This window comes from Oncorhynchus mykiss, chromosome 17, assembly GCF_013265735.2.
Source record: "Oncorhynchus mykiss isolate Arlee chromosome 17, USDA_OmykA_1.1, whole genome shotgun sequence".
In the NCBI taxonomy this organism is placed as follows: domain Eukaryota; kingdom Metazoa; phylum Chordata; class Actinopteri; order Salmoniformes; family Salmonidae; genus Oncorhynchus; species Oncorhynchus mykiss.
The window spans coordinates 42686232-42830410 of NC_048581.1; the positions used below are offsets into that span (position 1 = coordinate 42686232).

A 144179-nucleotide genomic window follows, 5' to 3' on the forward strand; every position below is an offset into this window, starting at 1 on the left:
CAGGCGCCTGGCTTGCCACAAGGAGTCGCTAGAGCACGATGAGCCATGTAAAGCCCCCCCTGCCAAACCCTCCCCTAACACGGACAACACTGGGCTAATTGTGCAATGCCCTTTTAGACTCCCGGTCACAACTGGTTATGACACAGCCTGGGAACAAACCCAGGTCTGTAGGGACGCCTCAAGCACTGTGATGCAGTGCCTTAGACCGCTGCACCACTCAGGAGGCCCGGCCTCCATAATTCTTAAATGGAAGAAGTTTGGAACTACCAAGATTTATCCTTAGAGCTGGCTGCCTGGCCAAACTGAGCAATCGTTTGAGAAGGGCCTTCGTCAGGGAGGCGACCAAGGACAGAGCTCCAGAGATTCTCTGTGGAGATGGTAGAAACTTCCAGAAGGACAACCATCTCTGCAACACTCCTCCAATCCCGCCTTTATGGTAGAGTGGCCAGATGGAAGCCACTCCTCAGTAAAAGCACATGACAGCCTGCTTGGAGTTTGCCAAAAGTCACCTAAAGGACTCAGACCATGAGAAACATTCTCTGGTCTGATGAAACCAAGGTTGAACTCTTCGGCCTGAATGCCAAGCATCATGGTGAAGCATGGTGGTGGCAGTATCATGCTGTGGGGATGTTTTTCAGCAGCATTGACTGGGAGACTAGTCAGGAGCCAGGGAAAGACGAACGCAGCAAAGTACAGAGAGATCCTTGATGAAAACCTGCTCCAGAACACTCAGGACCTCAGACTTGGGCTAAGGTTCACCTTCCAACAGGACAATGACCCTAAGCGCACAGCCAAGACAACACAGGAGTGGCTTCGAGACAAGTGTCTGAATATCCTTGAGTGGCCCAGCCAGAGCCCGGACTTGAACCCAATCGAACATCTCTGGAGAGACCTGAAAATAGCTGTGCAAATTATTTTCCTGCATTGCATTATTCATCAGGAAGTGCTCTGTAAATGTGCTCTGAAAATGAGCCATGATGTGGATACAGCCTCTAAAGTGATAAACTTCATAAGAGCAAAATCTTTAAACCACAGGCAGTTTGTCTCACTGTTGGAAGAGACAGACTCAAGTCATGCAGAACTCCCCTACCTCACAAACGTGAGATGGCTGAATTTGGGTAGGTGCTTAAAAGGGTGTGGGACCTGAAGTCGGAGATTACTGAGTTTTTGCAAATAAAAGGAAAATATGTGGATTTCCCTCAACTGCAAGATAAAGAATGGTTGGCCTGATTTGCCTTCACTGTGGACATCATGACCCTCAAGAATGAACTGAATTCCAAACTACAAGGGAATTGCCTTTTTGCACATCAGATGTACAGCTTGTCAAAGCCTTCAAGGGAAAATTATTCCTCCTGACCCGTCAAGTAGAAGCCAACAATCTCACCCACCTCCCGACACTACTAGTCTGTTCCCTATCAGATGACCAGCGGGAGAAGTATACATCATTGCTGCGTGCTTTGAACGGTGAGTTTTCTCGTCAATTTGATGATTTCAAAGTGTTGGAAAATGGCATGCTGTTGGTTTCCTCTCCTTTCACCTTCAATGTGGATAACGCTCCCACTGACCTGAAACTTGAGCTTATCGATCTTCAGTCTGATGCAGTGATTGGAGAACTATTCAAAACAATGTCACTGACAAGATTCTATGCATCTCTTGATGAACAAAACTTTCCAAAGATGTTTGTACTGTTTGGGTCAACCTATGTACAGTGGGGCAAAAAAGTATTTAGTCAGCCACCAATTGTGCAAGTTCTCCCACTTAAAAAGATGAGAGAGGCCAGAAAATCACATTGTAGGATTTTTTATGAATTTATTTGCAAATTATGGTGGAAAATAAGTATTTGGTCACCAACAAACAAGCATGATTTCTGGCTCTCACAGACCTGTAACTTCTTCTTTAAGAGGCTCCTCTGTCCTCCACTCGTTACCTGTATTAATGGCACCTGTTTGAACTTGTTATCAGTATAAAAGACACCTGTCCATAATCTCAAACAGTCACACTCCAAACTCCACTATGGCCAAGACCAAAGAGCTGTCAAAGGACACCAGAAACAAAATTGTAGACCTGCACCAGGCTGGGAAGACTGAATCTGCAATAGGTAAGCAGCTTGGTTTGAAGAAATCAACTGTGGGAGCAATTATTAGGAAATGGAAGACATACAAGTCCACTGATAATTTCCCTCGATCCCGTGGGGTCAAAATGATCACAAGAACGGTGAGCAAAAATCCCAGAACCACACGGGGGGACCTAGTGAATGACCTGCAGAGAGCTGGAACTAAAGTAACAAAGCCTACCAACAGTAACACACTACGCCGCCAGGGACTCAAATCCTGCAGTGCCAGACGTGTCCCCCTGCTTAAGCCAGTACATGTCCAGGCCCGTCTGAAGTTTGCTAGAAAGCATTTGGATGATCCAGAAGAAGATTGGGAGAATGTCATATGGTCAGATGAAACCAAAATATAACTTTTTGGTAAAAACTCAACTCGTCGTGTTTGGAGGACAAAGAATGCTGAGTTGCATCCAAAGAACACCATACCTACTGTGAAGCATGGGAGTGGAAACATCATGCTTTGGGGCTGTTTTTCTGCAAAGGGACCTGGACGAATGATCTGTGTAAAGGAAAGAATGAATGGGGCCATGGATCGTGAGATTTTGAGAGAAAACCTCCTTCCATCAGCAAGGGCATTGAAGATGAAACGTGGCTGGGTCTTTCAGCATGACAATGATCCCAAACACACCACCCGGGCAACGAAGGAGTGGCTTCGTAAGAAGCATTTCAAGGTCCTGGAGTGGCCTAGCCAGTCTCCAGATCTCAACCCCATTGAAAATCTTTGGAGGGAGTTGAAAGTCCGTGTTGCCCAGCAACAGCCGCAAAACATCATTGCTCTAGAGGAGATCTGCATGGAGGAATGGGCAAAAATACCAGCAACAGTGTGTGAAAACCTTGTGAAGACTTACAGAAAACGTTTGACCTCTGTCATTGCCAACAAAGGGTATATAACAAAGTATTGAGATAAACTTTTGTTATTGACCAAATACTTATTTTCCACCATAATTTGCAAATAAATTCATTAAAAATCCTACAATGTGATTTTCTGGATTTATTTTTCTCATTTTGTCTGTCATAGTTGAAGTGTACCTATGATGAAAATTACAGGCCTCTCTCATCTTTTTAAGTTGGAGAACTTGCACAATTGGTGGCTGACTAAGTACTTTTTTGCCCCACTGTATGTGAACAGAGATTTTCAGTGATGAACTATAACAATTCAAGGCACAGATCATCTCTTACCGACTCTCACCTCTCAGCAATCCTGTGCATAGCGACGTCAGAAACTATACCTGACTTCACTGCTCTAGTCAATGCCCATCAGAGACTTCACTCCTCGCACTGATTGAGTAGTTTAAATGTAATGTTGAGCTCTCTTTCTTTTCAGTACAGTACACCCACATCAGTGAAGGCTGGTGGGAGGAGCTATAGGAGGACTGGCTCATTGTAATGGACTGGAATTACTATGAGTAATTTGTGGGTTTCGAGGGGTATTTCAGATAAAACGGAAATATCGGCTTGATTTTCATTTACAGTCACTGTTTCTCTTGTCTTTGCATGTTGAGTCTGAACACAATACAGCATGCTTCTTTCCTGTATTACTGAATTTACGGGGGTGTATTGTAGCCTTGGTACCAGTCTGTTTAGCTATAATTTCACTCATTGCCACTCCTGTCATGCTAAATATTAGTGGAATGTAATAGCTGAACAGAGACTGGAAACCAGGCTGGGTTTATTTTGGTTATGCTTTAACAAGTGTTTCGACAAGTGTTAAACAAGGTTTAGATAAATTAGTACATGGAACTCTGCTCTACAGTATGTGTGACTGATAGAAGTGCTCTAGCCTGGTCCCAGATTTGTTTGTGCAATCATGTGAACTCCTTTGCCACTAATTGTCATGCTGTCAATGGCAAATTGTAGTCTGATAGTTTTCTTGAACTGCTAACTGCAATGGAGTGCCTGCCGGTTGAGGACATACTCTATCAATAAAAGGTGTAGGTCATAGATTCAAAACATTGCATTGTAGATGTTTTTATTTAAACTTCTCTTGGCACCATTTTCTCATAACACAAACAGTCATCCGCTAGGACTTGCCCTAATGCCAACCCCAGCTCTCAGTGGTCTGTGAAGGTAACAGAAGGGAGTGAAATATCACTGCATGCTTGTGTTGCTGGAGAGTGAGAATTTTCACTAAGCCTGTTTTGTGCAAACATCCAAATTCTTGTACTCGAATGCTTGCACAAACAGACTTGGCTTTGTTTTTATCAACTGTTCTTAAGTTAAATTAAAGTTATTTATGCAGAGTATAAACTGTTATGTGTTATCATTCTAGCCAGTCAAACAGTCTCCCTCTTTTTAAGTAATGTTGAGAGAAAGTGTTTCTGTTTTCCTATTTTTACTGCACTATTTGTCATTAGGTTCTATAATTTTTCCCAAAAGGCACCCTATTCCCTTTATGGTGTACTACTTTTGACCAGAGCCCAATTGGTCTTGGTCAGAAGGAGTGCACTATAAAGGGAATAGGGTTCCATTTGGGATGCATTTTGGGATGCACCTTGTGTATGTCTGTCTGCTGAGTCTTCTAAATAAAGTGAGCCTCAAGTCCCCATTCTCTAACCTGCACCTAAAACCCTACTGACAAGTCATATGTCATATTAATAAACATGTATGACATCAATTTCCTGTGCATGTTGGTGTTGAGGGATTTTTGCCCTCAGTTCAAATCTTGTTTCCCCTGGGAAGCCAAGTAGATAGCATGATATACTACCATATTATCTCAAGGACAAGGTAAGATGGACAAAGTCCTTTGAGCTTGACACATGTGTATTGTTTATTGAAAACAGAGGAATACTTCAGTCATTGGTATGTAATAGGATGCTGGAATACCTGTCATTCTTATGTAATATCGGAAATGCATATTGAGAGTTTGTTTTTTTCAGTGATATAGCTCTACATATCACTGACTAAATGGAACAGTATATCACTTTACACAAGTGCATTCAGCCACTCACAGGCTCTCACATAACACAATAAAATACTCTGAGAATGATGAATAAAGCATAGAGTACAGCATATTTACATACAGGCCTTTGGTACAATATTGGTTTAAATAACTAGCTGGTCAAAGTTTTCTCGTTGAAATTCTTCTGTTGGTGGATCTGCCTTGCGGTAAATTACAGCACCAGTCCAATGAACAAGAGACATCCTGGCTCGTTTGCTGACATTATGAAAGCGCATGAGGAAATCATCATTTCCAATCAAGTAAATCAACGGATTGATTGCGCTATTCAGGCAAGCCAGGCCGCGGCTGATTTGATGAGCAACATAGATGTCATCGAAGCTTGCTTTGCAGGTGCCTTCCATTTTCAAAATCCTTATCTTCAAATTGAGATTTCTCAAAACATGGTAAGGGATAAAGCAAATTGAGAATAACACAGTCAAGATGATGACTAGTTTTAGACACCTCTGTTTCAATAAAGTATTGACGTTGGCTTTGGTGGCAAGGACCACTACTATATGTCCATAGCAAGCAAGAATGACGAGCAATGGTATAACGAATCCGGTAACAGTCCAGCCAATGCTATACGGCAGGTAATCCTTGATAAGGTGGTCGGCTGTCGAGTCATAGCACGCATCTGAGGAATTTGGTGCTGTCTTGTCAAAGAACATATCGGGAAGTATCTGAATAAAAACCAAAATCCAGACAAGAAAACTTATTGCCACCGAGTGGCGAGTGTTGATTCTTCCCATCACGTTCATTGGGTGCACAATACCAAGGTATCGATAAATACTGATGCATGTCAGGAACCCGATACTGCCGTAGAGATTCAAATTGAAACAGAATCTGGTGATCTTGCAGAATGTTTGTCCAAATATCCATTTACTGTTTAACGCGTAATAGACAACCAAAAATGGTAATGTAAATAGGTATAGCAAGTCCGCTATTCCAAGGTTGAGAATAAATATGTTAATACTTCCAATTTTCTTCCAGCGTGTAAAAACAGTTTTTAACCCACAGAAGTTTGCAAATGTTCCGACGACAAACACCAGCACGAACACAGCTGGTAAAAATCTGTGCGTAAAAGACAGGTTAATTTCTGCACATGTGGTAATGTTGAGAACGTGCGCGTCGTGGTCCTCTGACATTTTCATCTTCGTTCTTTTCAATCAGAGTGAAGTCAAGACACAAGCTATTTTTCGTATTGCAGAAGAATATCAATCGATGACGCTCAGAAGTTAATGAGATCAAACTTGGGCATGGACACACTTCGGAAATCGTAGCCGTACACACAAACATGCTGCGCATGACGACCTAATGTGAAACTAAAAGTGTATACACCCATTTCCTTAGATATAAGGATTATTCCATTCGTTTACAGGAGGTAATGTGATACTGTATTCGAAAGGTAAATTAACAGAGTTATAGTATCCTGCAATTATTACTGCAAGTCAAGATATGAGTAACAACCCACTGGGCACACACTGGTTGAGTCAGCATTGTTTCAATGGTCAACCTATTGTGATGTGAAATATATATTTTTTAAGTAATCACCAGTAGATTACTGTTTTCATCTCATTTCAACCAACGTTGTAAACATTGCAATTAGGGAAAACTTAAACTTAAGTACAATGACTTAACCTGACTAACAAGTTGTTACATTAACATAATCATCAGAACTATCTATACATTGGAATTGAGTCAAAAATTCCATGTAGAAATGTCACAAATATTTTCCATCCTTTGTACTGAGTGTACAAAACATTAATAATGACATATACTGACCAGGTGAAAGCTATGAGCAGTTATTGATGTCACATGTTAAATCCACTTCAATCAGTTTAGATGAAGGGGAGGAGACACGTTAAAGAAGGATTTTTAAGCCTTGAGACAATTGAGACATAGATTGTGTATGTATGCCATTTGGAGGGTGAATGGGCAAGACAAGATTTAAGTGCCTTTGGAAGGGGTATGGTAGTAGATGCCAGGCACACCGGTTTGTGTCAAGAACTGCAACGCTGCTGTGTTTTTCTCACTCCACAGTCTCCTGTGTGTATCATGAATGGTCCACCACCCAAAGGACATCCAGCCAACTTGACACAATTGTGGGAAGCATTGGAGTCAACATGGGCCAGCATTCCTGTTGAGCGCTTTCGATACCTTGTAGAGTTTATGCTCCGACAAATTGAGGGCAAAAGGAGGGGGTGCAACTCAATATTAGGAAGTTTTGTGGAATTTCATATTTGAATAAACATATTTCATTTGACCTTGTTTCAATGTTGATAGTAAAATGTTATTTTTTAATCAATGTCATTGTTTCAATGTCATGCCATCAACCTAAATAAAGAGGTATATTGAATTAAAATATGGAACCACAGTCCAACAACTCTTGCCTGAATAGTGACTCATACTGATAATGATGTGAAATAATGCACTTCAGTAAGAACAAGCCTACCATACAGATGCCTACCTCTATGTAACCTGCTTAGCTTTGGAAACCCCCTGCAGCTAGTACAGCTGAGCTATCATGTAACCACATTCAGACATTGATGAGGATCCATACAAAAAAAAATTGTAGACTACCTGAATCACGTTGTATAGTTGACAGTAACTCCTCTAACTTTTCTTACACAAGTTGTATGTGAAAGTCAATTCGAAGTGAAGTTGTGTTTATGTAGGCCACATTTACATCTGATTTGCCCAAAGGACACCCTTATGTCAAAGTGTGGCTATGTATCATTCATCCATGGTTGATTGGAGCTTTGGACATTTAGATGTCGTTATCATTAGCCCTATAAATAGGATGCCAAATTCATGATAGTAATAATAAACTTTTACCTTTGGATATTTTATTTTATATGAAGGATGGTTGGTTGATTTCAAATGTAACCTACAAGTTAATAATTCACATTAGATTCACGTCTCCATCTCAACCAAAAAATAGGACTAATAGGACTAAATAGGACTAAATCCAATCAAACTTCATTTCAAGTGCGTTTAAAGTTTTATTTGATTTAGTGCTGTTCTTTAACAGATTTTTTTGGTTGCGATAGAGACGTGAATCCAACATATCAGTCATTCATTTGCAGACAAACTGGATATTGAATGAACGCAACCAAATCAACACCAGTTTGGATGGTATTTCCTGTAAATATTATGAATAACACATATAAAAGACAATATCCAAAGGTAAAAGTTTATTGCTAATATCACAAATTTGGTATCCCATTTATAGGGCTAATGTTACTACTTCTAAACTTCCAAAGATCCAATCAACCATGGGATGAATGAAAGTACACCTAGCTTCATGCTGAAATTATTGTGTCCTTTGGGCAAATCAGATGTCAATGTAGCCCGCATAAACCAAATCTCACTCCGAATTTACGTTCACTTTCACATACAGCTTGTGTAAGAAACGTTAGAGGAGTGACTTTCCACTATTCAATGTTATTTTGGTAATCTATGCAAATTAGTATGTTCAACATCTAAATGTGTTGACATGATAGCTCCGTGTTTCCAAAGCTATGCAGGGTACATAGGGGTATGCATCTAGATGTTAGACTTGTTCTCCCTGAAGTGCATTACCCCTCATATACCAGTAGTCACTGTTCAGGCAGGAATTGTTGAACTGAGACTTCACATTTTATTTAAATATTCCCTTTATTTAGGTTGATGGCATGATGTTGAAACAATTACAATGAATCAAACATGCCTTTTTACTATCAACATTGAAACGAGGTCAAATAAAATATGTCTAATCAAATATGAAATTAATTTCAATCACAGAGCATTCGGAAAGTATTCAAACCCGTTCCCTTTTTTCAAATGTTGTTACGTTACAGCCTTATCTTATTATAAAATGTATTAAATAAATGTTGTTCCTCAGAAATCTACACATAATACCCCATCCCCTCTCTCCACTGGGATTCTCTGCCTCTAACCCTGTTGCAAGGGCTGAGTCACTGGCTTACTGGTGCTCTGCCATGCCGTCCCTGGGAGGGGTGCGTCACTTGAGTGGGTTGATGTGTCGGAGGGCTAGGGCCAGTCTGTTATATCTGGAGTATTTCTCCTGTCTTATCCGGTGTCCTGTGTGAATTTAAGTATGCTCTATAACTCTCTCTCTTTCTCTCTTTCTCTCTTTCTTTCTTTCTCTCTCTCGGACCATGCCCTAGGACCATGCCTCAGGACTATCTGGCCTGATGACTCCTTGCTGTCCCCAGTCCACCTGGCCGTGCTGCTGCTCCAGTTTCAACTGTTCTGCCTATGGAATCCTGATCTGTTCACTGGACGTGCTACCTGTCCCAGGCCTGCTGTTTTCAACTCTCTAGAAACAGCAGGAGCGGTAGAGATACTCTCAATGATCGGCTATGAAAAGCCAACTGACATTTACTCCTGAGGTGCTGACCTGTTGCACCCTTGACATCCACTGTGATTATTATTATTTGACCCAACTGGTCACCTATGAACATTTGAACATATTGGCCATGTTCTATTAATCTCCACCAGGCACAGCCAGAAGAGGACTGGCCACCCCTCATAGTCTGGTTCCTCTCTAGGTTTCTTCCTAGGTTCTGGCCTTTCTAGGGAGTTTTTCCTAGCCACCGTGCTTCTACACCTGCATTGCTGGGTTTCTTTACATCACTTTGAGATAACAGCTGATGTACGCAGGGCTATATAAATACATTTGATTGATTGATTGATTGATAATGACAAAGCAAAAACAGGTTTTAGACATTTTTTGCTAATTTATTTAAAAAAAATCTAAAACAGAAATACCTTATTTAAATAAGTATTCAGACCCTTTGCTATGAGACTCAAAATGGAACTCAGCTGCATCCTGTTTCCATTGTTCATCCTTGAGATGTTTCTACAACTTAATTGGAATCCACACTGTGGTAAATTCAATTGATTGGACATGATTTGGAAAGGCACACACCTGTCTATATAAGGTCCCACAGTTGACAGTGCATGTCAGAGCAAAAACCAAGCCATGGGGTCAAAGGAATTGTCCATAGAGCTCTGAGACAGGATTGTGTCGAGCCACAGATTTGGGGATGGGTACCAAAAAATGTCTGCAGTATTGAAGGTCCCCAAGAACACAGTGGTGTGGCAGAATAATCAGAATTTGCTCGGTAACATAGATCATTAAGATGTCTTATCTGCATAATATGCTTATATGATTGAACTGTTGAACTCTTGTTATTAGAATGTATCCATTCGGACTCTCTCCCTCAGATGGGCCTCAGTCACCTGGGGCCCAGAAATGGGAGAAGTCAGGCTTCTCTATCACATGTCCCTGTTGCTATACATAATATCAGAAAGAGAAGGGGACAGAAGGATACATTGTCTTCATATGTGGATATGTATCTTTACCTATTACAAACCATGTGAAGAGATGGCGTGATTAATAGGGAATAAATTACTTGTCTACACAATGTCTGTGCCCAGTCACTCCCTCCTTCGGCTTTGGGGGAGATACGTTCTGAGACAGGATGTGTGGGGTAGTGTCTGGAACCATTGTACATCATCTCTGATGTTGCACCTATCCTGGGATTGTGTATGACTTAGATGCTCACTCTCCTCTGTGAGCTTGTCTAGGCGTGTGGTCAAGGACATGGGTTTTAAAACTGACAAAGGGTCAGTTTGTTATATCTGGAATACTTCTCCTGTCCTATTCGGTGTCCTGTGTGAATTTTAGTGTGCGTTCTCTAATTCTCTCCTTCTCTCTTTCTTTCTCTCTCTCGGAGGACCTGAGCTGTCATGTACTGTCATGTTGTGTCTTGTCTCTGTCCTTTCCCTTCACCCTGTCTCCCTCTGCTGGTCGTTGTTAGGTTACCTTTTCTCCCCCTCTTTCCCCCAGCTGTGCCTTGTCTCCTCCTAACCACCTCGTCACCCCTTTTCCCACCTGTTCCCTTTTTCCCTCTGATTAGGTCCCTATATCTCTCTCTGTTTCTGCTCCTGTCCTTGTCGGATTCTTGTTGGTTGTGTTTCATGCCTGAACCAGACTGTCGTCATGTTTGCTGTAACCTTGTCTTGTCCTGTCGGAATCTGCCGGTCCGTCTGAGCCTACTTATGTTTGGTAATTAAAGAAGCTCTGTTTAAGTTAATTCGCTTTTGGGTCCTCATTCACGCACCGTAACAGAAGAATCCGACCAAGAATGGACCCAGCGACTTCGGATCCTCTCCACTCAGCCGTCGGGATCCAGGGAGCGATGCTAGGCAGACACGATCAGGAATTGTCTGCTGCTCGACATGCCGTTGAGACCCTGGCCACCCAAGTCTCCAACCTCACAGAACAGGTTCACCATCTCCGCCTCGATCCACCGGCCACTTCCAGGGCTTTCGAATCTCCGGAGCCCAGAATCAATAACCCGCCGTGTTACTCTGGGGAGCCCACTGAATGCCGCTCGTTCCTCACCCAGTGTGATATTGTGTTTTCTCTCCAGCCCTACACTTTCTCCAGGAGCACTGCTCGTGTCGCCTACGTCATATCTCTCCTTATTGGACGGGCTCGTGAGTGGGGCACGGCAATCTGGGAGGCAAGGGCTGAGTGTACTAACCAGTATCAGGACTTTAAGGAGGAGATGATACGGGTTTTTGATCGATCTGTTTTTGGGGAGGAGGCTTCCAGGGCCCTGTCTTCCCTATGTCAAGGTAATCGATCCATAACAGACTACTCTATTGAGTTACGCACTCTTGCTGCCTCCAGTGGCTGGAACGAGCCGGCTTTGCTCGCTCGTTTTCTGGAGGGTCTCCGCGCAGAGGTAAAGGATGAGATTCTCTCCCGGGAGGTTCCTTCCAGCGTGGATTCCTTGATTGAACTCGCTATTCGCATTGAGCGACGGGTTGATCTTCGTCACCGAGCTCGTGGAAAGGAGCTCGCGTTCTCCGTTGCCCCCCTCTCCGCATCACTACCATCTTCCTCTGCCGGCTCGGGTGCTGAGCCCATGCAGCTGGGAGGTATCCGCATCTCGACTAAGGAGAGGGAACGGAGAATCACCAACCGCCTCTGTCTCTATTGCGGTTCCGCTGGTCATTTTGTCACTTCATGTCCAGTAAAAGGCCAGAGCTCATCAGTAAGCGGAGGGCTACTGGTGAGCACTACTACTCCTGTCTCTCCTTCAAGATCCTGCACTACCTTGTCGGTCCATCTACGCTGGACCGGTTCGTCAGCTTCCTGCAGTGCCTTAATAGACTCTGGGGCGGAGGGCTGTTTTATGGACAAGACCTGGGCTCGGGAACATGACATTCCTCTCAGACAGTTAAAGGAGCCCACGGCCTTGTTCGCCCTGGATGGTAGTCCTCTCCCCAGGATTCAGCGTGAGACGCTACCTTTAACCCTCACTGTTTCTGGTAATCATAGTGAAACCATTTCTTTTTTAATTTTTCGTTCACCTTTTACACCTGTTGTTTTGGGCCATCCCTGGCTAGTTTGTCATAATCCTTCCATTAATTGGTCTAGTAATTCTATCCTCTCCTGGAACGTCTCTTGTCATGTGAAATGTTTAATGTCTGCTATCCCTCCTGTTTCCTCTGTCTCTTCTTCACAGGAGGAGCCTGGTGATTTGACAGGGGTGCCGGAGGAATATCACGATCTGCGCACGGTGTTCAGTCGGTCCAGGGCCACCTCTCTTCCTCCACACCGGTCGTATGATTGTAGTATTGATCTCCTTCCGGGAACCACCCCCCCCCCGGGGTAGACTATACTCTCTGTCGGCTCCCGAACGTAAGGCTCTCGAAGATTATTTGTCTGTAGCTCTTGACGCCGGTACCATAGTCCCCTCCTCCTCTCCCGCCGGAGCGGGGTTTTTTTTTGTCAAGAAGAAGGACGGGTCTCTGCGCCCCTGCATAGATTATCGAGGGCTGAATGACATAACAGTGAAGAATCGTTATCCGCTTCCTCTTATGTCTTCAGCCTTCGAGATCCTGCAGGGAGCCAGGTTTTTCACTAAGTTGGACCTTCGTAACGCTTACCATCTCGTGCGCATCAGGGAGGGGGACGAGTGGAAGACGGCGTTTAACACTCCGTTAGGGCACTTTGAATACCGGGTTCTTCCTTTCGGCCTCGCTAACGCTCCAGCTGTCTTTCAGGCATTAGTCAATGATGTCCTGAGAGACATGCTGAACATCTTTGTTTTCGTTTACCTTGACGATATCCTGATTTTTTCACCGTCACTCCAGATTCATGTTCAGCACGTTCGACGTGTCCTCCAGCGCCTTTTAGAGAATTGTCTTTTTGTGAAGGCTGAGAAGTGCACTTTTCATGCCTCCTCCGTCACATTTCTCGGTTCTGTTATTTCCGCTGAAGGCATTAAGATGGATCCCGCTAAGGTCCAAGCTGTCATTGATTGGCCCGTCCCTAAGTCACGCGTCGAGCTGCAGCGCTTTCTCGGCTTCGCGAACTTCTATCGTCGTTTCATCCGTAATTTCGGTCAGGTGGCAGCTCCTCTCACAGCCCTTACTTCTGTCAAGACGTGCTTTAAGTGGTCCGTTTCCGCCCAGGGAGCTTTTGATCTCCTCAAGAATCGTTTTACATCCGCTCCTATCCTTGTTACACCTGACGTCTCTAGACAGTTCGTTGTCGAGGTTGACGCGTCAGAGGTGGGCGTGGGAGCCATTCTTTCTCAGCGCTCCCTCTCTGACGACAAGGTCCACCCATGCGCGTATTTTTCTCATCGCCTGTCGCCGTCGGAACGTAACTATGATGTGGGTAACCGCGAACTGCTCGCCATCCGGTTAGCCCTAGGCGAATGGCGACAGTGGTTGGAGGGGGCGACCGTTCCTTTTGTCGTTTGGACTGACCATAGGAACCTTGAGTACATCCGTTCTGCCAAACGACTTAATGCGCGTCAGGCGCGTTGGGCGCTGTTTTTCGCTCGTTTCGAGTTCGTGATTTCTTATCGTCCGGGCTCTAAGAACACCAAGCCTGATGCTTTGTCTCGTCTCTTCAGTTCTTCAGTAGCCTCCACTGACCCCAAGGGGATTCTCCCTGAGGGGCGTGTTGTCGGGTTGACTGTCTGGGGAATTGAGAGGCAGGTAAAGCAAGCGCTCACTCACACTCCGTCGCCGCGCGCTTGTCCTAGGAACCTTCTTTTCGTTCCCGTTCCTACTCGTCTGGCCGTTCTTCAGTGGGCTCACTCTGCCAAGTTAGCCGGCCACCCTGGCGTTCGGGGTACGCTTGCTTCCATTCGCCAGCGTTTCTGGTGGCCCACCCGGGAGCATGACACGCGTCGTTTCGTGGCTGCTTGTTCGGTCTGCGCGCAGACTAAGTCCGGTAACTCTCCTCCTGCCGGCCGTCTCAGGCCGCTTCCTATTCCCTCTCGACCGTGGTCTCACATCGCCTTAGATTTTGTCACCGGACTGCCTTCGTCAGCGGGGAAGACTGTTATTCTTACGGTTGTCGATAGGTTCTCTAAGGCGGCTCATTTCATTCCCCTTGCTAAGCTTCCTTCTGCTAAAGAGACGGCACAAATCATCATCGAGAATGTTTTCAGAATTCATGGCCTTCCGTCAGACGTCGTTTCGGACAGAGGTCCGCAATTCACGTCTCAATTTTGGAGGGAGTTTTGCCGTTTGATTGGGGCTTCCGTCAGTCTCTCTTCCGGCTTTCACCCCCAGTCTAACGGTCAAGCAGAACGGGCCAATCAGACTATTGGTCGCATCTTACGCAGTCTTTCTTTTCGCAACCCTGCGTCTTGGTCAGAACAGCTCCCCTGGGCAGAATACGCCCACAACTCGCTTCCTTCGTCTGCGACCGGGCTATCTCCTTTTCAGAGTAGCCTCGGGTACCAGCCTCCGCTGTTCTCATCTCAGTTCGCCGAGTCCAGCGTCCCCTCCGCTCAGGCTTTTGTCCAACGTTGCGAGCGCACCTGGAAGAGGGTCAGGTCTGCACTTTGCCGTTATAGGACGCAGACTGTGAGGGCTGCTAATAAGCGTAGAACTAAGAGTCCTAGATATTGTCGCGGTCAGAGAGTTTGGCTCTCCACTCAGAACCTTCCCCTTAAGACGGCTTCTCGCAAGTTGACCCCGCGGTTCATTGGTCCGTTCCGTATTTCTCGGGTCATTAATCCTGTCGCAGTTCGACTTCTTCTTCCGCGATACCTTCGTCGCGTCCACCCGGTCTTCCATGTCTCCTGCATCAAGCCCGTCCTTCGCGCCCCCGCTCGTCTTCCCCCCCCCCCCCCCCATCCTTGTCGAGGGCGCACCCATCTACAGGGTCCGTAGAATTTTGGACATGCGTCCTCGGGGCCGTGGTCACCAGTACCTCGTAGATTGGGAGGGGTACGGTCCTGAGGAGAGGAGTTGGGTTCCCTCTCGGGACGTGCTGGACCATGCGCTGATCGAGGATTTCCTCCGTTGCCGCCAGGTTTCCTCCTCGAGTGCGCCAGGAGGCGCTCGGTGAGTGGGGGGGTACTGTCATGTACTGTCATGTTGTGTCTTGTCTCTGTCCTTTCCCTTCACCCTGTCTCCCTCTGCTGGTCGTTGTTAGGTTACCTTTTCTCCCCCTCTTTCCCCCAGCTGTGCCTTGTCTCCTCCTAACCACCTCGTCACCCCTTTTCCCACCTGTTCCCTTTTTCCCTCTGATTAGGTCCCTATATCTCTCTCTGTTTCTGCTCCTGTCCTTGTCGGATTCTTGTTGGTTGTGTTTCATGCCTGAACCAGACTGTCGTCATGTTTGCTGTAACCTTGTCTTGTCCTGTCGGAATCTGCCGGTCCGTCTGAGCCTACTTATGTTTGGTAATTAAAGAAGCTCTGTTTAAGTTAATTCGCTTTTGGGTCCTCATTCACGCACCGTAACATGAGCCCTAGGACCATGCCCCAGGACTACCTGACATGATGACTCCTTGCTGTCCCCAGTCCACCTGACCGTGCTGCTGCTCCAGTTTAAACTGTTCTGCCTTATTATTATTCGACCATGCTGGTCATTTATGAACATTTTAACATCTTGGCCATGTTCTGTTATAATCTCCACCCGGCACAGCCAGAAGAGGACTGGCCACCCCACATAGCCTGGTTCCTCTCTAGGTTTCTTCCTAGGTTTTGTCCTTTCTAGGGAGTTTTTCCTAGCCACCGTGCTTCTACACCTGCATTGCTTGCAGTTTGGGGTTTTAGGCTGGGTTTCTGTACAGCACTTTGAGATATCAGCTGATGTACGAAGGGCTATATAAATACATTTGATTTGATTTGATTTTACTTGAGATAGGGGTATCTGGAGTTGACAATTGATTTATGCCATAGAATGAGTTGGTGTTTATGTACTATGAAGTACCAGGGATGTGATCTGATCCTTGGGCCAAACTCTGTACAATAAGAACAGTCTTCATAGCAAATGCTATTTGACTTTCTCAGTTATCAAGTCTCACCTTGTGACCCATTCCACACATCTGTTGTTTGCTATGTAGACTAAGGGGGTGTATCTTTGCTATAAAAAGGTCCTTTGTATCCTTTGTGTCGGGGCTCTCAACGAATCATCTGAGGGTGGTTCGTCGACCAGCCATCGCTATTGCAGAGCTCTCACTAATAAAGATTCAGTTTAAGTATAACTCTGACTTGTGTGATAAGTTTGTCTCTCCTCATTTGATAACACAGAAATTAACCATTACAGTGGCCTCCATCATTCTTAAATGGAAGGAGTTTGGAACCACCAAGAATCTTCCTAGAACTCGCCGCCTGGCCAAATTGAGCAATCGGGGCAGAAGTGACTTAGTCAGGGAGGTGACCAAGTGTCACGTTCTGACCTTTATTTCCTTTGTTTTGTCGTTATTTAGTATGGTCAGGGCGTGAGCTGGGGTGGGCAGTCTATGTTTGTTTTTCTATGATTTTGGGATTTCTATGTTTTGGCCTAGCATGGTTCTCAATCAGAGGCAGGTGTCATTAGTTGTCTCTGATTGAGAATCATACTTAGGTAGCCTGGGTTTCACTGTTTGTTTGTGGGTGTTTGTTTCTGTGTCTGTGTTTGTTCACCACACTGTTTTCGGTTTCGGTTATTCACGTTACGTTTACTGTTTTTGTATTTTAGTGTTCATTTTGTCTTTAAAATAAACATCATGAACACTTACCACGCCGCATCTTGGTCCTCCGATCCTTCTCGCTTCTCCTCCTCAGACAAAAACCGTCACACCAAGAACGTGATAGTCACTCTTACAGAGCTCCAGAGTTTGTCTGTGGAGATGGGAGAACATTCCAGAAGGACAACCATCTCTGCAGCACTCCACCAAGCGTGGTGGTGGCAGCATCATGCTGTGGGGATGTTTTTAAGCGGCAGGGACTGGGAGACAGGATCGAGAGGAAGATGAATGGAACAAAGTACAGAGGGATCCTTGATGAAAACCTTCTCCAGAGCGCTCAGGACTTCAGACTGGCGCGAAGGTTCAGACAGCCAAGACAATGCAGGAGTGGCTTCAGGACAAGAGTCTGAATGTCCTTGAGTGGCCCAGCCAGAGCCCGGACTTGAACCCCGATCAAACATCGCTGGAGAGACCTGAAAATAGCTGTGCTGTGATGCTCCCCATCCAACCTGATAGAGATTGAGAGTATCCGTAGAGAAGAATGGGAGAAACTCCCCAAATACAGGTGTGCCAAGCTTGTAGCGTCATACCCAAGAAGACTTGGGCTGTAATCGCTGCCAAAGGTGCTTTAACAAAGTACTGAGTACTTACAGTACCAATCAAAAGTTTGGAAACACTTACTCATATTTTATACAATGTAAAATAATAGCGAAGACATCAAAACTATGAAATAACACATTTGGAATCATGTAGTAACCAAAAAAGTGTTAAAAAATATATAGATTTTAGATTCTTCAAAGTAGCCACACTTTGCCTTGATGACAGCTTTGCATACTATATTCAGACCCTTGGGCTCTGAGTACTTTCCGAATGCATGAGCATAGGATGAAAAATATTTTTTATGTGGAATTTTCGACACAATTTGTTTACATAGTTCTGATGATTATGTTGAAATTAGACTGGAGTCAGGTTAAGTCGTTGTATTTAAGTTTAAGTTTTACTCTAATTTTTAATGTTTACAATGCTGGTTGAAATAAAATGAAAATAGTTCTTGGTTGATTACTTTTTACTAATCCAAATGTATTTTCTATGTAGAGTCCAGGTCACAATAGGTTGACAAATGACATTGAAACAATGTTGATTCAACCAGTGTGTTCCCAGTGTGAATAGGCTTTTAAGGCATGAATGTGAGAATTTAAATATTTCATTGATGATGTTTTAATTATTAACCATACCAATCTACAAGACAGTAATTCAGGTGTCTTTATCCTCATTGTAACATAGCGTAATAACAATATTACTGAAAAAAGTATTTGACTGATAACATAATACTTAACAGTTTATAGAAATTATGACTGACAGCTAAGCTTGCGCATGAAGGTCACTTGGAGTTGACACCAACCTATTTTTACTTACAGTAACTTCCTACTGTACATTCAGTTCCATATTTACTTTGAGGTAACCGAAACGGCCGCTATAGGCCTCCACCTCCATCCACCACCATGCATCACTCAATCAACACGTCACTCATCCTCTCTCTCTCTCTCCCTCTTTTTATCTCTCTCGTTCTCTCTCTCTCTCTCTCTCTCACACACAGACACCTTTTCTAAGAATCTTGATGATGGAGGTATTCATTTAAATTAAATGGCCCTAATCAATATTCAAAATCAAATAGAGGATGAAATTCAATCAAACCTGCACTGCGGAAATTGTTAACACTGTTATTACACATATTCTAAGCAATGCAAAGCAGTTGACTATATTTACTGGGTTAAACTAATGGTGCTTTTTCAACAGCGCATGAACCATGTGTTTTTTCCCACAGTGCAAGTTTGATTGAATCCTACCCTACTCTTCAATTCCTATTCGTATGTCATTGTCCAGTATCTTTACTGACAGGGCCTGCCCATCTCTGGCTTTGGGGCTATTTCACTCTCCACGGTCCTATACTCTAAAGCCAGGGAATGGCTCTCCTGTAGGCTGTGTATGGGGACTGGGGACAATTGTAGTGGTGGCAGGAGCAGGACTCAATCATCATCACCTGCTGGTGGATCATCCTGCCCTGGGGGCAGCGGAAGGCCATGTTGACAGTCCTGGTGTGGTAGGGGCTGCAGCAGCGGCCTTCCAGACACTGCAGGCCACAGAACCGGAACCTGTAGGCCCACGTGCTCAAACAGCCCTGGTGCTCCAGATGAATGGGCACGGGAGACCTGAAGCTACTATCGCAGGCACCAGTTCCCTGCAATACACATAACAGTGGACTTCAATTTAAAACATTGAATGATTTTAAATGATCTCTTACTTCAACTTTTAGTTTATCAACATGGACTTTGAAATATTATTATATTAGGACATTAGGACAACTCTCCATACAATTCTTCATGATGCAGTTCTTCTGATGGCACACATTTATGGTCAATTTATGGTCAATGCTGTATCTAAGTAAAGGTACAATATAAATTATATCAAGTAATTCATCCCATTTGCCAACAATGAAAGCAAAACATTTCTAATGGCCAAACTGTCCACCCACCACAAGTGGCAATCCATTCTACCTCAACTAACCTCGAAAACAAAATGGCCAGAGAGCAGTAAGAGTATTTGCAAAGTGTTTGAGAGTGTTTGAGGTAAAGAAAGGCGGAGACCGCTGCTCCCACTCACCACATGCGACCTGCTGCGAGGCACGGCAGTGGCCTGGCATGGCCTGACTTGGCACAGTCTGGTTTGGGTCTGCAGGCGGCAGGCCCAGTTCTTGTTTGAGCTGCGGGTGGAGACACCTGGGCCACAGCTGCTGGAGCAGGGGCTCCAGTCTGTGCTCTGCTCAATGCAGTTGGAGTTCAGGCCCTGGCCCTGAGACTGAGCCCCACCACCATCACCACGAAACCCGTGACGCACCCTCTCCCTCTCTGGTGGTTTCTCCACTGGGTAGTGTTGAAAGACAAGGGCAATGTGATGCTGTTAGTCCATTTGCATACTCATTGGGTTTGTTATGTGAGGATATTGATATGGCTATGCTATTACACACAAAGGAAATGTTATGTGCATTTCTTGTCCATTAAATATGAATATTGTGGTTTTAAATGCTTAAATATAGGTGACTTCTGGATTCAATACATACTGCCTATTTGTATGATGTAACTACTCCTTGCACACACATGTCTTCAGTTGAAGCATCGACAGGTTGGCTACAAAAAAGGGTAACACTTTACTTGAAGAGGGTATCCGTACATAAGGCATTCATAAAACATTAATGAAACTATTCATAACATGTGTTAAGAACGTTGTTATTAAGAACGTTTTTTTTTTATGGTACTGTAACATTCATAAAACATTAATGAAACCATTCATAACATGTGTTAAGAACGTTGTTATTAAGAATAGTTGAACAAATACTGCTCTTGATAGTATCAAAGCTCTGACGAAGGCTGTGAGGCCGATACATAAAGCTTATTAAAGATCAGTGATACATCCTAATTCCTCTGTGTTGTGCCTTGAAGATGTTTTATCCTGGCAAACAAGCAGTAAATCGCACTGCAGCACCTAAGTTACTTCAAGACTTTAACGTCACACCAAATTGTTGCTACATATTTTCCACATTTTGACCAAGGGATCCAAGGGATTCTCTATTTTGTTACTGTGATGTGCAACTCAAAATTATCCATTTGTAGTTAAAGGAATTCTTTGGGACTTTGGCAATTATGCCATTTATCCACTTCCCCAGAGTCAGATTAATTTGTAGATACCATTTTTATGTGTCCAGTATGAAGGAAGTTAAAAGTAGTTTCAAGAGCCAATGCTAACTACCAGTAGCGCAATGACTGGCATGCTAGCAGATACCAATAGACTTCCAGTCATAGACTTCCAGCGCTAATGCTAGTTTGCATTGGATCGTGAAACTACCAAACTGGACACATCAACTTAAAAATAAGACTTCATCTCTCTGGGGAAGTAGATAAAAGGCATCATTGCCAGAATCCCAAAGTATCCCTTTAAGTATTTAAAAGAAAAGTAAAAGAAAATGAAAGAAAAATACATCTTTATTTTGGGACCACTTTACTTTAAATGTCTCCTGCAGATTAACTGTAGATGCAGAAAAAACATTACACTTTGACAACCTGTAAAGTTTTTTAAAATATTGTTCTTGTAAACAAAATGGACAGACAATGGAAAGTTCAGCTTGATTGCCAACTTTAGCTTTCCTTTCAAAATGTTTGCACAAGGTAGTTACAGTATGCAGTTGGGAGGCGTTGTGGAATTTGTCCATGCGAGGCGAGCAGGGTTGAAGAAGAGTTGCTTGCAAGGGTGTGAGGCATTCCCGTGTGAGGCATTCAAAATGTTATGCCTCGACTTAACCCTTAAGGTTGTTGTGTCCTAATTTTAAATGTAATTTAATTTAATTGTTGTGTCCTAATTTAACCAAATCATGATTTCTAGGACACCACAATGTCAAGGGAATGTCGCAATTGTCACGAGTGAATGAGCCCAGCATCTTGGAAATTGATTGCACATATTGGCAACTCAATCTCACATTGCAAGACATTTTGCGTCTTTAGGACAAATTTCATATATACAGTGCCTTCGGAAAGTATTCAGACCCCTTGACTTTTTACACATTTTGATACGTTGCAGTCTTGTTCTGAAATTTATCAAATCCTTTTTTCCCCTCATCAACACACAATATCCCATAATGACAAAGCAAAAACAGGTTTTTAGAAATTTTTGCAAATATCTTTTTTTTTTTATTAAAAACTGAAATATCACATTTACATAAGTATTCAAACCCTTTACTCGGTACTTTGTCAAAGTACCTTTGGCAGCGATTACAGCCTTGAGCCTTCTTGGGTATGGAGTTACAAGCCTGGCACTCCTGTATTTGGAGAGTTTTCTCATTCTTCTCTGTAGATCCTCTCAAGCTCCGTCAGGTTGGATGGGGATCATTGCTGCACAGCTATTTTCAGGTCTCTCCAGAGATATTAGATCGGTTCAAGTCAGGGCTCTGCCTGGGCCATTCAAGGACATTCAGAGACTTGTCCTGAAACCACTCCTGCATTGTCTTGGCTGTGTGCTAAGTCCCGTTGTCCTGTTGGAAGGGGAACCTTCACCCCAGTCTGAGGTCCTGAGCGCTCTGAAACAGGTTTTCATCAAGGATCTCTCTGTATATTGCTCCATTCATCTTTCACTCAATCCTGACTAGTCTCCCAGTCCCTCCTGCTGAAAAACATCCCCACAGTATGATGCTGCCACCACCATGCTTCACCGTAGGGATGGTGCCAGGTGTCCACCTGGGGTGAAGCTTGGCATTCAGGCCAAAGAGTTCCATCTTAGTTTCATCAGATCAGAGAATCTTGTTTTTCATGGTCTGATAGTCCTTTAGGTGCCTTTTGGCAAAATCCAACCAGGCTGTCATGCTTTTTACTGAGGATTGGCTTCCATCTGGCCCCTCTACCATAAAGGCCTGATTGGTGGAGTGCTGCAGAGATGGTTGTCCTTCTGGAAGGTTCTCCCATCTCCACAGAGGAACTCTGGAGCTCTGTCAGAGTGACCATTGGGTTCTTGGTCACCTCCCTGACCAAAACGTGCTTCAACAATGTACTGAGTAAAGGGTCTGAATACTTATGTAAATGTGATATTTCCGGGGGATGTTTTTTGTATGTTTTTGCTTTGTCATTATGGGGAATTGTGATTAAACTGATGAGGGGAAAAAAAAGTCAAGGGGTCTGAATACTTTCCAAATGATATTATTTTTAGTTTTTTTTACTATTTCTCCATTTTATCTTTTTTTTTATTCACTTTGAGATTATTCTTGTAAAATGAAAAGCGCTTTAAAAATTAAATAAATTGTTACTATTAATCATTCCTAATCAGTATTTTTTTCATATTTTTGCCTATAGAGTACTGTACCTGCAGCCATAGTGTCTGGGTAAATGTTGTTGTCCAGGCTTTCACAGACCCACTCCCTGCAGCACCTCCCAGGCTGGCGCACTAGCTGAGGGTTGGGGCAGTTGGCTGCGGCAGGAACCTGTAGGTCATCGCTGCACAGTGGAACACAGGTCACCCCGCCACCCAGGCAGTGGCACAGCTGTGCACACGACTGCTGGAATGTCTGGCCCTCCTCGAAGCGCATGCCGTTCAGTTCACATCCCAGCATGTTCTGGCCTGGTCACAGAGAGAGGAATAGATGGGGAGACAGATGGGGAAGTGAGAGAGTGAACTTTTTAAAATAAAGTCAAAAAAAGAAACGTCCTCTCACTGTCAACTGCGTTTACTTTCAGCAAACTTGGACCATGTGTAAATAGTTGTATGAGCATAACAAGATTCAACAACTGAGACATAGACATGTGACTAACAGAAATGGAATAATGTGTCCCTGAACAAAGGCGGGGGTCAAAATCAAAAGTAACAGTCAGTATCTGGTGTGGCCACCAGCTGCATTAAGTACTGCAGTCCATCTCCTTCTCATGGAATGCACCAGTTCTTGCTGCTCTTCCACCAAGGCACCTGCAAGTTTCCAGATATTTCTGAGGGGAATGGCCCTAGCCCTCACCCTCCGATCCAACAGGTCCCAGACGTGCTCAATGGGATTGAGATCCGGGCTCTTCGCTGGCCATAGCAGAACACTGACATTCCTGTCTTGCAGGAAATCACGCACAGAACAAGCAGTATGGCTGGTGGCATTTTCATGCTGGAGGGTCATGTCAGGATGAGCCTGCAGGAAGGGTACCACATGAGGGAGGAGGATGTCTTCCCTGTAACGCACAGCATTGAGATTGCCTGCATTGACAACAAACTCAGTCCAATGATGCTGTGACACACTGCCCCAGAACATGACGGACCCTCCACCTCCAAAGCGATCCTGCTCCGGAGTACAGGCCTCGGTGTAATGCTCAGTCCTTCTACGATAAACATGAATCCGACCATCACCCCTGGTGAGACAAAACCGCGACTCGTCAGTGAAGAGCACTTTTTGCCAGTCCTGTCTGGTCCAGCCACGGTGGGTTTATGCCCAAAGGCGACGCTGTTGCCGGTAAAGTCTGATGAGGACCAGCCTTACAACAGGCCTACAAGCCCTCAGTCCAGCCTCTCTCAGCCTATTGCAGACAGTCTGAGCACTGATGGAGGGATTGTGCGTTCCTGGTGTATCTCGGGCAGTTGTTGTTGCCATCCTGTACCTGTCCCGCAGGTGTAATGTTCGGATGTACCGATCCTATGTAGGTGTTGTTACACGTGGTCTGCCACTGCGAGGACGATCAGCTGTCCGTCTTGTCTCTCTGTAGCGCTGTCTTAGGCATCTCACAGTACGGACATTACATTACATCTGCAGGCACGTTCACGCAGATGAGCAGGGAACTCTTTCTTTTGATGTTTGGCTGCCTTTGACATCAATGTCGCAATACTTGTTGTATCCAACTGGATGTTGTGGGATTATTACCCATGGCTGCCATTCCCAATCATAAATAACTTAAGTTCTTGGCTATTTTCCTATTATTTATGGCCATGAAATAGAACATTCAACATTCATCTTAGTCAAAGATTTGCTGTGCATGAAAACTGGGATACACTCTTACATCTCACTCAATTTTAGTTCTTATTATCATTACCATGATCACATAATGGAAATGTTTTGAGGCTTTGTACAGTATTTGTACCCTGCAAAGTAGTCGCCTGGTCCCAGATCTGTTTGCGCTGTCTTGCCAACTGTCTTGTAGTTGGATCTTACAGTTGGCAAGATACCACAAACAGATATATCTTACAGTTGGCAAGATACCACAAACAGATATATCTCACAGTTGGCAAACAGCACAAACAGACTTGGGACCAGTTTAACAGGGTAGCGCTGTACTCACTGACACACTCTCCAGGACCACCGGGGTAGCTGGCACTGTAGTCACACTGCAGGCCCTGCTGGCTGTCACACACAAACCTCTCCGTGCAGTCTTCGCCCTCTTGTCTGGCGCACACCTGGCAGCAGCGGCACCCATCCAGCACCGTGGACACCCCCAGAGGGCAGCGTGGTGCGGGCCAGGGGCAGTTGTGACACGGGCCCCCGCATAGCTGGCAGCACACCTAACACATGTGGGTTGACAGTAGGATGATTAACTGCAGTAGCGTTTGTGGATCAAATGTGTGCGACTGCAGTTTTCACCGGTAGCCTTTTGTTGACTGTAGGGGTTAAGGCTTTTTTGTCTGTGACTGTACTATAAATGTTACTGTACTTTTGTGTGTATTTGTTTGTGTAACCTGTAGGGTTCAAATCCTTACAGCTTCCCAAAATCCCAATTGGAGGTATTCCGGAATCAGCAGGGAATAAGCTGCAAGGGAATCGTCTAACCTGGAATTTTTTAACCATGAACATCATACAGGATATATTGCACACATATAACGCACAAAAAACGTATGCCGGTCATTCATAGCATCACTTAAATGTATGTCGAATCTTAATTTGATCACTTTTTTTCACTGCAGGAAATGCAGATAAGCTTTGTGATTTAAATACACTCACTGAAACCCAGCACTATTAACAGTATTGCACTTTTTTCATGTAGCCTAATTTTGTTCAGCTAATAGCCTAACCACCAATCAAGCAACACTATGGACTAAACATTCACATCCTGTTGATGCAGGATTATTTTGCTGCGACAATTCTGGTAAAATACTGCCCTCTTGCATTGCAAACGCATTGCACTCTGAGCCCTCCTGCATAAACTTCTGCCTTACCTTATTGTTGGCTAATCGACGTACAAGATACTAGACCCGGTCTCAGGGATGGCTAACTCTGGAAATCCCTTCAATCTCCACTGAGTTATGTAAATCTGCTTTTAGTTTTTTTCCAGCGCTCTCTAAAATTGGTTGAATTGGTGCCTCTAGGGCAATTCTAAAGGCTGATTGAGGACCTTTTTACAGAAAAATGTGTTTGTTTTCTATGATTGTGTTTTGCTTTTAGTGTATTGATGTGAATATTGATGTATATATTGGTGTATAATTGATGTGTATCAGTGGTGTTCGGTGCCGTTTAAGATGAGGGAGAACACTTATTTTTTATGAGCATGGCCTTAATTCTATTACAGCATATTGGATGACTGTCATTCATATTCCATTCACCCAGCTCAATGTAACATCGACAGGTTTAGGCTACACATGTAGATGATACTTTACCCATCATGAGGTTGCTACAACTTAGCCTACGAATGAAAGTTTACAGCGCAGGTGCACATGTCTACAGAAATGTTTTTGTAATCAAGGTGACAGACAGTGACACATTCAATAGCACCTTGTACACTCTTGCCTGCATCTAATTTACCTAGGGTGTAATCATTAGTCCAACAGTTGCAAACAAGAGTTTCGATTGGACAAATTCAAGTCTGTTTATCCCCGTTTCTTTCTATTTCCTTTGTTTAAGAAACGTTTTTCAACTGAATTGGTGGAATAAATACACTCCTGATCACCCACAAATACAGTTCACTTTCATAGCAGCACACATATAAACAGCACGATCACTTTGTTCATTGTATAATTCCTTCTCACATTTACGCGCTGTCTCTCACCTTTTCCATTCGCTTGTGGACTTCAGTGCACAACACAACAGCTGTCTGTGACCAGGCGAAAAAACCTTTCCAAGCCAAACATTCATACCATAACCGCTAACCACTCCACCATATTAGCTAACGTCATAGTCAACATAGCTACTAGAACTAAGGCATTAGTAAACCCGCTTCAATCATGCAGTACAGTGTATAGTCAGCAAGCAGTTTAGCAGTTACACCTTCGGGCCCTGGTGGCAATAAATTAATAAAACCAAAAGCTTACCTCGACTTGGAAGAGTTTCAACGTTGAATAGCCATAGCCAGCTAGCTAACACAGCATCCCTTTCTGTTGGAGCCGGATGTTTGAGTAGGCTAAACTAGCTAGCTGCATTCACTAGCTAAGTAAGTGAAAGTGAAAAAAAATACAACAAAATATAGCTAGCTTTCTCTCTCTCTCTCTTGCTTCTGACGTTCTCTCTCTTTGAGTCAACTACTCACCACAATTTATGCACTGCAGTGCTAACTAGCTGTAGCTTATGCTTTCAGTGCTAAATTCATTATCTGATCCTTTGTTTGGGTGGACAACATGTCAGTTCATGCTGCAAGAGCTCTGATAGTTTGGAGGATGTCCTCCGGAAGTTGTCATAATTACTGTGCAAGTCTAAGGTATGGGGTGAGCACCATGTGCCTCCTCGGTTTTGTATTGAAGTCAATGTACCCAGAGGAGGACAGAAACTAGCTGTACCCCGGCAACACCATGGTGCTACCCCAGAGAGTGCTGTTGAGGCTACTGTAGAGTTTCATTGAAAAACTGTGTGTTTTAATAAATTATTTGGTGACATGAATATATTTAGTATAGTTTTATCTAAAAAGGATAACTTTTTCATTGTTTCACGATTTTTATTTTACTGAAATTAACTGAGGAGAATGGTCCTCCCCTTCTTCCTCTGAGGAGCCTCCACTGATAGTGTATATGGATGTTTTTTATTTCTATTGATAACGTTTAGCATCAGTTTGTGAACCACCATATACTATTCACTTACCAAAAACAAGTGCATACACTATGCTGCAAACAAGTTCATCATCCCATGACATCGCTCAAACATTAAATTCCATTTCTTCCCCAAAATATCACAAGCTTACTTTGACAAATAAAAGATGTTTGACAACTTGAATTCTTAAGGAAATTCTCGAGCTTGTCAACCCTCACCTGAGTGATGATACACAACAGCAGGGAACCAAGGAGCGTAGCATCTCTTCGGTCCATCTTCAGGGGTTAGCCAGTTCTCTCTTGCTCTCTCTCTTGTCGCTCTATCTCCTCAAGAAAGCCGCGGTGCCATTAATGCTGTGTGTTAGCAAACTGCCTGCCTCTGTCCATTCATTTATAAAGTCTGCCTTCTGATGTCACAGACGGTGGACTGCAATGTAAATAGTTACTGGACAGGAATCAAAAATAGTTGTAATTCCACATTCCTGCTACCCATTTCCTTAGTCTCACGCTCTCTCTCTCTTTCTCTCAAAGCCAAGCACTTTTTCCAAAGACTTTCATGGCTTTTGGGGGCAGTTTAGACTGAAGTCCATATACTGTGCTTGTGATTGGTCGTGGCTGAGTTAAATTGTCTGTATTTCTTACCGGGATGATGTTCCTGCTTTGACCTGGTGTTTTGTTGGCACTGTGTAATAGACAGATGTTCACCAAGGTAACTTCTACTGTATGCCCAACCTTTGTTTAGAGTGACTTTTAGTCTCTTGTGACAGACTTTAACATTTAAATATTAGACTGCGAGATTCTGTTCTGGGTGCCGAGTTTAAGCGACTCTCAACCACTACAAGTACAGCTGAAGTTTACAAGCATTTCGCTACACTCGCAATAACATCTGCTAACCATGTGTAATGTGACCAATAAAATGTGATTTGATTGGAGCTATTTTCACTGTGATGAAACTTGTGGTTGTTCTACAGGCGAATAAAAGTCACTTTAAATTGGTGTGTCATTGCATTTGAATTAAGGCAACAGCTTAGCCCTCAGAAGCCTGTAGATATGTGCCAATAATTAGCACACGCTTGCCTACGTCTATGTATTGCATGTGAAAAATCAGCTATTGTTGTCTCGATGCACCACAGTGTAAAGGCAGGGCAGGCCATAATGAAACGTATTTTCAATAAGGAATCAAATGGATTTGACAGATTTGTCTTGGCATACAGTATATTGACAACACAGCATTCCCACACAAGCAATAACAAGCTAGTCCATACATAACTATTTTACTTTAGATGGGCACACTCATATCAATTCAATGTAATCATACAAGACACCTGAAAGATAATGATCATGAATTGCGTTTACATGATACAGTATTTTTTTCCCTCCTCACTAGGTTGCAAAGTACTTTACATTGTAGGGGTACAATGCCCCACCAATGTAGCTAAAAATGTTATATGACCACTACTGTTCTACACTTACAACTTGTAACAGACTTCGCCACATCTGTCTACCAAAGACAGACCAAAGACTAGACTACTGTTTGCTTCCCTGCTTCCAAAAACAAGCCTTTTCCTCAAGGTTGGATGTAGTTTTGACCACCGATACAGTATGAAGGAAGTATAAATGACGCTGTCTGCTGAAACATTCTCAAGCATCTGCCGTTACAATAACATAACCCCACAAAGCAGCTTCTACCCCATGACTTCACAGTTTCTCTATGGGGGAGGTCATATGACGCATTTCTCTCTCTCTGTGTGTGTTTTTCACAGAGTGCGCAAAAACCTACAACTGTGGAAACCGTTCATCTAGATTTGAACACCTGCAGGTATGTTGAATCCACACATATCCTTTGGCCCTTCTCTAGGTTTTGTGGTAAAAAAGTGATTTTTTCTCAGAACTCACTGCAAGATTTGTGTGATTGACAGGATTAAAGGGCAAGTTCACCCAAATCACTAAATTACATTTTTGTTTGTTTCCTTATGCTGGCAAGCAGTCTACAGACAAGGAGAGACCGCTAGATGGGGGGCTAGATTAAATCCGTATCACCAAAGTATTGCGGAAGAGCCATGTTAAAATGTAAAGATAATTTCCGACTGAGCCGACATATGCAGCGTTTACCGTTTTTAATTTTTTTATTTCACCTTTATTTAATCAGGTAGGCCAGTTGAGAACAAGTTGTCATTTACAACTGTGACCTGGCCAAGATAAAGCAAAGCAGTGCGACACAAACAACACAGAGTTACACATGGGAAAAACAAACGTACAGTCAAAAACACAATAGAAATTTCTATATACAGTGTGTGCAAATGTAGTAAGATTAGGGAGGTAAGGCAATAAATAGGCCATAGTGGTGAAAAAAATACAATTTAGCATTTAAACACTGGAGTGATAGATGTGCAGAAGATAAATGTGCAATTAGAGATACTGGGGTGCAAAGGAGCAACAAAAAAAACAATAACAATATGGGGATGATGTAGTTGGGTAGGCTATTTAAAGATGGGCTGTGTACAGGTACAATGTTCTGTAAGCTGCTCTGACAGCTGATGCTTAAAGTTAGTGAGGGAGAGAAAAGACTCCAGCTTCAGGGATTTTTGCAATTCATTCCAGTCGTTGGCAGCAGAGAACTGGAAGGAAAGGTGGCCAAAGGGGGAGTTGGCTTTGGGGATGACCAGTGAAATATACCTGCTGGAGCGCGTGCTATGGGTGGGTGCTGCTATGGTGACCAGTGAGATGAGATAAGGCAGGGCTTTACCTAGCAAAGACTTATAGATGACCTGGAGCCAGTGGGTTTGGCGACGAATGTGAAGCGAGGGCCAGCCACCGAGAGCATACAGGTTGCAGTAGTGGGTAATATTTGGGGCTTTGGTGACAAAAAACGATAGCACTGTGATAAACTACTTCCAATTTGATGAGTAGAGTGTTGGAGGCTATTTTGTAAATGACATCGCCGAAGTCAATGATCGGTAGGATAGTCAGTTTTACAAGGGTATGTTTGGCGGCATGAGTGAAGGATGCTTTGTTGTGAAATAGGAAGCCGTTTATAGAATACATTTTGGATTGGAGATGCTTAATGTGAGTCTGGAAGGAGAGTTTACAGTCTAACCAGACACCTTGGTATTTGTAGTTGTCCACATATTCGAAGTCAGAACCGTCCAGAGTAGTGATGTTAGTGCGGTCAGCGATCGGTTGAAGAGCATATATTTAGTTTAACTTGCATTTAAGAGCAGTTGGAGGCCACGGAAGGAGAGTGGCATTGAAGCTCGTCTGGAGGTTTGTTAACACAGTGTCCAAAGAAGGGCCAGAAGTATATAGAGAAAAGAGTCGGTCCGAGAATTGAACCCGAGAATTGAAGACCTGATAACAGGTCTTCCAATTTGGTTTCTGTGAGGGAAAAAAGCATGACGGCGCGCTGAAACGAATCATCATCGAATTCTAGTTTTACTTTTAACTAATTTCCTGGGATTTGCTCCTTTCATGTTTATTTTGATCCTGACGAACTCTCCAGTTCCTGCTGATGACAAGCATACCCATAACTTTCACACCCTGGTTACTGGCCTCTGCCTGCCGTTGACCTGTCGTTTTGCCAGCCCTCTGTTCAAGTAATAGTGCTTTGTTACTTCGACACTGTCTGCATCTGGATTTCTCTTGAAATACTTATTTTCCACCATAATTTGCAAATAAATTCATTAAAAATCCTACAATGTGATTTTTCTCATTTTGTCTGTCATAGTTGAAGTGTACCTATGATGAAAATTACAGGCCTCTCTCATCTTTTTAAGTGGGAGAACTTGCACAATTGGTGGCTGACTAAATACTTTTTGCCCCACTGTAAATATATTTCTCTGCCATGTTTGGAATCAACAGAAATACGAAATTACATCATAAATATTCCCTTACCTTTGATGATCTTTCATAAGAATGCAGTGCAAGGAATCCTAGTTCCGCAAAAAATTGTTGTTTTGTTCGATAATGTCCATTACTAGTGTCCAATTAGCTACTTTTGCTAGCACGTTTAGCTCACATGTCCAAAAACTTCAACAAGTTATATTCCAGGTCGAATAAACTGGTCAAACTAAGTAGAGAATCCATCTTCAGGATGTTATTATCATATATATCCAATAACATTCCAACCGGAGCATTCGTTTTTGTCTACAGAGTAATGTAACGCAAGGCCATATAATAAGTACTGTGCGTAACCAGGAACTGGCATTCTGCCAGACCAGTGACTCAAATAGCTGCCATCCGGTCCCACATCACACTAGAGGCTTCATTCAACGTTCTACTGACTGTTGACATCTAGTGGAAGGCGTAGGAAGTGCGAACAGATCCATAGCTTATTTGGATGTGAATAGGCAATGAGTTAAAAATCAACTAGCCCCAGAATTTCCCATTTCTGTTTGGAAGTTTGCCTGCGCTATGAGTTCTGTTATACTCACAGACATAATTCAAACAGTTTTAGAAACTTCAGAGTGTTTTCTATCCAATACTCTTTAATAATATGCATATATTAGCATCTGGGACAGAGTAGGAGGCAGCTCACTATGGGCACGCAATTCATCCAAAGTGAAAATGCTGCCACCTATCCCTAAAAGGTTTAAATAAACAAATTAGGCACATTTGGGCAGTCTTGATACAACATTTTGAACAGAAATGCAATGGTTCATTGGATCAGTCTAAAACTTTGCACATGCACTTCTGTCATCTAGTGGCCAAAATCCAAACTACACCTGGGCTGGAATAGTACATTATGGCAATTGTCTTGCATTTTAAAGATGATGGTACAAAAAAACCAAAAGAAGGGTTGTTTTTGTCTCTGTATTATCTTTTACCAGATATATTGTGTGATATTCTACTACATTCCTTTCACATTTCCATAAACCTCAAAGTGTTTCCTTTCAAATGGTATCAAGAATATGCATATCCTTGCTTCAGGGCCTGAGCTACAGGCAGTTAGATTTGGGTATGTCATTTCAGGCGAGAATGAGATGCATACAAGGCTCTCCCCCGCCCTCCATTTGGCAAATCTGACCATAATTCTATCATTCTGATTCCTGCTTACAAGTAAAAACTAAAGCAGGAAGTACCCATGACTCGCTCATTACGGAAGTGGTCAGATGATGCAGATGCTACACTACAGGACTGTTTTGCTAGCAGAGACTGGAATAAGTTCAGGGATTAATCCAATGGCATTGAGGAGTACAACACCTCAGTCATCAGCTTCATCAGTAAGTGCATTGACGACGTTGTCCCCACAGTGACTGTATGTACATATCCCAACCAGAAGCCATGGGTTAAAGGCAACATCCGCATCACGCTAAAGGCTAGAGCTGCTGCTTTCAAGGAACGGTAGACTAATCCAGATGCTTATAAGAAATCCCGCTATGCCCGCAGATGAACCATCAAAAAAGCAGTGACGCGAGCATACTAGATGTGCTAAATGCCTTTTATTCTCGCTTCGAGGCAAGCAACACTGAAGCATGTACGAGAGCACCAGCTGTTCTGGATGACTGTGATAACGCTCTTGGTGGCCGATGTGAACAAAACCTTTTAAACAGGTCAACATTCACAAAGCCGCTGGGCCAGACGGATTACCAGGACGTCTACTCAAAGCATGCGCGGACCAACTGGCAAGTGTCTTTACTGACATTTTCAACCTCTCTCTGAACGAGTCTGTAATACACCTATGTGAGAATGCTGTTCATTGACTACAGCTCAGCGTTCAACACCATAGTGCCCACGAAAATCATCACTAAGCTAAGGACTCTGGGACTAAACACCTCCCTCTGCAACTGGATCCTGGCTACCCCGCAGGTGGTAAGAGTAGGCAACAACACATTTGCCATGCTGATCATTAACACTGGGGCCCCTCGGGGGTGTGTTCTTAGTCCCCTCCTTAGTCCCCTCCCCTCCTCCCTGTTCACCCACGATTGCGTGGCCAAACACGTCTCCAACACCATCATTAAGTTTGCTGATGACACAACAGTGGTAGGCCTGATCACCGACAACGATGAGATGGCCTATAGGGAGGAGGTCAGATAACTGTCAGTGTGGTGCCAGGACAGCAACCTCTTCCTCAGTGTGAGCAAGACAAAGGAGCTGATCGTGGACTACAGGAAAAGGTGGGCTGAACAGGTCCCCATTAACAGGGCTGTAGTGGAGCGGGTCGAGAGTTTCAGGTTCCTTGGTGTCCACATCACACCAACAAACTATCATGGTCCAAACATACCAAGACAGTCGTGAAGAGGGCACGACAAAACCTTTCCCCCTCATGAGACTGAAAAGATTTGGCATGGGTCCCTAGATCCTCTAAAGGTTCTACAGCTGCACCGTCGAGAGCATCCTGACCAGTTGCATCACTGCCTGGTATGGCAACTGCTCGTCATCTGACAATAAGGCGCTACAGAGGGTAGTGAAAGTGCGTCACTGGGGCCAAGCTTCCTGCCATCTAGGACCTATACAATCGACAGTGTCAGAGGAAAGCCCATAAAATTGTAAGAGACTCCAGTCACCCAAGTTTTAGACTGTTTTCTCTGCTACCACATAGCAAGCGATACCAGAGGGCCAAATCTAGGACCAAAAGGCTCCTAAACAGCTTCTACCCCCAATCCATAAGACTGCTGAAGAATTAATCAAATTGCCACCGGACAATTTACATTGACCCCCCCACCTCCCTTTTTGTGCACTGCTGCTACTCGCTGTTTATCATCTATGCATAGTCACGTCGCCCTCACCTACATGTACAAATTACCTCAACTAACCTAACACTGACTTGGTACCGGTGCCCCATGTACAGTGGGGCAAAAAAGTATTTAGTCAGCCACCAATTGTGCAAGTTCTCCCACTTAAAAAGATGAGAGAGGCCTGTAATTTTCATCATAGGTGCACTTCAACTATGACAGACAAAATGAGAAAAGAAATCCAGAAAATCACATTGTAGGATTTTTTATGAATTTATTTGCAATTGAAGTCGGATTTGATTTGATTTGAGCAACCTACACATGTCAGGGAACCACAGCAAGACAATCCAATTCCTGCTTATTAATTCTCCTCAGGTTCCCGTGGTATTGGGATTCTCTTTGCGACAAAATATCTGTATTAGCTGGTCTGCTGGTGCCATCATGGGCTGGAGCCCATTCTGCCACGCTCATTGCCCGAAGACAGTGCAGCCTACCTCGGGACGTCTTCCTCGGGACTCGGACGTTGTTCTGGACCTCTCTGCTAGTTCCGTGGACCTCCGTGAGATGTTCAGTAACACTGGGTCCGCCCACCGACCCTATGACTGTGGGATCGACCTTCTCCCAGGCACCACTCTGCCGCGGCCACTACTGGACTCTCTGCTGGGCCCGGAGCCCAAGGCTATGGAGACCTACATTGAGGACTCCCTAGCTGCAGAGTTCATCCACCCTTCCACCTCCCTCCCCGCGCAGGGTTTTCCTTTGTGGAGAAGGATAAAACCCTGTGCCTGTGCATCAACTACCGGGGGCTCAACTGACATCACAATGAAGAACTGCTACCCGCTACCACTCATCTCCTCGGCCTTCGAGCCGCTCCAGGGGGGCACCGTGTTCTCCAAGCTGGACCTACGGAGCGCCTACCACCTGGTGTGGATACGGGAAGGGGACAGGTGGAAGACTGCCTTCAACATGGCTAGCAGTCTCTACGGTATCTGGACATGCCATTTGGCCGTACCAACGCCCCTGCTGTGTTCCAGGCTCTGGTGAATGATGTTCTCCGCAACATGTTGAACCGATTCGTCTTCGTCTACCTCGATGACATCCTCATTTGCTCCCGCTCCGCACAAGAACACATGCTCCATGTCCGACATGTTCTCTTACACCTCCTGGAGAACCAACTTTTTGTGAAAACAGAGAAGTGTGAATTCCATCGCTCCACCATCCCCTTCTTGGGTTACATCATCGTTGCAGTGAGTGTACAGATGGATCCCGGGAAGGTGAGAGCGGTGGTGGATTGGCCCAGCCTACGTCCAGAGTGCAACAGCAATGTTTTCTGGGATACGGCAACTTTTATCGCCAGTTTATCAGGGGTTACAGTACCTTGGCTCCCCCCCTGTCTGCACTCACCCCTCCTAAGGTTCCATTCACGTGGTCACCAGCTGATGACGGGCGTTCCGGGATCTCAGACACCATTACACCACAGGTCCATCTTGGTTCATCCTGACCCGTCCCGCCAGTTCGTGGTGGTGGCCGAAGCTTTGGATGTCCTGTCCCAGCGTTCTGCCCTAGACCTCAAGTTACATCCCGGCACCTTCTTCGGCCATCGCCTCAACGCCACAGAGAGAACCTACGATGTGGGGAATCACGTGCTTCTTGCAGTGAAGATGGTATTGGAGGAGTGGAGGCACTGGCTGGAGGGGGCGGAACATCCGTTCATTGTGTTGACAGACCACAAAAACCTGGAATATCTCTGCACCGCCAAGAGTCTCAATTCCAAGTAAGCTAGGTGGGCCCTGCTTTTCACCCGGTTCAACTTTTCTCTCTCATACCGCCCGGGATCCAAGAATATCAAGCCGGATGCGCTGTCACACCACTATAGACCCGTGGCTACATCCCCGGAATCCGAGACCATCCTTCCCACCTCGTGCCTGGTGACGGCACTCAGCTGATGAATAGGGAAGCAGGTTCGTGAGGCGCAGCGTTCAGTGCCGAACCCTAGGGAGGGCACAGATAACCAGATGTTTGTTACTGACGCTGTCCGCTCCTTGGCCCTGGAGTGGGCCCACTCCTCCAAGCTTGCCTTTCACCCGAGTTCCCGTCGAACCCTGGCCTTTGTGCGACTACGCTTTTGGTGGCCTGCCATAGTTCCTGATGTCTCCGCATTCGTCGCCGCATGCACGATCTGTGTGCAGAACAAGACTCCCCGGCAAGCTCCAGCTGGTCCCCTTCAACCTCTGCCTGTTCCTCACCGTCTCTGGTCTCACATATCCCTGGGGTCTCCCCCCCGCCATCCTGACAGTAGTGGACCAGTTTTGGACTCCCAGTGGACATGGTATCCGACCAGGGTCCTCAGTTCTCGACCTGGTTCTGGAAGGCTTTCTGCACACTCATTGGGTTGTCGGCCAACCTGTACTCCGTGTTACACCCCAGTCCAACGGCCAGTTGGAGCGAGCCAACCAAGACCTGAAGACAACTCTTTGCTGCCTGGTCTCCGCCAACCCCACCACCTGGAGCCAGCAACTAGTGTGGGTTGAATATGCAGGCAAAACACCCTTCCTTGCTCTTCCATGGGTCTCTCACCCTTTGAGTGTTCCCTGAGTTATCAGCCCCTGCTCTTCCCGGAGCAAGAGGAAGAGGTCAGATGTTTGTCTGCCGCTGTCGTCATACCTGGAAGAGAGCCCGGTCGGCTCTTCTCAAGACCACCTCCAGGTATCGACGACAAGCAGACCGCCACCGGACCCCGGCTCCCTGGTATTGTCTTGGGCAGAGGGTATGGCTGTCCACCCAAGATCTGCCCCTCCGGGTGGAGTCCAGCAAACTTTCCCCCCGGTTCATCAGCCCTTTTCCCGTCTCCTGGATCATTAGCCCCTCTGCTATTTGTCTTCTTTTCATGTGTCTAGGATCAAACCCATGTCTCATAGCCATTTGTCTCCTGAACCCGAGACTGCCTGCCGTTCTATACCTTATGCACTCTGATCTAGATTACTGACCTCTGCCTGTCGTTTTGCCTGCCCCCTGTTCTAGTAATACTTTGTTACTTCGACACTGTCTGCATCTGGGTCTCCTGAAATGTGATACATAACATGATGCTTCCACCACAATACTTGCCGACATATGGTACTGCATAAATCCCCTTGTGACCGGGGGAATGGAAGCTTGTTGTGTGCAACAGGGAGTAGCAATAGAATGCAAGCTTCACAAAAAATAAAAATGGTCTATCCTGTCTATTTATGGGTTACAAGGTTGATGTATTATGCTCGACACACTCCGTTTTCCACCACAAAACACCAGAAACAGCTCACCTACTTTTACTAAATTATTTGACCATTTTTCTTTGGAAAAAATATTAGAAAATAAATTGTTTCACCATTAAAACGAGAGTTCAGTTAACGTAACAGTATTGACTTTAAGATGCGGGACAGGGGTAAATTAATCTCTAATCACATGAAATAAATAATAATCTTCAGAAATGACTTTGTCAACAAATTAACTAGGGCTTTACAATAATAGTGAATCTTGGAGAAGTGTAGGGATTAAATGGGTTATGTCACGGTCGTCCTCCTCTTCATCTGAAGAGGAGAGGCGAAAAGGATCAGAGGACCAATATGCGGCGTGGTAAGTGTCCATGGTAAATCTTTAATAAAGAAAGTACTGAACACTGAAAACTATACAAAACCAGTAAACAAAATAACAACCGTGAAGCTAATGCGAGCTGCGCTGAAACAAGCCATCAACATAGACAATCACCCACAAACAAACAGTGCAACCCAGGCTACCTAAGTATGATTCTCAATCAGTGACAACTAATGACACCTGCCTCTGATTGAGAACCATACTAGGCCGAAACATAGAAATGCCCCAAAACATAGAAAAACAAACATAGCCTGCCCACCCAACTCACGCCCTGACCATACTAAATAAATACAAAACAAAGGAAATAAAGGTCAGAACGTGACAGGTTAAATCTTCCTAGAAGTGACACAGGGTTGGAGGGACATATCAAAATTCTGAATTTCGGCACTAGCAAGCTTTTATTCACAATAACAATCTGATTTATTGAATTATCCATGTGGTCTTTATTAAAGGGCACTTCACTTAATATAACAGGTGTTTAAAATGTAATATTGGTGGACAATTTCTCCATTAAATACCAAAGGCACAAAAAAGGCACTCATTTCGTGGAAAGGCCCATATGTTGCCTTAAGAGTTATGCAAGGTCAATAGAATCATAAAATAAATATTCACAGCTACAATCGCTGCCGAAGGTGCTTCCACCAAGTATTAACTCTGGGGTGTGAAGACATACGCAATCAATACATCCTCGTTTTATTAATTTTGAATATTTTAGAGAATTTTTATTTCACTTTGAAAATGTGGTGTTGGTTGTGTCGATCAGTAGGAACATTTTTAATGTAATCCCTTTTTAGATTGAATTCTAAAACAGAAAATGTGAAGACTGCAAGGGGTGTCACGCCCTGATCTGTTTAACCGGTCTTTGTGATTGTCTCCACCCACCTTCAGGTGTCACCCGTTTTCCCCATTAGTTCCTGGGTATTTATTCCAATGTTCCCTGTTTGTCTGTTGCCTGTTCGTCTTGTCTTGTCAAGTCAACCAGCATGGTGTTCTTATCTCTCTTTTGCTAGTCCTCCTGGTTTTGAACCTTGCCTGCCTTGACTCTGAACTCGCCTGCCTGACCATACTGCCTGCCCTGACCTCGAGCCTGCCTGCCACTCTGTACCTCCTGGACTCTGACCTTGTTTATGATCTTTTGCCTGTTCACGACTGTTCTCTTGCCTGCCCCTTGGATTATAATAAATATCAGAGACTCAAACCATCTGCCTACTGTGTCTGCATCTGGGTCTCACCCTGTGCCCTTATAAGGGGTGTGTACACTTTTACTAGTGACTGTATATAACCTGGTGTTCAGTGGAGAGTAGTATACTATAGTAAGTAAAACTTACTATAATACAGACAAGCACACCATATGAGTTTATAAATGTCTACAGTATATATCTGTGCAAAAACAGATCTATTTCACTGTAACTGTTTTGCTTTTTAGTGCAAAATATATATATTTTTTTATTAATAATGACAGAACATTGATACAATACAACATATTTTTTATTTGAAAAATATTAAATAAATAAAGTCATGTTTTGTAACAATTATTGTGGCCTTTGTGTTTCACCGATTGCACGATCTCACTAGCAGCAAGTAGATATGGTTGTCTTTGTTCAATAGAGCCATTGGACTTGTCTCAATTATGTTCCTTTCTGCCATGGCATTGTAGAATACCTAGGTAGACTCATTTTCCCTTTGCTTTGTAAAGACTACAGCCCTACTTCCTTGTCCAATTGTGTTCCCCCCCTCGAAGGCAGGTTTTCCAAAATGGGGGGCGGTAGCAGTACTAGTTTCTACAGGTTCACAGGAGCTGTGTTACAATGCACTGTTTATCTGAGATAGCTAGCTAAATAATTACAATGGCTACTTCTGAAGATTCATCTTTCCAAGAACAGCTGGACAACAAAACAGTTTTGATGTTCTTTTACACACTGACATAGGAATATACACCCTTATTAATTTGAGCCAGAATACACTGAAGAGGAGTTGAGATGGCGAGAACAAGAAATGCGAGACCAGCAAGTAACAAAAGGGAGCTACGGTCAGACTCCGACAGGTGGTGTCTATGCAGGGTGCTGTCCAGCCATGCCAACAAAAGAGGAATGTCTGCGATGCAACAAACCTTGGCTTCCTGACAGGCCATCCCCAGATAGTGAGGGTAGGCAACAACACATCTGCCATGCTGACCCTCAACATGGGGGCCCATCAGGAGTGCATGCTTAGTCCCCTCCTGTACTCACTATACACCCACGCCTGCGTGGCCATGCACGATTCCAACACCATCATTAAATTTGACGACAATACGACGGGGGTAGGCCTGATCACCGATGACAATGAGATAGCCTATAGGGAGGAGGTCAGAGACCTGGTAGTGTGGTGCCAGGACAAAAACCTCTCCCTCAACGTCAGCAAGACAAAGGAGTTTATCGTGGACTACATCGACAGGGTTGTACTGGAGTGGTTTGAGAACTTCAAGTTCCTCAGTGTCCACATCCAGCCTATCGTGGTCCAAACAAAACCAACCTAGTTGTGAAGAGGGCACAACAACGCCTCTTCCCTCTCAGGAGGATGAAAAGATTCAGCATGGGCCCTAAGATTCTTAAAAGTTCTACAGCTGCACCATTGAGAGCATCTTGACTGGCTGCATCACTGCTTGGTATGGCAACTGCTTGGCATCCGACGATAAGGCGCTACAGAGGGTAGTGCATACAGCCCAGAGGGTAGTGCATATATCCAGGACCTCTATACCAGGTGGTGTCAGAAGAAGGCCCAAAAAATTGTAAAAGACTCCAGCTACCCAAGTCATAGACTGTTCTCTCTGCTACCACACAGGAATTGGTACTGGAGCGCCAAGTCTGGGACCAAAAAGGCTCCTAAACAGCTTCTACCCCCAAGCCATAAGACTTCTTAACAGTTAATCAAATGGCTACCCAGATTATTTGCACTGACCCCTTTTTTTGTACTGACTCTCTTGCACTGGCTCTATGCACACTCACTGGACTCTACCCACACACTCACAAATACTACACTGACACTCCAATACGCACACACAATACATACGCTCACACAAAACACACACACATGCATTTTGACGCCAGAAACACACATAGACACACTTTCACACTCTTTCACATACACTGCTTATCTATCCTGATTGCCTAGTCTCTTTTACTCCTACCTGCATGTACATATTACCTCAGTTACCTCAACTACCTCGGACCCCTGCACATTGACTCGGTACTGGTACTGCTTGTATATCGCTTCGTTATTGTTGTTTTATTGTGTTACTATTTCCTTTTTTATTTAGCAAATTTGTCTTACGTTTGAACTCTGCATTGTTGGGAAAAGATTTCACTGTAAAGTCTAAACCCGTTGTATTCGGCGCATGTGACAAATACAATTTGATTTGATTTGAATATAGCTAGGCTCTCTTTTCACACAAGGCAGTGTTGTTCACTAGGCCTAGAGTATAATTTCGTGATCGATTTGGCCATAATGGGGCTTGCTAGTAGCATACCACTACACACCAAGCTAGCCAAGTTGAGCTAGCTAGCATTGTTTGCTAGAGGGTGGTAGTGCTGCCGGAGCGCTAGGGAGCGACGCTCCCTCACCTTTTACAATTTGAGAATAAACGGAGCTGGTAAAACTATTTCGTTTTTCTGATAAATTCAAAATAATTGTCACGTTCTGACCTATTTCCTTTGTTTTGTATTTATTTAGTATGGTCAGGGCGTGAGTTGGGTGGGCAGTCTATGTTTGTTTTTCTATGTTTTGGGGCATTTCTATGTTTCGGCCTAGTATGGTTCTCAATCAGAGACAGGTGTCATTATTTGTCTCTGATTGAGAATCATACTTAGGTAGCCTGGGTTGCACTGTTTGTTTGTGGGTGATTGTCTATGTTGATGGCTTGTGTCAGCACAGGTCTCATTTTTGTAGCTTCACGGTCGAATTTGGTTTATTGTTTTTGTTACTCTTTTGTATAGTGTTCAGTCTTTCTTTATTAAAGATTTACCATGGACACTTACCACGCCGCATATTGGTCCTCTGATCCTTTTCGCCTCGACCGTGACAGAATCACCCACCAACCAAGGACCAAGCAGCGTGGTAAAAAACAGCGAAGACAGCAGCGGCAGCAGCAGCAACAACAGCGGCCAGCATCACCGGACTACACCACTTGGGAGGAGATAGACAGATGGGCGATCGACCCAGGGAGAGTGCCGGAGCCCGCCTGGGATTCGATGGAGCAGTGCGAGGAGGGTTACAGGAGAATGAGGCTGGCGAAGGCAGTGCGACAGGTACGATGTTTGGGGGGAGGGCACACGAGGGGTGGAGCTAAGCCAGGTAGCAGACCTGCGCTCACTCCTCGTGCTTATTATAAGCAGCGCGTTACTGGTCAGGCACCGTGTTATGCGGTTAAGCGCACGGTGTCGCCAGTACGTGTCCATAGCCCGGTGCGCTATAGGACAGCCCCCCGAGAGTGTCATGCGAGCGCGGGCATCGAGCCAGGGCGTATGGTGCCTGCTCAGCGGGTCTGGTCGCCGGTACGCAGGTTTGGTCCAGGGTATCCTGCGCCGGCTCTGCGTGCTGTGTCTCCGGGGCGCTGGGAGGGTGCAGTGCGTCCTCTGCCTGCGCTCCGCTCGTGCCGGGCGAATGTGGGAATGGAGCCTAAGGGAGAGGTGCGTGTAGTAAGCACTAGATCTCCCGTGCTTACCCACAGCCCGGTTCAACCTGTGCCTGCACTCTGTAGGGTCCGGGCTAGAGTGGTTGTCCAGCCTGGGGAAGTGGTGCCAAGTTTGCGCACCAGAGCTCCAGTGCTCCCCCACAGCCCGGTCCTTCAGGTGCCTCCTCCTAACCCCAAGCCTCCTGAAGGTCTCCCCAGCCTGGTGGTTCCTGTGGCAGCCCCAAGCACCAGGCTGTCTCTCTGTCTCCTCCCTGCAGGTGGTCCCGCCTGTCCGGCGCCGCTGCCGGAGCCTCCCGCCTGTCCGGAGCCGCCCGCCTGTCCGGCGCCGCTGCCGGAGCCTCCCGCCTGTCCGGCGCCGCTGCCGGAGCCCCTCGCCTGTCCGGCGCCGCTGCCGGAGCCCCTCGCCTGTCCGGTGCCGCTGCCAGAGCCCCTCTGCCCAGAGCAGCTGCCCCTCTGCCCCGAGCAGCTGCCCCTCTGTCCCGAGCAGCTGCCGCCCCTCTGTCCCGAGCAGCTGCCGCCCCTCTGTCCCGAGCAGCTGCCGCCCCTCTGTCATTTGAGAGGAGTGGCCATGGTTAGGAAGCCACGGAGGCGGACAATGAGGCGGACTAAGACAATGGCGAAGTGGGGTCCGCGTCCCGCGCCAGAGCCGCCACCGCGGACAGACGCCCACCCAGACCCTCCCCTATAGGTCAAGGTTTTGCGGCCGGAGTCCGCACATTTGGGGGGGGAGGTACTGTCACGTTCTGACCTATTTCCTTTGTTTTGTATTTATTTAGTATGGTCAGGGCGTGAGTTGGGTGGGCAGGCTATGTTTGTTTTTCTATGTTTTGGGGCATTTCTATGTTTCGGCCTAGTATGGTTCTCAATCAGAGGCAGGTGTCATTAGTTGTCTCTGATTGAGAATCATATTTAGGTAGCCTGGGTTGCACTGTTTGTTTGTGGGTGATTGTCTATGTTAGTGGCTTGTGTCAACACAGGTCTCATTTTGTAGCTTCACGGTCGAATTTGGTTTATTGTTTTTGTTACTCTTTTGTATAGTGTTCAGTCTTTCTTAATTAAATATTTACCATGGACACTTACCACGCCGCATATTGGTCCTCTGATCCTTTTCACCTCTTCAGATGAAGAGGAGGACGACCGTGACAATAATTCTATTTAATTTCCACAAAAATTCCACAAAAAACGATAGAATGACAAACCATGTTCTCTATGTGTGTGCACTGAAGGCCAATTTGAGGCTTGACCACTTTTTGCCAATCAAAAAAATCCAACTTCACTGTGTGTCTGCCTTGATGTTCCTAAAACTCCACGGACCCCCTCTTGCGCAGTGGAACCTAGAACGATATGTGACCACTTGGCTTAGGGCCACACCGTTCTGTCGAATACACCCAAACCAGAGTGGTCACTGCAAAGCCCAAGGAGCCTGACCCTCTCTGCTATAGGCCTGCTTGGGACATTTAGCCCATATTGTGTATTGGTTGAGACGCAGGGCCTGTTCTTGACGTCAGGGGCGGGAAATTGGAATCATGAATTGGACCAAGTTGAAGGTAATAATGCATTTAGGTTATAGTTTATTGAGATGCGTGAATACACCACACCAAAAGCTTGATTTTATGACTGTTTTTTTTAAAAATCCTGCAATTCTATGTAGTAATGATTTATGTTTACGACTTTGTCAATTGATTTGATAGCACGTTTAATCGATGCAAATGCATTCTATGAATTAGTAGCTTACCTCTTTTTATTTGATTCTGTAATAGGGTATATTGTAACCTGTGTTCAAGCCAATCAAATTAACGTGTATTTATGATACATGGTAGTGTAAGCTTCAAAATGCAATGATATGCCTACTCGCAACTTAAGCTCTTCTCCCAAACAGTGCAATGATATTAAGCTATATGTATTTGTATTTGCATTAATCAAATCAAATCAAATGTATTTATATAGCCCTTCGTACATAAGCTGATATCTCAGTGCTGTACAGAAACCCAGCCTAAAACCCCAAACAGCAAGCAATGCAGGTGTTGAAGCACGTTGGCTAGGAAAAACTCCCAAGAAAGGCCAAAACCTAGGAAGAAACCTAGAGAGGAACCAGGCTATGAGGGTGGCCAGTCCTCTTCTGGCTTTGCCAGGTGGAGATTATAACAGAACATGGCCAAGATGTTCAAATGTTCATAAATGACCAGCATGGTCAAATAATAGGTCTGGGACAGGTAGCACGTCCGGGGGAACAGGTCAGGATTCCATAGCAGCAGGCAGAACAGTTGAAACTGGAGCAGCAGCTCCAGCAGTCTCTCACATGGGTAGGCAGAACATTCCATAAAAATGGAGCTCTATAGGAGAAAGCCCTGCCTCCAGCTGTTTGCTTAAAAATTCTAGGGACAATTAGGAGGCCTGCATCTTGTGACCGTAGCGTACGTGTAGTTATGTACGGCAGGACCAAATCAGAGAGATAGGTAGGAGCAAGCCCATGTAATGCTTTGTAGGTTAGCAGTAAAACCTTGAAATCAGCCCTTGCCTTGACAGGAAGCCATTGTAGGGAGGCTAGCACTAGAGTAATATGATCACATTTTTTTGGTTTTAGTCAGGATTCTAGCAGCCGTATTTAGCACTAACTGAAGTTTATTTAGAGCTTTATCCGGGTAGCCGTAAAGTAGAGCATTGCAGTAGTCTAACCTAGAAGTAACAAAAGCATGGATTAATTAATTTATCATTTTTGGATGAAATGTTCTGATTTTTGCAATTTTACGTAGATGGAGAAAAGCTGTCCTTGAAACAGTCTTGATATGTTCGTCAAAAGAGCGATCAGGGTCCAGAGTAACGCCGAGGTCCTTCACAGTTTTATTTGAGACGACTGTACAACCATTAAGATTAATTGTCAGATTCAACAGAAGATCTCTTTGTTTCTTAGGACCTAGAACAAGCATCTCTGTTTTGTCCGAGTTTAAAAGTAGAACGTTTGCAGTCATCCACTTCCTTATGTCTGAAACACAGGCTTCTAGCGAGGGCAATTTTGGGGCTTCACCATGTTTCATTGAAATGTACAGCTGTGTGTCATCCGCATAGCAGTGAAAGTTAACATTATGTTTTCGAATGACATCCCAAGAGGTAAAATATATAGTGAAAACAATAGTGGTCCTTAAACGGAACCTTGAGGAAGACCGAAATGTACAGTTGATTTGTCAGAGGACAAACCATTCACAGAGACAAACTGATATCTTTCTGACAGATAAGATCTAAACGAGGCCAGAACTTGTCCGTGTAGACCAATTTGGGTTTCCAATCTCTCCAAAATAATTTGGTGATCGATGGTATCAAAAGCAGCACTAAGGTCTAGGAGCACAAGGACAGATGCAGAGCCTCGGTCTGATGCCATTAAAAAGGTAATTTACCAACTTCACAAGTGCAGTCTCAGTGCTATGATGGGGTCTAAAACCAGACTGAAGCATTTTGTATACATTGTTTGTCTTCAGGAAGGCAGTGAGATGCTGCGCAACAGCCTTCTCTAAAATGTTTGAGAGGAATGGCAGATTCGATATAGGCCGATAGTTTTTTATATTTTCTGGGTCAAGGTTTGGCATTTTCAAGACAGGCTTTATTACTGCCACTTTTAGTGAGTTTGGTACACATCCGGTGGATAGAGAGCTATTTATTATGTTCAACATAGGAGGGCCAAGCACAGGAAGCAGCTCTTTCAGTAGTTTAGTTGGAATAGGGTCCAGTATGCAGTGTGAAGGTTTAGAGGCCATGATTATTTTCATCATTGTGTCAAGAGATATAGTACTAAAACACTTGAGTGTGTCTCTCTTGATCCTAGGTCCTGGCAGAGTTGTGCAGACTCAGGACAACTGAGCTTTGAAGGAATACGCAGATTTAAAGAGGTGTCCGTAATTTGCTTTCTAATAATCATGATCTTTTCCTCAAAGAAGTTCATGAATTTATTACTGCTGAAGTGAAAGCCATCTTCACTTGGGGAATGCTGCTTTTTAGTTAGCTTTGCAACAGTATCAAAAATACATTTTGGATTGTTCTTATTTTCCTCCATTAAGTTGGGAAAAATAGGATGATCGAGCAGCAGTAAAGGCTCTTCGATACTGCACGGTACTGTCTTTCCAAGTTAATCGGAAGACTTCCAGTTTGGTGTGGAGCCATTTCCGTTCCAATTTTCTGGAAGCTTGCTTCAGAGCTCGGGTATTTTCTGTATTCCAGGGAGCTAGTTTCTTATGAGAAATGTTTTCAGTTTTTAGGGGTGCAACTGCATCTAGGGTATAGCGCAAGGTTAAATTGAGTTCCTCAGTTAGGTGGTTAACTGATTTTTGTCCTCTGACATCCTTGGGTAAGCTGAGGGAGTCTGGAAGGGCATCAATGAATCTTTGTGTTGTCTGTGAATTTATAGCACGACTTTTGATGCTCCTTGGTTGGGGTCTGAGCAGATTATTTGTTGTAATTGCAAACGTAATAAAATGGTGGTCCGATAGTCCAGGATTATGAGGAAAAACATTTAGATCCACAACAATTATTCCATGGGACAAAACTAGGTCCAGAGTATGACTGTGACAGTGACATGTTGGACAAAACCCACTGAGTCGATGATGGCTCCGAAAGCCTTTTGGAGTGGGTCTGTGGACTTTTCCATGTGAATATTAAAGTCACCAAAAATGTGAATATTATCTGCTTTGACTACAAGGTTCCGATAGGAATTCAGGGAACTCAATGAGGAACGCTGTATATGGCCCAGGTGTCACGTTCTGACCTTTATTTCCTTTGTTTTGTCTTTATTTAGTATGGTCAGGGCATGAGTTGGGGTGGGCAGTCTATGTGTGTTTTTCTATGTTGGGGTTTTGAGTTCAGCCTGGTATGGTTCTCAATCAGAGGCAGGTGTCATTAGTTGTCTCTGATTGAGAATCATACTTAGGTAGCCTGGGTTTCACATTTGAGTTGTGGGTGTTTGTTTCCGTGTTAGTGTTTGTTGCCACATGGTACTGTTTCGGTTTTCGTTCATGTTCACGTTTATTGTTTTGTATTTCATAGTGTTCAGTTAATGTCTTAAAATAAACGTTATGGACACTTACCACGCTGCGCATTGGTCCTCCGATCCTTCTCGCTACTCCTCCTCAGAAGAGGAGGAAGAATGCCGTTACAGAAACACCCACAAACCAAGGACCAAGCAGCGTGGTAACAGGCAGCAGCAGCAGGAGAGGCAGCGATAACTGGAGAGATGGACTTGGGAGGAGATTCTGGACGGCAAAGGACCCTGGACTCAGCCAGGGGAATATCGCCGTCCCAAAGCAGAGCTGGAGGCAGCAAAAGCAGAGAGGCACCGGTATGAGGAGGCAGCACGGCAGCACGGCTGGAAGCCCGAGAGGCAGCCCCAAAAATGTCTTGGCGTGTGGCGAGTTCAGGTAGGAGACCTGCGCCAACTTCCTGTGCTTACCGGAGAGCGAGAGGGACCGGGCAGGCACTGTGTTATGCGGTGGAGCGCACGGTGTCCCCGGTGCGTGTGCATAGCCTGGTGCGGTACATTCCAGCTCCTCGTATCGGCCGGGCTAGAGTGGGTATCGAGCCAGGTGCCATGAAGCTGGCTCTACGCATCTGGTCCAGTGCGCCTGCACGGTCCGGTCTATCCGGTGCCACCTCCATGCACCAGCCCTCTGGTGGCAGCCCCCCGCACCAGGCTGTCTCTCCGTCTTCTCCCTACAGGTGCTCCCGCCTGTCCAGCGCTACCAGAGCCATCCTCCTGCCCAGCGCTGTCAGAGTCTCCCGTCTGTCCTGAGCCGCCAGAGTCTCCCGTCTGTCCTGAGCCGCCAGAGTCTCCCGTCTGTCCTGAGCCGCCAGAGTCTCCCGTCTGTCCTGAGCCGCCAGAGTCTCCCGTCTGTCCTGAGCCGCCAGAGTCTCCCGTCTGTCCTGAGCCGCCAGAGTCACGCGTCTGTCCTGAGCCATCAGCCAGCCAGGAGCTGCCAGAGCCGCCAGTCAGCCAGGAGCTGCCAGAGCCGTCAGCCAGCCAGGAGCTGCCAGAGCCGTCAGTCAGCCAGGAGCTGCCAGAGCCGTCAGCCAGCCAGGAGCTGCCAGAGCCGTCAGCCAGCCAGGAGCTTCCACAGCCGTCAGCCAGCCAGGAGCTGCCAGAGCCGCCAGTCAGCCAGGAGCTGCCAGAGCCGTCAGCCAGCCAGGAGCTGCCAGAGCCGTCAGTCAGCCAGGAGCTGCCAGAGCCGTCAGCCAGCCAGGAGCTGCCAGAGCCGTCAGCCAGCCAGGAGCTTCCACAGCCGTCAGCCAGCCAGGAGCTGCCAGAGCCGTCAGCCAGACAGGAGCTGCCAGAGCCGTCCTTCACTCCGGAGCTACCAGAGTCTCCCGCCTGTCCGGCGCTGCCGGATTCTCCCGCCTGTCCGGAGGGGAGGGGGGTACTGTCACGTTCTGACCTTTATTTCCTTTGTTTTGTCTTTATTTAGTATGGTCAGGGCGTGAGCTGGGGTGGGCAGTCTATGTGTGTTTTTCTATGTTGGGGTTTTGAGTTCAGCCTAGTATGGTTTTCAATCAGAGGCAGGTGTCATTAGTTGGTCCTCCGATCCTTCTTGCTACTCCTCCTCGGAAGAGGAGGAAGAATGCCGTTACACCAGGAGGCCTGTAAACAGTAGCTATAAAAAGTGATTGAGTAGGCTGCATAGATTTCATGACTAGAAGCTCAAAAGACGAAAATGTCATTTTTTCTTTGTAAATTGAAATTTTCTATCGTAAATGTTAGCAACACCTCAGCCTTTGCGGGATGCACGGGGGATATGGTCACTAGTGTAACCAGGAGGTGAGGCCTCATTTAACACAGTACATTTATCAGGCTGAAGCCATGTTTCAGTCAGGCCAATCACATCAAGATTATGATCAGTGATTAGTTCATTGACTATAATTGCCTTTGAAGTAAGGGATCTAACATTAAGTAGCCCTATTTTGAGATGTGAGGTATCACAAACTCTTTTAACAATGACAGGAATAGAGGAGGTCTTTATCCTAGTGAGATTGCTAAGGCGAACACCGCCATGTTTAGTTTTGCCCAACCCAGGTCGAGGCACAGACACGGTCTCAAAGGGGATAGCTGAGCTGACTACACCAACTGTGCTAGTGGCAGACTCCACTAAGCTGGCAGGCTGGCTAACAGCCGGCTGCCTAGCCTGCACCCTATTTCATTGTGGAGCTAGAGGAGTTAGTGCCCTGTCTATGTTGGTAGATAAGATGAGAGCACCCCTCCAGCTAGGATGGAGTCCGTCACTCCTCAGCAGGCCAGGCTTGGTCCTGTTTGTGGGTGAGTCCCAGAAAGAGGGCCAATTATCTACAAATTCTATCTTTTGGGAGGGGCAGAAAACAGTTTTCAACCAGCGATTGAGTTGTGAGACTGCTGTAAAGCTCATCACTCCCCCTAACTGGGAGGGGGCCAGAGACAATTACTCGATGCTGACACATCTTTCTAGCTGATCTACACGCTGAAGCTATGTTGCACTTGGTGACCTCTGACTGTTTCATCCTAACATCGTTGGTGCCGACGTGGATAACAATATCTCTATACACTCGCCAGTTTTAGCTTTAGCCAGCACCATCTTCAGATTAGCCTTAACGTCGGTAGTCCTGCCCCCTGGTAAACAGTGTATGATCGCTGGATGATTCGTTTTAAGTCTAATACTGCAGGTAATGGAGTCGCCAATGACTAGGGTTTTCAATTTGTCAGAGCTAATGGTGGGAAGCTTCGGCGTCTCAGACCCCGTAACGGGAGGAGTAGAGACAAGAGAAGGCTTGGCCTTGGACTCCGACTCGCTGCTTAATGGGAAAAACCGGTTGAAAGTTTCTGTCGACTGAATGAGCGACACCGGTTGAGCATTCCTACAGCATTACCCTCCAGAAACCATGAGAAAGTTGTCCGGCTGCGGGGACCGTGCGAGGGGATTTATACTAACGTTACTATCTGTACTTACTGGTGGCACAGACGCTGTTTCATCCTTTCATACACTGAAATTACCCTTGCCTAACGATTGTGTCTGAAGCTGGGCTTGCAACACAGCTATCTTCTCCGTAAGGCGATTGTTCTCCTGTATATTATGAGTACAGTGACTGCAAGTAGAAGGCATCATGTTAATGTTCCTACTTAGCTTCTGCTGTTGGAGGTTCTGACGAACCACGTCCAGATAAAGCGTCTGGAGTGAAAAAGTTGAGGGAAAAAACTGAAATATAAACGGGAATTAAAAAGTAAAAACCATAAAGTTGTCAGGTAGCAAAGTAAGGTTGGCATCAAAACGCACAAAACGCACAGAAACACGTAAACAAGTCTGCAAGTTGTGACCGGAAATGGCGTCAGCAATGCAACAAGCAAAAATGCTTAGGGTATAGCCTGCAAATTGGTATACCACGTAGTTTTATACTATTGTTTGTTTCTGAACTGGCCAAATGGCAGAGCTATCATTCAGCTGTCCTTCAGCACCACAGGTTGGTTCATCTTCTTTAACATCATTGCGTGATCCTGGCGCTGTCATTTCAGTACCACGAAGGGCTCCCATCGTTTAAAATAGCACTCATCAAGATCTGTTGCCTATGCCTAATAGTCCTCCTCATCACTTATTATTGTTATTGCCAGAGGAAGAGTATCACTTCTCACAATGGTGGTTGTTTGGCAAAGTTAGATCGAAGCGAGTCAATGCTTGTAAGATCACATAATGATTAATTAATATTTTACATAAGATAACCAAATATAATAGTATAGGATAGTAGGGCCTATAACGTTACTGTTACACCAAAAAACACCTCCTAATTTCTAACAAGATTTTAGGATGGTTAGCAGTTAGCCGAAACTGAATAGTCTCAATTTTCTTCTCATGCGCCAAAACTCAGCAGAGCGTATGGTCTTTCATTAAAACAAAATACAAGAAGACTAAGAGTTTGTTAACACCATCTGCTCTAATTCGCTCACAAAGCAGTAATTCAAGATCTAAATGCATATTCCCATGAAACTGATTGAGATCAATCAAATGATAGTAAAACGTGTAAAACCAGTAAAACGTGAAGAATTATCGTTCAGGATTGACAACTATATATACAGAAGTATGTGGACACCCTTTCAAATTAGCTTCCCCGGTCAACTGTTATTGTGAAGTGGAAACGTCTAGGAGCAACAGCAGCTCAGCCGCCACAAGCTCACTGAACAGGACCGCCTAGTGCTGAAAGCGTGTATCCTCGGTTGCAACATTCACTACAGAGTTCCAAACTGCCTCTGGAAGCAACATCAGCACAATAACTGTTTGTCGGGAGCTTCATGGAATGGGTTTCCATGGCCGAGCAGCCGCACACAAGCGTGAGATCACCATGCGCAATGTCAAGCGTCGGCTGTAGTGGTGTAAAGCTCACCGCCATTGGACTCTGGAGCTCTAGAAACGTGTTCTCTGGAGTGATGAATCACGCTTCACCATCTGGCAGCCCGATGGATACCAGAAGAACGCTACCTGCCCCAATGCTTAGTGCCAACTTTAAAGGTTGGTGGAGGAGGAATAATGGCCTGGAGCTGTTTTTCATGGTTCGTGCTATGCCCCTTAGTTTCAGTGAAGAGAAATCTTAACGCTACAGCATACAGTTACATTCTAGATGATTCTGTGCTTCCAACTTTGTGGCAACAGTTTGGGGAAGGCCCTTTCCTGATTCAGCATGACAATGCCCCCGTCCATACAGAAATAGTTGGTCGAGATCGGTGTGGAAGAAGTTGACTGGCCTGAAAATTGGAGGCTGTTATAGCAGCAAAGGGGGGGCCAACTCCATATTAATGCCCATGATTTTGGAAAGAGATGTTCGACGAGCAGGTGTCCACATTTTTGTTATGTTGTGATCACCAGTTTTATCTTGTGATCTCAACAAAACAACTTTTGTTATGTAGTGATCATGAGATAAATCAGTCATGATCTCAACATAATGAGGAAACCATTTTTTAAATTAATATGTCCTCTATGGACTTTTAATGATCTAAGGTACATTTTTGTAAATGTATCAATCATTGCCTTTGAATTATATATACAGTAACAGTCAAAAGTTTGGACACACCTGCTCATTCAAGGGTTTTTCTTTATTTTTTTACTATTTTCTACACTGTGGAATAATTGTAGAAATAATAGAAACTACTATCAAAACTATGAAATAACAACCAAAAAAGTGTTAAACAAATCAAAATATATTTGAGATTCTTCAAAGTAGCCTTGATGACAGCTTTACATGCTCTTGGCATTCTCTCAACCAGGTTCATGAGGTAGTCACCTGGAATGCATTTCAATTAACAGGTGTGCTTTGTTAAAAGTTTATTTGTAAGGGCCTCCCGGGTGGCGCAGTGGTTAAGGGCGCTGTACTGCAGCGCCAGCTGTGCCATCAGAGTTCACGCCCAGGCTCTGTCGTAACCGGCCGCGACCGGGAGGTCCGTGGGGCGACGCACAATTGGCCTAGCGTCGCCCGGGTTAGGTCGCGCACCAGCGACTCCTGTGGCGGGCTGGGAGCAGTGTGCGCTAACCAAGGACAGTGTTTCCTCCGGCGCATTGGTGCGGCTTAATGCGTTTGAGCCAATCAGTTGTGTCTCCCCGTCGAACCTGACAGAGAGGATCTTCAGAGAAGAATAGGAGAAACTCCCCAAATACAGGTGTTCCCAGCTTGCGTCATACCCAAGAAGTCTCGTGGCTGTAATCGCTGCGAAATGTGCTACAACAAAGTAAAGGGTAAAGGGTCTGAATAGTTATTATGTAAATTGGGATATTTCTATTTTTATTTATACATTTGCAAAAATTTCTAAAAACTTCTTTTTGCTTTGTCATTATGGGGAATTTGATGTGGATTGATGAGGGGGGAAAACGATTTAATCAATTTTAGAATAAGGCTGTAACGTAACAAAATGTGTAAAAAGTCAAGGGTTCTGAATAGTTTCCGAATGCACTGTAGCTATTAGTAACACTTTTTATGAACTTAACGTCATAACAGTGTCATAATATTGGCATAAAATTACTTAAGTGGGTAAGTAATATTGTTTGGTCAACTTAAGTAATTACTCCTGTTATAACGATTACAAAATGACACAGCCTTGTCACATAAGATGTCATGACAGGTTTTGACATTTATTATGTCATGTTTATGACCATGTTATGACGTACAGTTCAAATGAACTGTTACCAATGTATGGTTCGGGTTCATGAAGGCTAACATGTCATCCTAAAGTTGACAACATATGTTTTTTTTTATGTTGTTGTTGTTTTCTCATGGGATGTTGAATGGAAGCTTTATTAGGTCTACAATATATTTAATCAAGATCGTGTAAATTACATCTGACAATTAGCCTCCACAGAGGAAATCATTCATATTTACATTTTATTAATGACAGATTTGTGTTTGTGTAGGTTACTAAATAAAATGTCAACTGTAGCTTAAACTGTATGTTGAGGTTGGAATTCAAACGTTTGGTTTTACACCAATATCAGACAGCATTACGGGATGATTCCGATTGCAACAAGGTTCCCTCTAAAGTAAAATTACATTCGAATTCACAGCCACAGCAACATCGACGTTGCATCGACTGTACTGATGTTAACGTAATGACATCATCCTGTGTTACGCATAGTAAAAAATAATTAACCGCAAAGAAAGCACGCACCTTGCTATGCGGTATCCTTTAGAGGTCCATACTCTGACGTCCCCCCGCTGAAGTTGACATCTATAACGGTTAAAGTAAAGGTTAAGGTTTGGGTTAGGTAAGGGTTGTTGTTCAGGTTAGGGTTAGGATGAGGATAATGGTTAAGGTTAGGATTTAGGGTGTGGACGTCCCAAGTATCCCTGTTTGCAGTAACCAAGAAAGCATAGACGATTGCGCGAGTTGAAGAAGTAGGGCTCGCCTGTACGACACGACAACAAAATCGTTTAATTCAAATATTTACAATTTTCTAAAGTTGGTACTCTAATTGTATCTACATTTACAATTCAACCTGGAGGGACAGAAAAGTAACGGGTGCCGTTACTGGAAGAAAAGCGCTATAGATTTTGCCGAAACTGGAATATTATGGGAGCTGTTTTGGCGGCCTTTTCCGTCGCAAGCTGGGTACGTTTCTTCTCATATGATATCACGAACATATTTGTGCACAAGAACCGGGTTGACATATGTGACAAACATAAAGAATGGCTTAGTATCTCAATCTTCGACTGAACTCATACAAGGTTGTCAGGATGATGTGACGTAAGCAACAGGTCAGAATCATGAGGAGGCGCAATCGCCTGCCACTCATCTTGAAACGAATTACCTAAACTAGCGGACTCGAATGGTGGTAGCCTATGTGATTGACTAGGACTTGGTTATGTATCTGCTTGTGTGAAAAACAAGGTTTTGATTTGCCTCTGCTTTTGCTCTGGCTTGCTCTGGTCTCCACAAATGTCAGGTCTCAATATGTGTTCACAGTTATAGACTAGAATATACATTTTCATAGGGAAAAGGGAAACAAACTATTTTCCTCTCCCAAGTAGCCCACAATACACACATAGTATGAGGCTACTGTAAGTCCTAAAGGGTTAATCATGCTACTAGTAGTCATCTGCTCTACTCATGATTAATTGGATTAACAGTGCTTGCTGCCTTGTCCTAGTCCAAAAACAAAGACCATGGCATGCTTAAACTGTTGCCATAATATGTATGTGGAGCAATATAATATAAGTCTACATGTAATAACCGACATATGTATGTCTACATGTAATAACGTACATATAATAGTCTACATGGAATAACGAACATATAATAGTCTACATGGAATAACATACATATAATAGTCTATATGGAATAACGTACATATAATAGTCTATATGTAATAATGTACATATAATAGTCTACATGGAATAACGTACATATAATAGTCTATATGGAATAACGTACATATAATAGTCTATATGGAATAACGTACATATAATAGTCTATATGTAATAATGTACATAATAGTCTACATGGAATAACTTACATATAATAGTCTACATGGAATAACTTACATATAATAGTCTACATGGAATAACGTACATATAATAGTCTACATGGAATAACTTACATATAATAGTCTACATGTTATAACCGACATATAATAGTCTACATGGAATAACGAACATATAATAGTCTACATGGAATAACGTACATATAATAGTCTACATGTAATAACCGACATATAATAGTCTACATGTAATAACGTACATATAATAGTCTACATGGAATAACGTACAAATAATAGTCTACATGTAATAACGAACATATAATAGTCTACATGGAATAATGTACATATAATAGTCTACATGGAATAACGTACATATAATAGTCTATATGGAATAACGTACATATAATAGTCTATATGGAATAACGTACATATAATAGTCTACATGGAATAACGTACATATAATAGTCTATATGGAATAACGAACATATAATAGTCTATATGGAATAACGTACATATAATAGTCTATATGGAATAACGTACATATAATAGTCTACATGGAATAACGTACATATAATAGTCTATATGGAATAACGTACATATAATAGTCTACATGTAATAACGAACATATAATAGTCTACATGGAATAACTTACATATAAGTCTACATGGAATAACGTACATATAATAGTCTACATGGAATAACGTACATATAATAGTCTACATGGAATAACTTACATATAATAGTCTACATGGAATAACGTACATATAATAGTCTACATGGAATAACTTACATATAAGTCTACATGGAATAACGTACATATAATAGTCTACATGGAATAACTTACATATAATAGTCTACATGGAATAACTTACATATAATAGTCTACATGGAATAACGTACATATAATAGTCTACATGGAATAACGTACATATAATAGTCTACATGTAATAACCGACATATAATAGTCTACATGGAATAACGTACATATAATAGTCTACATGGAATAACGTACATATAATAGTCTATATGGAATAACGTACATATAATAGTCTATATGTAATAATGTACATAATAGTCTACATGTAATAACGTACATATAATAGTCTACATGGAATAACGAACATATAATAGTCTACATGTAATAACAAACATATAATAGTCTACATGGAATACATGTATCTCTGTCAATCTCATACAGTGTTATTGTCATATTATAGCCTAGACTAGAGACTAGAGCAAAATATGTTATGATGTAACAACAAGAGGACAAAGGGGCATTTGTCCTGCATTGGGCGCAGCTCAGAGATAAGTTATACAGTCGTACTTTATCTCAGACCCAACTAATAAGTGTCGGCCAAGCAACCAAATACACATCCACCACACAACGTTGCCATGAATAGTTTCAAAAACATTAGTAGGCCAGGACGTTCAGTAGCTACTCTAGTACATGCCGCTAGACATATGAATTTAGGCTTTGCTGGGGAGTAGTATTGGGATTGAAACAAACGCATACAACAACAAGCCTAATCTAATGCCTCCCGACCTCCATTTTAACTGTCTAGCTATTAGACAGTCAACTTGTGATTCCTGGTTCTTCTCCACATTGACCCAGCTAAAGCAGGTCAAGTTTATGTTAACCACAGGATGGCCTCATCAAATCAAATGTATTTATATAGCCCTTCTTATATCAGCTAATATCTCAAAGTGCTGTACAGAAACCCAGCCTAAAACCCAAACAGCAAGCAATACAGGTGTAGAAGCACGGTGGCTAGGAAAAACTCCCTAGAAAGGCCAAAACCTAGGAAGAAACCTAGAGAGGAACCAGGCTATGAGGGGTGGCCAGTCCTCTTCTGGCTGTGCCGGGTGGAGATTATAACAGAACATGGCCAAGATGTTCAAATGTTCATAAATGACCAGCATGGTCAAATAATAATAATCACAGTAGTTGTCGAGGGTGCAGCAAGTCAGCACCTCAGGAGTAAATGTCAGTTGGCTTTTCATAGCCGATCATTGAGAGTATCTCTACTGCTCCTGCTGTCTCTAGAGAGTTGAAAACAGCAGGTCTGGGACAGGTAGCACATCCGGTGAACAGGTCAGGGTTCTCATCAGTCATGTGTAAAAGATTTGTCTTGCCGGCTTGCCCATATTCTGGCTACCCATGGCTAAGCTGCCCTTGTGTCTGTCTGCCTGGGGTATTACGTTGTTTACAAGCTAGTAGGCTACTTAAGGCTGACAGAGTCAGGTGTCTTAAAGGTACAATGCCGTGATGCCTTTGTAATGGTTACTGTAACACTGTTGTATCACTGTTGTGGTGGATTAGACATGTTTGTTGTTTCTCTGTCTTGGTTGAATGAGTAAGTAACAGCAATATCTCGAATTCTCCTAAGTACACTTGATTTTACCCCCACGGTCAAAAAGACAGTTGCTGACTTGTTTTTATTGTGTTTGGATTAGGTTCAGGCTGCAGTATGTAGTGTTTCAAGTGCCAAGACGGAGGTTAATCAGTCCATTCAGTGTCTGCACTGACTCTGGCTTGTCCCTAGCTGACCTACAATGTTAGGGGAACGTTTCGCAATGATTTTCCCCTCTATCTACAACCGCACAGGAACGTTTGACAATGGTTTTCCCTCCTCTATTTCCCTCTAGGTGCCGTGTCTGTGTAGCAGTGCGACATGCTTGTTGTGCAGATGTTGTCCCCAGAGCAAGAACTCCACGGTAACGCGAGTCATATACGCCTTCATCCTGTTGCTAGGGACCATTATAGCCTGTATCATGCTGTCACCAGGAGTGGACGAGCAGTTAAAAAAGGTAGGAGACGGGCCAATCAATTAAATTCATACACACACTTCCTGAGTGAGACATAAAGTGTGTGTGTGTGTGTGTGTGTGTGTGTGTGTGTGTGTGTGTGTGTGTGTGTGTGTGTGTGTGTGTGTGTGTGTGTGTGTGTGTGTGTGTGTGTGTGTGTGTGTGGAGGTGTTATGGAGACGATGAATCATGCTGTGTCAGTAGATGTTTGTGTATATGGTGAATGATCATTTGTTACTTTAATAATGCTTGAATACATGGGGAGGCTATTGGTGAAAAGAGTCAAGTCACACATACCTAAAACGGTGGGGGCCTACACACAGAGTTGCAACTTCAAAGGCAACCTTACTGTATGTTAAGGTTGCATTAACATTGCAACTCTGTCTAAATTGAAACATTGACATATATTCATTCCAAATGGGAATGTTGAATGACTATGGTTGGCTACTTATAAATTGTGACAGTTTTGTGGTACAGTACTGATAGTAGCCAACTTGTTGATTTACAGTACCAAAGCAGAAATGTAATGTTATTGAATTGCAGACTCGCACAGCCAGACTATGGAAATGGACAGTAGATAAGACTTACCTGAATGGTTTGTGCCTATGTCCGTCTGTGCCTGTAGATTCCTGGGTTCTGTGAAGACGGAGCAGGCATCAATGGAAACATCAACTGTACGATCTTAGTGGGCTATAAAGCCGTGTACCGGGTGTGCTTCGGAATGAGCATGTGTTTCCTGGCGTTCGCTCTGATCATGATCAACGTGAAGAACAGTCGAGACCCGCGCTCCGCCATCCACAACGGGTAACCACCCCATAACGCAACGCACCCATCAGAAAAATAAGGGCCCACATGCTACTTATTACTACATACATGTAATTAAACTTAAATGCCAACTTTGACTTTAAAGTCAGTATTTCGTTGAATACCTTTTATTAGTAACCTTTTACACTTGTGGGAATTGGTCTATATGGATAGGGCTGAATTGACATGTTTCTTACAGAAGAAATATGGAAAGCCTATGCATTACCATGGTAGCAGTGGAAAGGGAACAGTTTGAGATTATGGTAAAATTATTAGACCAAAGGTGAGGACACAACAGTTCACTTGACACAAGACTGAATCCAAACATTACACTGTTGATTTTATGTTAAGTTGACATTTACTGTAATTTTCACCAGTAACATGTTAAGAATATTCCTGGAAAATGTGTGGTAGGTGCAACATAAGACAAAAAACATGACACGGGTTAGAGTGAGAGGACTAACCGGTGTCTCCAACTCCACACACCTCTCCAAAGTGTGCACAGTTCCTAAGTCATTTCATGGCGCTTTTATGACTCAAAGAAGAATCTTCAACTATGCGTTTTTGTTGTTGTTTTGCTTTCTCCTCCTCCTGCCGTTGAGGAACCAGAGCAAGCGCACTTGTAGTTGTTTTGTTTGTAACACAACCGTGCGTCTCCGCTCTCACACAATTACTGATGTTGTTTACACAATCCAAAAAAACGGTCCATTATGAATCGCAATCTGGTTCAGATGGGCATCATTTGAAAGCCTGGTCTATTGCCAACGTGAGTAGCTAAGTTATAAAATATGCGAAATTACACCTTTAGGCTTTCACAGTGTAGTTAATGGAAACAGATCTTCAATTTGGTGCCCATAGAAAGGAGTAATGAGTGCATTCAGGTGTGTGTGCCAAGACACCAAAAAAAAATCACAATAGACAAACATAGGCTCATTCTGTTCAGAACAACCAATGGTATAACACCATGTCATCTTGTAACTGTACATCGAGCATAGTGATCATAAACGTTGACACTACAGTATATGACATGAGTTTCATGATACAGTGGGGCAAAAAAATATTTAGTCAGCCACCAATTGTGCAAGTTCTCCCACTTAAAATGATGAGAGAGGCCTGTAATTTTCATCATATGTACACTTCAACTATGACAGACAAAATGAGAGAGAAAAAATCCAGAAAATCACATTGTAGGATTTTGAATGAATTTATTTGCAAATTATGGTGGAAAATAAGTATTTGGTCAATAACAAAAGTTTATCTCAATACTGGTGTTCTTTGGATGTCAATAATGGTGTTCTTTGGATGCAACTCAGCATTCTTTGTCCTCCAAACACGACGAGTTGAGTTTTTACCAAAAAGTTATATTTTGATTTGATCTGACCATATGACATTCTCCCAATCTTCTTCTGGATCATCCACATGCTCTCTAGCAAACTTCAGACGGGCCTGGACATGTACTGACTTAAGCAGGGGGACACGTCTGGCACTGCAGGATTTGAGTCCCTGGCGGCGTAGTGTGTTACTGATGGTAGGCTTTGTTACTTTGGTCCCAGCTCTCTGCAGGTCATTCACTAGGTCCCCCTGTGTGGTTCTGGGAATTTTGCTCACCGTTCTTGTGATCATTTTGACCCCACGGGGTGAGATCTTGCGTGGAGCCGCAGATCGAGGAAGATTATCAGTGGTCTTGTATGTCTTCCATTTCCTAATAATTGCTCACACAGTTGATGTCTTCCCAGCCTGGTGCAGGTCTACAATTTTGTTTCTGGTGTCCTTTGACAGCTCTTTGGTCTTGGCCATAGTGGAGTTTGGAGTGTGACTGTTTGAGGTTGTGGACAGGTGTCTTTTATACTGATAACAAGTTCAAACAGGTGCCATTAATACAGGTAACGAGTGGAGGACAGAGGAGCCTCTTAAAGAAGAAGTTACAGGTCTGTGAAAGCCAGAAATGTTGCTTGTTTGTAGGTGACCAAATACTTTTTCTGGATTTTTTTCCCTCATTTTGTCTGTCATAGTTGAAGTGTACCTATGATGAAAATTACAGGCCTCTCTCATCTTTTTAAGTGGGAGAACTTGCACAATTGGTGGCTGACTAAATACTTTTTTGCCCCACTGTATGTAAATGTGAAGTGCACATTTGGACTCACGGCTGTTTGGCTTGCTTTTATGACATCAAAGTGGTATTTATTATAATCCTGAACGTCTCATCTTTCAAAATACAATTTCCTCCTTAATTTACAGAATTTCCCAGCATTTACAGACAATAAAGTATGTGCAAGTTTGCCAAACTAGCAGGAGGGATGGGGGCAACTTCTTGTCGCGTGAGATGCTCAAGTTCAGAACGTCTGTCAGTCAAAATCCACACAACGCTGTGAAGCGCAGAGCCAGGGCTCTTAAGTCATGTATAGCATGTTACTGTACAGCCACTGTGTTCCAATTAAGGTGTTTATGGGGCGGCAGGGTAGCCTAGTGGTTAGAGCATTGGCTTAGTAACTGAGAGGTTGCAAGATCAAATCCCTGAGCTGACAAGGTAAAAATCTGTCGTTCTGCCCCTGAACAAGGCAGTAAACCCACTGTTCCTAGACCGTCATTGAAAATAAGAATTTGTTCTTAACTGACTTGCCTAGTTAAATAAAGGTTAAAACTTCTTAGGGGTCAAATCCTTTTAGCGGGAATGATTTGACAACATCCGGTGAAATGGCAGAGCGCCAAATTCAAATTAAATTACTATAAATATTTAACTTTCATGAAATCACAAGTGTAATACATAAAAACAAAGATTAACTTATTGTTAATCCAGCCACCATGTCAGATTTCAAAAAAGCTTTACGGCGAAAGCAAACCCTGAGATTATCTGGACAGCGCCCCATAATACAAATGCATGACAAACATTTTTCAACCAGGGAGGTGCGACACGAAAGTCAGAAATAACGATATAAGTCATGCCTTACCTTGAAAGATCTTCTTCTGTTGGCACTCCAAAATGTCCCAGAAAAAATGTCCCAGAAATATCACAAATGGTCCTTTTGTTCGATAAATTGCTTCTTTATATCCCCAAAATGTCAATTTATTTGCGTGTTTGATTCAGAAAAACACTGGTTCCAACTCGCCCAACATGACTACAAATGATCTAATAAATTACCTGTAAACTTGGTCCAAACATTTCAAACAACTTTCCTAATCCAACTTTAGGTATCCTAAAACGTAAATAATCGATAAAATTTAAGACGGAATACACTGTGTTCAATAGCGGATAAAATCAACGTGGAGCGCATGGCACCAAACTAAAGTACACTTGGCTTGACACTCAGTCTGAACAGCCGTACTTCTTCATTTCTCAAAGGAAAAACATCAACCAATTTCTAAAGACTGTTGACATCTCGTGAAAGCCAAAAGAACTGCAACCAGGTGCCTCATAAATAGTTTCCCATAGAAAACTAATAGAAAACACAGTCAACAACAAGATTTGTCCTCTGGGTTTCGCCTGCCAAATAAATTATGTTATACTAACAGACATTATTTTAACAGTTTTAGAAACTTTAGAGTGTTTTCTATCCAAATCTACCAATTATATGCGTATCCTAGCTTCTGGGCCTGAGTAGCAGGCAGTTTACTTTGGGCACGCTTTTCATCCGGACGTCAAAATACCGCCCCCTATCCCAAAGAAGTTTAAAAAAGTGCCCAAATCTGCAATTTTCAACCCGTATACAGGTACGATTGTAATGTGCTACCTCAAAAAAGCATGTACACTGCTTGTAACTTAACAATTCTCACAATGAGGGACTGGTAAGACACTGACAACTTTCAGTCATATGATTATCGCACTGCCGCAACCAAGGGCAATATTAGTGAAATAATCTCATACACAACGGGTCACTCAGCTAACGTGCTTCAGGCCACCGTGCCGAGGAACCCGAGAAGAATAACTGAACTAGAATTTTCCGTAGCAGCTAGACATCATAAGCCTATTCACATATATTTACTACTTGATAAATGACCTCTCTCTCCCCCCCAGGTTTTGGTTCTTTAAGGTGGCTGCCATGGTTGCCGTGACAGTCGGTGCCTTTTACATTCCTGAAGGGCCTTTTACTCGCAGTAAGATTGACACAATTTAAATCCTTTCGGTCATATATTATTTTGTGATAGTTGATATTTGTATATTATTATGATTTTTTAATGCAGCCTTTGACCATGCATACCATGCACAATCAGCATACATGAGTGATATACAATTAGTCTTTGATATTAAAATGTAGTGTAATATTAACACTATTAATTATTGATATACACAATGATAATCATGTAATAGTAATATTTTTAGAAACTGCTTGTTGATACGTGTAATATAATGATGAGGGCCTCCCGATTGGTATCACTACAGACCCGGGTTCTTTCCCAGGCTTTGTCACAACCGGCCGTGACCGGGAGTCCCATAGGGCGGCGAACAATTGGCCCAGCATTGTCCGGGTTAGGGGAGGGTTTGGCCGTGGGGGCTTTACTTGACTCATTGCGCTCAAGTGACTCCTTCTGGTGGGCCAGGCGCCTGCAGGCTGACTTCGATCATCAGTTGAGCGGTGTTTCCTCCGAAACATTGGTGCGGCTGGATTCCGGTGGGTGTTAAGGAGCGTGGATTGGTGGGTCATGTTTCGGAGGACGCATGACTCGACCTTCGCCTCTCCCGAGCCCGTTGGGGAGCTGCAGCAATGAGACAAGATCGCATTTGGATTGCAATTGGATATCACAAAATTGGGGAGAAAAGGTATTAAGAAAGTATAATTAATTTCTTTCTTTTTTTAAGTGTCATGTGATGATGGTCTCTATCTGTGCGTGCGTGCGTGCGTGCGTGTAGCGTGGTTTGTGGTGGGTACCTGTGGGGCGTTCTGCTTCATCCTGATCCAGCTGGTTCTGCTGGTGGACTTTGCCCACTCCTGGAATGAATCCTGGGTGGACAACATGGAGAGAGGGAACTCCAGGGGCTGGTACGCAGGTGAGTCTTCCTGGCAAATCAAATCCACTTTTAAATCCACTTACGATCGCAGCACACTTAGTAAACAGTAAAGCAATAAAATGAAAGAGGGGGTGAAAAGAACATAAACACACACACACACACTCAAACAGTCAGAATGATTAGCCAAATGAATGATGTTTTGGTGATTAGGAATGCTGATGGGAGGTTTAATTTGATGTTTTAGCAAGTATTCACCTTTTTTTAAAGCAAGTGATATTAATTCACCACAATAGCACATAACAGTAATTATTTGATGATTCCAAAAGAGTAATTACTGTATTAAGTAAATTCCAGCTAAATAAATGGTAACCGTAACATACAGTAAGTGCAGTGTCAATAGTGCTCACACTGTGTATAATGCTCTTAGACAGAATATGTTCTGCTTCATAATAACAACGCAACTTGAATCTGATTCGGTCTATCCTCTCGTCTCTAGCCTTGCTCGCTGTAACTGGACTCAACTACGTCATGGCCTTTATCGTTATCATCCTGATGTACATGTTCTACACTCGGTCAGAGGGCTGTCTACTCAACAAGTTCTTCATCAGCTTCAACTTGCTCCTCTGTGCTGTAGCCTCTGTTGTGTCTGTCATGCCCAGAGTACAGGTGAGCCCTCATTCAACAGATAGGACTATTAGAGTGTAAAATAGGGACCTTGTAGCAGTCGCAAGGACAAAAAAAAACAGCACGAGGTAGAGGTGGAAATTAATGTTGTATTTATTTAGACAGCGCTGGTGATGACGGTGATCAATTCACAAGTAGATATATTTACAAATATCTGACTTCAAAACGTCAGTATTGAAAAAGAAAAAAGCCTCCTATCAGACATAACCTGTCCTAAGCATAAAGAAACAGGTGGGGTCTACTACACTCAGTTGCATCCTACCCAAACAAATTGTCAAACAGAACTGACCAGAACATACCCAAGCGGGCACTTACAGTGCCTTCAGAAAGTATTCACGCCCCTTGACTTTTCCCACATTTTGTTGTGTTACAGCCTGAATTTAAAATGTATTAAAATGTAGATTATTTTGTCATTGGCCTATACACAATACATCATAATGTAATTTGTACAAAAATGAAAAGCTGAAATAACTTGAGTCAAGTATTCAACCCATTGTTGTGGCAAGCCTAAATAAGTTCAAGAGTAAAAATGTGCTTAACAAGTCACATAATAAGTTGCATGGACTCACTCTTTGTGCAATAATAGTGTTATATACCCTGATGAAGACAGCTTGTCTGTCGAAATGTTGGTTATTCAATTATTGCTGAGCTCCTAGAGTGTGCAGCTCTCCTTTAATTTTTCAATAATAGTGTTTACCATGATTTTTGAATGACTACCTCATCCCTGTAACCCACACAAATAATGATATTTAAGGTCCCTCAGTCAAGCAGTGAATTTCAAATACAGATTCAACCACAAATACCAGGGAGGTTTTCCAATGCCTCGCAAAGAAGGGTACCAATTGGAAGAAAATAAGCAAATATTGAGTGGGATATCCCTTTAAGCATGGGGAAGATATTAATTACACTTTGGATGGTGTATCAATGCACCCAGTCACTACAAAGGCACATATCAGGCATGAAGGTAAGACCCAGATGCAGACCACTTCGAATAACCAATAGTTTAATATTCCAACAGGGGGAGGCAATAGACAGGTCAAGGCAGGCAGGGGTCAGTGAACCAGAGGTGGGGCAATGGTACCGGACGGCAGGCAGGCAGGCTCAGGGTAAGGCAGAGGTCGGTAATCGAGAGGGGGGCAAAGGTGCAGGTCGGCAGGCAGGCAGGCTCAGGGTCAGGGGCAAGCAGAGTGGTCAGGCAGGCGGGCTCGGAGTCAGGACATGCAAGGGTCAAAAACCAGGAGGGCGAGAAAAGAGAGACTGGAAAAAACAGGAGTTGAGACACAAAACACTGGTTGACTTGAACAAACAAGACGAACTGGCAACAGACAAACAGAGAACGGTAGAAAAAGGGCTGTGAGACATGGGTTTGACTCTGGACACATGAAAGGTGTGATGTATACAAAGGGTACGAGCTGCACCCTGGACGTAGGCTGAAACCAACCCACCACCGCTTTCACCTTCTCGGGATCCATCGTTGACACTCCCAGCAGAGATGATGTAGCCCAGAAAGGGAATGGTGGAGCGATGGAGCTCGCACTTTTCCGCCTTAACAAACAACTGGTTCTCCAGAAGACGCTGGAGAAGGCGAGGATGTCATCAATGTAGACGAAGGCGAACTGGTTCAGCATGTCGCGGAGAACATCATTCATCAGAGCCTGGAGCACAGCAGGGGCGTTGGTGAGGCCAAAGGGCATGACCAGATATTTGTAGTGGCCGCTGGATGTGTTGAAGGCGGTCTTCCACTCATCCCACTCTCGTATCCACACCATGTGGTAGCCGTTACGTAGATCCAGCTTGGAGAACTCAGTGGCTCCCTGGAGCAGCTCAAAGGCAGAGGAAAAGAGTGGTAGCGGATAACGGTTCTTTACAGTGATGTCACTGAGCCCCGGTAGTCAATGCACGGACGCAGGGTTCTTCTTCGTGGAGATGAAGGACAAGACAGCGGGAGAGGAAGAGGGATGGATAATTACAGTAGCTAGAGAGTGCCCAATGTAGTCCTCCATAGCCTTGGAGGCGAGTACAGATGCCCCTGGGGCGGCGTGGTGCTATGGAGAAGGTCAATCCCGAAGTCATAGGGGCGGCGCGGCGGAAGGGAAATGGCCCGGGACTTGCTGAACACCTCCCGGAGATCCTGGTACTCCGAGGGAATGGCGGAGAGATCCGGAACCACCTCAGAGGGCCCAGGAAGACGTCCCGGGGCTGGTTGCGCCGACTTCAGACAATTCAACAAAAACAAAAAAATACATTTTCTCATTTACAACTTCGACCTAGCCAATATAAAGAAAAGCAGTGCAACACAAACAACAACACAGTTACACATAAACAAAATTACAGTCAATAAAACAATAGAAAAAATCTTTATACAGTGTGTGCAAATGAGGAAAAATTAGGGAGGTAAGGAAATGAATAAGCCATAGTGGCGAAGTAATTACAATTTAGCAATTAATCACTGGAGTGATAGATGTGCAGAAGATTAATGTGCAAGTAGAGATACTGGGGTGCAAAGGAGAAAAACAAATAAATAACAATATGGGGATGAGGTAGTTGGATGGGCTATTTACAGATGAGCTATGTACAGTTGCAATATCTGTGAGCTGCTCTGACAGCTGATGCTTCAGTGATTTTTGCAATTCGTTCCAGTCATTGGCAGCAGAGAACTTGAAGGAAAGGCAACCAAAGGAGGAATTGGCTTTGGGTGTGACCAGTGAAATATACCTGCTGGAGCGTGTGCTATGGGTGGATGCTGTTATGGTGACCAGTGAGCTTAGATAGGGTATGGGCTTTACCTAGCAAAGACTTATAGATGACCTGGAGCCAGCCAATATGAAGCGAGGGCCAGCCAATGAGAGCATACAGGTCGTTGTCACGGCTCTCGTCGTAATGAGGGTCGGACAAAAACGCAGCGTGGTAAGTGTTCATGATTCTTTATTACCAAAACACTTGAACAAAATAACAAAGTGAAAAAACCTTAACAGTTCTGTAAGGTGCATACACTATACAGAAAACAACTACCCACAAAACACAGGAGGGAAAAAGGCTGCCTAAGTATGATTCCCAATCAGAGAACACGATAGACAGCTGTCTCTGATTGGGAATCCTACTTAGGCAGCCTTTTTTCCTTTTGTATTTGTGGGTAGTTGTCTTCGTTTGATGCAGGTATAGCCTCACGGAGCTTCATGTTCGTTTTTGTTGTTTATTGTTTTGTTGGCGACATTTAAAGAAATAAAGAGAAAATGTACGCTCACCACGCTGTACCTTGGTCCGGTCATTTTCAAGACAGCGATCGTGACAGTCGCAGTGGTAGGTAGTATATGGGGCATTGGTGACAAAACGGATGTCACTGTGATAGACTGCATCCAATTTGCCTAGTAGAGTGTTGAAGGCTATTTTGTAAATGACATCATAGTCAGGATAGTCAGTTTTATGAGGGTATGTTTGGCAGCATGAGTGAAAGATGCTTTGTTTTGCGAAATAGGAAGCCGGTTCTAGATTTAATTTTGGATTGGAGATGCTTAATGTGAGTCTGGAAGGAGAGTTTATAGTCTAACCAGACACTTAGGTATTTTTAGTTGTCCACATATTCTAATTCAGTAGTGATGCTGGACAGGCGGGCAGGTGCGGGCAGCGATAGGTTGAAGAGCATGTATTTAGTTTCACTTGCAATTAACAGCAGATGGAGGCCACGGAAGGAGAGTTGTATGGCATTGAAGCTCGTCTGGAGGTTAGTTAACACAGTGTCCAAAGAAGGCCAGAAGTATACAGAATGGTGTTGTCTGCGTAGAAGTGGATCAGAGAATCACCAGCAGCAAAAGCGACATCATTGATGTATACAGAGAAAAGAGTCGGCCCGAGATTTTAACCCTGTGGCACCCCCATAGAGAATGCCAGAGGTCCGTACAACAGGCCCTCCAATATGATTTGGGGGGACTTGATGAGCAGGAACTGAATGGTCTCACTGTGATTCCCTGAAACACGTAGGTTGATGGGAGTGGTGTTATGTGTGACCCGACTAAAATAGAGCGCCTGTCCAACACTCTAACATCCACGGGAATGGAGAGGGGCTGAGTGGGGATGTTCAGCTCGGAAGCCAGAGTGGCGTCCAAAAAGCTCTCATCGTCCCCGGAGTCAATGAGGACCCGGTGAGATTTGGACTGGTTTCCCCACAGCAGAATGACATGAAAAGGGGTACGAGTAAGGGAAGCAGAAAAGTTCCCCACATGGCCCACCAGAGTACTCGCTCCTACCTGTGAGCCTGGTCTTTTACCTGGCACGAAGACACAAAATGACCAAAAGTCCCGTAATACAGACAGCTCCTTGTGCTGATCCGGTGTTGCCGTTCCGCTGGTGACAGCCCAGCCCTGTCTAGTTGCATGGGCTCGGGAAACAGTGCCTCAGCCCTCCTCGGTGACTCTCGAAGAAGGTCGGGAAATCTTGGGTGCTCTCGGCCACGGGACCGTCGGGGACTTCCGGGATGACTCGGAGGTGTGGTGGAATCTCTGGACGTGTGAGTGAAATCAAATTTCCTCTCCATCCGTCGTTCCCGCAATTGGCCATCAATGCGGATGATCAAAGCGATGAGGGAGTCAAAATCTGTGGGTAACAACCGAGCCGCAAGCTCGTCCTTAACCTCCTCCAAGACGACGTGGAGGAACATGTCGAACAATACTTCCGGGTTCCACGCACTCTCCGCTGCCAACGTATGGAAATCCACCGCATAGTCGGTCACAGTGCGGGCGTCCTGCTGGAGGTGGATTAGCTTCCGGGCAGCTTCTTTCCTGGAGAACGGGGCATCAACGACCTTCCTCAGCTCTTCTACGAACCCCTCCAGGCTCGAGCATATGACCGGCTGCTGTTCCCATACGGCGGTAGCCCAGTTGAGAGCCCTTACAGACAACCGCGTTATGAGGTAGGCTATTTTGGAGCGATCCGAGGGGAAGGAGGAGGGCTGAATCTCGAAAATGAGGGCACACTGAGCTAGAAACGCCCGACAAGTGCTCGGCTCTCCATTAAAGCATTCTGGAGGAGGTAATTGGAGCTCCCGGGAAGGTGGAGTGGACGGTGGGGCGGTGCTGCTAACCGGCAAGTTGCTGAGTGGCGGTGGGGTTACCACTGTGGCAGGCTGCCCCCCAGACGACCCACGGAATTGCTCTAACAGCATGTCCAACGCCTGGGCATGGCGCTCAGCCAACGTTTGGACCCCCTCCATCAGCCCACGAAGCAATATCTCGTACCTACCAATGGAGGCTCTTTGGGAGGAGATGGCATTGCGCAGCTGGTCCGGGTGTGCTGGGTCAGTCATGGCCAGTTCGTACTATCAGGGTTGAAGGTAAGAACGAGATTCAGACCACGTTGAATCAACAATAGATTAATATTCCAACAGGAGTAGGCAATAAACAGGTCAAGGCAGGCAGGGGTCAGTAAACCAGACACAAATACAATACAACACATTGTTGAGTGCTGCTCTCTATATTTTCAAGCATAGTGGTGGCTGCATTATGTTATGGGTATGCTTGCAATCGTTAAGGACTGGGGAATTTTTCAGGATAAAATAGAAACGTAGTGGAGTTAATAAGCACAGGCAAAATCCTAGAGGAAAAGCTGGTTCAGTCGGCTCTCCACATTTCCACAAAGAATTCACCTTTCTGCAGTAAAATAACCTAAAACACGAGGCCAAATCTACACAGGAGCTTACCAAGAAGACAATGAATGTTCCTGAGGAATGTTCCTGAGTGGCCAAGTTACAGTTTTGACTTAAATTTGTTTGAAAATCTTTGAAATGGACTTAAATGGTTGCCTAGCAATGATCAACAACCAATTTGACAGAGTTTGAAGAATGTTGAAAAGAATAATGGGCAAATATTGTACAATCCAGGTGTGCATAGCTCTTAGAGACTTACCCAAAAAGAGTCAAATCTGGAATCGCTCCCAATGGTGATTCTAACATGTATTGACTCAGGGCTGTAAAATACTTATGTAAATGAGATATTTCTGTTCTATTTCAATACATTTGCCCAAAATTCTAAAAACATGTTTTCACTGTGTCATTATGGGATATTGTGTGTAGATGGGTGTGAAAAATAATAAATGTAATCCATTTAGAATTCAGTCTGTAACACAACAAAGTGTGGAAGAAGTCAAGGGTTATGAATACTTTCTAAAGGCACTGTAAATACCATAAGCCACACCTATCCTGGCACGCAGGCCAGGTACATCTATGCGCGCTTAAGCGCATGTGCTCACACAAGATTAGACAAAACAGGGAAACCAGACGTGTTCCAAACAAAGATAATTAAGAAATTGCCAGAAAACTGGTAAATAGAATGAAATAAACCTAAGCTTCTCCATCAAAAGTGTTGCACAGTTATTGAGCGCTCCAAACAACGTGTCCACTACGAGAATGAGAATGGTAAATGAATAATATTATATTCAATGAATTAGCAGAAGTCACCATAACCAAACATTCTAGATTACTGGGGAAATGCGGGGATTAACAGTAACTTCAATACTGAGTATACATTTAACGGGGAATTGATAAACAAAGGGCACACCATTGACACAAAGAATGCTCACTGATTTGGTGGGTGCTTATATTTGTCCTATTTCACACATGTACAAGGGTGTATTAATACACGTGTGAATTGGATATCCCAACTCTCCCTATTATCATCGGCAACCCTGGAGCAATTAGGCCTAAGTGCCTTGCTCAAGGGCACATCAACAGATTTTTCACTTTGCCAGCTTAGGGATTTGAACCTGCAACCTTTAAGGTTACTGGCCCAATGCTCAAACCACTATGCTACCCTGCCACCCATTTGCAAGAGTCAGTGTGCATCTAGTGGAGAGACGTGCCTAAACTAAGTTTCAACTCATATTCAGTTGATTCTGAGTTGTGACCAACTTTGTGATGCAAGGCGCAGCCGCAGCCTAATTTAAATGATCAAAAATGTCACAGTGGGCCTAGTACAGCTTAAAGTACATCCTAAAATGTCATGTGGTCAAGAACAAATCCAGGCCCTAATTATAACACACGTCTGCCAGTAGCGGCTGATGATTTAAAAACTTGTGGCGGTTAACAGATAAAAAGTATTTTTTTAAATATTTATTACAAGGAGGATTTTTGATTATGTTTTTATTGTTGTTTTAAAACGGAGGTCCATCCTCCCTTTGCTACGTGGAGAAACCCCCACTGAGGCCTAGTCAGACAGCATTTCCATGTTTGGTATCCCTTTGTAAATCACAGTTACTTTTTTTTTTTTTTTTAGGAATCCCAGCCCCGATCTGGTCTACTCCAGTCCTCCATCATGACCATGTACACCATGTATCTGACCTGGTCTGCCATGACCAACGAGCCTGGTCAGAGCCACTGTTATACAAGCTGCTGACCTAACAGCACTGCCTCCCTGACTTGTTCATCTATGTTCATTATTCATTAATACCAAATAAATTAACAGTTCATTGTTCATATATCTAACCATTTAAATGCAATCATATTCATAATTATTGGGAACAATCAAATAGCTTCTCAGTCAGACTGACATCCTTTGAAACATTTGCCCATGAATTGCAAACACATCGCCATTCTCCACGTTAAATGCAAATGTGTTTTGTTCAGCTCGAGTTAAACTCAAAAGTCACCACCCCCTCTTAAAAAAGTAATTATTAATATTAAAATATAAACGAAAGAAATAATAAGAAAAAATATCTATATTTTTAAATCCCCCTCTTAGACCGGACATGCAACCCCAGCCTGCTGAGCATCTTCCAGCAGACACTGGTGCCCACGCTGGCCCCTCTGGAGATTAAGAACCAGACGGCCGTGGTGATCATCGGCACCGAGGAACCCATCCTGTCCTCTCCCTATCTGCAGTGGTGGGACGCCCAGAGCATCGTGGGATTGGCCATCTTCGTTCTATGCATCCTCTACTCCAGGTATGATTGGTCCGCAAGGCAGACCTTGATACAGCTATAGCACATAGTGGTTTGGGAAATATAAGTAATGTCAATTTGTTGTTGCTACACAGTATCAGTGGATTTGGTGACTGGTGACCCCCCCCCCCCCCCGTTCATGGAATTAGAATATCAGTTTTCAGTTTGAGCATTCTGAAAAGGGCTTTATCAATCCAATCCATGATTGTGACTTTTTAATCTAATCTAATCTTGGTTATACTTCATTGTAACTTTATTGAATTATACATGCTTATAAATATTTAGAAATGCTTATAAATGCTTTCGAAGTTATTGTAAATGTTAGATTTTCTCATGAATTGTAATTCTTATGATGATTGTAAATGCTCACGTCCTTGTAGCATCCGCTCATCCAACACCAGCCAGGTGAACAAGTTGACCATGGCCTCCAACGACACGGTGACCCTGGAGGAGAGTAACGCGGGCACACCGGACGAGGAGGTGGGAGGGACGGGTACGGAGAGGAATGGACCCGGGCGTGTGGAGGACAACGAGAGGGACATGGTCCAGTACAGCTATTCCTTCTTCCACTTCATGCTCTTCCTGGCTTCGCTCTACATCATGATGACTCTCACCAACTGGTATAGGTCAGTAAGGCCAAACTACACCGATTACCAACGTCGTGAAAGTGCTACGTCTGAAAACGTTACTAGCTGTCAAGTCCTTGCTTCCAACGCCCTTGTTTCCTTCATCCTTGTTTCCTTAATTCCCCCTTGAGGATTTGTTCTTGACAGACCTTGGAGAGGATCCAAGGTCCCTCCCTCACACATCCTTCTCTAATGAGCTTTAAAAGTAATTGAGGAAATAAGGACGGAGGAAGCAAGTATTTGACAGCTAGTAACATTTTCAGACACAGCCATGGTGTCAAGTTTGGTTATGCAGATTTGGATTGGAGTGAAGTTGACTTCCAAATAAAATTCAATAAAATGTTATTGGTCACATACACGTGTTTAGCAGATGTTATTGCAGGTGTAGCGAAATGCTTGTGCTTCTAGTTCCGACAGTGCAACAATATCTAACAAGCAATATCGAACAATTTCACAACATATACCAAATACACACAAATCTAAGTAAAGGAATGGAATTAAGAATATATAAATATATGGATGAGCAATGTCAGAGTGGCATAGACTAAGATACAGTAGAATAGTATAGAATACAGTATATACACTACCTTTCAAAAGTTTGGGGTCACTTACAAATGTCCTTGTTTTTGAAAGAAAAGCACATTTTCTGTTCATTAAAAAAACATCAAATTAATCAGAAATACAGTGTAGACATTGTTAATGTTGTAAATGACTATTGTAGCTGGAAATTGTTAATTTCTTATGGGATATCTGCATTGGCGTTCAGAGGCCCATTATCAGCAACCATCACTCCTGTGTTCCAATAGCTAATCCGAGTTTATCATTTTAAAAGGCTAATTGAGCATAAAAAAAAAAAACTTTAGCAATTATGTTAGCACAGCTGAAAACGGTTGTCCTGCTTAAAGAAGCAATAAAACTGGCCTTAAACTAGTTGAGTATCTGGAGCATCAGCATTTGTGGGTTCGATTACAGGCTCAAAATGGCCAGAAACAATTACCTTTCTTCTGAAACTCGTCAGTCTATTCTTGTTCTGAGAAATGAGGGCTATTCCATGCGAGAAATTGCCAAGAAACTGATCTCGTACAACGCTGTGTACTACCACCTTCACAGAACAGAGCAAACTGTCTCTAACCTGAATAGAAAGAGGGGTGGGAGGCCCCGGTGCACATCTGAGCAAGAGGACAAGTACATTAGAGTGTCTAGTTTGAGAAATAATACCCGCAAAACACCCGTCTCAACGTCAACAGTGAAGAGGTGACTCCGGGATGCTGGCCTTCTAAGCAGAGTTCCTCTGTCAAGTGTTCTTTTGCCCATCTTTATCTTTTCTTTTCTTTTATTGGCCAGTCTGAGATATGGGTTTTTCTTTGCAACTCTGCCTAGAAGGCCAGCATCCTGGAGTCGCCTCTTCACATCTTTTATAGTTCAACATTTATATTTAAACTCTCTCACGCAACACAAGGCAGCTCTAGCTCTCTAACATGAAAGTGACCGCAAAGCAACACAGCAATGCTGCAACGCAATACAATTCAACCATAGGTATTTCTCTTAAAGATCCACACCATTACATTTGTTCAGATATTAATATAGAAATCTTACTTTTTTTCCTATACAGTCCTGATGCAGAATACAATGCCATGACCAGCAAGTGGCCGGCGGTTTGGGTGAAGATCAGCTCCAGTTGGGTGTGTCTCACCCTCTATGTCTGGACCCTGGTCGCCCCCATGATACTCATCAACCGGGACTTTAGCTGAAAAGGTTTCCGCTAACGCAGTATTCTTCTTTCACTTTCCTTATCTTGATTCCTGATTTTGCTTCGTTTTTTTACGTTTTACATAAACATTGACCTTATTGCCTACTGTACATTTCACGTGATTTTCAGTCAAAATGGACTGTGTTGTTTTGTGTATTAGATGTTGATGGTTTTTCATAAAAATATCTCTTTAGTTAGCGTTTTAGATCTATTACAGTAGATAGATTCACACATGAACCTGGTGTTAAATCTCCAGCCTTGTGGTACATTTGACATTTTATGCAATTTGGGACCAAACGCAGGGATAGTTGACCTTCATGTCAAAGGAACATCTTTCATTTTAAAAAATGTCCTTTATCTCATGGCAAGAAAAGTATGTTAACCCTTTGGAATTACCTGGATTTCAGCATAAATTGGTCATCAAATTTGATCTGATCTTCATCTAAGTCACAACAATAGACAAACATAGTGTGCTTAAACTAATAACACACAAATTATTCTATTTTTTGTCTATATTGAATACATAATTTAAACATTCACAGTATAGGTTGGGAAAAGTATGTGAACCCCTAGGCTAATGACTTCTCCTAAAGTTAATTGGACTCAGGAGTCAGCTAACCTGGAGTCCAATCAATGAGACGATATTGAAGATGTTGGTTAGAGCTGCCTTGCCCTATAAAAAACCCTCACAAAATGTGAGTTTGCTATTCACAAGAAGCATTGCCTGATGTGAACCATGCCCCTAACAAGAGAGACTTCAGAAGACATAAGATTAAGAATTGTTAACTTGCATTAAGCTGGAAAGGGTTACAAAAGTATCTTTAAAAGCCTTGATGTTCATCAATCCACAGTAAGACAAATTGTCTATAAATGGAAAAAATGTAGCACTGTTGCTACTCTCCCTAGGAGTGGCTGTCCTGCAAAGTTGACTGCAAGAGCACAGCGCAGAATGCTCAATGAGGTTAAGAAGAATCCTAGAGTGTCAGCTAAAGACTTACAGAAATCTCTAACATGCTAACATCTCTGTTGACGAGTCTACGACACGTAAAACACTAAACAAGAATGTTGTTCATGGGAGGACACCACGGAAGAAGCCACTGCTGTCCAAAAAAACATTGCTGCACATCTGAAGTTTGCAAAAGTGCACCTGGATGTTCCACAGCGCTACTGGCAAAATATTCTGTGGACAGATGATACTACAGTTGAGTTGTTTGGGCCTGGATAACTTGCTATCATCAACGGCCAAATGAATTCCCAAGTTTATCAATACATTTTGCAGGAGAATGTTAGGCTATCTGTCCTCCAATTGAAGCTCAACAGAAGTTGGGTGATGAAACAGGACAATGACTCAAAACACAGAAGTAAATCAACAACAGAATGGCTTCAACAGAGGAAAATATGCCTTCTGGAGTGGCCCAGTCAGAGTCCTGACCTCAACCCGATTGAGATGCTGTGGCATGACCTCAAGAAAGCAATTCACACCAGACATCCCAAGAATATTGCTGAACCGAAACAGTTTTGTAAAGAGGTGGTCCAAAATTCCTCCTGACCGTTGTGCAGGTCTGATCCGCAACTACAGAAAACATTTGGTTGAGGTTATTGCTGCCAAAGGAGGGTCAACCAGTTATTAAATCCAAGTGTTCACATACTTTTTCCATCCTGCACTGTGAATGTTTATGCGGTGTGTTCAATAAAGACATGATAATGTAGAATTGTTTGCGTGTTATTAGTTTAAGCAGACTGTGTTTGTCTGTTGTGACCTGGATGAAGATCAGATCAAATTTTATGACCAATTTATGCAGAAATCCAGGTATTTCCAAAGGGTTCACATACTTTTTCTTGCCACTGTATGTCTATGGATGTTATATTCCTGCATGATGGGAAATGTTGGGTTAACAATAGACTCAAACTACGAATCTGACCAGTCCTGACCCTCTCCAAGTACCATAAGTGGTGTAAGGAGAATGAAAAAAATATTGTTCAACCAATGTTATATTTAGCCCACAAATATTTAGCATTTATAATCACATCTATTGACTATGTCACAATTATTGCTTGATATCTGAGTTCAATTCTTATTTTCAAAAGCATTGATTCCCTTTTCTGTTATATTTATCTTTGTGTTTGAAGAAGCTGCTTAGTATAACCTTTGGTGACATGATTTTCGGTAACTGTTTTGTTTGCACTTACACCCTCAAAGTTTTCAGTCTTGCAGATGCTTATTTAATTGTAGCCAACACTGTTCAGTCGTAATTGAATTTGCATAGGTTTATCCTTACATTATTTGATATTGTAGTAAGCTGCTATGCCTTCCAATGCCTTACATATCTGTAAATGTTTGTGTATTTTGAATTGAAATCATCACAAAATAAGAGAGCTTAGCAATCAGTGTTTGAAAAATGCGTTTTTGGAAAGCGATCCACAATCTACTTAAATGATTTATGCTTCTGCCAAATATTTCTGTTATCTTATCATGTTCGTGTCTTGGAGATTGAATGTAATTGACTGAATCAATAATGCTTACTGAAGGAACTTAAGCATATTTTGAAATGCATGTGCAGTATCTACAACAAAAACCCAGCGTAATTTGTTTTTAAATATAGGCCTCTACAAGCCATCTAGGTATGTTTTTGCAATTTATGCTTTGCATTTAGGCCTAAGGTTCAGTTCCAAATGGACATACATTATGTCATATTCACATACCACAAAATGTTACCGGATATTTAGTAAATATGACATAATTAGAATGATATCCTCAACTCAGTTATGACCGCAAATACAAATATTTTTTTTTTGTTGATGCACTTGATCGGAGCACGATGGTTTATAGATTAACACTGCCATTGTGATATTGATGAAAATGTATCATAAGTATTTCATTTCATTCTGAGACCAAAACCTTCTGTAAGCTATAGTTGTGATGAGAGTCTGCTTATGGAACCTGCTTCAGTTCCCATTGAACCACAACTGTTTGGAAAGTCTTGTACAATAAATAAAAATAAAGTTTATTACAAATGTTTGGTGCAACTGTGAGTTATATTTGAGGCAGCATGCAGCCTAGTGATTAGAGCGTTGGGCCAGTAACCGAAAGGGGGTTGGATCGAATCCCCGAGCTGACAAGGTAAAAAAATCTGTTGTTCTTCCCTGAGCAAGGCAGTTAACCCACTGTTCCCCAGTTGGCCGTCATTGCAAATAAGAATTTGTTCTTAACTGACTTGCCTAGTTAAATCAAGGTTAAATTAAAAATATATACTACATATACTATATAATATATACTACATACTATGAATGTGTCACGCCCTGATCTGTTTCACCTGTCCTTGTGATTGTCTCCACCCCCTCCAGGTGTCGCTGATTTTCCCCCGTGTATTTATTCCTGTGTTTCCGGTCTCTCTCTGCCAGTTCATCTTGTATGTTTTTCCAAGTCAACCAGCGTTTTTCTGTTCTCCTGCTTTTTTCTATTCTACTTTTTCTAGTCCTCCCGGTTTTGACCCTTGCCTGTTTCTGGACTCTGTACCCGCCTGCCTTGACCACGAGCCTGTCTGCTACTCTGTACCTCCTGGACTATGATCTGGTTTTGACCTTTTTCCTGTCCACAACCATTATCTTGCCTACTTTTGGATTAATAAACATTGTAAGACTCCAACCATCTGCCTCCTGTGTCTGCATCTGGGTCTCGCCTTGTGCCATAATAGACTGTCTAGCAACAAGAGAATTACGAGTAACTAACGCTGACTGTAATTCTCTATCAACAAAGCAGGACATCTTTTCAATGATCAGGGCCCGTATTCATTAAGTGCTAATCTAGGATCAGTTTAGCCTTTTAGATCATCTGATCATAGATCAGCACTCAGACTCACATCAACATTTCCCATCTTTTGAGGATGAATAGAGCGAATGAAATAAACAAAAACAAGGTTAAAGACATCAAACTACTGAATGTACAAAAATAACTACATAATGCTACAAACTTGAGCGGTAATATCCTTCTATACATCTTTTGACTATACCTTAGCACTCTGGTTGTACAACTGATGTACAACCCATCCTCACAATGGCCGTGATACATCTGGTGTTTTTGCAGACATCACACAACTATTGTATCACAACCATTGTGTCAAATGCTTTGTACAACCTGAGTGTGTCAGTTGTACAACTTGAGTATACACTAGGCCTATGGGCTGTGACCACACTCTCTGAGGGTATCTCGGGGACAAAAAAAACATTTCCTATTCACACATTGGTATAATACACACTTGTACATGTGTGAAATAGGACAAATATAAGCACCCACAAAAATATTATTATTATGTGCCTATGATATCTGACAGTGTGAACACTCTCTCCACGGCACCTGAACTCTGAGACGTAGTCCTCCGTGGTGGGACTCAGTTTGAGGAAGCTCCACATAGAGTACAGGCCGTTGACGTTCAGGCTGGGCGGTGAGTTGAAGACCTGGCCAGCAGGGACCCTCGGTCCGTCCTTAGACCAGCTGACCGACACTTGTTCAGGACACAGAGGTTGAGCGTGCACTCCTCATCCTGCAGAGGGCGTAGTGGCTCACACTTGATAAATATCACATTAAAGGGGTGCCTGTTGAAAAAGACACATGGGTCCTATTGATTAGGCACAAAATGGAAGAGAATTTACAGAAACAGGGATGGAGTAGCTGGACTTTTTGTTTTGTAAGCCCTAGTGAACATAACATGATGAGGCACATTAGGTTTGCACTAAAAAGTTATAAGAAGACACTTGAATATATATCTTGAATATCAGCTCCATCAGATATATTCTGTCTCTGTTGATGCATTCTCCTGACCAACATTATGAAAATCAAACATGTAGAATTCAATTCAATTTCCAGGATGAAGACTTCCCCACTAACTTGTATTTAATCTACACTCAATCTTTATGACAATTACCACGATATATCCAAGCTCTGATTGTCAGAATACATTTGTGAGATAATTGTAAACAGATAACTAAAACAGGAGTCTCAAACTGGCGGCCTGTGTGCCAGAATGTGGGCCCAGGGCCGAACGGGTTTGTGACCCAGAGCTAAAATGGCCACCATGTCTCTGATGAGTTGTCTTGTGTGTTGATATGATCAACAACGTCTTTTGTATACTGGCCCAGAGAAACTGGAGTGATACACGCGGCACGTGTAGACCGCCCTCTTGTCCTCCTGAGCCATGGTCATCTCGATTTTACTCCACACGCTATACACCTGCTCCCAATTGTTTCTCGACCACTCGAGATGGACTTTGTCCGGGTAGAACTTCTCAACCCGACAGCATAGCACCAGCAAACCTCTCCACCTTTGGGATCTGAGGAATGCTGGACATTAGTGAAGAGTGAAAAGAGTGTGTTAATTCTAAGTCTAAGTATTCAGACCCTTTGACTTTTTATTCCTTTTATTTTTCTTCCTAAATCTACACACAATACCCCATAATTGACAAAGCGAAAACAGGTTTTTAGACATTATGGCAAATGAAGAACAAAAATAACTTATTTACATAAGTATTCAGACACTTTGCTATGAGACTCAAAATTGAGCTCAGGTCCATCCTGTTTCCAATTATCATCCTTGAGATGTTTCTACAACTTGATTGGAGTCCACCTGCGGTAAATTCAATTGATTGGACATGATTTGGAAATGCACACACCTGTCTATATAAGGCCCCACAGTTAAAAGGCACATACATTGCAGCCCACTTGGAGTTTGCCAAAAGGACGCTCAGACCATGAGAAACAAGATTCTCTGATCTGATGAAACCAAGATTGACCTCTTCGGCCTGAATACCAAGCGTCACAACTGGAGGAAACCTGGCACCATCCCTACGGTGAAGCATGTTGGTGGCAGCATCATCATACTGTGGGGATGTTTTTCAGCTGCAGTGACTGGGAGACTAGTCAGTGATCGAGGGAAAGATGAACGGAGCAAAGTACAGAGAGAGATCCTTGCTGAGGACCTCAGACTGGGGCAAAGGTTCACCTTCCAACAGGACAATGACCCTAAGCACACAGCCAAGATAACACAGGAGTGGCTTCGGGACAAGTCTCAGCCAGAGCCCAGACTTGAACCCATTCAAACATCTCTGGAGAGACCTGAAAAAGCTGTGCATCGACGCTGCAACCTGACAGAGCTTGAGAGGATCTGTAGAGAAGAATGGGAGAAACTCCCCAAATACATGCCAAGCTTGTAGCATCATACCCAAGAAGACTCGAGTCTGTAATCGCTGCCAAAGGTGATTCAACAAAGTACTCAGTAAAGGGTCTGAATACTTATGTAAATGTGTTATTTATTTTAAATTTGTAATACATTTGCTAACATTTCTAAAAACCTGCTTAGAGAATAAGGCTGTAATGTAATGAAATGTGGAAAAAGTCAATGGGTCTGAATGCTTTCCGAATGCACTGTCAATGGCTTCTCCACTCCCTGCGGCTGTAGCCTGGACATTGATTCAACTGCTCAAACTGTAGGTGCCGTCTGGATTGAACACAGCCATTCCGGTACACACGTATTGTGTGAGTGTCCTGCGGGCAAGATATCACCATAAAAAAACATGCATAGCATAAACAGCTACTCTAGGATGTATTCGCATACATTTAGTAATACAACAATAATAAAAACTGAACTTGTTTCATAGCCAAGACAAGTACTGTTGTTTGCATGTAGGGCTGACTTTGACATTTGTCCCAATAACGTTACTTCTAAGAAAACCCTAGTGATATTGCCATGACAATCAAAATACTGAGCGTTTTTCCTCATACCTTTACAATCCAAAAGGATGAGCATAATTGTTATGGCATTGTTAATATCCCAGCAGCTATTCATTGGGATTCACGTTTGGTTGGGATGTTTACCGTGACAGGACTGGAGAGCAATTCTGAAAGTAAACATTTACATGCCTATGTCAGTCATGTGATTTCCCAGCTCCAATTGAAACAGGAAAGCTCATAAAATAATTTCCCAGCTCCAATTGAAACAGGAAAGCTCATAAAAGATCCCAAGTAAGGCCTTCCTTACATAACAAGGGATATGATTGTGGGCCATCAGAAAGGCAAAATAGAATTTGGATTGAGAAATCATTGCCTGCCTGCACACCGTGTGGGGCAGAACGAAGAACCTCATTCTAGATTCTCATTACATTGAATTAACCAGTGAAAGAAGTGGTCCTCTGTAGCTCAGTTGGTAGAGCATAGTGCTTCCAACACCAGAATAGTGGGTTTGATTCCGGGAACCACCCATCCTTAGAATGCATGACTGTGAGTCACTTTGGATGAAAGCGTCTGCTAAATAGTGTATATTATTATGTCAAGAAAAAACACAAACAAATGAAGCCAAGGGTATTTTATTTCAATAACAAATATTTGTAGTAACATAACATTGTCGGACCGACAGCTTCTCCACTGTCTATGCCTATATGCTAACATCTAAATATCAAATAGCCCTTGTAAATGCATTGGTACAAAACGATCTCATAGGTTCCCTTTAACAGACCATCGACCTCTTTCTCCCACTCACACGAACTTTATCAAGCTTATTGACAACGGCGTGGGGCTTCTTGGACGAAGCTGCGTAGGCCTTCAGCAGCTTCTCGAACAGAACCTCTGTGTTGGGGTGGGTGCTCAGGAAAGCTTTCTCCAGCCTTCAGCAGCATGTTGGACGTGGTCAAGTCTCCATGGACGACGTCCTCGTCACGCATTTTGGCCTGAATCCGACCCATCTTCTTAGCGAGCTGTTCCAGACGGTCCTCTGGGATTTTCTGGGTGGAGGAGAGCTGCGTGGAGGCGATGTGGTCTCTGACGGTGATGTAGCCCACAATGTCTTCAAGAAAGATGCCGTGGGAGGTGTAGTCTACAAAGTAGACGACTGGTGCAGATATGCCTGGAGAGAGAGAAAGAGGGAGAGAGAGAGAGGAACCGAGAGAAAGAGAGAGAGAGAGGAATATTAGACACTAATAAAGATCAAGGGTAGGCAGGCATATATATTACAAACTGGGTCGTTTGAGCCCTGAATGTTGATTGGCTGAAAGCCGTGGTATAGCAGACCGGTATACCACGGGTATGACAAAACATGTATTATTTTTACGTTGGTAACCAGGTTATAATGCAATAAGGCACATCGGACTTTGGTGTATATGACCAATATACCATGGTTAAGGGCTGTATCCAGGTACATAAAATAAGATAAAATACTTACCGTATAGACATTCCAATCATCAACATCCTGTAAATTGGAAGTATTTCGCAGTTGTCCAGCTCACCAAGACACCACAGCAACATCTCTGCAGTGCGGTGCAGCTCTGCAACTTCAATTTATTTCATGATTTGAAACCATGTAGATCCCCAGCAGTCACTCGACAGATTTTCAACAGCGAAGTATTGAGAGCACCTCTTGCATGGTTCTGCGATGTCTGCGTTTTTCATCCAGCACCGGGTACCTAATACAATTTAGGAGACCTTTATTTTACAATGGTCGGCCTGCCCAAAAACGTCCCCGATATACAAGAGCTTCTGCACCCTGTTTCATCAGTTATATTTTCTTGAGAAACTGCAGGAGGGCCACACTGTTCGTCTCAACAGCCATGTTTACAAATCACTGTTTTTTTCTGCTTGCAGACAGGTGGCACAATTGCATGTATTTAAAAGTTCTGCCACCCTTAGTTTCGGTGTAAAACTGACAGGGATATTTCAACAGTCGAAATGTAAAAAGACTGGAGATTCAGCCAGGTCACAGATGCTATCACTATCGCATCTGTAGGAATAATTCACGAAGGCAAATGATAGCCTACTGCGATGTTTTTAAATGTTTCACACATTACGTTTTTCCATACGTGTTGTCGTTCATAAGGGCTTAATCGATGTATGAGTCGAAATTAATGCTAGGCCTATGGTATGGGCCTACAGTTTTCCAATGATAGTTTCACTAAGTGAAGCATGGGAAAAGTTTCGATAGGAGTTAGGAGTTCGATTTCTTTGGAATATTTTAAATGTTGTCGAGATGTCGGCCCCTGGTGTCAAAAGTTTGAAATGGAGTCTCTTGCAATTTGAGACTTGCAATTTGAGACGCTTTTCTCTGCCACGTAGCTTCAACTTCCTGATGTAAAGTCATACATTGTGTTGCTCCGAAGTTAACCAAATGCATCTTCACCAGAAACATTGTAAGAACATGGTAAGCAAATTTACTACAAAAAGGCTACAAAAAACAAAGCATCTTAGTCATTTCATTGCCTTACGTAAATGAGTGCACTCGAGCGCGTTCTCTGGAGTTTAACGGGATACTTGCCTTTGAGTCTATCCGCATGATGGGAAATCTTACATTTTGTTTTAACTCGTCGTTTCTTCTTTGATTTTAACTTTCAGCCAATTTTGGTAAGGGTAGTTAGTGTATGTAGTCTACTGTCTAGTCTATATCTGTGCTTTAGCCTATTAATATGCGAACATTCAATAACGGTATTCCATGATAGCAAGGATGCCTACCGTCCAAAGATGTACAATCAAGCAATAATTTATTTTACACTTCTGATATGATAAATATAAAACATACTGGTGTTTTACTGATAAGCGCATCAACAATGGCAACAGGTAAAATCGTGGTGAATATCGTATGTATTTTGTACCTTCAATGTATTTCTTATTTTCCATATAGCCATTAGTATGAACCATATAGGCCTGTTTGTTTTGAGCAAGCAATAAAACTGTGGTGTTTGGATGGTGACCGAATATAATGGAATATAATATTATTATACTGTAAATTGAATAGAATAGATGGGATATAATATATTAAAAGGCCTTGTAATCAATGTATTACCGTTATTCTAATTGAAACAACGCTGCTGCAGTATTTTCGAAAGGACATGTTAAATTCATCAATGCATTGTCATCTCCTCTCTGCAGCCTATTTGCAAGGAATATTACATTTGCTACCAGTGCATACGGTGCTTTTTCCAAACAGAGAAAATTAGCAATGATCTGATTAACGGCCAGAGTGCATTTTGTTGAGCCAATCTCAAGTGGTCTTGTCTAATGAAATCAGTGGAATAAACAGGGGAGTTGTCATGACTACAGAGCTGTGCCGCCTCTCGCGCTCGCTGTTTTGTTCATGCGCCGCAGGACGTCTCCTTTTGGGCGCGCGAGGTCATAAGCGTTTTATTTCTCTATTTATAAACAACATTTTTTATGTTTCATGGATTATTTTTGCCTCTGTTTTAGAGTCGAGAAATGCCAACATGGACTGAGCCTTGCTTGAACTGAAATGTGTTTTTAGTTGAAGGAATAGCAACTCAATATTATGGGTAAGTTATTTGGATTATTTCAACCTAATTATTTTACAACATCAAGACAAGCTGTTATGAAATGACACAAAATAACTTATGAGACCACTAATTGTAAAATCCAGGTGAAATATTTGCACATTGCCACTATGTTCTACTGTCCAGCTCCTGTTATTTTATTGGATGTGCATAAAACCCAATTATGTACATATACAGTACATATATATATATATATATATATATATATATATATATATATATATATATATATCATTGGAAAAACCCCTTCATGAAGTAAAACCATGTGGCATAAAAAACACATAAAACATTTTTTGGGCCTGAATATACAACCACTAACAACTAAAATAATGTAGACATACAGTAGGCCTAACAGTACATGCATGCAATACAGTGCAATACTTATGAATATGCAGAACTGTAAAAAAAAAAAAAAAAAAAAAAACGTTATCATCATTGAAGACACCGCTTTGTAGAGTTTACAACCACTATCCTGGAGTTTTGCTAGATTAATCAGAAATAGATATTGCATATAAAACACGTATACCTGGACATGAAGAACATAATCAATTATTAATGCCCTGTCTCCAAACATGAGCATACATTTGAATAGGTAATGTTTCTTCTATGGGACACAGAATATGTATGATAAGCACATTTTTTAGCTGCTTTACTAAATGGCCTCTATATAGGCACACACACAGTAGTAATATGAAAATAGACACAAATGATTACATTGTGTTGCACCTTAATATTTTTTACCTTCTGTGGAAACCATTATCAATTGTATCACATCATCAAAAGATCATTCAAATGTTAATGAAATGAATCCTATACTCACATAATGAATTGTATACTTATATACTCCAAACCTTTTTCTTCTTCCCTAGGTTGCTCCACCCTGGCCCTCTCCAGTGTGGTGTCCACGCTTGGTGGCCTGGTCTTTGGTTACGAGCTGGGGATTATCTCCGGGGCTCTCCTCCAGCTCCAGGCCGAGTTCCGACTCACTTGTGTCCAGCAGGAGGCTGTGGTCAGTGCCCTTCTGATCGGGGCCTTGCTGGCCTCCCTGGTTGGTGGTTGGCTGATTGACCGCTACGGCCGGAGGAACTCCATCCTCCACAGCAACGTCCTCATCCTGGCCGGGAGTTTGATTCTGGTCAGCAACTCTTACTTGGCACTGGTGGTGGGCAGAATCACGGTGGGCTTCGCCATGTGCATCTCCTCCATGTCCTGCTGTATCTTTGTATCGGAGATGGTCACCCCCAAGCACAGAGGTTTTTTGGTGACTCTGTACGAAGTTGGTATCACCGTGGGCATCCTGGGAGCTTACGCCATAAACTATATCCTGTCCGATGCCAGGCAGGGATGGAAGTATATGTTTGGGTTAGCCATCGTGCCTACTTTGGCTCAGTTTGTCTCCATTTGGTTTCTCCCGTCCAATGCCGGAACACCTGCAGCAGGCCAAAGGGCAGGTGCTCAAAGCCAAAGAGGTCTTATTCATTCCCTTGAGAATCCCAAAGTGGAGAATTCGGCACATGTTTCCAACATACTTGATAACCCACAGTACAGCTTTCTGCACCTCTTTCAACAGAAGGACAACATGAGGACCAGGACTACCATTGCACTAGGCTTGGTGATCTTTCAACAGTTCACAGGTCAGCCCAATGTGCTCTTCTACTCCTCAACCATCTTTCAGTCAGTGGGCTTCAAGAGCAATGCCTCGGCAGTGCTGGCGTCCTTGGGCTTGGGGGTAGTCAAGGTGATCGCCACCTTGGTCTCCATGGTGTTTGCTGATAGGGTTGGCAGGAGGCCTCTGCTCATTGGTGGATGTATAGTAATGTCCGTGTGTTTGATGACCATAGGACTTTTGAGCGGGCGTTCAGTGGTCAACACCAACACACCCTGTAATGCTGGGGATTATGTCAATAACAGCACACCCCTATCGCAGCTAACGGTAGAAAATCAATCAAGCTTTGACATTTCTGTCAGTCAACGCCTTGGACGTCACGATAGGACCGAAGTAACGGATATCGCTTACGATGCTGAGAGATCGTTTGGTACTTTGATGCCAGTGGCTTCTCCAGCTGTCCACAATGGAGTGGTGAACTGGATAATTTTATTCTGTATGATGGCAGTCGTCAGTGCATACTCAGTTGGATTTGGACCAAGTAAGTACTTTCGCCTAGGATTATTCATAATTATCGTGTTTTCTGGCAAATTATCTAAATGTGGGGCCATAAGATTATTGTTAAGCTTAGCTAGAACTTGCTTTTGACAGTCATATGGCGTGGTCTTGTGAATGACTAGAGGTTGATGTTTGTGAATTTTCCGTTGCATAGTGACCTGGCTCATTTTGAGTGAAATATTTCCTGCTGCGGTCAGAGGGAGAGCGTTTGCCTTCACAAACTGCTTCAACTGGGCTGCCAACTTAATTGTCACATTCTCCTTCTTGAATGTCATCAGTAAGTGTCTACCTCTATGAATTCACATTCAAACAAGTCCGGTTTATTACCATGCATTCGGAAAGTATTCAGACCCCTTTGACTTTTTCCACATTTTGTTACGTTAGAGCCATATTCTAAAATGGATTAAATATTTTTTCCCCTCATCAGTATACACATAATACCCCATAATGACAAAGCGAAAACAGTAAAAAAATGAAATACCTTATTTACATAAATATTCAGACCCTTTGCTATGAGACTCGAAATTGAGCTCAGGTGCATCCTGTTTCCATTGATCATCCTTGAGATGTTTCTACAACTTGATTGGTGTCAAACTGTGGTAAATTCAATTGATTGGACATGATTTGGAAAGGCACACACCTGTCTATATAAGGTCCCACAGTTGACAGTGTATGTCAGAGCAAAAACCAAGCCATGAGATTCTCTGGTCTGATGAAACCAAGATTGATCTCGTTGGCCTGAAAGCCAAGCATCACGTCTGGAGGAAACCTGGCACCATCTCTACGGTGAAGCATGGTGGTTGCAGCATCATGCTGTGGGGATGTTTTTCAGCTGCAGGGACTAGGAGAACAGTCAGAATTGAGGGAAAGATTAACGGAGCAAAGTACAGCGAGACACTTGATGAAAACCTGCTCCAGAGCACTCAAGGCCTCAAACTGGGGTGACTTTTCACCTTCCAACAGGACAACGACCCTAAGTACACAGCCAAGACAACGCAGGAGTGGCTTCGGGTCTCTGAATTTCCTTAAGTGGCCCAGCCGGAGCCTTGATGTGAACCCAATCGAACATCTCAGGAGAGACCTGAAAATAGCTGTGCAGCAACGCTCTCCATCCAACCTGACAGCGCTTGAGAGGATCTGGAGAGAATAATGGGAGAAACTCCGCAAATACAGGTGTGCCAAGCTTGTAGCGTCATACCCAAGAAGACTCGAGGCTGTAATCGCTGCAAAAGGTGATTCAACAAAGTACTGAGTAAAGGGTCTAAATACTCATGTATTTTCTAAAAACCTATTTTTGCTTTTTCATTTTGGGGTATTGTGTGTAGATTGATGAGAAATAAAACACAATTGAATCAATTTTAGAATAAGGCTGTAACGTAACAAAATGTGGGAAAAGTCAAGGGGTCTAAATACTTTCTGAATGTACTGTATATAGTGCCAGTCAAAAGTTTGGGCACATCTACTCATTCAAGGGTTAAATCTTCAAAGATTGCACTATATTCATTGTATGGCGCTCAACCTAGAATGTAGTGCAGTATTTAGTTAAAAAGTATCTACCTATGTTTCGTCACCAGATGTGATTGGTTTGTCTGGGACATTCCTTTCTTATGGGCTGATTGGAGTGGGAGCGGTGGTGTTCTTTTACTTCATGTTACCAGAGACCAAAGGGAAATCACTGGAGCAAATAGACAGGGAGCTCTGTTTGAAAAGGTATAACTCAAACTTCAGTCTATCATTATGCAGTAAAAATAGAAATGCTATTTTCAACGTGATCTGAAATGCAGTTAGATCTAGGAACTTATCTGTTATTTCTTTTGTAGGGTCCACAACAGTGAAGAATGCTGTAACATCCTTAGCAGGAGAATCACTTCCCCCGGGTATCAAAGAGTGCACATTGTTAGCTCAGCAACCCAATGTTGAGCAAGTCTACCCAAGTGTTACATTCTAAGTATATATATATATATTTTTACACTCTTTTAACCTGACTGAAACAACGGACTGATGCGAATGGCGGTACTGAAAAGTTGAGCGTAGTGATCCGTCCAGCTACCATAGCAGAGCTTACGACATGACTGAACAATGTTTTTATTGCACTGGTATTTCAAACTTATTTTTCCCGAATGCTTGTGAACAATTCTGTCACTTGTTTTCACAAATGAAAAACAATGTTTTTGCATGTCACTTTGCTCTTTCTACTACTTTTCAAGTCTGCAAGAAAAATAACAGCAGTTTTCCATTTCCATCAAGAGTCAACCTGTACGGGGGTCATCATCTGGCATCACCATCATCAGTTTAGGAGTCTGAGATCGCTGATCCACTGAGGGAGTCTTGCTCTAACCAATGACAATGTTGTCCTATCCTTCACTTTGTTCTATGTATAACCCAAGGGTGCCTAGCCTACAATGTTTATGTTTGTAAAATGTTTAACCATTTAGAGAACCATAATGGAAATACGTTTTCAAACTTTTGTGTCATCCTCAAAGATTTTAAATGCATTATCCACGTGTGGTTGTATTGTGTTTGAAATCAAATAAATCTATAACCTCGACTCCATAGCCGCATGGGGCTCCTTAACTGGGCCTTTACGGCGCAATTGGTGATCTAATCTAATTAGTCATTCAAAGTCGTTAGTCTTTCAAGTTCACTAGAATTCATCAAATGGCACTGCCAGATAATGAAGCTCTAAAACAGTAGTCTAACTAAACCTAGCATTACAATAAAAATGTAGCACAATTGTCACAATTAATTTCAAACATAGCAAAATGTATATACAGTGCATTTGGAAAGTATTCAGACCCCTTGACTTTTCCACATGTTGTTAACGTTGCAGCCTTATTCTACAACATGCTCCTCAATCTAAACACAATAACCCACAATGACAAAGTGAAAACAGGTTTTTAGAAATTGTTGCATATTTAATCAAAATCAAAAATATCTTATTTACAGTTGAAGTCGGAAGTTTACATACACCTTAGCCAAATACATTTAAACTCAGTTTTTCACAATTCCTGACATTTATTCCAAGTAAAAATGCCACGTCTTAGGTCAGTTAAGATCACCATTTTATTTTAAAAATCTGAAATGTCAGAATAACAGTAGAAAGGATTTATTTCAGCTTTTATTTCTTTCATCACATTCCCAGTGGGTAAGAAGTTCACATACACTCAATTAGTATTTGGTAGCATTGCCTTTAAATTGTTTAACTTGGGTCAAACATTTTGGGTAGCCTTCCACAAGCTTCCCACAATAAGTTGGGTGAATATTGGCCCATTCCTCCTGCCAGAACTAGTGTAACTGAGTCAGGTTTGTAGGCCTCCTTGCTCCCACACGCTTTTTCAGTTCTGCATACAAATTTTCTATAGGATTGAGGTCAGGGCTTTGTGATGGCCACTCCAATACCTTGACTTTAACTGTTTATATAGATACTTTTGTACCCGTCTCCTCCAGCATCTTCACAAGGTTCCTTTGCTGTTGTTATTGGATTGATTTACACTTTTCGCACTAAAGTACATTCATCTCTAGGAGAGAGAACGCGTCTCCTTCCTGAGCGTTACGACGGCTGTGTTGTCCCATGGTGTTTATACTTGCGTACTATTGTTTGTACAGATGAATGTGGTACCTTCAGGCATTTGGAAATTGCTCCCAAGGATGAACCAGACTTGTGGAGGTCTAAAAAAAAAATCCTGAGGTCTTGGCTGATTTCTTTTGATTTTCCCATGATGTCAAGCATAGAGGCACTGAGTATGAAGGTAGGCCTTGAAATACATCCACAGGTACACCTCCAATTGACTCAAATTATGTCAAATGATGCCTATCAGAAGCTTCTAAAACCATGACATAATTTTCAGGAATTTCCCAAACTATTTAAAAGGCACAGTCAACTTAGTGAATGTAAACTTCTGACCCACTGGAATTGTGATTTATAAGTGAAATAATCTGTAAACAATTGTTGGAAAAATTACTTGTGTCATGCACAAAGTAAATGTCCTAACCGACTTGCCAAAACTATAGTTTTTTAAAAAGAAATGTGGAGTGGTTGAAAATTAGTTTTAATGACTCCAAACTAAATGTATGTAAACTTCCGACTTCAACTGTACATAAGTATTCAGACCCTTTGCCTATGAGATTCGAAATTGAGCTCATGTGCCTCCTGTTTCCATTGATCATCCTTGAGATGTTTCTACAACTTCATTGGAGTCCACCTGTGGTAAATTCAATTGATTGGACATGATTTGGAAAGGCGCACACACCGGTCTATATAAGCTCCCACAGTTGACAGTGCATGTCAGATCAAAAACCAAGCCATGAGGTCGAAGGAATTTCCGCCGAGCTCAGACAGGATTGTGTCGAGGCACAGATCTGGGCATGTATACCAACAAACTTCTGCAGCTTTGAAGGTTCCCAAGAACACAGCGGCCTCAATCATTCTTTAATGGAAGACATTTGGAACCACCAAGGCTCTTCCTAGAGCTGGCCATCCAGCCAAACTGAGAAAGCGGGGGAGAAGGGCCTTGGTCAGAGAGGTGACCAAGAACCCAATGGTCACTCTGACAGAGCTCTAGAGTCTCTCTGTGGAGATGGGAGAACCTTCCAGAAGGACAACCATCTCTGCAGCACCCCACCAATCAGGCCTTTATGGTAGAGTGACCAGACGGAAGCCACTCCTCCGTAAAAGGCACATGACAGCCCACTTGGAGTTTGACAAAAGGCATTTAAAGGACTCAGACCAAGAGAAACAAGATTCTCTGGTCTGATGAAACCAAGATCGAAATCTTCGGCCTGAATGCCAAGCGTCACATCTGGAGGAAACCTAGCACCATCCCTATGGTGAAGCATGGTGGTGGCAGCATCATCATGCTGTGGGGATGTTTTTCCACCGGCAGGGACTGGGAGACTTGTCAAGATTGAGGGAAAGATGAACGGAGCAAAGCACAGAGAGATCCTTGATGAAAACCTGCTCTAGAGCGCTCAAGACCTGACTGGGGCAAAGGTTCACCTTTCAACAGGACAACACTAAAGCAGACAGCCAAGACAGGAGTGGCTTCTGTACAAGTCTCTGAATGTCCTTGAGTGGCCCAGCCAGAGCCCTGACTTTAAATGTATGTAGTTCTGTCTATATGTTCTGTATTATGTCATCCTGTATTGTTTCATGTTTTATTGTGGACCCCAGGAAGAGTAGCTGCTGCTTTTGCAACAGCTAATGGGGATCCTAATAAAACACCAAAATACTCAAACATCTCTGGAGACCTGAAAACAGCGGTACAGCGATGCTCCCCATCCAACCTGACAGCGCTTGAGAGGATCTGGAGAGAAGAATGGGAGAAACTCCGCAAATACAGGTGTGCCAAGCTTGTAGCGTCATACCCAAGAAGACCCGAGGCTGTAATCGCTGCCAAAGGTGCTTCAACAAAGTACTGAGTAAAAGGACGGATTACTTATGTAAATGTGAGATTTTAAAAATATTATAAATGTGTAACTGTTTCTAAAAACCTGTTTATGCTTTGTCATTATGGAGTATTGTGTGTAGATTGTTAAGAAAAACTATTTAATACAATTTAGAATAAGGTTGTAACAAAATGTGGGAAAAGGCAAGGAGTCTGAATACTTTCCAAATGCACTGTAAGTGACCTCTCAAAAGAAAAGTAAAGTAAGGAAAGTAATGTTAATAAAACCTTACAAATCAGGAGACATTGAAAAAAAAACATCTATACAGTCAGATTTACTTGATAAATAAAAGACGTGTTTATTTACACAAATATTTTCAAAGGACATACAAATATATACAGTGAAGTAAGGACCCAAATGTTGATGTATGCATGTATTTTTCCTATATTGAGATTTCAAATGAAGAAAAAAAAAGGATGCATATGTACAGCAGGGTCTATCCTTACACAAGATGAACATTTATGGCACTAAAACGCAGAGAAAACGTTCAATACATCTTCCAGTATCTACAGTGGCAAGAAAGAATGTGAACCCTTTGGAATTATCTGGATTTCTGCATAGATTGGTCTTCAGATTTGATCTGATCTTCATCTGAGTCACAACAATAGACAAACCGTGTGCTTAAACTAATAACACAAAATATTGTATTTTTCTTGTCTATATTGAATACATAATTTAAACAATCACAGTGTAGGTTGGAATGTGAACCACTAGGCCAATGACTCCTCAAAAACTAAATGAAGTCAGGAGTCAGCTAACCTGGAGTCCACTCAATGAGACGAGATTGGAGATGTTGGTTAGCGCTGCCTTGCCCTGTAAAAAAAAAACTCACACTCAAATTTGAGTTTGCTACTCACAAGAAGCATTGCCTGATGTGAACCATGCCCTGAACAAGAGAGATCTCAGAAGACCTAAGATTAAGAATTGTTGACTTGCATAAAGCTGGAAAGGGTTACAAAAGTATCTCTAAAAGCCTTGATGTTCATCAATCCAATGTAAGACAAATTGTCTATAAAATGGAGAAAGTTCAGCACTGTTGCTACTCTCCATCCTGCAAAGATGACTGCAAGAGCACAGCTCAGAATGCTCAATGAGGTTAAGAAGAATTCTACAATGTCAGCTAAAGACTTACAGAAATCTCTGGAACATGCTAACATCTCTGTTGACGAGTCTACGATACGTAAAACACTAAACAAGAATGGTGTTCATGGGAGGACACCATGGAAGAAGCCACTGCGGTCGGAAAAAAAACATTGCTGCACTTCTGAAGTTTGCAAAAGTGCACCTGGATTTTCTACAGCGCTACTATAAAAATATTCTGTGGACAGAAGAAACTACAGTTGAGTTGTTTGGAAGGAACACACAACACTGTGTGGAGAAAAAAGGCACAGTCCACCAACATCAAAACCTCATCCCAACTGTAAAGTATGGTGGAGGGAGCATCATGGTTTGCGGCTGCCTCGCTGCCTCAGCACGCTGTCCAGGCCCTATCATCGACGGAAAAATGAATTCCCTAGTTTTTCAAGAGATTTTGCAGGAGAATGTAAGGCTATCTGTCCGCCAATTGAAGCTCAACAGAAGTTGGGTGATGCAACAGGACAACAACCCAAAACAAAGAATGGCTTCAACAGAAGAAAATACACCTTCTGGAGTGGCCCAGTCAGAGTCCTGACCTCAACCCGATTGATATGCTGTGGCATGATCTCAAGAAAGCAATTCACACCAGACATCCCAAGAATATTGCTGAACTGAAACAGTTTTGTAAAGAGGTGGTCCAAAATTCCTCCTGACCGTTGTGCAAGTCTGATGCACAACTACAGAAAGCATTTGGTTGAGGTTAATGCTGCCAAAGGAGGATCAACCAGTTATTAAATCCAAGGGTTCACATACTCTTCCCACCCTGCACTGTGAATGAAAACTTACAACTGTTTGTGTGTTATTAGTTTAAGCAAGACTGTGTGTATTGTTGTGACCAAGATTAAGATCAGATTTTATCACCAATTTATGCAGAAATCCGGGTATTTCCAAAGGGTTCACATACTTATTCTTGCCACCGTAAGTGTTAGCCAAACAGGTGATCAATCCAAGAAACGTATCCCCGAAACAAACTAAATACAAAAAGAAAACCACTCTCCTCAGGTACCAACAGCAGATAAATACCAACACATTTCAAGCCAACTTAACCAGGACTCTGGTGCCTTCATATTCAGTTGTGATCTTATATCTAACACCATCCATATTTTCTCCACATATAACTAACTCTCCCCGAGAAAACAAATAGGTTCAGTCGGTCTCCTCTTTCTCAAGCGATTGAGTGAACATAGTTTTTCACGACTTGAATTAAATGAAGGAACTGCAAAGCAGCACGTTTGAGAGAAACTTTTCAAAATAACAGAACGGATAGTTTTGCCTGGCTTTCGAAGGGATCGAATGACAATACTGCCATCAAACCATTGCCACAGTAAATTAAAACCATCCAGCACACCACGGCATTTCAGTAAAAAAAATGGAAAACTGTCAGGGAATCCTTACATCAAAAACTAGGTATCCAGTACAGTAGAAAGGCAAGACATACTATTCAGGCTGAAGTGTCATTAGGATACGTTGAGTGAGGCAGCTTCAGTGTTTCAACTCACCACTGGAGCACAGAACAGCACCAAACACTTCCAAATACTATCGGGAAGTCTTTCATAATGGTGGTATAGAGTAGTAGACTGGACTAAATATGGGAATTGCTTAAGGTGTGCTCGCCAGCGCTCGTTTGACAAGGTTGCATTAGTAAACTGCAGACTGCTCCTTTTGGTCTAAATGCTAATGTCTCTTTCCTGTTACCTTCCGATGAACTACTTGTCAGTAACGTACAAAAACAAAACGTGTTCGGGGGGAGAAACCCCCATCACCCTTGGATTCGTGACTCATTCTCAGATTGTGGACATAGCCACACACACAGCCATCAAGATTAAATAAATACCTGCATGTGTCGATTACACAGAACATTCATTTCATGTCTGGTTAACTCAAGTTCATTCAAGGAGAAACAAATAAACATTGTTCAGGCGAGATAGCCTTCAGAGGTTGGCATTCCTGGATCTCAGGGCAGTCGGACTGACTGAGTAAGTACAGATGTTGGTGCGTGCCTGCATGAGTGGCACCCATAGGTTTGCTCTCCTGGGGGTGCCATCACTGGGGGGCACTAACGGAGGCGGGCACAGGGGTGCTCAGGGCGTTGGTGGCAGCAGAGAGGACGGGCGAGCCGGTGAGGGTGCCCAGGGCAGTAGCAGCTGGCAAGGCAGATATACCTTGAGAGGAAAGGGGGGGGTGGGGATTTAGCTTAACCACCGTACACCTCAGAGATAACCACGGAGTTACTTAGAAAACACTCTCCCAAGGGAGTTCTGATGATGCAGTGAGCTACAGTATAACCAGACCTGCCAACCTGGTCCAACTTTAGACGTGCATGGCAAATTGGAGATTTGTGTGCTTAGACAAACATTATGGATCACACACAGGTTCAGTTCAGTCCTCTAAAAAGGTATGTACAAAACATAAATAAAAGATTCATACTGATAAGTACAGAACATAAAATAAATATACGTTTTGTGTAATTAGCACAGATTGTATGTTTACTACATGCAGTGTAGAATGGAGTTAATTATCTATAACGTTTTTCTTTGCACACGCCCCCAGGTTTAGTCTCTATAGTAGAGGAACGCTTGTCACCTCTCAAACAGGGCCAGCTCACAAGTATGGGCTTTTTAGACACGGTTCCTAATCAACACTAAAAGATAAATAATTTTGAAAAGATAAAAACAAATGATCGTGTCCACACAGACCGCAAATTGGCTACACAAAACTTAAGTAGGCTACCGCAAAGGGAATCTGCCCGCTGTTTGCTAGAAGAGCCCGATGTTTCAGCCTACGTGAAGGTCCCGATTGTGTTTCTTTGCAGCGCATACATGATTTCAGATTTTCAAACTTGATCAAATCTAGTGCAAAGGCATTTTAGAAGCATTGCTTCTATAGCTAATACCGAACGCTCATTCATTATTCACCGAGCAGTCTTCTAAACTCCCAACTCCCATTTAATGCCAAGAAGTTAGATTTCTGTCAGGTTGCGTGATCCTCGTAATGTTACGTGGAAAATACAACTAATGGTACGCAGAATTAAAATGTAAATAACACTCGAACAAATGCGACCAGTTATTTTTCGCATATGCACTTAATTTCTTTCACTAGTAAATGCGAGTGAACTGCTGGCACTTTAGAGCCCACTGAATGTCCATCTTGTGTTCGCAAACGTTAGCTTGAAACAATGTGTTTACCTTTCCACAACACACAGAGTCGAGAACGGGATTTGTCCATTTGTTTACGTACAGCTGACAGTCGGCGAACTCAGCATCACAACAAACAGGAGGACGTCCAATAATAGCTACGTAAAATAATGATGTATTCATCTCCATGTCCGTTGACACAAACTTCGTACATGTCCGTGTGTTGCAGCTCAAGAATCGGGATGTTAGATTCACTCAGTGGATTTAGTTTTTATTATTGAAATGTAAAAAAAAAATATATATATATATATATTTAAATCAGGCTGTATTTATTTCTGTGTACTTTTAACTCGGATCTCGTACATGGACAGAGAATTGTGTAGTTGGTAGCAAAATGCATGCATGTTGGCAGGTCTGTATAACCTATGAGTTACATAAGAAAGATGACAAGGGATGCACTGGCATACTGTGAGTTTAGCTCTTAGGAAATGTATTGGATTGAATTACAGTATGTCAATTATGACAATGTGGTAACCCTTGATAGAAGATTGTCCAATTTGTGTGGACCAATATAGCCGCTTAATTCAATCTTAACACAGACCAAGTCGGCTGCTTGATTTGGTTTAATTTTCAAACTTGGCCTCCCGCAGACAAAACATCCTCCTTAACACTGAGTGATGGGAGTCTCGGGGAGTTCAGATGAGGATGCATGGGTGGGAGGGTTAGGATGATTAGGGTGTGTGTGTTTGCACTCACCAGTGACTGTGTTGGCTGTGCTTACAGCTGTATTTCCGCCGGGCGGGTTAGCCGACCCCGGCATGCGACCCTGGTCTTTGACAACGGTATCTTTGTGGACAAAAGAACTCATTAAAAACACTGAACAACCTCTAGTCTCGAGTCCCTAGTCACTGCAAGTAGATGGTCATAAGGAACTGCAGATAACCAGTGAACTGGATCGTGTTCATTACACACAAAATTAAGGAAAGCAGAGTAAACCAAGGTGGCGCTACCTGAACGTTTCCAACATGACACGCTTGTTTTTGTTTGCCGTTGTAAAACGTTTTGCTAGTGTGCCCGAATGAACAAGACCCCGATTAGAACAAACAAAATAATCTTCTTATAGCATGACATACAGCCTACAAATGACAAACTTCCTGCTCCTTCATTACATGAAAATAACATACCTTTTAGCTGCGAGGTGCATTCAACAGAGACATTTGGTTGAGATGCCAAGTAACCACCCCAGTCATAACAAGCCTTTGATTTGTGTCAAAATACATTTGCAGGGCAGAAAAACAGCCGTTAATATTCAGGTAACTGACTAAATCAAGGAAACACCAACAAAGTGTCTTAGAGTGTGGGGCCACCACGAGCCAGAACAGCTTCAATGCTCCTTGGCGTAGATTCTGCAAGTGTCTGGAACTCTATTGGTGGGATGTGACACCACTCCTCCACGGAGAAATTCAATCATTTGGTGTTTTGTTGATGGAAAAAGCTGTCTCAGGCGCCGCTTCAGAATCTCCCATAAGTGTTCAATTGGGTTGAGATCTGATGACAGACAGCATTTGGTTTACATCGTTTTCATGTTCATCAAACCATTCAGTGACCACTCGTGCCCTGTGGAAGGGGGCATGGCCATGGTAGCCAAAATAATGGCCTGTCCAGCATTTTCACACATGACCCAAAGCATGATAGGATGTTAATTGCTTAATTAACTCAGGAACCACACCCACTTTCAATTTACTTTGTAACCCTCATTTACTTAAGTGTTTCCATTATTTTGTCAGTTACCTGTAGGTCCATTGTCAATTTTACATCATTTTCTATAGAGTTTTAGACATTCAATTGTGCTCTGGAGTTTTCTAAACCAAAATAAAACATTTCCACCCTACTGAGAAAACGAAATCCACCGAGGGCCAAAAAAAAACATCTGCAGTATTTTGCCCACCCCTGCGATAAACCACAGGTCCCTTCCAATCTCATCAATATGGGTCCATGGTCTAATTAACCATACCCCTAACCGTAATTTTTTTTTTCACGATATAGACAATTTTGACTTTGCAGTTCGGCTAAATGTACTGGCAACTGGATCCCTCCTCGCACTTACAGTAGTAAGGGTGAGCCATGGCCTCGTGGGCGGTCAGCCGGGCCTGATGGTCATAGCGCAGCAGCTTGTCCAGGAAGTCCAGGGCCTCGGGGCTGACCAGGTGCTGGTTCTCACTGTGGACGAAGCGCTCCCACCGCTTACGAGAGTGTCTGGAAGGGGAGAGCAGGTTAGCAGCAGTGCAAAAAAAACACAAAAAAACCTATGCACAGCAGGGTCTAGGTGTTTTTTAAGGCAGGAACAACTAAAATCCCTTTCAAACTAAGACGAAACCCTTTAGCGAGGGGGGGGGCTATTTCCAGCAACAAAGCCTGTACTTTTATTTTTCTCGCCAACCGACCTAGTCATGATTGCTGCAATGTGTTTAAAAGCCTCACCAACCCCTCGGTATAAAAGTCCCCTTTCATCTTACAGTCTTTGGCATGCATTAAATCATGAACATTCTATTGTTGTTGTCCGACATCAAACTTGTTCTTGCCATTATGAAAAATGTTAAACACAAAAATGGCAGTAATGCTGAAGCGGCATTGGCGCACACTACACTGACAGGCATGTATCACATTGTTGCGCACCGAAACTCCAAGTTATCCAATCGTTCTAATACATTTGAAGCGATACCTGCATGTGGTCAACTATATGATCATTTCAACACTGTTTTGACTGGGACAGCATCAATGTCAGGTGTTTGTTTTCGCTGAATCTGTTTGGATATTTGGTTACAATTATGCTGGAGAAATGTCAGCTAGGTTGAGGAGAGTGCCGCTCGTGATCATTTTTAGTCTAGTTGGCTGTATTAGCACTAATCAGAACATGTTGCTAGCAAGTTATGTAGCTTAACACGTTTATTATTTTGCTATTCACTCGCACAGTAGCCTACTCCCAACCAAAAGCTTGTGACTTGCCTGATAATCAAGCAATGTGATTTTGATTCACATAATATTTTTGTAAATTTGGTTAATTGGTCCCTGGCTGGGCAAATAAACACGTGGAGGTGGTAGCTCATCTAGTCATCCATCACTGATCAGAAACATTTAGCATGCAACAATGAAGCCTAAAATCAAGTGTAGGCCGATTGTGTCGCTCGATCGGGTACAGGCAACTCCAAAAGCCTGCAGAGGTTGTGAAATCTGAACACGAGACTCGCATGTTTTTCAAAATATAGATTGCTATTTATTTTTTTAATCACTCCCAAACAACGCAGAGTGAGGATAGGAAAAAATGAAACCTGGATCAAAAGTGACTTTCAAATTACACAGAGGTTCATTCGGGACCGATTTTCATTTTAGTTACATGATCGGAAAGAGCAGATTAAGGTTTCTCAAGCACATACAAATTCTCAAAAAGGTGTTGGCTTGGGCTCCCTTTAAAAATATCACTTTTTTTTAATATGACCACGGTTCAACACGATCCCGTATTTTATTGTTATATTCCATTCTATTCTTACTATAAAATATATGAGTGTTGACGTATCAGGGCAGGGGAATGTGAGTGTGTATTGTCTGCTTTAATCAACAAAATAAACTGGTGATTTAATTTGCATGGTGCTGCCATGTAGCCTATAGGCTGCACAGACCAGTAGTAATTCCAATCCATATATACTATTCTTTTAAAAACACATTTTATTCGTCTTAACTAATGAATAATGACCTGCCTAAACTAATGAATTTCTTTGTGATGGTGTATATTCATTGGACTTATTAAAATAGACGCCCCACCCACATCTGCACACTCGTCACCGGCATGCGCACAACGGGTATAAAAAAAGTGTATTCAGGCGAGAATATGGAAAAAAATAAAATTAAAATGGGCCTGCTTGCATTTATTTTTTACAGGCAACATACCGTAAACCCTATGAGAAAGGAAGTATAAGTTTACAAACCCAGTGTAAAATAAACACACACTAGTGAAGACAGACAAACGTACCTCCCCAGAATGTCATTGAACCGAGGCTCCAGCTCAATGTTGTACTTGTCGATGTAGTCATACAGGTCTTCCGTTCCCAACACCTTGGCTATTCTTACCAACTACAAAGTCAGAAACAACATCAGGTAATTCATCTCACCTGGGGCGTATCCAGTGATGTGAAACGCTCTGAACGTTGCAGATAGAAATGGAATGAATAGAGCCGACAGGATTCCCTATTGTCCCCAACAGAATCATATCTGTTCTACACAGTCTATTTCTATCTGTTTGTTCTGTAACCTTACACCCTCCTAAACAGGCCCACGGTTATGTTCTTCACTGGTAATGAGTGTGACCTTTGAGACATGGTGGACAAAGTATCGGAGAGAGTGTGTTTACCTGGTCGTAGTTGTCGTGGCCGTGGAAGAAAGGCTCCTTCCTGAAGATCATGCTGGCCAACATGCAGCCCAAGCTCCACATGTCCAGACTGTAGTCATACATCTGGACGAAGACAGTGGGGGGAAAAAAAAAGAGAAAAAAAGTGAAGATATTTTGTTTTCACATTGCCCTGTAACTATGGTGGATGAGTAACCAGCACAGCTCAGTATTGTGAAAAGGTTATCTATATGCATATATATGGGATGTACACAACAGCAAATAATATAGGCTGAGCTGGTCACACAATTCATAACAGTAGCAGGAAAACATACCTGATAGTCGACCAGAAGCTCGGGTCCTTTGAAGTAGCGAGAAGCCACTCGGACGTTGTACTCCTGTCCCGGGTGGTAGAACTCAGCCAGACCCCAGTCAATAAGGCGCAACTGGAAGAATACACAAAACAGAGGCAAGTCAATACTGAGAGAAATACAACAGGGTTGTGCTCATTAGGGCACCAAACAGAGTGAAACTGGGAGAGACTACTTGGACTTTGGGGTATTGTATTGAGGATTGTCGTGGTACAATATCCAATTTCTATTTAAACTAACCTAAATATTGTAGTCACATTCAATGGATGACAAAGGTCTTGACTAGGGCGAATCAGGTAGTTATTGTGTCTCAGCCGCATTGGTTGTAAACACTCACCTTTCGGTGTTCGTGATCAATCATCACGTTGTGGGGTTTCACATCCCTGTGCATGATTCCCATGCTGTGGCAGTAGTCCAGGGCCTGCGCACAGAGCCAAGAGCCAAAATGGCCGCTGGTTAGCAACGATGAGGCTGGGGATTTACTCAACACAGTAATGCAATAAAGGCAGAAATGACAAAACATATGTTGTCTACCCGTCTTGGTGCACAAACATGTTGATGGGAAAGAGCTGGTATGTAACCATTGGACAAAGACAAACAAGGGGCCTATACTCTAAGCACCTGAATGTTCTTGTTTTGAGAGGGGGAAATGCTGACTCATGTCTGGCAAAGCCTCTGGGCTTCTTACACAAATTAATGGGATAGTTCACCCAAATTACAACATTACGAGACTAACCTTGAGGATTTCGAACATGTAGAACCGGATGTCATAGTCTGTCAGGGTCTGGTATAATTGCTGCAAGTAAAAACAGACGCAGTGAATCAATACAGTGATTTAACTACACCCTGAACATTACATGCAGATAGATAATGGACCTAGTGGGCCAGTAACCGAAAGGTTGGTAGATCGAATCCCCGTAAAAATCTGTCGTTTTGCCCCTGAACAAGGCAGTTAACCCACCGTTCCTAGGCTGTCATTGTAAATAAGAATTTGTTCTAAACTGGTTTGCCTAGTGAAATAAAAATAACACGCGTATAGGTCTTTGCAACCTGAACACATTATCCAATACAAAGAATTCACATATTCAAATCAAAAGCTATCAACTTGGGCATCTGACTAGTAACATTTAAGTCTATTATTAAGTAATTCAACACCAAAGTTGCTCATAGTGTACCAGCGACTGAGAATAGAACCAGAAGACAAGAAACATCCTGGCACTGAAGACATAGCACTGCACCTTTTTGTGCCTCAACACACACACACACACGAGACTGGGGAAACAGCATGCATGCCAAGAACAACGTTTTCACAGGGCTTTGTTTCAGAATAGAGATGTTGTACACGGTTAAGAATTAGGGTGGTATTCATTAAGTACCAAACGGAAGAAAACAGACTAAACCGGAGAGGGACTACCTGGGGTGTAATCATTAGTCCAAACAGTTGAAAATTAGAGTTTACTGGATAAATTCAGGTAGTTCACTCCCCGTTTAGTTTGCTTCCATTTGGATCCTAGTGAATACACCCCAGAACTTGTCCAATAAGAATTTTCCGTTGCAAAACATTTTGCTGCGATGTGCATAAGACTCAGGTGTAAAAAAACAGATGCTCTGGCTTACCTTGAAGTCAGTGTTGTTGACATGTTCAAAGACCAAGGCGGGTGTCCGAGACTGAAAGAAGAGAAAGGGTTGTTGCATCAAAGTCATGCCATGCTCTAAAAGAACAACAGCGTTTTCACACCTTTCCCGCCATTCCTACTCACCACTGGGTCTTTGACGATGTCTTTGAGGGAGATGATGTTAGGGCCCCCGCGGAGGTTCTCCAGGATCTTAATTTCACGCTTGATTTTCTTCTTCTTGACGGGCTATGAACACAAATAAAGACCCAATTGTATTGATCGTCTGGGTGATTTTAATTCAATATGAATCCAATGCGAGTCTGCATCGAATGGCAATCTATGAATCTATGATCTGAATGATGTTGATTTCTCATCGTGGCCCTTACCTTGAGTATTTTCACCACAACCTTCTCGTTGTTGGTGATGTTGATTGCTTCAAACACTTCACTGTACTTCCCGCGTCCAAGCTTCCGCACCAACTGGAAGTCATCTTGATTTCTGCGGGAATAATTGTTTTGTCAATTACACCCTTCAAGGTAATTCAAATTAAACTGCAAATAACAGAAAGGGAGCAGACCTTGATCTGGCCTTGAGATTTAACATGGAATGAAGAGAAATAGTAATTTCAGACTCCTCATAATAGTTTAGCAAGCACCAATGTCGCTGTGACTTAAGTCTGGTATGTACCCCCATTCCACCACATGGGACTCGTAGTCCCAGTACTCCCTGGGCCGGTGTGTGTTGACATCGGTGTACACACGGGCCCGACTCTGCACGGGTCCTGGCATGTCCAACAGCTTGGCAGAGGAGGGGGAGGGGCCACTTACTGCAGAGAAGGACGAGGAGGGAAGAGGGAGAGGAGGGGAGGTGGGGTGGGGCCTCTTCGTGACAGGACAGGGGGTAAGGGGGGGGGGGGGGGGGCTTTGGCTGTAAGCAAGGGAAGCCCCCAGGGGAACCTCTGGACAGCTGAGACAACAGGGGGGAGAGAGGGGACAAAATAAACAATGTCAGTTATATTCGTGGACCTCTATAGCTCAGTTGGTAGTGCATGGCTCTTGCAATGCCAGGATAGTGGGTTTGATTCCTGGGACCACCCATGCGTAAAATGTATGCAAGCATGAATGTAAGTCTCTTTAGATAAAAGCATCTGCTAAATGGCATATATTATGATGATTTATATTATTTGAGACCATCACCAAGGCCAGATCAAATAAGCATAATTTACATGTGCGGGAAAAAAAAAAACTTCCTGAAGAACTGTATTTGATACACTGCCCATTTTGCAGGTTTTCCTACTTACAAAGCATGTAGAGGTCTGTAATTTGTTTTATCATAGGTACACTTCAACTGTGAAAGACGGAATCTAAAACAAAAATCCAGAAAATCACATTGTATGTTTTCTAAGTAATTAATTTGCATTTTATTGCATGACATAAGTATTTGATCACCTACCAACATGTAAGAATTCCGGCTCTCACAGACCTGTTAGTTTTTCTTTAAGAAGCCTCCTGTTCTCCACTCATTACCTGTATTAACTGCACCTGTTTGAACTCGTTACCTGTATAAATAGCTTCCAACACTCTACTCAGCAAACTGGATGCAGTTTATTACAGTGCCATCCGTTTTGTCACTAAAGCACCTTATACCACCCACCACTGCGACTTGTATGCTCTAGTTGGCTGGCCCTCGCTACATATTCGTCGCCAGACCCACTGGCTCCAGGTCATCTACAAGTCCATGCTAGGTAAAGCTCCGCCTTATCTCAGTTCACTGGTCACGATGGCAACACCCATCCGTAGCACGCGCTCCAGCAGGTGTATCTCACTGATCATCCCTAAAGCCAACACCTCATTTGGCCGCCTTTCGTTCCAGTTCTCTGCTGCCTGTGACTGGAACGAATTGCAAAAATCGCTGAAGTTGGAGACTTATCTCCCTCACCAACTTCAAACATCTGCTATCTGAGCAGCTAACCGAGCGCTGCAGCTGTACATAGTCTATCGGTAAACAGCACACCCATTTTTACCTACCTCATCCCCATACTGTTTGTATTTATTTACTTTTCTGCTCTTTTGCACACCAATATCTCTACCTGTACATGACCATCTGATCATTTATCACTCCAGTGTTAATCTGCAAAATTGTAATTATTCGCCTACCTCCTCATGTCTTTTGCACACAATGTATATAGACTCCCCCTTTTTTTCTACTGTGTTACTGACTTGTTAATTGTTTACTCCATGTGTAACTCTGTGTTGTCTGTTCACACTGCTATGCTTTATCTTGGCCAGGTCGCAGTTGCAAATGAGAACTTGTTCTCAACTAGCCTACCTGGTTAAATAAAGGTGTTCTCAACTGGCCTACCTGGTTAAATAAAGGTGTTCTCAACTAGCCTACCTGGTTAAATAATGGTGAAATAAAAAAATTAAAATACATTATTTTACCTTTATTTAACTAGGCAAGTCAGTTAAGAACAAATTCTTATTTTCAATGACGGCCTAGGAACAGTGGGTTAGGTTAACTGCCTTGTTCAGGGGCAGAACGACAGATTTTTATCTTGTCAGCTCGGGGATTCGGACTTGCAACCTTTCAGTTACTAGTCCAACACTCTAACCACTAGGCTACCTGCCACCCTGCAGGATAATGGACCTATATATTTTTTAATAAGAGCATCTTTGAGAACAAACAATCAACAAAGGAAATGCTGCACAGGAAGAATTAAAAAGTCAAAGAATGATGCATTCAGGAGTATTTTTGTCATGGCATGAATTTGTTATAATGTTTAATCAATTCAGATTGCATAAGTCAAAGCAAAATGTGTAGAATTGCAGGAAATTTGCTTTAAAACTGAAAAATGTTGTCACTGCGGCCAACACGAGACCTCAAATGTTTGGTCACCCGAACACACCAATGGCCATGCCCAGCACCGATACCCCATTTTTTGTCCAGAAAAAAAACTCTGCATCTCTTACATCCATGATCATGAATATGTTTGATGGAATTCCTCATTAACGCTGCAACTTCTTTTTTAAGACAAATAATATAGCATTTGGCTTTTTATTCTATTTTTAACTGAAAAAAAAATCATTTTGTTGAGCAAAAAGTTCATAATACTCATACAGGCATGTATTGCTAAATTAAGATATCCATCCATATTTCTTGCCAATAGACCAATTTCATCTGCAATATAGTCAGTCAAGCCTTCGCTTATCTTTGCCAGCAATGGACAAACGGTCATAACGGTGGTGCCTGTCATAGATCGTGGTTCCTGTCATAGATATCCTCACTTGAGCCAACTTAACAAAGCAGTCAATGCATTTGTGGTTCAACGGTTTTACCCAGAGGCTCCTTTTACCTTGCTTTGAGATATGTGCCCGGTACATGAGCCTACACCTAGCTCTTACACCTCAGATTAGACTAGGTTTTAAGAACTGAAGTACCATCTTCTGGGATAGGCAAGAATATAAGATCTGCAACATTCACTGCACAATACTCTCACTGACTAGTGTTCATAATGTTACAACTTGTCAGCTATGTAGGACAAGGATCTCAGCTATCTGCTGTAACTTCGATTTGTCCTCATGTCATTACAACAGAGTGCATTTTGTTCTGCCAGGAGCTGGATGTGAACCACCAAACTTCTGCACCATCAACACATGGATCTTAAAGGCAATCGTCATAGCCAACAGAGTAACGCGGGTGTCCACTACTAAGCACTTGACACAGTACCTCACCTAGCCCTGCTAGCTTCACCCAGAGTGTCTCCTTATGTGGGTGCTAGCAAGCCAACAGCATGCTAGGTAGTGCTAGGGATCAAAAGTCAATCCAGTAGGGTCTGGAAGCCATAAATGAGCTTCGATTGGTCAATCGCCCCCTGATATGGCAGAGTATTTGCACAACGTTCCGCTTTCCAACTTTAGTCCCGGCCTGTTCACGCTCCCGTGACAAATCAAATTTGATATTCCATTTAAACTGAATGGCTTGTTTCATCGCCCCCAACAGGCTAGTCAGTCTCTCCATGAGCGACAGTTGGCTTTAGATCGCAGGGAAGGTGTGATATCACCAATGTACTCCAGCAACCGGGTCAAGTTTCACACCCATCCCATTTGACCCCTTCCTACACCTCCGAACACCAGCAGCCGGGCAGAGCCCAACTGTAGATTCGGGTCACCGCACCATTTGGGTGTGAGTGTGAAAAATCGCCTGGAGTACATCACACCTTCCCTGAGGTCTAAAATCAACTGTTGCTCAATAAGTGATGGGGAGAGAACCAGTTACCACTATGTGAGCAACAGTTGCCTTTAGAATTCAGGGACGGTGTGATATTAATAGAGTGTATTCATTTCGCGGATTACGTTGCAAAACGTTAAACGAAAACCTGAGTTTCTATTGGACAAATTCTGTTTGGTTCAGAGTAAACATGCCACATGCGAGTTTCACATCCACTACATATCATAATATTATGAAGTTACACTAGCTAGTTTAATTGAAAAAATGTGGCTATTATTAGTCCCCTTCTGTAATGGATGCAATCTCTTGGGGAAAAGTGGTGTTGCTGCCCTCTGGCTAAAATAGTTAACTAATGCCATGTTTAATAAGAAACGCGTCTCGTTGTATTGAGGAATAACAAAAGTGTGTTAGCCCAGTGCCCCAGATTTCAAGTAGAGCTACGAAAGTTCGCTAACGTTAATTGGCAAAAGTTTGCGAATTGAACGTGTCAGCTGTAAATTGTTATCCAATTGGATAGATACCGGTAGTCTCCCTACTCCACCATCAACCTCTCGCCCCAACTTACATGCGTAACGTTAGTAGGTAGCTAACTAGTCACCGGGTCCCACTGCTGGCTTTGCTAGCTAAATCGGTTAGTATGTCTAACTGACTGCTTATTTCATAAAATAATTTAAACCAGAGGACAAACTTCCATTGTATATAGCTACCTCGTTGATAAAATATGGGATCCAAGTGAAGGCAGGTTCGCTTTCTTTCCTCTCGCCGATGTACTTTTGTATGATTTCTGCTGTCTCAGAGACAATATGGCGGACTACCGCGAAGGGTGTAATTGCAGACTGCATTTCGGGGCGTTTTCTGATAGGGGCGTTTCATGATATCAAGTTCTACCCATTAATGGGTATAAGGCCTTTTCTTTTAAGTGCTTTAAAAAAAAATCTACGAATAAATCTGGCCAAGGCTAGCCAGTGTGAGAGAGGGCTTGACAATGCGCTCGGGATGGAAATGGAGAAAACGTTGGAGAAGCAACAACTGTGCTGGAATGCAAACTATATATGGCCCTCAGTTCTAAAGCCATGGAGGTGGAGGATGAGGGTAGAGGACCTGAATGGTCTGCAGTGGAACTATTGTACATAGGGAGAAGAGAGCTCATGATACTGAAAGCAGTGGCACGTCTCGTAAAGAAAGCATAAAGAGGTATGAAGCAAGAGTAATAATGTGTTGGGGTGGAAAATGGTGATGGTGTTTGATGAGGAGTGGAAAGTGGTGATGGTGTTTGACGAGACCACAGGGTGTAAATGAGGCCCTATCTGACTAACCAATGGCTTAGAGAATGATAGGTGAAGTCAAACTAGCCCGGTTGATTGGAAAATATAGATTGCTCATATGTTATGGTAGTCAGACTCAGCAAGGGAAGACTATGCAAATTAAGAGCATAATGGGAAGAAGATTAAAAGCATGTCTCTGGTGCTAGGTTTAGGGGAGTCATCACTGGGGCCTAAATATCTATGTCCATAGATGATATTAAAGAAAATGTGAAAGGAGGAAGAGTGATTGAAGCCTAAAGTTTGATCAGTAGGAAAGAGGGTCAAAGAAGTGGAAGCGTGTCGGTGCTGCTGAAGTTTGAGAAGGTTTTGTCTGGAAAAGTACAGATAGGATACCTTAGTTTTGATGTCAGAGAATTTGTCCCATTCCCACTGCAGTGTTTTGAATGACAAATAATGGAATATGTAGTTGTTCAGTGTAAAGGAAAGAAAAAATGTGCCAAGTGTGGAGGGGAACATGACTATGGTGAATGTGGGAGAAATGGGAAGGGTAAGTGTTGTAAATGTGGTGGGGGGGGAGCATTTGGTGGATACCAGGTGCAGAGAGAGGCTCAACGATATACACTGAACAAAACAATAAATGCAACATGTGAAGTGTTGGTCCTATGTTTCATGAGCTGAAATATAAATGTGGCGATCTGTCATTCAGGGCAGGTGGGGCAGAACCCCACCTGTTTTGACTCCCACCTGTTAAGCTTTAAAAAAAATAAAATAATAATAATTAAAGGGTTGGTAATGTTCTCTAGCTGCACCGTGATTGGCTCAGTGTTCTGCCACTTCATGGGTACACTACGTCACCACAAAATCTTCTGGGAAAGCTCGAAAATTCCAGCCTCTAGAGTTACATTAGAAGTGTCCATCCAATAATGATCAAGGTCATTGGCCACTGATAAAATAACGTCAAATCATGTTATATCTACGTTAGCTTTGATAGGACTGTACATGTCAACATCATACTTTCAAAATCTTAGCTAGCAAGCTAGCAGTCATCATCATCATGAATCAACTTGACTATCTACTGGCAAATCCATTTAAATCCTTGTCATATGAAGAGAAATTATAGATAAAACGTATAGGTGCTCATCGGCCATTGGACATAAACATTACACAACAAGTTGGAAATCGCGAATTCAACAATGCGTGGTTTGGAAGGAATTAGTGGCTAACTGCAAGCATTGCAAAGCAATCACTAGCCTGCTATTCGGTGTAGTGTGTGTGGTCCAAGTCAGGGTTGAAGGGTCTCTTTTCCACGCTTGGCCATGCTGTCAATCCAGCATGATTTCTGCCGCATTCAAAACAACTGGAAACTCAGAACTGGGAAATCTCAGACTTCAGTGAGTTCAAGACAACTGGAAACTCTGGGAACTGTTCAAGTGAGTCCAAAAATGTATTGTATGCTGATGCATAAAGGATGTAATATGCCAGGGAGATGTATATACTGTAGCTAAGAAAGTAATAGTAAGTGTATGTTGTATAGTAAGCTGTTAGTAGCCCATGTGCATGACCCTAATAATTTGGTCCCTTTTCCTCTCATAACTTAGCGTACTGTTCTGACTTGGTGGTGCACATGTAGCCTGTAGCCTGATTTAGAGAAATATCATCATTGAATATTTTAAGATCTTATATGCCCCTTTTATTTATCCTACGGTTCTGACTTAGTGTACAGGGAGAATACTTTATGAATGGCCCATGTTCTGAATTCTGTCGCTGTACAGTTTAAAAGTGCTGAACAAATAATCAGGGGTGTAAAGTACTTAAGTAAAAAATACTTTAAAGTACAACTTAAGTAGTTTTTTTGGTTATCTTTACTTTATTTTATTTATTTTTTTGACTACTTTTACTTTTACTTCACTACATTCCTAAAGAAAATATTGTACTTTTTACTCCATACATTTTCTCTGACAACCAAAAGTCCTTGTTACATGTTGAATGCTTAGCAGGACAGGAAAATAGTCAAATTCACACACTTATCAAGAGAACACGTGGTCATCCCTACTGCCTCTGGCTTGGCGGACTCACTAAGCACAAATGCATATTTTGTAAATAATCTCTGAGTGTTGGAGTGTCCCCCTGGCTATCCATAAATTTAAAAAACAAAAAAATGGTGCCATCTGCTTTGCTTAAGATAAGGAATTAAGGGATTTATACTTTTACTTTTGATACTTAAGTATATTTTAGCAACTACATGTACCTTTGATGCTTAAGTATATTTAAAACCAAATACTTTGACTTTTACTGAAGTAGTATTTTACTGGCTGACTTTTACTTGACCAACTTTCTATTAAGGTATCTATACTTTTACTAAAGTATGATAATTGGGTACACTTTTCCACCACTGCAAATAATTATTTGACTACGCCCGTCCTAGCTCGCTCATTAATGTCTTCATCTAAATTGCCTCTATCATGACATAAGGCGAGACCCAGATGCAGACACAGGAGGCAGATGGTTTGAGTCTTACAATGTTTATTAATCCAAAAGAAGTAGTCAAGAGAATGGTCGTGGACCGGCAAAAGGTCAAAACCAGATCAGAGTCCAGGAAGTACAGAGTGGCAGACAGGCGGGTACAGAGTCCAGAAATAGGCAAGGGTCATAACCGGGAGGACTAGAAAAAAGAGAATAACAAAAAGCAGGAGAACTGGAAAACCGCTGGTTGACTTGGAAAAACATACAAGACGAACTGGCAGAGAGAGACCGGAAACACAGGGATAAATACACTGGGGAAAATCAGCGACACCTGGAGGGGGTGGAGACAATCACAAGGACAGGTGAAACAGATCAGGGTGTGATAGCCTCTCTTAAGCCATAGTTTGTACATCTCAATTGTCAGTAGAAACCACATTTGTTTTAGCAAGTCAGCCATATCAGCAGTTTTTTTTAAAGGTGGTAAATGAGGCTGAATGAACTGTTTCACTGCCAGACAAGGCTCTGCTGATAGCCAGGTGTAGCAGTGGTAAGGTGTTGGGACAGCTTTATATAGGCAGATTGTAGGCAGCATTTGTCACTGTTATAGTGCAATTGATCTATTGTTTAGCGTTGTGATATGTAGTGGCTTTGCTGGCATGCATCCCCAAAAATGTTTGGGGTTTGCCCCACTAAGATTTACAATGCTGAAATCGTCACTGTTCCATACACACAAAAAGCTTATTTCTCTCAAATGTTGTGCACAAATTTGTTTACATCCTTGTTTGTGACCATTTCTCCTTTGCCAAGATAATCCATCCTCCTGACATGTGTGGCATATCAAGAAGATGATTAAACAGCATAATCATTACACAGGTGCACTTTGTGCTGGGGACAATAGAAGGCCACTTTAAAATATGCAGTTTTGTCATAACACATTGCTACAGATGTCTCAGGTTTTGAGGTAGCGTGCAATTGCTTGTCCACCAGAGCTGTTGCCGGAGAATTTAATATTCTACCATAAACTGCTTCCAACGTCATTTTAGAGAAGTTTGCAGTATGTCCAACCGGCCTCACAACCGCAGACCACCACTCAGCCCACGTGAGGAGTAATTTCTGTCTGTAATAAAGCACTTTTGTCGGGCAAAACTTATTCTGATTGGCTGGGCCTGGCTGCCAAGTGGGTGGGCCTATGCCCTCCAAGGCCCACCCATGGTTGCACCCCTGCCCAGTCATGTGAAATTCATAGATTAGGGCCTAATGAATTTATTTCAATTCACTGATTTCCTTCTATGAACTGTAACTCAGTAAAATCTTTGAAATTGTTGCATGTTGCGTTTCATTTTGTTCAGTATAGAATCAGTCATGATGTATCATATGCAGAGGTTGTAAGATAGATTGGTGGAACTACAGTGCGGACTGATGGAGCTTCCATGGCTTTTCCTGTACTAAGTGGACCTGGTGCTTCTGCTGATTCTGGCATGGTTTCGAGACTTGTTCGGGAATCTGGCGATCATGAATGTGCTATGTCAAAGGACCCTGATAGTCAATAAAGTTAACTTCATAGCTTTCATTGGTAAGGTTATCAACATGACTCGGGTTGTGGTAGGCAGAAGTGCCAGGTTGAAGGTGATAGTGGATATGGCAAAACAGTTATTGGGGGTAACAGATGTTACTGTCAATGGTTGTTGACATGTTGAATAATCCTACGGATGGATTGTTTCAGCATGAAAAATATAAAGTTTAATGGATTGGGGGGCTTGGGAGTTTTTTTGGGGGGGTGGGGGTAGAAGTTAGTAGTTTATTTTCTTAGTACTATAGAATTAGGCAGACATTGATCGCACACTCCAGAATAATAGGTGGCAGCATGCACCTTCAAAGTGATATCATAGAAGACAAAAAAGACAAAAGAAAGCTGCAGTCATTAGATTTTGACAATGTCAGTAAGTTCTTCCACATAAGCAACTTCTATGTCTTTGCTACTTCAAAAAATGTGTTCAATTAGACACATCATTATTTATTTAAAGGCGACATAATCTGATAGCTAGATACTGATCGGAGCTCCGGTATCAATCGTTGATAAACAAACAATCCAATTTTACTCTGTGTGGCGGCGGTTTGGCACGGCTGCGCTGTGACTAGGTCAGAGATGGTACGAGATAGTGATGGAGAAGAGTGAAGCAAGTTTGGAGCATAGTGGTACAAATCAAAGGGGGAGTAAGAAAGCGAGAGAGAAAGGGAGTAGGGGTTTCAAATCTAATTTTATTAGTCACATGCGCCGAATCCACCTTTCAGTTGAAAAATTCAAGGAGAGCCGCACACTAGGAGCTCAGATGCAATAATTTAATAACCTAATATCCAATGTTTCGACTGCTTGTCTGGTTATTAAGTTATTACTCCGCTAGCCAGCACATCTCCTAAATAGGTGTGTGTTTCTTCCGCCTCTAGAGTAGACCTTACAATCGAATGCTTACTTAAAAAAATGTGTATAACAATAAGAAATAAAAGTAACAAGTAATTAAAGAGCAGCAGTAAAATAACAATATTGAGACTATATACAGGGTCTACCGGTACAGAGTCAATGTGCGGGGGCACCGGTTAGTTGAGGTAATATGTACATGTAGGTAGAGTTATTAAAGTGACTATGCATAGATGATAACAACAGAGTAGCAGCGGTGTGTAATTTGATTAGATGTTCAGGAGTCTTATGGCTTTGGGGTAAAAGCTGTTTAGAAGCCTCTTGTACGTAGACTTGGCACTCTGGTATCGCTTGGCGTGCAGTAGTAGAGAGAACAGTCTATGACTAGGGTGGCTGGAGTCTTTGACCATTTTTAGGGCCTTCCTCTGACACAGCCTGGTATAGAGGTCCTGGATGGCAGGAAGCTTGGCCCCAGTAATTTACTGGGCCGTTCGCACTACCCTCTGTAGTGCCTTGCGGTCGGAGGACGAGCAGTTGCCATACCAGGCAGTGATGCAACCATGCTCTCGATGGTGCAGCTGTAGAACTTTTTGAGGATCTGAGGACTCATGCCAAATCTTTTCAGTCTCCTGAGGGGGAATAGGTTTTGTCGTGCCCTCTTCACGACTGTCTTGGTGTGCTTGGACCATGTTAGTGTGTTGGTGATGTGGACACCAAGGAATTTGAAGCTGTCAACCTGCTCCACTGCAGCCACATCGATGAGAATGGAGGCGTGCTCGGTCCTCTTTTTCCTGTTGTCCACAATCATCTCCTTTGCCTTGATCACATTGAGGGAGAGGTTGTTGTCCTTGCAGTCACACGGTCAGGTTTCTGACCTCCCTACATACTGACTTTTCATCTGATGTACAACACAAGAGTCAATCTCTCCCTACTAGTATCTGGATGAAAAGGAACCACACACACGCCACTCCATTTTGTCCTGCCTACATCGCTATTTGTGTATAAGGTATTTTGCTACACAATTCACATGGACTGAATTCAACAGTAAGGCCTAGTTTTTTCTTAGATTCCTCGCACAGGGCTCCAATATGTCATGATGTAAAAGCCTTGGTTTCATGCATGTTAACATTAGAAGCCACCTCCCTAAGTTTGTTTTATTCACTGCTTTAGCACACTCTGCCAACCCGGATGTCCTAGCCGTGTCTGAATCCTGGCTTAGGAAGACCACAAAAAAAACTGAAATTTCCATCCCTAACTATAACATTTTCCGACAAGATAGAACTGCAAAAGGGGGTGGTGTTGCAATCTACTGCAGAGATAACCTGCAGAGTTCTGTCTTACTATCCAGGTCTGTACCCAAACAATTCAAGCTTCTATTTAAAAAAATCCACCTTTCCAGAAACAAGTCTCTCACCGTTTCCGCTTGCTATAGACCACCCTCTGCCCGCAGCTGTTTCCTGGACACCATATATGAATTGATTGCCCCCCATCTATCTTCAGAGATCGTGCCGCTAGGTGACCTAAACTGGGACATGCTTAACACCCCGGCCATCCTACAATCTAAGCTTGATGCCCTCAATCTCACACAAATGACCAATGAACCCACCAGGTACAACCCCAAATCCGTAAAAACGGGCACCCTCATAGATATCATCCTGATCAACTTGCCCTCCAAATACACCTCTGATGTTTTCAACCAAGATCTCAGCGATCACTGCCTCATTGCCTGCATCCGTATTGGGTCTGCGGTCAAACGACTACCCCTCATCCCTGTCAAACGCTCCCTAAAACACTTCAGCGAGCAGGCCTTTCTAATCGACCTGGCCCGGGTATCCTGGAAAGATATTGACCTCATTCCGTCAGTAGAGGATGCCTGGGTATTCTTTAAAAGTGCCTTCATCACCATTTTAAATAAGCATGCCCCATTCAAAAAATGTAGAACTAAGAACAGATATATCCTTTGGTTCTCTCCAGACCTGCTGCCATTGACAGGCACAAAAACACCCTGTGGCGTTCTGCATTAGCATTGAATATCCCCCGTGATATGCAACTTTTCAGGGAAGTTAGGAATCAATATACACTGGCAGTTAGGAAAGCAAAGGCTAGCTCTTTCAAGCAGAAATTTGCATCCTGTAGAACAAACTCCAAAACGTTCTGGGACACTGTAAAGTCCATTGAGAATAAGAGCCCCTCCTCCCAGCTGCCCACTGCACTGAGGCTAGGAAACACGGTCACCACCTATGAATCCACGATAATTGAGAATTTCAATAAGCATTTTTCTATGGCTGGCCATGCTTTCCACCTGGCTACCCCTACCCCGATTAACAGCCCTTCACTCCCCACAACAACTCGCCCAAGCCTCCCCATTTCTCCTGCACCCAAATCCAGATAGCTGATGTTCTGAAAGAGCTGCAAAATCTGGACCCCTACAAATCAGCTGGGCTAGACAATCTGGACCCTCTCTTTCTAAAATGATCTGCCGAAATTGTTGCAACCCCTATCACTAGCCTGTTCAACCTCTCTTTCGTATCGTCTGAAATTCCCAAAGATTGGAAAGCTGCCGATGTCATCCCCCTCTTCAAAGGGGGAGACACTCTAGACCCAAACTGCTACAGACCTACAGTATATCTATCCTACCCTGCCTTTCCAAGGTCTTCGAAAGCCAAGTTAACAAACAGATCACCGACCATTTCAAATCCAACCGTACCGTACCTTCTCTGTTATGCAATCTGGTTTCAGAGCTGGTCATGGGTGCACCTCAGCCACGCTCAAGGTCCTAAACGATATCATAACTGCCATCGATAAGAGACATTACTGTTACTGTGTAGCCGTATTCATCGACCTTGCCAAGGCTTTCGACTCTGTCAATCACCACATTCTTATCGGCAGACTCAACAGCCTTGGTTCACCAACTACTTATCTGACAGAGTTCAGTGTGTCAAATCAGAGGGCCTGTTGTCCGGACCTCTGGCAGTCTCTATGGGTACTGATCACCCCCAAAGCCAATTCTTCCTTTTGCCGCCTTTCCTTCCAGTTCTCTGCTGCCAAGTACGTCTCTCTGTTTTTAAGGTTTATAACTGTTTGTATGTATTACATTCCTCTGACCCAGATTCTATTGTTGCACTTTGATTAGATAAACTTAAGAGACACCATAGTGCAGGTAATAATGTCATCATCGGAAAAAGGAACAACATTGATAGACTATTTGTCTCTCATGCTCTCTTCCCCTACTTCTCCTTCATAGACTTCCTCTCTCTGTGAGGAGAGGATAATACTGATACAGGCACAAACTGAAGCGTCTGTGTCAACTGAAAGACTGAAAGATTGAAATACAGTTTGACTGAAGCAATAAAGTTGGCTGAGACTGTGGGTGTCCTGAAAAGCGTATTATGTATTATTTATTATTATGAATGTGTTTGCTGTTTGTTTCTGATGACACTGGAGGTCTGTGCATGAGTGCTAATAATGTATCGTGCCAGGTAGGTGAGTGTATTTTCCTGCTACCTGTGTCCGCACGAATCTCAGTACTAACTACCCATAACTAGTGCTTATAACTAGTGTTTTATTTACAGTAGAAGTGTGTGGTGCTGTGGAGGGTAAACGTAGTTCACGCACCTTTTTATTTAGCAATTTTGTTTAAAAAATGCATTGAAATTATAGGGAGAGTAACTTTATTCACAAAGTCCTACGGGGTGACGCCAATAAATTACAGGAAAAAAAGTGTTGTCTTGGACAGTATGAGACAGGTAACATTATAATAATACACAAGTAAGATAATTGCTTTTTTGTCTAGGTTTTGTGAAAATACTGTGAATCTTATCCAAAATGTAATAGACACTTGGTTATCGTCATTAAACAAGGAAATATGAATATGATTATTGATTTAAAGACAGAAGTAAGACAGAAGTATCTAAATAACAAATAAAAATGTTCTTGTCTATTTTGGCATAATTAAACCTTTCTATATATATATATATATATATATATATATATATATATATATATATATATATATATATATATATATATATATATATATATATATATATATATATATATATATATATATATATATAAACATTCATTGTAATGTCATACCAGAGGCCAAATGCAAGGTACTAATGCATTATATGGTTCATTTAAATAGGATATGAACAAAAAAAATGTAAGATGGCCACATAACATTTTGAATTGATTAGACATAGTTTATTGTAACTATGTTTTGACTATCATTTTGGAGGAAGTTATTTTTTCACTTTTGTTTTGGCCACATGGCAACTACCCAGATACGGTTGAAGTCGGAAGTTTACATACACTTAGGTTGGAGTCATTAAAACTCGGTTTTAACCATTCCACAAATTTCTTGTTAACAAACTATAGTTTTGGCAAGTCGGTTAGGACATCTACTTTGTGCATGACACAAGTCATTTTTCCAACAACTGTTTACAGACAGATTATTTCACTTATAATTCACTGTATCACAATTCCAGTGGGTCAGAAGTTTACATACACTAAGTTGACTCTGGCTTTAAACAGCTTGGAAAATTCCAGAAAATGATGTCATGGCTTTAGAAGCTTCTGATAGGCTAATTGACATCAGTTGAGTCAATTTGAGGTGTACCTGTGGATGTATTTCAAGGCCTACCTTCATACTCAGTGCCTCTTTGCTTGACATCATGGGAAAATCAAAAGAAATCAGCCAAGAAATCAGCAAAAAAATTGAAGACCTCCACAAGTCTCGCAAATGGGCCTCCCAAATGGACAATGACCCCAAGCATACTTCCAAAGTTGTGGCAAAATGGCTTAAGGACAACAAAGTCAAGGTATTGGAGTGGCCATCACAAAGCCCCGACCTCAACCCTATAGAACATTTGTATGCAGAACTGAAAAAGCGTGTGCGAGCAAGGAGGCCTACAAATCTGACTCAGTTACACCAGCTCTGTCAGGAGAAATGGGCCAAAATTCACCCAACTTATTGTGGGAAGCTTGTGGAAGGCTACTCAAAACGTTTGCCCCAAGTTAAACAGTTCAAAGGCAATGCTACCAAATAGTAATTGAGTGTATGTAAACTTCTGACCCACTGGGAATGTGATGAAAGAAATAAAAGCTGAAATAAGTCACTCCCTCTACTATTATTCTGACATTTCACATTCTTAAAATAAAGTGCTGATCCTAACGGACCTAAGACAGGGGATTTTTACAAGGATTAAATGTCAGGAATTGTGAAAAACTGAGTTTAAATGTATTTGGCTAAGGTGTATGTAAACTTCCGACTTCAACTGTATTTTAAGAGGCATCTGGACATCTAACAGACAACAGTCAAATGTTAATTCATTTAAAGAGAAATGAATAAAAGCATAAAACAAATACACCCCACTCTATATATATTTTTCAACCCAAGGGGGCGATATGTAACTGTGTAACTGCATCTGTGAAAGTTCTCACTGTGAGTTACAGAAAGGCTATAGTACGCCTACTGAACCTGTGTTCGCACACAGTTGTAAATGTGGGTTGTGTTGCTGTCTACTTTCGGTCTTGCTTGCCACTTCCCACTTCAAAATGGTTAGGCTAGACTGGATCCATATGAAATGTCACCCAGGCCTTGCAGATGTTTCAGATATGCATCTAGGGGTTTGACTGGATACGGTAAAATGACAATTTTTACAAACAACAAACAGAAAGTATCACAGATTATGTGTTTTTTTATTATAGGGAGAAGCTCCTCTCTATCCAATGTAGGTAGCCTAACGTTTACATGTCGGTCCCAGAGGTTATGGGTCAGTGTGCTTCTGTTAGTGAGGCTATTCATTGCGCTCTGTGGGTCCTTGATTGAGGATATCCTCCTAACAATTGCTCCTGGTTTCGAAATGAAATATGGGCCACCTTTTAAGTTTCAGACATCTAGTCGTCTACACTCAGTTCGCCAGAAGTTTCCAATCTACTGTAAAAACAAAAATAAAATGCACACACTCACAAACGTTGGAGAAAGGTGTGAAAGTGTCAGCCGTCTTGAGTGAAAACAAAATAGACTTAGACCGCAACTTACATACTGAGAACTCATTCCTTTAAGTCATTTAGATCATCTCATGTCGAAGTTAGGATATCCAGAAAATAGTTGGTCATTGAGGGTATGGCAAGTAGTTTAATACATTTCTAGAGTGGGTGATTTACATACTGTAAGCTTTTGCCTCAACAAGCACAGAGTTACACATTTGTGGTGATGAAACCATTAGATAGGTACAAGTAATGTTTACAAGAGAGAGAGAGCGAGAGAGAGCGAGAGAATGCTAAACAAGACAAGCATTCCATGCCCTGAGTTATTCATTTAACTTACAGAGGACTCATAGGATTGTGTTTATGGTCGATGGACGTCAAGTCAAGGTCGTATCCATAAAGCTCCTAAAAGTGCTGATATATATATATATATTATATATCATAATGAATAAGATGACATGGACAGAGAGGACCTGATCCTAGATCTGCAGTGCTACTCTGAGAGTGTTTTGTGCATACAGTTTCTGATATTATACAAGCACTTGACCCCCAGTGACCCCATGCTCCTGCTCAAAACAATAATGAACTATTACGCCCTGATGGATGGTTACTAAGGATGGAAGCCTCTTTCCTCCTGAAGGGCTGCTTGCGCACTCATATTGTTTTATTATTTTGATGGGAGAAATCGGGCTCGAAATTAGCCGCCTTTTCACCTCAGCATTAAGGACCCCGCCCAGCGGCAGGAGCGGGAGCCAGGGAAACACAGCAATCAAGGCCCGGCCCTGGCCCCAGCAGACTGACATTGTCTCTAGGCTAATGTCTCAGGGCATTCCTTCACTTCCTCCCTTTGCGTACTGTAGGGAAACAATAGCCCCCAGTGTGTCCACCGGGTGGAGAGTGTGTCAACAGTATCGCTCCTACAGTACACGCACACCCACGCTGGCGCACACACACACCCACCCATGCAGGCACGCGCACACACACATACACATACACACACACAAACACACACACACACTGTTTCCCTCCCTCTGTCTGGCTCTGGTTAGGCCCGCTTGGCTGGATTCAGTTGCTCCCCACACTCCCATCCCTCTTCCACGGAAAAAAAGGATCATGACATCATAAAAAATCAGAAGCATTGTATCCAAGGCCCTGTCTCATGAAAGGGCTGCAGTGCGTGTCTGAAGGCGATTAGCTCTTCTGACATGCAGGTTGGACAGGAAGCTTTAGGTTGAACGGGGGGGATTGTGGATTGTGTGAGATAAGGCACAAAAAGGGTTTGTTTTGGTCGAAGCATGGTGGAGGGAACTGTATCACAATATTAGCCCTATTTGTTCCATGGTTCCCTCAGCAAATGTCTAGCATGTGGCTGGACAGGAATTGAGTAAGTGCTGCATGGGGACTCCTTTGACAAGACAATTTACTTTAAAGTGTATATCTTCCTTTTATTCCGTCTCAACTCAATGGCAGTCAAATGTTCGGTTCTCAACAACATACATGTAAATTCTCTCAGTCAACTTAATAATAAAGGTAAGTAACAACAGCATCCTCCATACCAGGCGGTGTTACAGTGGCCTGCAGGTTGTTGTACTGTAACAGTGTAACACATTTTCTCTCATAACCTTACCAGCTGTTAGGGACTTTGTGAAACAGTACATTCCTCTGGACTATAATACATGATGGAATGCCAGGCTTTCCCACCCATGAATTAAAATTAGAAGCTGGACATCTGGACCCCAGCTCTGCAGGCTGATGTCAGGACTGGCACTGACCCAGGACCTGCTGGCCCCACAGGGAGGGCTTTTGCCGGGTCGGCTGTTCCTGCTTTTCCTTCCTGTTCCTCCGTGACATCTTCCTGCCTCGGAGGCCTCTGGGAGCCATTTGAAGGGGCCCCAGTGGGCCCCAAGACCCAGAGTTACAGTATAAGCTCAGTCAAACAGCAGTTTCTAATTAGTCCCGTTTTGACAGTGTTTTGAAATGTTTCATATTCTTTAAAGCATTTGCTTTAGTCTGCCTGGAGTGCCAGGTGGACGGGGTTTGCATCTTTGCGACTATTCTATTGATTCATTTGCGCCAGGCAAGCTCAATCAAGCCCAGTCAAAGCATGTCAAATGATTTTGAATAGTTTTTGAACCCAGGTCTGTTGGACAGCAGGTGGAGAAGGGACTGGGGGTGCTTTTTATGCAAGTGGACAATTAATTGTACATTATTGATGGGTTGTGGCTGTAACTACAACAATGACACTTTGTAACACTTGCCATTTACAGTAACGTAGTAATTGTGGAGACATGACAACATTCCAAATCTGGTAATGGGAGCTGTGATATTGTAGCCTGATTGCCAGTCTGTTTAGCTAACATTCCACTCCACGGTACATAACATGGAGTACAAGGAGTGGAATGTTGCTTAACAGACAGACAACCAGGCTACTGATGTTCTTTTATTGGCCTTATATTATCAGAGTTGAGGTAACCAACCACTCAAACAATGTCACAGCATGTGTGTTATGAGGAAAATACATCATATAAGACTATTTGAAATTACAAGTTGGCTTTATGACAGAGGACTTAAAGAAATGACTAAATCTCATCTTACACAGGTTTAGAGGTGCTTTACAAAACAATAACTCACCTCTTATAAACTCTCTTTCTCTCTCTCTCACTGACACACTCAGACATACAAAGGCATGCACACACACACACACGCACCCACACACATACACACAGCTCTCTGACCCCTCCATACCTCTCCAGCTCCGGAGAGTTGTGATTTACGCCATTAACATATCAGCAGCTGTGTTTTGCTCAACACAGGCTGCTAGGTGATATTAGGTGTGACTAATTAATAGCACATGTGCATTAAAACCAGCAAGATTTACTCAAACACACCAGTGTTAAAGCCCTGCAGCTTACTGCTTCCTGGGATCCTCTGCAGCTGTTGAAATACAGCTTCAATAAGCCAAAACCATTGAATGGTTTATACTCTAAGTGCACTTTACTGCAGACTTGCGAATTGCTAGACATGGATCTGAAACTCAACCACTGAATTTGTTCAATTGGTAACACTTTACTTTATGCCAACAGAGACAATGCATTATGTGATAATCATTGTAAACCTTGTCTTGAAAATGCATGACTGACCCCTTTATAATGTCTTTTAATCATCTCATAATGAGTTTGAGTCAGTGGAAATGTTGATACATATATAGTAGTGCTGAGCAATTAAAACAACATATTTTCCGGTTCTTAAACAAATAATTGACCGACGTTGGTTCAATTTAAACTTGTGCGGCGCAGACACGGAGACAGAAGAGAGAACGCGCGATCGAGAGGGAAGTGAAGCAGTTGCTTCATGAGCCTGAAAATGCATGATCTAAGCGATTGATAGTTATTCAGCAGTCATAAAAGTATGCCTTATTTACTTTGAAGAACTACTAAAATCGTGATTTTGTCAGATTGCAGAGGCAGCTGCTCTATAGAGATAAGATGATGACTGAAATAATAAAGGCATCAAATAAAACAATTATTTTATGAAATTCATCTGAATAAATGATGGTCAATTAAGTGATAAGCAGTAATGGGCAGTCACAACCATCCAAAGACTTGTATTAAATGTGTTATTCTGTGTTACAGCATTCAACCCACATAATGCATAGTGCATTTAATGTAACACTTAATATTAGAAACTGAAATCGAAAACCATGATTACATTTTTTTTTATAATCGATCTGAAACTGAACCAACCTCAAAAATAACTCATAGATACATGACATTTTTAAGCCTTATTATAAGACATTAATAGAGGCTCCTATATGTGTTTACAGAAACAGGTAATAAAGCATTAACTAAAGTGCAGGATTTAACTAAAGTGTTACCAATTGTTCAACTCACTACCTTTGGCTTATACCATCTTTTCCTGATATTGGGCATCGGTCCAGCAATGTGCCATACGTTTTGATAGTTTCCATGAGTAATCATTAGTCTTGACAAAAGATCTACCGACACCATTCATGTTGCCTTTCCTGTTTTCCCTTTAACTTTTTAGAGCAAATTCAGAGCGTGATGTTTCAGAGTGATTCATGTTTTTTTCTCACACACTGACATGTCCTATCCTTATTAGGCTCAAAAGGCCTTTGGTTGGCCAATCTCAGAAATTTTGAAAAGGCCCTATCTCGCGCACTTCCTTAGCAAAGATTCCTTAGCATTGCTGAAGGATAAGGTAAACTGTATTGGAAATTCCCAGACATACTTTATCTTTAAAAAAATCTGTTTGTTGGTAGACATTTTGTAAGTTATATCAAAATAACACCACAATATTGCTGGTATTGAGGGGCTGAAATAAAGACTAGGGACAACTATGTAAAAATAGAATTTTAAAGCAAAATTCAAAATGATGTTGAAAAGGCAACCAAATAAAGTGTAATTTATGACAATGTTCCTCCAAAATCACATTTTCCATAACCAGCATTGCGGCAGAGAGGAGTAGCCTTTTCTCACACAAACAAATTCCTGAAACGCGTCTTTTTGACAGTCTTTTCCCAAAGTTGGAGGGCATTCTGGCCTATGTGTCGGTATATGTACAGTGGGTGTGTTAGCTAGAGTTTTTTTTCCCTGAGGTGCTGACTTGAATTCAACAATCCTTGATGTCTGAGAGCCGTCTATTTTCGGCTCATTCGTAGTGCACTGGCTCCACGTATTTTCAGACAACCCCGACCATCTTTCCCCTGCAAAAACAAATATCATGTTAGGCCAAAAAGTTGCAATAACATCAGAATTGATTTCTGTCCTGAAAATTCTGTGGTTGGAAACATCTGCGACCAAAACATGAATACTACATGCATATTTGTCTTTGGCTTAAGAAGAGCCTATAAAAAATGATTTGATGAAACATTGAATTTGGCCTTACTGCTATTAGCCCATAGAAATGCATTGAATAACATGGAAAAACAGATATTCAAAAAACAATTCTAAAGGAAGTTTGTTTTGAAGTGTTTGGACTTTATCTGAGCAATACAGTATAAGAAAGATGAGGAAACTCCCCTCCAAAAATGTTTAACACATATTTAACCACTTTTTTTAGACAAAAAATGACTTCTATGACATAGACTGACCAGGTGAATCCAGGTGAAAGCTATGATCCCTTATTGATGTCACTTGATAAATCCACTTCAATCAGGGTAGATAAAGGGGAGGAGACACGTTAAAGAAGGATTTTTAACCACTGAGACTGTGTATGTGTAATTGATATCAACAACCCCTCGGCCCCTCCTCAGTTTTTTATTTAAAGGATATCTTAGCAAACTGAAAATGAAATGAATAATACATGACGTCCCAAACGGGATAATTTGCCATTCGGTTGTTTTCTCTCAAGAAGATGTTTGACAGATTGAAGCTGAACTGATGGATACCTATTATGAAGAATCTTCATGTGACCTGGCAAGAAAGTATTTTGTTATCGTCCTAGTAATGTTTTTATGCCATATTATCAGTGTGACATTAACTATGTTTGACATTTATGTATTTGGATATACTGGAATAACTAGACTACAAACCTAATACTAATTTTAAGTGGCCAATCAAAACAAGTCTAAGGTTAATTAAACATGATACTATTAGTAGAGGATATTGAATGCAACAAAAGTAGACTATAATTAAGCAATAATTCCTGAGGGGGTGTGGTATATTGCCAATATACCATGGCTAAGAGCTGTTCTTAGGCATGACGCAACAAGGAGTGCTAGGAAACAGCCCTTAGCCGTGGTATATTGGCCATATATCACAAACCTCTAAGGTGCCTTATTGCTATTATAAACGGGTTACCAATGTAATCATAACAGTAAAAAATACATGTTTTGTCATACCCATGGTATGGTCTGATATACCACGGCTTTCAGCCAATCAAAATTCGGGGCTCAAACCACCCAGTTTATAATAACATATATATATTTTTTAAAGGAGATCCCTTTGACCATGTTGAAGTTATGAATTACACTTTGGATGGTGTATCATTACACCTAGTCACTACAAAGATATAGCTGTCCTTCCTAACTCAGTTGCCGGTGAGGATGGAAACCCCTCTGGGATTTTACCATGAGGCCAATGGTGACTTTAAAACAGTTACAGAGTTTAATTGCTGTGATAGGAGAAAACTGAGGATACAACAACATTGTAGTTACTCCACAATACTAACATAAATGTCACGAGTCAAAAGAAGGAGGCCTGTACAGAATAAAATATTCAAAAACATGCACCCTGTTTGCAATAAGGTCACTAAAGTAAAACTGCAAAACATTTGGCAAAGAAATCAACTTTATGTCCTGAATACAAAGTACTATGTCTGGGACAAATTTCAACACAACACATCACTGAGTACCACTCTTCATATTTTCAAGCATGTTGGTGGCTGTATCATGTTATGTATGCTTGTCATCGGCAAGGAATTGGTAGTTTTTTTAGGATAAAAATAAATGGAATAGAGCTAAGCACAGGCAAAATCCTAGAGGAAAACCTGGTTCAGTCTGCTTTCCAATAGACACTGGAAGACAAATTAATATTTCAGCAGGACAATAACCTAAAACACATTCACTGGAGTTTCTTACCAAGACGAAATTGAATGTTCCTGAGTGGCCTAGTTACAGTTTTTACTTAAATTGGCATGAAAAATCTATGACAAGACTTGAAAATGGCTGTCTAGCAATGATCGACCGCCAACTTGACAGATCATGAATCATTTTAAAAAGAATAATGTGCAAATATTGTACAATCCAGGTGTGCAAAGCTCTAAAATACTTACCCAGAAGACAGCTATAATCGCTGCCAAATGTGATTCTAACATTGACTCAGGGGTGTGAATACTTATATAAATGAGATATTTTTGTATTTCATTTTCAATAAGATTGTAAACATTTCGAAAAACATGTTTTCACTTTGTCATTATGGGGTATTGTATGTAGATGGGTGAGAATAGTTTGTTTGTGTAATCCATTTTGAATTCAGGCTGTAATACAACAAACTGGAATACGTTAAGGGGTATGAAGACTTGCTGAAGGCACTGTACACTACTAGGCTGTCAAGGGTGCCATGCTGCCTGTCTAGTCTACTATGTAAAATAGTATAAATATCTTTGGAATTCATACTTGACATTGCACTGTCATGCACGCTTACCCCTTTTCGCTGGTTGCTCAAGCAAAAGGTACAGATAGTTCTGGGTTGCTTCCTCTCTCCATGTCCTTGCGCGCGGTACACTGCACTCAGGCACGGCTGCCCATCCTCACGCCCGTCACCAAGCACCAGAACGTTGGCCAAGTGTGAGATGTAGCTGGACGCCAACCGGAGCGTTTCAATTTTGGAGAGCTTTCTGTCCACCGGCTCCGTCGGTATGAGTGTCCGGAGCGCGGTGAATGCGGTGTTGACGCTCTGGGTCCGGTCTCGCTCCCTGGCGTTGGCTGTGTTGCGCTGTTTGACCACAACAACCCCACCGACTCCCACCATGCGGGAAAGCTGCCGACAAGTCTTATCTGAAGAGGCACAGCATTCATAGCTCTGGTCAGAGCTGCCGTCGCTCTCGCTGCGGTTCTCCTCATCGTCCGAGATCATGTTGAGATCAGGAGGGTAGGAGGAGAAGGGGTGAGTTGCCACCGGCCGAAGCATTGTAAAAGCCATTATAAACTAAAGTATAACCCAATTACAATGAATTTAGTATTCCTTAGATAATAAGCCTACAGTTTAATATGTGCTCATGGACAGCCGTTGAGGTCAGAACTTGCATAGGAATACCCCCTCGAATAGGAAAAAAGTGTTTTGACATATCCTCATAGTTTGGTGTTGCCGGATGGTTAACAGTGAGTGCTTGAGTAAGCTCTTATAGCCAGCCCACTGTAGCTCAGCAGAAGGGGATGGGTTGTTTGGGACATGGAAACCAATCTGTCCAAAAGGACCAATTAAACTACAGTCCAACAGGGACCATAGCCGCCCAAAATTATATTATAGACTATAAACAACTTGAATTATTTTAATAGGTCAGTATCATTTGAATAAATTGAAGCATTATTTGCATGATATGGTGAAGCCAAGTACCTTAACTCCTCCATGGAGTTGAGCGCAGACTAGAGTTTAAAAAAAAAATAACCTCAGACTCCTCGGAGTTGATATGCTTTGACTCTTCAAACATGTAAGTTCTTAAACCCTTACAGTGTACATATGTTTGTCCTCTGTTGCTGTGTGCCTGCCTTTGTTTGCTGAAATCCATACTTTTTAATAAAACAACCACCGACTGTTTCCTTGTTGAGATTCAATTGGCACATGCACGTTCTTGCTGAGCTGCCATCTTGATCAGCAGCAATGAGGAAACAGTCTGTGTCTGTATTTGGTTCACGTTTTATTAAAAAGGTTTAAAAATGAACATGTTTTAAGTATTGACGCCTAGTGACTCAAAGAAGTCAGAGGTTCATTAAAAAAAACTCTAGTCTGTGATAAACTCTGTGGAGGAGTTGAAGAACTTGGCTAGATAATAATTTATTTAATCCCCATTTGTATTTGTATTTATTAGGGATCCCCTGGCAGCAGCTACTCTTCCTGGGATCCAAACACATTAAGGCACTTACATTACACATAAAACAAAAGATAAAACAGTACATCATATAACATTGTTACACCACCATATATCTGCAACACAAAATGTATGATATCACCATACAACAATATTACAATGTACGTGTGTAGAGTGCGTGTGCTAGTGCATGTGTGCGTATGCGTGTGTCTGCACCTGTGTGTCTCTTCACAGTCCCCGCTGTTCCTTAAGGTGTATTTTGATCTGGTTTTTTTTCAATCAGATTCTACTGCTTGCATCGGTTACCTGATCTGGAATAGAGTTCCAAGTAGTTGTGGCTCTATGTAGTACTATGCGCCTCCCATAGTCTGTTCTTGATTTGGGGATTATGAAGAGATCTCTGGTGTCATGACTTGTGGGGTATGCATGAGTGTCCGAGCTGTGTGCTGGTAGGTTAAACAGACAGCTCAGTGCATTCAGCTTGTCAACACTTCTTACAAAAACAAGTAATGATGAAGTCAATCTCTCCTCCACTTTGAGCCATGAGAGATTGACATGCATATCATTAATGTTAGCTCTCCGTGTACATTTAAGGGCCAGCCGTGCTGCCCTGTTCTGAGCCAATTGTAATTTTCCTAAGTCAATCTTTGTGGCACCTGACCACACGACTGAACAGTATTCCAGGTGCGACCAAACTAGGGCCTGTAGGACCTGCTTTGTTGATAGTATTGTTAAGAAGGCAGAGTAGCGCTTTATTAGGGGCAGACTTCTCCCCATCTTAGCTACTATCAACATGTTTTGACCATGACAGTTTACAGTCCAGGGTTACTCCAAGCAGTTTAGTCACCTCAACTTGCTCAATTTCCACATTGTTCAATACAAGATTTAGTTGAGGTTAAGGTTTTAGTGAATGATTTGTCCCAAATACAATGCTTTTAGTTTTCAAAATATTTAAGGCTTACTTATTCCTTGCCACCCATTCTGAAACTAACTGCAGCTCTTTGTTAAGTGTTGCAGTCATTTCTGTCGCTGTAGTAGCTGACATCTAAAGTGTTGAGTCATCTGCATACATAGACACACTGGCTTAACTTGTTAGTAAAGATTGAAAAAATATTTAAAAAAACAAGGGGCCTAGACAGTTGCCCTGGGAAAATCCTGATTCTACCTGGATTATGTTGGAGAGGCTTCCATTAAACAGTGTTTGATACTGGAGGCTGCTATTGCCAATTTATTATGTACTACAATTACAACATATCTTTACCAGCATTGTACTTATTTAAATAGGCCTATTGCCATTTTTGTATATACAAAAGATTACATTCGTGTGATTATGCATAGGAATGTGAGGCGTGAAACTCTTACCACATACTATAAAGTGAGATTAAAAACGTAATGATGTTCTGTTGTTTGTGCAGCACATGAAAAGCTGCTGCAATGCAAAACAACTAAAACCACAGCTCTGACGGCCTATTAGAGTTCCTTATCATGTAATCCAATTAAAGTACACCTACAGAGAAACATTTTATAGGTGTTGTCTATGCTCCTCTTAGAGATAATAACACTTGACTTAAACCATCAAAGTATGATGCTTTATAACTTGTTGAAAGATTTCTAACCTTAATAATATCTTATAACAAGGCTTATGATATGTTACGTCTTTCTATGTTTGGTATTTTCAACTGTTACAGTCTAAAGCCCCTGTGACAGATCCTGTCCTCAGAGGCCAATCTAACAGTGGCACAACCGTGAGCCCTGGTTAGTTTGTCTAATGGGTTAAGTGAGCTGGGTAAATAAACAGGCAGCAGATGCTGGAGGGGATCAAGCCCTCCACTTTCTCTAAATACGTCCCAAATGGCACCCTATTCCCTATATAGTGCACTACTTGTGATGGGCCTTGGTCATTTGGGATGCAATCACTGACTGTGGAAAAGCAAATGGCTTCCAGATTTGCTGGTGTGTGACATCAAAGGGCCTCTTTGGCCTGTTTTTACAATCACAACCTCTGACACATCAAGCCACCAGCAGGCCCTGCTGGCTCTGGTCCTAACTCAGCTGCACCAACAATGGCGACCTGCAGAAGACCCGGTCCCCGCTTGTAAACCGTGACACAGCAAGATTATTTTTACTGCTCCTCAGCCGCGACCAACTCGACCCCTTGCTCACTTTCCCCAACCTCACAGTTTGGAACCGTAAATACTTTGGCCCCCCGCACCAAGGAATGCCTTTAAAAACCTGTTGAGGCGATTAACTAAGTGATATTGAGTTTGCAGTCACGGTGTGTCGCACTCTATGGCAAGACACATCATTCACCCGAGTTTCGTCACAATCAGGGGAATGGTGTCTGACATATCGAGTGTGACTAACGTACGTACAGTTGATGACTATAGCCCCCCCCCCCCCCCCCCCCCCTGGACCAATCAGTGTAATTTTGTAATCTCAATCACTCAAGTTTCATAACAAATGTGCCAGTGGTGTCTGAGATATCACGTGGGTTAGCCAGACTCATGTCCCTGAGCATGTGTGCCAAATTTCATCAAACAGATCAAGAAATATAAACATGTGCCCGTTATAGTGCCACCATGTGGTCAATATGAATGTTCTTGCATATGTTAAGTCTTCAGTGTTTGCAATATGTGTATGAAATTTCATTACAATATAAATACCCTTGACTGATTTCTATGCATTTGTGTGCCAGACCACGCCCATGTGAATGTTTATTGGTCAATAATGGCCATGTTGTTTTAGGTACTAGTCTGGAAAGTATTGCGTTGCGAGACCTTAGTCCATAGATGCCACATATCAAGTTTCGTGCAGATCGGTAGCGTTTTTAAAATGCTTTTCACAAAATTCGAAATGGTGAGAAGTCCATCATGTTGGACCTTATGTGACCTGAGACAAATGTGTTACTTGTGATGAGAGGAACCTATGTACCAAATCTTATGACTTTTGATCAAACGGGGTTAAGTGCGTGACCTCTCAAAATGTACATTTTCAATCGCTTGCCACCATCTGGCCAATCAGTTTTGGAAATGCTGAATCTCTATGGCAGGACGCATCATTCACCCAAGTTTCACCAAATCGTCCCAGTGCGGTCTGAGATATCATCTGAGATATCACGTGTGACGAACTAACGTACTAACGGACAGAGACAGATCCACAGTCCCCTCCCCGATTTCATCGTGGGGGACAATGAAAAATTAGAGACATGTTTTAAGTAATGTCTGCTGCATAAGCAGGCAGCTGAACAGTGTATCACAACAGGCCTGATAAACTTCCCTTTTAGGACAATTCACCATCGCCTCCCCACACCTCCAGTCCATTTTCTTTCTTGGACAACTCCTGCGCTGTCTTGAGTGATGACACGGTGACTACATTGCGAGTCAGCCCCAATATTGTGTAAATGCCAGCAGTGCGGCCATGATGGCCTGCTGGGTTAGATACTCTCTGTGGTCAGACGTGTTGACTCATGGACGCAGCTGCACAGGGGAGTGCAGAGGCCCAGACTCAGACCCAGAGCAGTTTTAGCCTGGTCCCGGATCTGTTTGTGCTATCTTGTCAACTCCTGTGGTTATGAAACCAAAGGAGTTGTCAAGACAGCACAAACCATTCTGGAACTAGGCTAGAGTAGCTACTCCACATCTCCTGGAATATTGGGGCATAAAATTCATTGTAATATTGACAATACATTCAACATGGGGTTTTTCTGTGGAAAAATGTATGCATATGTTAGGATATGAGAAGTCAGGAATAAAATTTCAGGTGCCCGTATTGCTGATTTAAAGTGACTGCCTTAAGAAGTGGGTAATGCTACAAACATCCCTTCGATTTTGGGGAGGAAAAGCATGATTAAGGCATTTCGTCCTGAAACACATCCGTTGTCATTATTGTTATATAACTTGTTAATTATAAGAACAAAACATATTTTATTCTACTTCAATTTCCCTTTTCCTTTTGTACAGTATATCCAGTTTGTTTCTCAATTCATGCAACTTCGCAGGACTGTGAAGTAGCAACAGAAGCCTATACTTTTTTTTACCCTCAAAAGATGAGCCTAGGCCTCAGATCTAACTCTCCCTCCTCTCTTTTTCTTTCTTTCTTTCTTTCTTTCTTTCTTTCTTTCTTTCTTTCTTTCTTTCTTTCTTTCTTTCTTTCTTTCTTTCTTTCTTTCTTCCTTCCTTCCTTCCTTCCTTCCTTCCTTCCTTCCCTCCCAAAGATACTGGTCGGCTTACACAGGTTTCTACATGTTGAGTTATCAGGTGGGACTGCTAGTTAAATTCAGCATTAAATACTATACTTCAGTAGCCTGACTATTCTCCAATGTATTTTCACTTTATTTGAGGATTACTTTAAAAAAGTTTTTTTGAGTCTGTAGAGCCATAAATAACCCATATGTCAGCATAAATTACATGTTACTACAATGGTATATGTCAACATTCTGACATACTTCTAATGAGATCTGGTCTGGTTTGTGATAAGACTTACACTGAGTGTACACAACATTAGGAACACCTTCCTACTGTTGAGTTGCAACCCCATTTGCTCTCAGAACAGCCTTAAATCAGGAACTATAGCATTTCACAGGGATGTTGGCCCATGTTGACTCCAATGCTTCCCACAGTTGGATGTCCTTTGGGTGGTGCACCATTCTTGATAGACACAGGAAACTGTTGAGCGTGAAAAACCCAGCAGCGTTGCAGTTTTTCACACTCAAACCAGTGCACCTAGCACCTACTACCATATACCATTCAAAGGCACTTAAACATTTTATCCAATCCAATGTATCAATTGTCTAAAGACTTAAAAATCCTTCTTTAACCGGTCTCCTTCCCATCATCTACACTGATTGAAGTGGATTTAACAGGTGACATCAATCACCTCGATTCATCTGGTCAGTCTATGTCATGGAAAGAGCAGGTGTTCCTCATGTTTTGTACACTTCCTATATAATAATAACAATGTACTGTATTTTGTTACATTGTTAGTTTAAATAAAATGTAAATCAATGTTTCAAATGCTTCGTAAATAACAGGTGTAGAATAACAGTGAAATGCTTACGTACGGGTTCTTTTTCAACAATGCAGAGTTAAAGATAAAACAGACAAAATAAATAAATAGTGACACAAGGAATAAATACACAATGAATAACGAATAACAATGATGAGTAAAAATAACATGGCTATATACAGGGAGTACCAATACGGAGTGCATGGGTACGAGATAATTGAGGTAGCTAAGTACATATAGGTAAGGTGACTAGGCAACAGGATAGATATTAGACTGTAGCTGCAGCAGGTAGACATTTGATTAGCTATTTAGCAGCTGCAGCCTTGTTTAGCTGTCTTATGGCTTGTGGGTAGAAGCTGTTCAGGGTCCTATTGGTAACAGACTTAGTGCACTGGTACCGCTTGCTGTGCGGTAGCAGAGAGAACAGTCTATGGCTTGGGTGGCTGGAGTCTTTGACCATTTTTTGGAACTTGGATGGCATGGAGGTCCTGGATGACAGGGAGCTTGTCCCCAGTGATGTACTGGGCCATACTCACCACCCTCCGTAGCACCTTGTGGTTGGGTGCCTTGCAGCTGCCAAATCAAGAGGTGATGCACCCAGTCAAGATGCTCTCAATGGTACAGCTGTAGAACTTTTGGAGGATCTGAGGGCCCATGCCAAGTCTTTTCAGCCTCTTGAAGGGGAAGAGGCGCTGTCATGCCCTCTTAATAATTGTGTGGGTGTGTGTGGACCATGTTAATTCCTTAGTGATGGGGACACTGAAGAACTTGAAGATCTCGACCATCGATGTGGATGGGGCTGTAGTGGAGTGGGTCGAGAGCTTCAAGTTAAAAGCATTTCATTGTTATAGATGTGAGTACTAAGGGGCTATAGTCATTTAGGCAAGTTACAGTACCTTGGCGTTCTTGGGCACGGGGACTATGGTTGTCTACTTGAAACAAGTTGGTATTATAGACCAGATCATGGATAGGTTTAAAATGTCAGCGAAGACACTTGCCAGCTAGTCAGCTCTTGCTCTGAATACACACCCTGGTATTCCGTCTAGCCCGCGGTCTTGCAAATGTTAACCTGTTTAAATGTCTCACTCACATTGACTATGGAGAGCGAGATCAGCTGGTGCTCTCATGCATGACTAAGGGATGCTTGCCTCGAAGCATGGTTGGTGTATGGTCACTATGGGGACGACGTTGTCAATGCACTTATTAATGAAGCCGGTGACTGATGTGGTAAACTCCTCAATGTTATCGGATGAATCCCGGGACATATCTTTTTAAAATATTTTTTTCCCAAGATGGCGTAGCAGTGCAGACGTGGTTTGTCGTCCTCTTGTTTACTTTTTGTATTTTTTGTATTTTTTTGTATATATTCCAATGAATTTTTCAATCTCTTTTTCCATTTTTTAAATTAAATATACCTTCTGGTAACCTGCCTCACTAAATGTGACACAGATCTGCTATTTATTTTAGACTTTATAGCCAAAACTTTCATCAGAACCTAGCCAGCTAATTAGCTACTGCTAGTTGTTAGCCACTGCTAGCGGTGTCACGCCCTGACCTTAGAGAGACATTTTATTTCTCTATTTGGTTAGGTCAGGGTGTGATGTGGGGTGGGCATTCTATGTTCTATGTTTTGTATTTCTTTGTTTTGGCCGGGTATGGTTCTCAATCAGGGACAGCTGTCTATCGTTGTCTCTGATTGGGAACCATACTTAGGCAGACCTTTTTCCCACCTGTCTTTGTGGGTAGTTAACTTTGTTTGAGGCATCATAGCCCTGTAAGCTTCATGGTTGTTGTTCGTTTTGTTGGCGTCATTCCAAAATAACAAGGAAAATGTACGCTCACAACGCTGCACTTTGGTCTACTTCCAACAACACCCGTGACAAGCGACCTTTACTCTCTGCTCAGGCACCAGCCGTTTTTTAGCCTGGATAATACCTGCCAGCCTCGGACTGTTTTTCTCCACTACAACGCCGGATTCCTACCGTAAACCCTGGACCATTGATCATCACAGCTAGCTAGCTGCCACTGAGTGACCCAGCCCCGAAGCTAGCCCTGAGCAGGGCGCATCTCCCAGCTAGCAAACGAAATTACCACAACTACAATACCTCTTTCGCCATCTGGCCTGGTCCCTTCGTCGACACGGCGCCCCGCCGTACTACCAGACGTAATTCCATCAGCTGTGCCTTCAACCGGCCGTTGCCGGATGTCAGAGCAGACACTTCTACTTACCCCGGCCTGCTAACTTTAAATGCCGTGTCTCCCACGTGCTAGCGTAGCAACGACTACCCCGCGGCATTCCTGTTCCATCTATTGCTGTACACTGGACCCTAATGATCACTTAGCTACATAGCTGATGCCTGCTGGACTGTTCATTTATCACGGTACTCCACTTTTACCTTTGTTTATCTGTCGGCCCTAGCCCCGAACTCAGGCCCTGTGTGTAGTTAACCAACCCTCTCTACCCATTCATCGCAATTTTACCTGTTGCTGTTGTTGTCTTAGCTGATTAGCTGTTGTTGTCTTACCCAATGTTGTCTTAGCTAGCCCTCCCAATCAACACCTGTGATTGCTTTATGCCTCGCTTTATGTCTCTTTCAAATGTCAATATGCCTTGTATACTGTTGTTTAGGATAGTTATCATTGTTTTAGTTTACTGCGGAGCCCCTAGTCCCACTGTACATGCCTCAGATACCTCCTTTATCCCACCGCCCACACATGCGGTGACCTCACCCAGTATAACCAGCGTGCCCAGAGATGCAACCTCCCTTATCATCACTCAGTGCCTGGGCTTACCTCCAATGTACTCGCACCCCACCATACCCCAGTCTGCACAATATACCCTGACTCTATTCTACCACGCCCAGAAATGACCTAAACTGGGATATGCTTAACACCCCATCAGTCCTACATTCTAAGCTAGCTAGATGCCCTCAATCTCACACTAATTATCAAGGCACCCTCATAGATATTATCCTGACCAACTTGCCCTCCAAATACACCTCTGCCGTTTTCAATCAGGATCTCAGCGATCACTGCCTCATTGTCTGCATCCGCTATGGGTACACTGTCAAAAGCTCCCTAAAACACTTCTGCGAGCAGGCCTTTCTAATCGACCTGGCCTCGGGTATCCTGGAAGGATATTGACCTCATCCCGTCAGTCGAGGGTGCCTGGTTGTTCTTTAAAAGTAATTTCCTCACCATCTTAAATAAGCATGCCCCTTTCAAAAAATGTAGATCTAAGAACAGATATAGCCCTTGGTTCACTCCAGACCTGACTGCCCTTGACCAGCACATAAACATCCTGTGGCGAACTGCAATAGCATCGAATAGTCCCCACGATATGCAACTGTTCAGGGAAGTCAGGAACCAATATACACAGTCAGTCAGGAAAGCAAAGGCTAGCTTTTTCAAACAGAAATTTGCATCCTGTAGCTCTAACTCCAAAAAGTTTTGGAACACTATCAAGTCCATGGAGAACAAGAGCACCTCCTCCCAGCTGCCCACTGCACTGAGGCTAGGTAACACGGTCACCACCGATAATTCCATGATAATCGAACATTTCAATAAGCATTTCTCTACGGCTGGCCATGCTTTCCTCCTGGCTACCCCAACCCCGGCCAACAGCTCCGAACCCCCCACAGCTACTTGCCCGAGCCTCCCCAGCTTCTCCTTCACCCAAATACAGATCGCAGATGTTCTGAATGAGCTGCAAAACCTGGACCCATACAAATCAGCTGGGCTAGACAATCTGGACCCTCTGTTTCTAAAATTATCCGCCGCCATTGTTGCAACCCCTATTACCAGTCTGTTCAACCTCTCTTTTGTATCATCTGAGATCCCTTAAGATTGGAAAGCTGCCGTGGTTATCCCCCTCTTCAAAGGGGGTGACACTCTAGACCCAAACTGTTGTAGACCTATATCCATCCTGCCCTGCCTTTCTAAAGTCTTTGAAAGCAAAGTTAATAAACAGATCACTGACCATTTCGAATCCCACCATACCTTCTCCGTTGTGCAATCCAGTTTCCGAGCTGGTCGTGGGTGCACCTCCGCCACTCTCAAGGTACTAAACGATATCATAACCGCCATCAATAAAAGACAGTACTGTGCAGCCATCTTCATCAACCTGGCCAAGGCTTTTGACTCTGTCAATCACCATATTCTTATCGGCAGACTCAATAGCCTTGGTTTCTCAAATGACTGCCTCGCCTGGTTCACCAACTACTTCGCAGACAGAGTTCAGTGTTTCAAATCGGAGGGCCTGTTGTCCGGACCTCTGGCAGTCTCTATGGGGGTACCACAGGGTTCAATTATGGGGCCGACTCTTTTCTCTGTATATATCAACGATGACGCTCTTGCTGCTGGTGATTCCCTGATCCACCTCTACGCAGACGACACCATTCTGTATACATCTGGCCCTTCTTTGGACACTGTGTTAACTAACCTCCAGACGAGCCTCAATGCCATACAACACTCCTTCCGTGGCCTCCAACTGCTCTTAAACGCTAGTAAAACCAAATGCATGCTTTTCAACCGTTCGCTGCCCGCACCCGCCCGCCCGCCCGACTAGCATCACTACTCTGGACGGTTCTGACCTAGAATACGTGTACAACTACAAATACCTAGGAGTCTGCCTAGACTATAAACTCTCATTCCAGTCTCATATCAAACATCTCCAATCCAAAATCAAATCTAGAATCGGCTTTCTATTTTGCAACAACGCCTCCTTCACTCACGCTGCCAAACTTACCCTAGTAAAACTGACTATCCTACCGATCCTCGACTTTGGCGATGTCATCTACAAAAAGCTTCCAATCCTCTACTCAGCAAACTGGATGCAGTATATCACAGTGCCATCCGTTTTGTTACCAAAGCGCCTTATACCACCCACCACTGCGACCTGTATGCTCTAGTCAGCTGGCCCTCGCTACATATTCGTTGCCAGACCCACTGGCTCCAGGTCATCTATAAGTCTATGCTAGGTAAAGCCCGTAGCAGCAGGTATATCTCACTGGTCATCCCCAAAGCCAACACCTTCTTTGGCCGCCTTTCCTTCCAGTTCTCTGCTGCCATTGACTGGAACACATTGCAAAAATTGCTGAAGCTGGAGACTTACATTTCCCTCCCTCTATCTGAGCAGCTAACTGATCATCTCAGCTGTATATAGTCCATCTGTAAATAGCCCACCCAATCTACCTACCTCATCCTCATATTGTTTTTATTTACTCTGCTGCTCTTTTGCACACCAGTATCACTACTTACACACCATCATCTGCTCATCTATCACTCCAGTGTTAATCTGCTAAATTGCAATTACTTTGCTACTATGGCCTATTTATTTATTGCCTTACCTCCTCATGCCATTTGCACACACTGTATATATACATACTTTTCCCCCCTATTGTGTTATTGACTGTACGCTTGTTTATTCCATGTGTAACTCTGTGTTGTTGTTTCTGTCACACTGCTATGCTTTATCTTGGCCAGGTCGCAGTTGTAAATGAGAACTTGTTCTCAACTAGCTTACCTGGTTAAATAAAGGTGAAAGAAAAAAAGAAAAATATTCCAATCTGTGCTTGCGAAACAGTCCTGTAGTTTAGCATCTGCTTCAACTGACTTTTTCCATATTGAGCACGCCATTGGTACTTCCTGTTTGAGTTTTTGCTTGTAAGCTAGTGCTGAGTGATTATTTCTTATATTTATTTGTTTTTTAAAACAACTGACAACTGATCAACTGACCAATGTCGTTTCATTTATTTGAATTCCATTTAATTCAGTTTTTTTTCTGTGGGCTCAATGTTCACATTGCACAGTTTCTCTACAGATGAATCAGATCCAGCCTGAACTGTGCGATGTAGTAGGGAGTTGTGGTTTCCAACTGGCCAATAGTCTACATAATGTAGCACATAAAATTGCAATGACCTTAATCCATTGCACATCTACTTGTCCGGTCTTATGCCTGCTCCAGAAGAGACAGAAGATAGCACAATCATGAGGTGGTTTACTGTAGAGCAGCTGTTGCTTTGCGAGGTATCTCTACCTGAAAATATATGATATAAGTGATTGATAGTTGGTATTCAGCAGTCATAAAGGTATGCCTTATTTACTTTGAAGATATACAAAATAGTGATTTTGTCAGACAGCATAGGCAGCAGCTCTATAGAGATGAGATGATGACTTGGAATTAAATAATAAAGTATTCAAATAAAACAAATGTAATTTACATAACAACTGAAATATTTTATTAAAGTAAAATAATGTGAACACATTATGGTTAATAAGTGATAAGCAGTAATGGGCAGTCACTACCATCATGGGAGTTTATTAATTGTTTTATTCTGTGTTGTTACAGCATTCAACCCACATACTGCATAGTGCATTTAATGTTAAAAAAATGTATCAAACCCCCCCCAAAAAAATAACGGATTATTTTTTAATAACCGATGTGTAACTCTCAAAACCAACCTCAAAAAACACTAATCACTTAGCACTATTGTAAGCAGGAGGATAGAGTTATGGTCTGATTTGCCAAAGGCAGGGTGATGGAGGGCTTTGTATCTAGAGTTGGATCTAGAGTTTTGTCACCTCTAGTTGCACATGTGACATGCTTGTAAAAATTACAAGCCACGAGAAACGCCACCTCTGAATGTGCATTTTCTTGTTTGCTTATGGCCTTATACAGTTAGTTGAATACGTTCTTAGTGCCAGCATCAGTTTGTGGTGGTAAATAGACAGCTGCGAAAGATACAGATGAAAACTCTCTTGGTAGATTGTATGGTTTGCAGCTTATCATGAGGTATTCTAACTCAGGCGTGCAAAACCGAGAGACTTCCTGAACATTAGAGATTTTGCATCAGCTGTTGTTAACAAAGAGACACACCCTCCTCCCTTCATCTTATCCGAGTCCGCCATCCGGTCTTGACGATGCATAGAAAAACCAACAAGATATATCCAGTTCCTCGTTCAGCCACGACTCTGAGAAATGAAGGATATCAGCTCCCATTTATAGGATTGTTTCGAATGGAGCTCATCCAGTTTGTTCTTAAGTGATTGCACGTTTGTCCAATAGAACAGAGGGCATTGTCGGTCTATTTGCTTGCTGACTTAGTCTCGTCATGGTGCCGGGTCGCCTGCCTCTCTTTCGTCACCACTTCCTCTTTCTAGTCCCGGGGATTAGGGCCTGGTCCAGAGTAAGCTGAACGTCCAGAGATGACGACTCGTTGAAGTAGAAATTGTTGTCCAAATCGAAGTTCTAAATGGCAAACGTTATCTATACTCTTTTATAGGTGACAGTTTCTGAGGTTACACTTTCATGGCCACATAATGACATGGGGACATTTTGGTGGTATTTTTGCTGGGACTGACGGATATCCAAACAGAGGAGCCTTGTCTCTTTCAGACAGTTTGAATGTCACCCTCTTGATCACAACAGGATGTCTTCTCACACGCGACAATTCTTTGGAGAAGCCAACTAACAGGCCTTAATGGTCGCCCGGCCGTTCCTGCGGTTCCTCTGAGCAGCAATATACAGCTTCCTCTCGGGTCGCTTGGGACCCTTGTCTCAACTCTAACGTGTTCACGGGCCAGCGAGTTTATCAGGCCAGAGAATCTACAAGAACCTCCTCTATTATGATCCTATGATTTGATAAGATTTGATAAAGGTAGGCTATAAAAGGCCCTTCTGCTTTATCCCTCTGATGACCCTACATGCTCTTGATTTGGGGGCGGTTGAATCCTCCGTCGTGATTGGCTGAGGAAAGACCTGGAGTGGGGATACCACGGATTGACTTTTTTGTTCATGTTTTTTTATGTATAGTGTGTGGGGTTCAGCTGTTTTTAATGGCTACATCCTTTTCACGGACTGTGGTTCAGACAAGCGTGTGTGTGTGTATGTGTTTGGGTGTGTGTACGGACCGCATTGTGTCTCAAAATAGTCAGCTGGAGTGCACTGAGAGTCTGAAACAGATAGCTGGACTTTCCCATGGGGGGGCCAGTGGCTGAGGGCCGAGAAGGGGGGTCTCAGGGCCCCGTCTGGGACAGAGTGGGGGAAAGGGGCCTGGTTCTCACGACACCTGACCCAGTCCACATCCTGTCCTCAGCCCCACAGCGTGGTGTGGTCAGGGAGCCGAGCTGGGCCGGTGGAGAGCCTCTGACCCAAAGGAGATCTGGGTGGCTCTCTGGCTGGACCTAAGGGCTGGACCTAAAGACAGCATGCACAAGCATAGCGGGGGAAACACATTGATCTCACACCCTATTCAAGAGCAGCATTGGGGGTTTTCCCTTTCATGTTTGTGTTCTGATTTCTCAGGATAGACACATCTACTTTGAGCACTCCTTATAATGTACTGTATCCTTTTGTATTATACTAAGTACCGAATGGTTGTACAAACCTTGTGTTTAGTTGATGGATCCTGTTTCATAAAAGTTGTAGCCCCCTCTACTGGCCAGGGGAAGAGTACTGTTAGAGTAAATAATTTTGATGGTTGTCTGCTATTAGTGTCCCCCCAGGATGAAATTGGATACAGTGGCAAGAAAAAGTATGCGAACACTTTTGAATTACCTGGATTCCTGCATAAATTGGTCATAACATTTCATCTGATCTTCATCTAACTCACAACAATACACAAACACAGTGTGCTTACACTAATAACACACAAATTATTGTATTTTCCTAAATTGAATAGATCATTTAAACATTCACAGTGTAGGTTGGAAAAAGTATGTGAACCCCTAGGCTAATGACTTCTCTAAAAGCTAATTAGAGTCAGGAGTCAGCTAACCTGGAGTCCAATCAATGAGACGAGATTGGAGATGTTGGTTAGAGCTGCCCTGCCCTAATTGGAGTTTGCTATTCACAAGAAGCATTGCCTGATGTGAACCATGCCTCGAACAAAAGAGATCTCAGAAGACCTAAGATTAAGAATTGTTCACTTGCAGGTTACAAGGTTACAAAAGTATCTCTAAAAGCCTTGATGTTCATCAGTCCACGGTAAGACAATTTGTCTATTAATGGAGAAAGTTCAGCACTGTTGCTATTCTCCTTACTAGTGGTCATCCTACAAAGATGACTGCAAGAGCACAGCGTAGAATTCTCAATGTTAAGAAGAATGTCAGCTAAAGAGTTAAAGAAATCTCTGGAACATGCTAACATCTCTTTTGACGAGGCTACGATACATAAAACACTAAACAAGAATGGTGTTCATGGGAGGACACCACGGAAGAAGCCACTGCTGTCCAAAAAAACCCATTGCTGCATGTCTTTAGTTTACAAAAGAGCACCTGGATGTTCCACAGCGCTACTTTCAAAATATTCTGTGAACAGATGAAACTAAAGTTGAGTTGTTTGGAAGAAACACACAACACTATGTGTGGAGAACAAAAGGCACAGAACATCAACATCAAAACCTCATCCCAACTGTAAAGTATGGTGGAGGGAGCATCATGGTTTGGGGCTGCTTTTTTATTTTATCCTTAATTTAACTAGACAAGTCAGTTAAGAACAAATTCGTATTTACAATGACGGCCTACCCCGGGCCAATTGTGCGCCGCCTATGTAAGGGACTCTCAATCACAATCAGATGTGATGCAGCCTGGATTTGAATTAGGGACTGCAGTGACCCCTTTTGCACTGAGATGCAGTGCCTTAGACTGCTGTGCCACTCAAGGGCTAACATTTGCTGCCTCAGGGCCTGGACAGCTTGCTATCATCGACAGAAAAATGAATTACCAAGTTTATCAAGACATTTTGCAGAAGAATTTAAGGCTATCTGTCCACCAATTGAAGCTCAACAGAAGTTGGGTGATGCAACATGTCAACAACCCAAAACACAGAAGTAAATCAACAACAGAATGGCTTCAACAGAAGAAAATATGCCTTCTTGAGTGGCACAGTCAGAGTCCTGACTTCAACCTGATTGAGATGCTGTGGCATGACCTCGAGAGCGGTTCACACCAGACATCCCAAGAATATTGCTGAATTGAAACAGTTTTGTATAAAGAAATGGTCCAAGATTCCTCCTGATCGTTGTGCAGGTCTGATCCGCAACTACAGAAAACATTTGGTTGAGGTTATTGCTGCCAAAGGAGGGTCAACCAGTTATTAAATCCAAGGGTTCACATACTTTTCCCACCCTGCATTGTGAATTTTTATATGGTGTGTTCAATAAAGACAGAAAATGTATAATTGTTTGTGTATTATTAGTTTAAGCAGAAAGTGTTTGTCCATTGTCGTGACTTAGATGATCAGATCAAATTTTATGACCAATTTATGGATCCGTCTCTGTCCGTTCGTATATCTAAGACACCAATGGCCCAATTTTGAAAAAACTTAGATGTATGATGCATCTTACCATAGAGATACATATTTATACAATTACATTGATTGGCCCAAGAGGGGCCCTATAGTAATCAACTGAAATTCGAAACTTTGAACAAACATGTCTCCTGTCCCCTTTGAGCTTGAATTGTTGTTACTAATTGGCCTGGGAGACGACATGTTTACTGTTGCCTTATTTGTTAGTTTATTTAACACAAAGTTGTTAGGTAAAGCAACTATGATTCAAGTAAGATATATTTAAGTAAGAATTTATTCATACTTTTTGTTTCCTTTATGGTTTATGTGTCGAATAATGTTACCTCGAGTGTAGTGGAGGCTCCTCAGAGGAGGGAGGT

General features: G+C 42.8%; 6 protein-coding genes, 1 non-coding gene and 1 pseudogene across 11 annotated transcripts; 2 read left to right on the plus strand and 6 right to left on the minus strand.

Annotated features, from left to right (window-relative positions):
- Positions 1–4858: 4858 nt before the first annotated feature.
- Positions 4859–6607, minus strand: LOC110493913 (P2Y purinoceptor 1). Its single transcript, XM_021568512.2, has one exon. It carries the CDS (start codon positions 6197–6199, stop codon positions 5153–5155), a length of 1047 nt encoding a protein of 348 aa, XP_021424187.1. The 5' UTR covers positions 6200–6607; the 3' UTR covers positions 4859–5152.
- An 11479-nt stretch (positions 6608–18086) lies between these two features.
- Positions 18087–28113, minus strand: LOC110493187 (CCN family member 5). The gene is made up of 5 exons (XM_021567469.2): positions 27785–28113; positions 24898–25117; positions 22955–23209; positions 19715–19974; positions 18087–19292 (listed from the first exon to the last, which is right to left on the minus strand). Exons 1-5 carry the CDS (start codon positions 27839–27841, stop codon positions 19005–19007), a joined length of 1080 nt encoding a protein of 359 aa, XP_021423144.1. The 5' UTR covers positions 27842–28113; the 3' UTR covers positions 18087–19004.
- A 26033-nt stretch (positions 28114–54146) lies between these two features.
- LOC110493912 (serine incorporator 1) lies at positions 54147–75878 on the plus strand. The gene is made up of 10 exons (XM_021568511.2): positions 54147–54620; positions 58135–58296; positions 58919–59097; positions 63110–63189; positions 63944–64081; positions 64539–64708; positions 71989–72079; positions 72454–72655; positions 73033–73278; positions 74891–75878. The coding sequence occupies exons 1-10, from the start codon at positions 54582–54584 to the stop codon at positions 75027–75029; spliced, it is 1446 nt and encodes a 481-aa protein (XP_021424186.1). The 5' UTR covers positions 54147–54581; the 3' UTR covers positions 75030–75878.
- A 6491-nt stretch (positions 75879–82369) lies between these two features.
- On the minus strand, positions 82370–84008 carry LOC110493914 (annotated as a pseudogene).
- Positions 84009–84073: 65 nt separating this feature from the next.
- LOC110493915 (solute carrier family 2, facilitated glucose transporter member 10) lies at positions 84074–90064 on the plus strand. 3 transcript variants are annotated; one of them, XM_036949906.1, is made up of 7 exons: positions 84074–84206; positions 85247–85329; positions 86217–87494; positions 87666–87788; positions 89086–89221; positions 89332–89459; positions 89759–90064. In XM_036949906.1, the coding sequence occupies exons 2-6, from the start codon at positions 85326–85328 to the stop codon at positions 89429–89431; spliced, it is 1641 nt and encodes a 546-aa protein (XP_036805801.1). In that variant the 5' UTR covers positions 84074–84206; positions 85247–85325; the 3' UTR covers positions 89432–89459; positions 89759–90064. The 3 variants fall into 3 exon arrangements, with proteins under 3 accessions (XP_036805801.1, XP_021424188.2, XP_036805800.1); XM_021568513.2 differs by having other exon boundaries at positions 89332–90064; XM_036949905.1 differs by having other exon boundaries at positions 84128–84195; positions 89332–90064.
- Positions 90065–93229: 3165 nt separating this feature from the next.
- Positions 93230–108687, minus strand: LOC110493916 (casein kinase II subunit alpha). Of its 3 annotated transcripts, XM_036949907.1 has the most exons (13): positions 108530–108687; positions 104173–104561; positions 103982–104093; positions 103740–103841; positions 103597–103647; positions 102716–102775; positions 102317–102400; positions 101944–102054; positions 101633–101734; positions 101255–101355; positions 99335–99483; positions 97984–98073; positions 93230–96255 (listed from the first exon to the last, which is right to left on the minus strand). In XM_036949907.1, the coding sequence occupies exons 1-13, from the start codon at positions 108662–108664 to the stop codon at positions 96137–96139; spliced, it is 1605 nt and encodes a 534-aa protein (XP_036805802.1). In that variant the 5' UTR covers positions 108665–108687; the 3' UTR covers positions 93230–96136. The 3 variants fall into 3 exon arrangements, with proteins under 3 accessions (XP_036805802.1, XP_036805803.1, XP_036805804.1); XM_036949908.1 differs by lacking the exon at positions 108530–108687 and having other exon boundaries at positions 96137–96255; positions 104283–104561; XM_036949909.1 differs by lacking the exon at positions 108530–108687 and having other exon boundaries at positions 96137–96255; positions 104251–104392.
- LOC118940668 lies at positions 103147–103283 on the minus strand. The gene has a single exon (XR_005037254.1). It is a non-coding gene; the product is annotated as a small nucleolar RNA SNORA57 (small nucleolar RNA).
- A 14319-nt stretch (positions 108688–123006) lies between the features above and the next one.
- LOC110493918 (transcription factor 15) lies at positions 123007–127905 on the minus strand. Its single transcript, XM_021568516.2, has 2 exons — positions 127124–127905; positions 123007–124683 (listed from the first exon to the last, which is right to left on the minus strand). Exons 1-2 carry the CDS (start codon positions 127619–127621, stop codon positions 124618–124620), a joined length of 564 nt encoding a protein of 187 aa, XP_021424191.1. The 5' UTR covers positions 127622–127905; the 3' UTR covers positions 123007–124617.
- Positions 127906–144179: the final 16274 nt, after the last annotated feature.

Excerpts from the sequence above, each read along its gene's own strand:
- LOC110493915 (XM_021568513.2), top strand. Across the intron at positions 87,495-87,665 it reads CTCAGTTGGATTTGGACCAA|TGACCTGGCTCATTTTGAGT; the intron begins GTAAGTACTTTC and ends TCCGTTGCATAG. Across the intron at positions 89,222-89,331 it reads AGGGAGCTCTGTTTGAAAAG|GGTCCACAACAGTGAAGAAT; the intron begins GTATAACTCAAA and ends TTTCTTTTGTAG.
- LOC110493916 (XM_036949907.1), bottom strand. The coding sequence starts at position 108,664 with ATGCAGTCTGCAATTACACCCTTCGCGGTAGTCCGCCATATTGTCTCT. Across the intron at positions 102,401-102,715 it reads ACATGTTCGAAATCCTCAAG|GCCCTGGACTACTGCCACAG; the intron begins GTTAGTCTCGTA and ends CTCTGTGCGCAG. Across the intron at positions 99,484-101,254 it reads TTCAATGACATTCTGGGGAG|ACACTCTCGTAAGCGGTGGG; the intron begins GTACGTTTGTCT and ends CTCCCCTTCCAG.
- LOC110493913 (XM_021568512.2), bottom strand. The coding sequence starts at position 6,199 with ATGAAAATGTCAGAGGACCACGACGCGCACGTTCTCAACATTACCACA.
- LOC110493187 (XM_021567469.2), bottom strand. The coding sequence starts at position 27,841 with ATGGACCGAAGAGATGCTACGCTCCTTGGTTCCCTGCTGTTGTGTATC. Across the intron at positions 25,118-27,784 it reads TGTTGTGTATCATCACTCAG|GTGTGCTGCCAGCTATGCGG; the intron begins GTGAGGGTTGAC and ends CACATGTGTTAG. Across the intron at positions 19,293-19,714 it reads CTCGCAGCAGGTCGCATGTG|GGAACTGGTGCCTGCGATAG; the intron begins GTGAGTGGGAGC and ends TGTGTATTGCAG.
- LOC110493918 (XM_021568516.2), bottom strand. The coding sequence starts at position 127,621 with ATGGCTTTTACAATGCTTCGGCCGGTGGCAACTCACCCCTTCTCCTCC. Across the intron at positions 124,684-127,123 it reads TGAGCAACCAGCGAAAAGGG|GGGAAAGATGGTCGGGGTTG; the intron begins GTAAGCGTGCAT and ends TTGTTTTTGCAG.
- LOC110493912 (XM_021568511.2), top strand. The coding sequence starts at position 54,582 with ATGGGAGCTGTTTTGGCGGCCTTTTCCGTCGCAAGCTGG. Across the intron at positions 64,709-71,988 it reads CTGTCATGCCCAGAGTACAG|GAATCCCAGCCCCGATCTGG; the intron begins GTGAGCCCTCAT and ends TTTTTTTTTTAG. Across the intron at positions 73,279-74,890 it reads ACTCTCACCAACTGGTATAG|TCCTGATGCAGAATACAATG; the intron begins GTCAGTAAGGCC and ends TTTCCTATACAG.